The sequence below is a fragment of the Trematomus bernacchii genome, unplaced genomic scaffold, assembly GCF_902827165.1.
Source record: "Trematomus bernacchii unplaced genomic scaffold, fTreBer1.1, whole genome shotgun sequence".
NCBI lineage: Eukaryota > Metazoa > Chordata > Actinopteri > Perciformes > Nototheniidae > Trematomus > Trematomus bernacchii.
This window is the reverse complement of record NW_022987564.1, coordinates 19173745-19317923: the sequence shown is the minus strand read 5'-3', so window position 1 is coordinate 19317923 and position 144179 is coordinate 19173745. Positions and strand designations below refer to the sequence as shown.

Below are 144179 nucleotides of genomic sequence, written 5' to 3'. Positions count from 1 at the left end.
ATCCTAATTCAGGCTGTAGTGCCACTGAGGTCATGTCCTGTTATTTTTCTCGGAATTTGAAACGATGGACCTGAATATAAACTGTTAACCTGTTAAGCCTCATGTCCGCAGGTTTTTAGAAATACTAACATATAAACTACGCATTCTGGTACACTCTGAGAAGAAAATAAATAAATCTATTAGGCCTACTACCCGACATATTAATAATATGTTATGCCATTGTTTGTTTTTCACTTAGTTCTGACAGCTGAACTTGCTGCTCCACACAAAGAGAAGAGTAAAGAGGAGATAGATGTGAAGTACTTTACATTGTGGGTAAGGGTAGATAGCCCCCATTGTTCTGTGACCTGTCAATCATCAAACCGGGGGTCATATTTCATTATGTGTTCATTTTTATCTGAAGTTGTACCCATGGATGTATAAAGAATAGTTCTACCGTAGTTATTCTCCGTGGGGACTTCCGGCAACAATCTTGATTCTGATTGGCCAGAAGACTCGAAAAAACATCAGCAAAGATGTTTTATTGAGAAGATAAATATAAATGGTCTGCAAAGGCTAAAATCCCTGTGTTCCCTCCAGAGGGAGTTTCTCTCGAACACACTCCCCCCCCCCCCCCCCTGCCTGAAACAACTTCATTGGTCTTTGATAGGCCCAACCCTTTTCAGTCAGGCCCCCCTTGTGTAATTGGAAATATTTTCGAGCCCCCCCTAATCCGGTTCCCACCGAGATTGGTAGAATTAATTGTATATAGTTGTACAACCCTAACCCTAACCCATTACATTTTCTCTGCTAATAATAACAAGACAAAAATATACAAATATAATTTTATATATTATTATGGATTGAACATGAACAAAAGTGCTTGTATTGGCAGATGATCCTGTGCCACTGTGAAATAATGAGGCCTAATTGAAACAATTACAAGTACTGCTTATGGGTCCGGTTCTTTAACAGTATTTTCTAGGTTATTTTTGTTCTTTTTTAGGGGAAAAACTAAACAAATTAGAAACATAATTCACATTGATTAATTTGATGTATAGTGTGGATTATGGGCTGCTAGCACACATACAATTGCAGTGGTGGTACTACTGTAGTAAGTCGATTTACTCAAGTACTGTACTTATATTGAGGTATTTCCACTTTTGCTTCTTTGTAATTCTGCTCCTCTACAGTTCAGAGGTAAATGGTGTACTTTGACTCCACTACATGTATTTAATACCTTTAGTTACTTCACAGATCTGGATGAATGATGTGAAATATAATCAACTCTTAAATCAGACTTTAGTTTACACCTGGAGTAAATTCACAAGCTACCCTGCAGTACTTTGACTTAAGTAGCCTACTTGATCAGAGTACTTCTCCCACTCGTATTTTCCGCGAAAATACTTATGGCAAACGAGCATTGACCACATCGAGCTCTGTAGATTAGATTGTCACTTTTTAACGCTATGTTCTCCACCGGCGGATCTCTGGGTGTTTCTCAATGTCGAGTACGCTTGCTTGGTAGCACATGTCTGCCGAGCATCTTGCTTCAGAAGCGAGGCAAGAATACTTCCTGGCATTCGGAAAACAAAGAGTGGAACAGGCGAGCAAGTGTGCAGGTGTGCGTCATATGAGAGGCCCCGCCTTACATTTCCCGCCACAGATTTGGGGAAATTGGTCCGTGCGCAAAGCATTGTGGGGATTTTAAGATCGCGGAGTCTACACATGTGCAGCCTCGAAATTTCTCGCTACGAAGTACGCCGGGCTCGGTAGAATTCCAAGTATGCTGGAGATTGGAACAGTCCTTCAGCGGCACTCGATGACGTAGTATGCTTGAAATAGTGGCTCTGGAGCAGCCTTACTCGACATTGAGAAACACCCACTGTGTGCACGGTGCTGCAGCGAGTCATATAATCATATAATCCGTTCTTATTGTGCATCCATGGGTAAAGGTAAAACTCATGTAGTACTGAACACGTCACATGAACGTGCCAGGCGGCGCGGTCCCGTGGGTTAGATGCGTGTTCATAATGCACAGAAAAATAACTCTCAGAATAACGAATTAGCACATTTTACAACTTGAGGACCGAATGTTTTTAATAAGGGCTATACAAGTGTTCATACTGGGTAGTTTATTTAGTTTAAAAAAAATTATCCAACGATTTACAGACGTCTCTTTCCCAATGTTAGTCAATGGGAAAAAGTATTTCCGGCTCAGCGACTGATACGGAAGTTTAGTACCGCCGTTTGGCCACAACGAATATTTTCCTCAGAGACCGGCGCACTTCCTGGGGGCTTGGTCCCGACGGACCCGACTGTTGTGTCGCCTCACGTCTCCTGCGTCTTGGCCAACAGTCACACTGGAACACACCGCAAAGACTTCAGCCGACGGCCAAGTTGCACGTACGAACTGCGCATGCGTGAGGGGCAATAACTATCCTTACCAGCAGGTGGCGGTAGTGTGTATTCGTCATTCAAAAGAGGCAACCGGAAGACAGACTGCGTGATAACCGAGAGAAGAACAGACTGCGTGATATAAACAAACAACAAATAGCATGTGCGTTCCATTTTCACTCTACAACGAGAAGCTCGTGGGGCTTTCCCGAACCTGTGTCGAGAGCTGGAGTTAAATGAAATCTCAGATTTGCCTTCTTAATCATTTGTTTGGGTCCCTCACTTCCACTTCGCTTCTCATGCACTGATTCGCTAAGCTGAACAGCCAATCAGAGTGATTTCTTTAGCCGACGGCCTTTTACCGACAGCCGCGGCGGAAGGGGTCGGCACGGCCGAAAAGACACGACGGGGCGGGACACACCAATCTGAGTAGGGCGACAGGACGCTCATCGACGGCCAGACATCTATCGACATCTATCGACGGCCGAAATCGGCTTGGTGTGTAAGGACCTTAAGATGTCAAGGGAGATATATGCCTTATCATCAGTGGCGACTGGTCATTAGGGGCATGCACAGCCCCACCTAGTGTCAGCAGAAAGTAATTCAAATAATAATTCCCAAAAAATGAAAATAAATGCAAAGAAAATACATCTTAAAATATATTTTAAGATCATGTTTAATCATCTGATTCGTCTGTACATTGCTGTTTTAGTCTGTGTTCTTCTAATTAGTGTCTACAGTGTGCCTATTGGCGCGCCCTCCAGGTCGGGAACCACTGGGCTAAGGGGCGTGACATATCCGATACATCTCTACAGTAAGTGGTTGACCAATCACAACAAAGACAAGAAGCTAACTAACCATTTAATCATCATAAAATACAAATATGAACCTGAAAATGAGCATATGTCCTCTCCAAAGTTGCATTTTCAGATTGCATTTTCTTCATAAATTATCCAGACCCTTTGCCTGAAGACTAGTCAGCATTTTCTTCCAGATTGATGCCAAGCAATCATCGATCAGCTGTAACTTGGAAATGCTCCAAAGAACATTTATATTTTTTTCACAATGACTTACGATAATGTGATGACACTTGCAAATGCAGTCAGCAAAATCCTTCTTCTAAAAATGGGATTTAATTTAATTAGATTATAAATGACAAAGTGCCTAAAACTTCAACTAAAGAGATGCATCAGCTCCATCTTCCAGGGACTGCAGGGCATCCCATAATGCCGCTCTCTTTCAAGGTGGCAGCCTGTTGGAGCTGGTTATCTGAGGTAAGACCGTAAGCCCTGAATTCAGATGTTAAGGTTCAAATTGCTCTGAAGACGCAGACCAACCGTTCATAGACTAAAAAGACACAAAAAGAGCCGCCTGCCAGCTCGGCTGAATGATTAAATCATCTTTACAGGCAACACTTAGCATTTTGGACGTTTGTTTCGTGCACCCACTGTACCATGATATGAAAATGCTTCGTTGTTTAAAGAAAGTTGGTCAAAGTGTTTAATAATGAACTGTAGAAAAGTGGAACTGAGATGTGTTGTGTATTCTAAGCAAAATCATTTTTTAATAGTTAGAAAAATGAAAGTACCAATTTGCATCGGCATTGATGGGATTACACAATTAAATGAATAAGTAAAAATAGCATCAATAAAGACATTTGACCACTTAATATTACCACAAATGTTTAATAATATTAAGGTGGTAAAACTCTACTAAGCTAATAATAATAATAATAATAAATAATAATAATAATACATTTTATTTAAGGCTCCTTTCATGAAACCAAGGACACCGTACAATTTGTTAAATATTCTCAGAGAATATTCAAGGTCAAAACAATTATGCAGGTTGTACTCATCTAATTGGATAAATCAGATTATAAAATAGTAGGATTAACACAATAATGCCAAATGGAACTATTTAACATGATGCTACAAATTGTTGCCTATTTTTTAAGTTGTGTATTCATTATTTAAAGTGTAACCTGATGTTTGTTCCTCTCTTAATACACATAAGATGAGAATGACACAACGATGCTGTTTCATGTTGGCGTTTGAGCAGCTTTGATGAGGGGGAGGTCCGGTGAGGAAAATGTAATGATGGGCTAATCCCCTCGCATGCGTAATGAAAGCTTGTGCCAAAAGCAGGGCTCAAAACCAACGTGCCATCTGCCTGACAGACACACTTTGTTCTGACGAGAACACTGCGACGCATCGCTTTTTACGCACCACACCACCGCGGAGGTACAGCTGATTCCCAGCAGCTCTTTGACACATTATGATATTTGGAGTATTTTCACGTGCAGCACACGTTAAGGTGCTATTCTGAGCTTTTTCAGATTGATAAACACTTTTCCCGGACCTGCAGAGTAGATTGATCTCCTTCCATCGCGCGTAAAAGCTATTCGGTGCGCCAGGAGGCAACATCACCGCTTAAAGAAGTCAACTTTTTCTCTGATTTTGAGACAAATCATCAAGATGGAAAACTTTACAACAGCTCGGGAGCTGAACCACACTTTGGGGGTTTGGACGGACAACAGCCTCCAGTACAAAGTGATAAGCAGTGTGCTGCTTTTCGTGATTTGCGTTTTAGGATTCGTTGGCAACGTTATGGTCATCCTGGTGGTGCTCACTACCAAACACATGAGGACTCCCACTAACTGCTACCTGGTGAGTTTGGCGGTGGCTGACCTGATGGTGCTGAGCGCGGCTGGCTTACCCACAATCACAGAGAGCATCCTCGGATCCTGGGTGTTCGGACACTACGGGTGCCTCTGCATCACCTACTTCCAGTACCTCGGGATCAACGCCTCCTCCTGCTCCATAACCGCGTTCACCATAGAGAGGTACATCGCCATCTGCCATCCCATTAAAGCGCAGTTTCTGTGCACCCTCTCGAGAGCCAAAAAGATTATCCTGTGCGTCTGGGCTTTCACTTCCCTGTACTGCGTGATGTGGTTCTACCTGTCAGACATCCAGGAGCTGGTGTACGACAACATCACCATCATCACGTGCGGATACAGAGTGTCCAGGAAGTTTTACCTGCCCATCTACTTCTTTGATTACGGAGTTTTCTTCGTGGTGCCGCTGATGCTCTCCGCGGTGTTGTACGGACTCATCGCCAGGATCCTCTTCAACAACCCGCTGCCCTCCGACCCCAAAGACAAGAAGAAGAACGGACACAACAACCACAGCAACACCAAGAGGACCAGCTGCAAGAACTCCCGCCACTCCAGCTCCACCGCCACCTCCCGCAGACAGGTGGGTGCTGCGACCCTCACACACTGTGACACATCCTAAACCAGGGGTGTCAAACTCAATTTCATCGTGGGCCACATTAGCATTATGGTTGCACTCAAAGGGCCGGTTGTAACTATATAAATATACATATATAAATACATAATATATATGAAATAATGTATTATATTATATTATTGCCTCTGCATTGGATTTGTATTGGATAGGGTAATAACTTCATAATTAACTACGTCTGAAAGCAGAAGTCTAGGGCAAATAATTGCAAGTCTCTTCAGTGCTCATGTCACAACATGAAATGCATTGTGGGACATATCGTTTATGGACAACATGCTTCTGTAAAATAAGATAAGATAAGATGGACCTTTATTAATCCTCGTGGGGAAATTCAGTAGTTTAACAGCAACAGGGTGAGATTGAAAAACAGGACAGCACAGATTCACACAGATTAATAACATTAAGGATAAATCAAAGATAAAAAATAAAAATAAGAAATAACTATAAAATAAGTAATTAATTAAAATGAACATATATATATCCTGTAAAGTGGCATGTAACCTTATAATAAACGTATTATATTCTTTGCAAGCTCTTGCGGGCCACATAAAATGAAGTCGCGGGCCGGATTTGGCCCCCGGGCCTTGAGTTTGACACCCCTGTCCTAAACCATTGAAAAGATGCTGATGCTGTGTCTGAAAATGTCTGAAAAGTGCAAATACATTGTCCTTGTACTTGAGCAAGTAAAAGTTATAGTAATGATTTTACACATGACATAGGAATACATACAATAAAAAAGTGTATAAAATATTTGAAATTATTTTAACTTCCACCAACTATTATAGAAATGTGTTACACACTCACAAATGCATTACTACAATTATGGTTTAAAAAAAAAGTATAACACTCAGGAGCCTTTTTCTCTGCATATATAATTAAGTACATTTTACGAGTTACTTATCCACCCTTTTACTGAACAGTTGTACTATGATATTTAATTGTAATAGGGTATTTTTGTAGTGTGGATTGCATACATTTAGGTAAATACTCTCATCACTTTTTCCACCACTGTAAAAGACTCAAAAGAATAAAACTTCATTTAATGTAACTTAAAGGGGACCTATCATGCAAAATGCACTTTTGTACGTCTTTTATACATGAATATGTGTCCCCGGTGTTCCAGGGAACTCACCAAGTGTCAGAAAACACAACCCTCTCTATTTTCCTCCATACCCAAATCTCTAAAAAAGGGGCTGCAACGGATCTGATAAAAACTGATCCAGATTTGAACACTTTCCTGACGTCAGGACAGTGGCGCTACGGCTATTGGGCCAACTCCACCAATCAGGAGGAGACAACCACGGCATTGCCGTTCGAAAGCACTGGAGACGTTGTAGTACATATGCCAGGCCTCTACATGGTGCTGTTGCTCACAGAATCAACCCTTGCTAAAACAGATCTAAAAAATGTCAAATTGAGCAAAATGAGGCATGGCTAAAATGCATGATCTGTTTGGTATTTTGAAAAAAAAAAGTATAAATATGCCTTATATAAGTATGGTCCTACACTATATTATTCAAATATAGCATGATAGGTCCACTTTAACGTTATAATTAACTAACCAATTGAATTTCACTTGAAGAACCTAATGATTTCAATAGGGCTATTCAAGTGTTCCTACTGGGTAGTTGATTTAGCTGAACAAATATATGATACACTGATTTAAAGATGTCTCTTTTGCAATGCAAGGTAAGGGGAAAAGGTATTTTTGGGCTCAAATTATATTTTGTCTGACACGGTCGTTGTAGTATCACCGTTTGGCCACTGGTTCACAGAGGCTTGCTATAGAGAGGCGAAGTCCCTCCCTTTCCGGGGGACCTCCATGGGACCTTATTTCGGAAAAAGTATGTATTGAAGTCAATGGGGAGAGAAAGATTATCTTTCGATCCCGTTTGAATTGTGCCACGAATTACACATATGATGTTTGTCAATTTAAAAGATCATTTTGCAAGTCAAAAAAATAAAAATGTGTCGTAAAACTGTAAAGTAAAGGCCCGGACACACCAAGCTGACACCAAAGAACTGACACAGACGGACCCCCGACTGTTGTGTCGCCTCGCGTCTCTGCGTCTTGGCCATGTGTCGCACTGGAACACACCGCAAAGACGTCAGCCGACGGCCAAGAAGCCCGTACGAACTGCGCATGCGGGAGTGGCAATAACAACGGCCAAAATCGGCTTGGTGTCTCCGGGCCGTAACACATTTTTTTGTGTGAAACGCTCAATGAACTACATCTCTGGTCTCAGACGGATCTCTGGTCTCAGACGGGAAGCGAAAGAACGAGCAAGAGGTATGATTACTGGTATGATAACAACCTGGTACAAAGCACACAGGCATCTTGTTAAAGTACATTTATTTTAGCTATCTCTTATATTTAGTGTAGGGAATAAATCAGTTATGACATCACTTACGCGAGTCTGGGATTTATAGTCTTTCTAGTTGCGTATTTTTCATAGTCTTATATTTCAACAGTTTTACGACAAACTGTGACTTTTTTGACATGGAAATGATTTTTTAAGATTGACAAACATCATATGTGTAATTCATGGCACAATTCAAACGGGATCGAAAGATAATCTTTCTCTCCCCATTGACTTCAATACATTATTTTTCCGAAATAAGGTCCCATGGGGCGGAAGTAGATGGGCGGGACTTCGCCTCTCTATACAATAAAGAGTTTTATTGCAGCAGCAGTTCCTATTTCTGCGTGTCACCCCCTACAGGTGACCAAGATGCTGGCTGTGGTGGTGTTCCTGTTTGCCACGCTCTGGATGCCGTACCGCACCCTGGTGCTGGTCAACTCCTTCCTGGACCGAGCCTACCTGGACAGCTGGTTCCTGCTGTTCTGCCGGATCTGCATCTACCTCAACAGCGCCATCAACCCAGTCATCTACAACGCCATGTCTCAGAAGTTTCGCGCCGCTTTCCGCAAGATCTGCGGCTGCAGGAGGAAAGGCTCGGATAAACCGGCCGCCTACAGCGTGGCCCTGACTTACAGCGCGGCCAAAGAGACGTCCATGGTGGAGAGCACCGACCCCTTCACCACGGAGCTGGAGGAGCTCACGGCCACCGACGATCTGCTGTCTGATCAGAAGATGATGTTCCCCGACCCCTGCGTGTACGAGAAGGAGAATTTCAGCGACGCCTGAGCTTCGTTTGCGGAGGGTCAATCAAGGATTTGAAAAAGTTGACTAATGTAGTCCGTTGAGTGGAATATGGTTTCCTGAGTGCCTGCTGACCTTTTCAGAGCCAGAGATGTAAACACAGATTACAGTCGCTGATGCGTGATGGCAGTGTTTGAGGCACAAAGCCCAGTAAAGGTTTGAAATGAAATGAAATGAAATGAAATGATGCCGGACATTGTGAAGCAACAAACACGGACAGATAAGCACCCTCTTATTGCACAGCTGTTATCTTATCCTGGACCTATAGTAATAAACTGAGAATGAGTCCACAAAACATGAATGTGAACACAAAATTCTCACTTGAGATGTACGGTGTAAATAACTCCAATACCCAGAAATCCTGCAAACTGACACGTTTACCATCATAGCCGCTCAGTGATGCTCATACCAAAGGATACCAAAGAGATGACAGAAGCAAAGAGAAAAAAACGCAGAATTGAAGGAGTTGAATTGCCTCTTCATGTCACGATTTACCATTATCCAAGAGTGAATTGACTGCACTGTTCATGCTGAATTTCAGGAAGGGTGTTTTTCCTCAGTTTCAGTGTGAAGAGAATATCTTTTCACACCAATAAAACACCTCACCCGGTGCAGCTTTAATAACTGTATGCCCCATGATGTTTTCAGGGCAGGCAGCCCATTAAAGGTCACACCTGAAGCTTCATGGACAGAACTGGCTCAATTATTATTGTGAAGGACTGCATGCGCGGCCTCGAACAAGATGAGAAAACCGAGACAGACTGTACTGAGTTTGTTCAGGAGGACCGGGTACAGTCTTTATATAAAGATCTCCTGACGCTTTGTTAAGATGTTCTTTTGCAAAGCGTTCACTGAGAGGGGAAACAAGTTCATAAAGTACTCTGTAAATTAAATGCAAAAAGTGCCATAATAAAGTTTATTATGTGTTGTTTCCACAGTAACATCCAGTTTCTAAGGCATATTTTATAATATGTTATTACGTCATTCGTAGGTACAAAAAAATCCAACATTTTATAATAAGACAAATGCAAGAACAACCTTTAGTTGCTGTTTATCATTCAGTATGAATAGATTTGCCTTACGTTACTGTATATCAGCCTGGAAATACAATTTTGTCCGTTTACTTGAATATATGCCAATGCCAGAATGATATATTATATATAGTGTCTATACAAGTCACTTTAAACTGGTTAGAGCAAATATACCACTCCATCCAAAAAGAAAATTAAATATACAAGTAGACCCTCTATTGAATAACGAAAGGGTGCAAAATAGACACCAAAATATATGAATTCATCGATATTTACAACTATTCAATGTGTTGAAATTTGCACCTGAAACCACACCCACCTGTGAGAGAAGTTAAACCACAAAAATAAGACTCAATTCCAGTAAATAACAAAAAATACTACAAACAGATAGCTTTGCCTCTTAGCATGTTCAACTGGTATTGTTTTTGGTGCCACTGTCATTTTCCTAAGAACTGCCAACAGGGTGGGACGTGTGCCAAAACAAACAGCTCAACAGGGACTTTAATAACATCATATCTGTCCATTGATTTGTATTCAAACAAACAGATTGCCGTTAGCAACCTGGCTAAAGTAAAACAACCTATAGTATTAGTACCTACGCAGGTTTTGTTACTTACAGACCTAGCTTAGTAGAAAGAACATTTATTTCCTCCTTCTTTGCCTTAAGCAGGGCTATTTAGCCAGGTTGCGTTCCCGTAGTCAACATTACCCTGGATGTTGCTATAGGAAAGCTTAGGACTATTATTGTGAAAGGGAGTTCCTGACCTGGAGGCAGAGAGAATTGCAAAGGAAACTTAAATCTGATGGTGTCATTATTCTACAACCATAACATTGTGCAACATTGACTTCATAATGATAAGTTAAAGCAAAATGTTATCTATTGCTTCTTTAATGGATGTATTTATTAATAATTTAAAAAGAACAGTTATTTATCTCAGCTGTCTAATAGTTCACAGTTGTAAATGTTAATAAACGACAGCCTTATACAAATGTATAAAATATGCCTTATTAAATGATGGTACTGTACTGCCTTCACATTTGAAATCATTTGTCTAGAATTCTCTCTCGAAAAAAAAAAAGTGTTTAATGTTTATTTTATTGTGCTGCCTCATTGCTTCACATAGTAAAATAATGTATATAGCGTTACAGATTAACATAATATATTTCTGCTGCAGCACCATAAGCTCCATCAAAGTGTTCACATTGAAGTGAAGTGAATGTGTGGGTCCGTACTTTGTGTCATGTGAACTGTGGATTTAATAAACCGTGGCTGTGCTGTTTGGCTCTGTAGTTGTGACAGCTCTCAGTGAACACGGCTGATGGACGTGTGATGCTTCAGACATGAGGCTGTGTGTGGGGAATGTAATTGGGCTGCAGAGGAAGACGAAGCTCTCGCTGTGAAACGGGCTTCACTGACTGCTGTTTGTGAAATCTGTCAGATAAAGACCACAGCTTGTGTTTAATGATTGTACCAACACTGTAAATGCCTTTGCATATTAGAGTCATGCATTAGTGTGTGTTGCCTGTGTATTTTAATTGTTATTTATGGTGACTCTTCTGTTGTCAGGCAGAAGCTATCTGTATATTTTTCTCTAGCTTTTATTATTGACCATTAAAATGATATATAATATTTTGTGATTTTGCTGAATTTGGAAGCTGCTGCCTTGGTCTTGCTTTTTTAGAGAAATGTGATGCAGTGGGTAAGTTTGATGGTTATATAGAAATTGCAAATTTGTATATTTTATGTTCCAAATAAAGTTGTTAATCTATTAGATTATATGATGTTTTTACACATTTCTGGGTACAGAACTGTGCATTTTGGGACGTAACATCACATTTTATTATAAATTACACTGATGACATGAGCATCCAAGATTTGTATAATCAACTGTTCCTTCTGCTCATTATATCTCTTCACCAACACCCACACTGAGCAGGTCTGGGCTGTAGTCAAAGGACAGGCAGGAGAACATTCCAAAGAACAAATCCAAAGTGTCTAAAATTACTTTTCTTTCTTGGACATTCATTCAAAAATACTCCTTGCAGCCAAAATAAATGTTTTCCTTATCAAATTAAAGATATTAAGTGCTACAAAAATATGGCGTTAGTGCACCAGCTATACGTCAGGTGGTCAGAAACCTTCTCTACACATTCATGTCAGAAACACAACTCCAAACAAATGCTGATGTCTCTCTGTATTGGACAGATGTATAAATAGTAAGGACGTTGATCTACGCCTTTTTCAACTGCTATGTACCTGTTAAAGTCAATTCAATTGATCCTTTCATTTGTTTTACGTCAGCTGTCAAACAGGTATTAATATTTCAGCTCAGGGTGAACGTGTCCTGCATTTAGCTTTCATGTCTGGTGCATGGTCATTCACCATAGGCGGAGAAATGCAATACAAATCATTTATTAATGTTATTTTCAGATAGGATGAATGTATGTTATTGATAGTTTATTTATTTGAAGTCAGGACTATAATAATTGTGACTCTGAATACTAAAATGATTCTTTTAAGATGTTCTAATATATCCCATGGAGACAATAAATGATATTCATGTACCATAGTGATTTGTTGACAGACAGCTCCTTTGACATCAGACTTCAGCAGAATGGAAATTGACTGATGTTTAGTATGTAAATGTGTCAAAGCACAGCCAACATCCATCACTTTAAATTAGACATAACGATGTCAGGCATTTGCATTCAAATAGCCCCCCCTTCCAACATTTACATAAACACTGCACTTCCATCTACGGCGCATCGGCCAATTTAAAGTCTGAGAACAGTTTCAGTGAACTGCTAATTTACTGCCATAGCGCAGGCTTTACTGCGTGAGTGGAATTTCAAAAGGCTTCATACAATTTCTCTGGAATGTAAATAATGTTTTGACGTGTGCCAGCCCACAACGTGTGCACAGATGCTGCTCTGCTGTCGGCTCAAGCTTCAGATGTGAGACAGTCTATAAAACACCTTAGAAAGAAACTGCATTCACTTTTAGCCATTCCTCATGACAGTTTTTGATTTTCCTTTATGTTACTTTAACCCCATTTAGTCTATACCTAACATTAAAGGGGCCTTATTATGTTTTGGGGTTTTTTCCTTTCCTGTAGTGTAGGTTTTTTCTGCATGTTAATGATCTGCAAAGTTTAAATCCCTGTGTTCCCTCCAGATCAGGGGTGGGCATTTTACGGCCCGCGGGCCACATCCGGCCCGTTGGCCGGCCTTGGCCGGCCCGTGTGAGGTTGATCATAAATTATAACATAATGAAAAAAACAGCAACCTTTTCAAAATAAAAGCGTAAATACTTTTCTAACTGTGTTGCTTTTATTTTGAAAAGGGCACTGCTGTTTTTTTTATTTATTTACGTAAACGCGCATGCCGTGAACAGCTACGAGTGATGCTGGCCGGCTAGTCCTCGAAATGTCCGCTCAGGGCAAAAAAAGAAAGATCGATACTGAATGCCGCGTTTTCAACAAGACATGGACCGCTAAGTATTTATTTACAGAAGTGAAAGGTAAAGCTGTGTGTTTAGTTTGTGGTGCGCAGGTCGCTGTGTTCAAGGAGTACAATTTGAGTCGCCACTATGCTACCAAACACGCAGATAAATACAAGAACCTGTCTGAGGAAGAGCGGGCAAAGGGGTCGGATGCTTTGCTAGCTAAGCTGCAAAGCCAACAACACATTTTCACAAAACATTCCACATCCAGAGATGCAGCTGTCAAGACGAGTTATGTCTTAAAAGTAAACCGTTTTCGGACGGAGAGTTCATTAAGGAGTGTTTGAAAGTGCCGCTCTCCCGACGCACTGTTATGAGGAGAATTGAGGACATCGCGGGAAATCTTGAGCTTCAGCTGCAGAACAGAGCGGTCAACTTTGACTTTTTTTCCTTGGCTTTGGATGAGAGCTGCGATGTACGTGACACTGCCCAGCTACTCATCTTCCTACGTGGGATAACTACAGACTTCAAAATCACGGAGGAGCTGGCAGCCATGCAGTCAATGAAAGGTACAACAACAGGGAGTGATTTGTTCACGGAGGTAAATGCATGTGTGGAAAAGTTGGGACTGAAATGGGACAAGCTGGCAGGCGTGACAACGGATGGTTGTCCAAATCTGACAGGGAAAAATGTTGGACTATTGAAGGGAATGCAGGATAAAGTGACAGAAATTAACCCTGATTAGAAATTGGTATTTTTGCATTGTATTATACATCAGGAAGTGTTGTGTAAGTCAGTGTTAAAAATTAACCATGTTGTTGATGTTGTAACTAAAATAGTTAACTTCATCAGGGCAAGAGCATTGAATCACAGACAGTTTGTTGCACTTTTGGAGGAAAGTGAGACTGAACATCGTGACATACCCTACCATGCAGCTGTCAGGTGGCTCAGCCTGGGCAAAGTGCTGAAAAGAGTATGGGACCTGAGAGAAGAGATTCAAGACTTCTGTGTGAAGAAAGGAAACGACATCCCACAGCTTTCAGATGCAGACTGGATGGCAGACCTTGGTTTTGCTGTAGATGTGACTGCACTAATGAGTGAACTAAATGTCAAACTGCAAGGCAAGGGCCTTTTTGTGCATGACATGTACAGTGCAGTGAAGGCTTTCATGAGAAAGCTGCAGCTTCTCTCAAGCCAAATGGAGGACAACATTCTCACACACTTGCCAACACAGAAGGAAGCCACACCATCAGCTGATCACCTCCAGAGGTACTCATCCATGTTAGAAGCACTGCATGGTGAGTTTTCAAGGCGATTTAAAGACTTCAAAACAGTTGAGAATAAAATGAACATGATCTTTTCCCCATTTACATGCCATGTGGATGATGCACCCAGTGATGTTCAGCTTGAACTCATTGACCTGCAGTCTGACACACTTCTGTCAGAGCACTTTAGGTCAGTCTCACTGCCTGAGTTTTACTCTTCCCTGAAAGAGGAGAACTTTCCACACATCAGGAGACGTGCTCAGAAGATGATGGTCCTCTTTGGATCTACCTACATATGTGAACAGACATTCTCAGTGATGAAGTTCAACAAATCCAGATACAGATCCTCTATCACTGATGATCACCTCTCAGCTGTCCTTCGCATATCCACCTCAGACATTGAACCAGATTTCCGTGCACTTGTTCAAGCCCAAGACAGACTGGATTTTTCTCACTGAACAAGTCAAATTAACTGAAAAACAAAAATCAAAAGCACTCATTTCTTTTTGTATAAAGCTGATTCATTTCTTATCTTTAACATACTGTAAAACACCTTTTCAGTATTGGTATATTGAGCAGAATTAAGTTCAACTTATTTTTGATTCGGCCCCCCAACACAGCTTGAGTTTCTGAAGTGGCCCCTTGTAAAAAATAATTGCCCACCCCTGCTCCAGATGGAGTTTCTCTCCCCCCCCCCCCGCCTGAAACGCCTCCATTAGTTTCCTTGGTTTACTTACATAATTTAGGCCCAATCCCAAACCACTCCCTCGACCCTACCCCTCCGTGACGGAGTGAACTCCGTCTGTAGCCACACTCGCAGCTGAATGAAGTTCCCTCCATTAAGGGTTAAGGGTATAAATACAGCGCACCGCATTGGGACGGCCTCCCCTCTCTCCGGCAGAAACAGGAAATGCCGTAACTGTATGTAACAACGGTTTCAAATCAGCATCTCTTAGACCAAAAATGTAAATTAATAACTCAAATAAAACTCCAAACAACTTTAATTGATTTTTATAAGCTTCTTAGTTTTTGCAACAGTCTGTAAATATACACAACTTTATAATAAAATGCACACATTGACCTTTTTCTAGACTAAACACAGGTAGTGGTAGTTAAGAAAATATGAGGCTATCATGAGGTTGTTAACATCGCAGTTTATCAGTGGATGTTTGCAGGAACTGTTTGTAAACAGCGTGTTTCCTGACGGACACACACAGCGTTGAGACCGGTCAGGTAGAGACCGGTCTCCAGTCAGCACCGCTGCAGACTCGCTGTTTGAGGGCTTGATAACTCACTCCCCCTCCACACCGCTCCACACTCGTTGGTTTGGAACAGCACTTATGTGGCGGACCCTCCACGCGAACGCGCAAACGGAGGGGTAGTGTGTAGGGGTAGGGTGTAGGGGGCGTTTCGGGATTGGTCCATAGTGACAAATAATGACGTGCTTCTGTTGGCTAGCACTCCAACCCAATGTATGTGATAAGGGGGCGGGACATGTTTAAGCAGTTGACAACAGAGCTAGCCAGCTTACCAATCAGAGCAGACTGGGCTCTGGTTTCAGACAGAGGGTGAAAAGTATGAACCTGAATATGAGCATAATATGTCCTCCTAACCCCTAGATTCCACCGGGTCCGTCTGCGCCGCGTTGCGGTTTTGGTCCGGCCTCCTCCGGCGTCATACCCTACCAGGCGCGTTTCAGAAGCATTTCAGAAGCGGAGCGTCTTGCCTGCCGGCTCGCAGTTTTGGTTGATTTGGGCATATTTCCTGGACAGGCTACTTTGTACAGACAAAGTTAATAATAACTGTAATATTCCAGTTATAAACGACATGAATCAAAGATGTGTTGCTGTATTTTAGTGGTAAAAAAATGCATTCATCATCATAATTATTCTATATATATAATTTACACAGTGCCTGTAAACCGGAGGAGAACGCTGGCATTTCTCCTCCTACTTGAAAGACTACGGAGGGATAGGGTCTGCAAAATTAGTTTGTGTGTGTGTATATATCGTATATATATGCTCTGAACGTTCCACTTCCTGCCTGCCCGACCTTACGTTACGGCTGCGCCGCGACAAAAATAGGATTCGATCCTAATTTTAGAGGAGCCCTGCGCCGAGACGCTTCTGGGACGCTTCTGAGCCGTAACGCGCCGCGTGTGGTGGAATAGCACCCATTGACTAAAGTGGCCGCGATCGCCGTGAGCACCGCGGCGCAGCCGTAACGCGCCCGTAACGCGCCCGTAACGCGCCGCAGACGGACCCGGTGGAATCTAGGGGTTAGAGTGGTTCAGGAATAAGTCCTAAAATACGGAAAAGAGTTAGGATGTTACCACTTCAGGTTCTCTTACCTTGAAGTCAAATATATTTGTTAAACATGCTCTTGGCTAGATGCCTGAACGTAGGTCTGTGGTTAATACAAGCTTAAACATTCTAACATATTCAACATGAAATACGTCAGTAAAAACTCCATTTGTGAATGGCTTAAACTTCTGTCAATCATAGAAAAGGTGGTTGTTAGTAGGTGACTAAATAAGACTAAACATCACGTCAAGCATTAGCCACCTTTAGCTTAGCGGTGGTGACCATAAGTCATGTGACTGTGATGTAGTCCGTTTATATACCATAACGATAGTTCTTATAATCCTGGCAGTTGCGTTTACGCTTCAAAAACGATAATAGGGGTTTCATTATGTAAATATGAATCCCTATTTCAAGGTCTGTCTCCAAAAATATGTCATCACTGCACCATTTGATAGGTAGTGCTTTCAGTATACTTTTAAAAACTCAAACTTTGTCTACACAAAAACATTACCAAACACAGCTATGCCACCACCATTGTTTGACTGACAGGTGATTTCTGGCAATTGCAGAGCAGAAACACCACAGCAATTATCCATTAACAACACAAGGACAAAATAAAGAACCTGCAGATTGAAATGACTCTCTTGAATATGACAGGCTATAATTAGCAGGCGGGCTGGGGGCCTTGATTAGATAAATCACAGCACTGCCCCTCTGGAAGTGAGCATCCTCACTATAATAAGAAGAAGTCTGAATCAGTCATAATGAAGTGTCAAAACAGACAAGGTGCAGAGGAGGCACTGAAGTGAGAGGAAATGGAAAGGGAGAAATGTAGCACAAGAGGGCAGGGGGAGAGAACATGAGGGAGGATGAGCAGGACATTCTTCAGGTAGACGCACAGAGCTAGAGATAAGATACTTTCTGGATCATTAACTATGCAATAAAAGGGGTTCAGCACAATAAAAAGAGGGTTGTTCTTTGATAATGACACTGTAATGTTCCTTAGGACACACTGGACAGAGACGGCAACAAAGACAAAGGGTGGTGTAATTACAGCTCACGCATTCTCTTTTTATGAATAATTACAGAAGAAGAAAACGCTCTGTTCGAGGAAGAGTCAGATCTCCAACTTTTCATCATAGAGTTACAGTAATGAAACCAACTGCTGCAAAGACATCAGCTAATTATATATTTGACCCTATATTTTAGGGATAGAGAGTGGCATTATTCTGCATTTGTATTATTGTCATTAAATCCTAAATGACCAACAACATCAAGGAATTGATCCACCTACCTTTGAGTTGAACTGATTATAACTCAAAATGCCTAACTGGGTGGCATGTCCTTTCATTACAATGAACAAGGGCACTACATTTGATTTTGAATGAATCATAATGTAAATTCACCCTCCTGTTACCGCTAATACAGACCACAGCCTATGTGTATTAATCCACAGAGAGTCCTTAGCAAACCTGGGGACAAATTACCTTTGCTAAAAACTACAGTTCCCGTCTTTTGTTGGAAAATACTTTTTTTGCAAACAAATAGTAGTTTTGGTCTTTTCGTGAGATTTATTGATCATAAGAAAAATATAAAAGTTACCAGCTTCTACTTTTAAAGCTGCTCTAACCAATATTTGATATCAACAATGGATCAAAAGACAGTGTGTAATGTGACAGTAGGCGATAGATAAATTGATGATACAATTTGTTTTGTCTTCCCGTTATAGCCCACAGCTAGTGTTTAAAGAATAGTTTGACATTTTGTGAAATGTGCCTGGACTTAAATAGTATCAATATTATGATAAATGTAAAAATACCTCCTGTAGCTAGGAGCTAAGTATAACAAAATGAAATGGGGGAAACGGCTAGCAGGCTCTCTGTGAAAGTAATAATACCACCTACAGTACCAGACCATATAAATCTCACTTTCTTACACACTGTTTGTTTGGCTTATTTTAATTTAAAGGTGGGGTATGTCATTTATTTCAGAAACACTTTTTGTTATATTCCATGGAATGCTCTTAACATCCCGATAGCAATGAATACATTAAATGCTTTGACAATAAATACATTAAAAAAATGTAATCTGTGGAAGCCGTGGCGCTGTAAAAAGCACGACCAATCATCTGAGCCGGCCTGGCTAAAATAACTGGATGGCCTACCTGCCTGTCAGCCTTCCATCTGTGCACAAACTTATCTCGTGCCCTCATTGGTCATGTGCGCGTTCGTGTGTGTTGGAGGAGGGGCTCTGTAAGGAAGTGGCCGATTTTTTCCGGCTGTTGGTGTTTCTCAATCGCGAGTAAAGCTGCTTCAGAGCCACTATTTCAAGCATACTACGTCATCGAGTGCTGCCGAAGTAGTGTTCCAATCTCCAGCATACTTGGAAATCTACCGAGCCCGGCGTACTTCGTAGCGAGAAATTTCGAGGCTGCACATGTGTAGACTCCGCGGTCTTAAAATCCCCACAATGCTTTGCGCACGGACCAATTTCCCCAAATCTGTGGCGGAAGATGTAAGGCGGGGCCTCTCATATGACGCACACCTGCATTCTTGCTAGCGTGTTCCACTCTTCGTTTTCCGAATGCCAGGAAGTATTCTTGCCTCGCTTCTGAAGCAAGATGCTCGGCAGACATGTGCTACCAAGCAAGCGTACTCGACATTGAGAAACACCCTGTGTATTTTCAAATTCTAGCGCACTCGAGCTGGTTTCTCTAAAATGACCTACCCCACCTTTAATATATCTATATTTGTCTTGAGTTTTTTTGTGGTTAATTGAATATAAACCACAATATGTTGTAATGGATAAAGCCTCCGCTAAAGGAAATGTAATTAAATGTTACTGTGTCTTTTCGCCACAATAAATCTTTTGTGATCACTGTGGGTGTTTCTCAATGTTGAGTAAAGCTGCTCCAGAGCCACTATTTCAAGCATACTATACGTCATCGAGTACCGCCGAAGGACTGTTCCAATGTCCAGCATACTTGGAATTCTACCGAGCCCGGCGTACTTCGTAGCGAGAAATTTCGAGGCTGCACATGTGCAGACTCCGCGGTCTTAAAATCCCCACAATGCTTTGCGCACGGACCAATTTCCCCAAATCTGTGGCGGAAGATGTAAGGCGGGGCCTCTCATATGACGCACACCTGCACACTTGCTCGCCTGTTCCACTCTTTGTTTTCCGAATGCCAGGAAGTATTCTTGCCTCACTTCTGAAGCAAGTGACTCGGAAGACATGTGCTACCAAGCAAGCGTACTCGACATTGAGAAACACCCACTGATATAAAACATGAAGTACAAGCAACATAAATCTTCCAGTGAGAATAATGTTGTTTTAAAACCTGTACCTTGTTTTAAGATGTTGCCACCTTCACTTTGCCGTTCCACTCAGTGCCTTTGGAGAGATGAGCGCAGGCCGCAGCTATGATATCCATTACTTTCCCTCCGTCTGCTGATCCCATCGGGGAGGATCTCTATTCATTAACAAAGAATGTGCAATCAACTCAAAAATGAATTACCTTTATGATTGTCCTACTGGAGAAAAGTGTGGGTTTGTTTACTTTAATTGTTTAATCATTTATAAAAGGTGCCAATTATAGCTGCAGGGCAGTCTCATCATGAGGAGCATGCTCATTACAAACTGATTGTTTTTTCAAGAACACTACAGATGAGTACATACTGGTACTTTTGATAAAGATAGTAACTTAAATAAAAGAAACCTAATAAAAGATTATTCACAATAAATTGAAGACCCATGGTTACTTTAACAATAATAATCCATATCAACATATTTCATGTATTTACTTTACCCTCTGCAATCTGATTCAAAGTGGCCATAGATAATAATGTTCATAATGAAGTAAATATTGATTTCACACTGAATGGCACCATCAGTGTTAGGATTGGTTACCTATAAGCCTTGCTTCATAATGCAGTTCGATCTGCCTCCAGGTTGCTATCTCCCTTTCACAATTAAAGCCCTACAAATCGGAACAACTTGAGTAAATGTTAACAGTTGCCGCCAAAATAGCCCCTCTGACAGCGGACACAAGGAGGAAAAGAGAGAGGGAGAGGAAATGCTACATACATCGGTAAGTAAAAAAACCTTTCATCTTATTAACTGTGTTTACTCTGCCTTTAAAATTGTACCTAGATACAAGTTCCGGGTTGGTACTTGGTTTGGATCATACGTTAGCCAGGCTTAGTGTTAGCCGGAATATTCACTCCTGAACAAAATCTTAAGACCTACTGTAGGGAAAAATTACAAGAATTCCCATTTTGCAACGGTGGATTGTAACTAGGTTGTAATTAGAGCTTCAAAATGCCAAAAGAAGAAACAGGAGCAAGAGAGCAAAATAGAGGGTAGGCAATTTATTGAAAACCGCATTTAAACTCAAACAGGCTGTTCATCAGTCTATCAAAAGTTTAAGACCATAGCCAAAAAAACAGAACTTAAAGTGTCAAAACTGAACTCAGTAGTGAGTAGCCCCACGGTTTTTGTTGATAACATTAAAAAATCGTTTAGGCATGCTTGATGCAAGTGTTTCCATGAGGCTGTTTGGAACGTTGCTCCATGTGGTGAGGATGGCTTCAAGAAGGGCATCCACGGACAGGAACTGACGTCCGTTTTTGTAAACTTTCCTTGCCATCAATCCCCAAACATTCTCAATGTGATTTAGATCAGGGGAACACGCAGGATGGTCCAAAAGTGCGACTGCAGCGTTGTCCTGTTGAAAGACCCATTCATCACCGCACAGACGAGGCCCTCAGGCAAGAGGGACGCCCGCTGCAACATCTCCACACAGCCAGCTGCCGTTTGACGCCCATGCACAACCTGAAGCTCCATTGTGCCATTGAAGGAAAAGAACCCCAGATCATGATGGAGCCTCCTCCACTGTACCGCGTAGAAAACAGCTCCAGTGGGATCTCCTTGTCATGCCAGTAACGTTGGAAGCCATCAGGACCATCCAGGTTATATCATGACTCAATGTCCCATGTATGTCCCTTGCAAAGTCCAGACGGGCACGTTTTTTTTCTCGAAGAAATGTTTTGTTCTTTAAGCCCTTCTCTCGCAGATACCGTTTTATGGTTATTGGGCTGCAGTCAGCATTTGTAACGGCCTTAATTTGAGTCGAGGATTGGCCTGTGTCTTTACAGACAGCCCGTAGCGCAGGTGCATTTTTTTTGCTTAACGCTCAGGATCTTTTAAGACATTTTAAATGACCGTGTTAGTGGGTCCAACCTCGCAGCGATGGCACGTTTCGAGAGGCCTTTCTTCTGCAGTTCAACAATCCTGCAACGTTCAAAGACAGAAAGCCTTTTTGCCTTTGCCATCAGGAGGTCATGACTTTTGGCTTTTACTTTTTAAGGTCTTAAACTTCTGATGAACAGCCTGTTTGAGTTTAAATGCAGTTTTCAATACATTTCCTACTCTATTTTTGCTCCGGTTTCTTCTTTTTGCATTTTGAAGCTCTACTAACAACCTGGTTACCATCCACCAGGGCGAAATGCGAATGTTTTGAGTTTTTTAAGATTTTGTTCAGGAGTGTACATGATCACAGTACATTTTTGGAAACAAATTAAGAGATTCCTTTAGCTCTAAGGAAATCAGAAAGAAATCCGACAGCGATATTAGTATGAAACATTAAGGGGGGAAAGTTTTGTTTCTGCTTTAAAACAAGCAACAAATAGGCATTCATCTCAATCAAACGAGCTCTAATTATGATTAGTAAATGTATAAAATAAAATTAATGAATGATAATCAACTTCATTAAAGCAACATTTCTATTGTATTGAATGCCATGTGACTCACTTTGTTGCCTGAGTCAGCTTAATCCCTATTATATGATTTATGATTCATGCATAATTATTTTTGTACATGTACAGTAAGACATGGCATGCCTGAGAATACAAACACTGGTGGTGAAATAGAAAAAGGTCCCTGAGTCGTTGCTGTCTCAGGAAACACAATTTCAATCACGATCCGGATCAACTTTCCCTGACCCTGAAGCCAATGAAACTCACTCAGGGGCTGATTACATTGAGGGAAAGAAAAGAACGGCTGTCAATCTTTAAAAACACTTGTTTAATAAAGTCCTCAAAGAGCCCACTTTGTGAAGGGATGTTGTGATGGCAACGAGGTGAAGGGTTAGGGAAACACAGGAGCGAGCGTAACTAGCTTCCATTACTCAATTCTCTGTGGTCCCACAGCTTGATAAAACGATTTTTGAGTAAAGACAGAGGCCATCCGCGGAGACATTTAGCGGTTCTGACAGGCCGCCTTCAAGTAATCTAGGGATGCTCTGTACAGCTAATGAAAACAAGCGGTGCAGTCTAACTCAATTGCAAAGCAGTAATTAAATAAAAACAGAGCAAAAGCCGATTTTCTTGAGAACAACATTGACGGAGAAGAGAGAAAAGGGTGATTATCCACAGCCTTTAAAAATAAAAACAAAACCGCCTTGTAAACTGGCAGCACTCGGGGGAACTGAGGACACAAATTGCACATAGTCTTCAGAAAATTGCCCGTCCTGATGAAGACTATTGAATGGTGAAGCTGAACTGCTTTCGACAATATTCCTTTGTTGGTTCAGTTCACACAACAGGCAAACCTGATCAATGCATTTGTTAGAGCAGTTGTCCTATCATTTCTGAAGATCCAAACTTTTTAAAAAGCTGTCTGAATTCGGTTCATTATTGCCTCCAGCCTACCATGAAAAGTCACTGATATGGATCCATTTCTCAGAGGACTCGAAGGCTTTGTTGTGTTGAAGCCTTTTTCAGGTATAATCCTAAGAAGACCTTCATCCCTGTATCTCCCCTGATTGTGTCCCTCTAACCTTTTCTTGTTTTGCTTTTAAAGAGAATAGGAAATGGACCATCTTTCACTTTTAACATAAAGTCCATTATTGTCTCTCTTGCATCTTTTTGTATCTATTTTGGCGATTTGGATGAGTTGGCTCAAGACAGGCATTTTTGTTTACTAGATGGATCTTTAAGATGTGAACATGTAGCCAATGATGCTGAGGAAATGTACACAAGTTGAAAACCTGAACTTTTCTGTATGAACCGTTTCTGGTTTCTAAAGGCCACATGTATTCTAGTTTAATATCCCAGAGGAGCAATGCATCAGATGCATTTATAAACATACTCCAAGCATGTATGATTTCCATTTCAACCTTCAACTCCTAAAAAGCCATGATTGCATTTTTAGACCTCCTGAGATGTTAGGCTTCAGATATGCTCCGTCCAAGATTGAGGCGAACGCAACAGGAGCCTGTGAGATGTGTGAAATGTTTATGGAAATGTGTGGAAATCAATTTTGGCTTCTTTCATTCTTCCACAGTAAAGGCAGTCAAATGAGCCAAGCAGAGGGATTTCCTCAGTGTCCACCTCCCCACGGACCATCTGACACATGACTACGACCATCCCTTGGTGCAACACTGCAAGCCTTCAGAAAAACTGTCATTAAGACTGATGCACACATTTATATGAACCGGAATTCATGGCATTACAGATGTATGTGATAATGCAGAGAGCATTAAAAGTTATCACGTGTATGACAGATCATGCATTTTAGCCATGCCTCATTTTGCTCAATTTGACATTTTTTAGCTCTGTTTTTGCAAGGGCAGATTCAGTGAGAACAGCACCATCTACAGGCCTGGCATATGTACTACAGCGTCTCCAGCGCTTTCGAACGGCAATGGCCGTGGCTGTCTCCTCCTAATTGGTGGAGTTGGCCCAATAGCCGTAGCGCCACCGTCCTGACGTCAGGACAGTGTTCAAATCTGGATCAGTTTTTATCAGATCCGTTGCAGCCCCTTTTTTAGAGATTTGGGTATGGAGGAAAATAGAGAGGGTTGTGTTTTCTGACACTTGGTGAGTTCCCTGGAACACCGGGGACACATATTCATGTATAAAAGACGTACAAAAGTGCATTTTGCATGATAGGTCCCCTTTAACTTAAAGGTCACCTATTATGCAAAATCCACTTTTTCATGTCTTTTATACATCAACATGTGTCCCCTCTGCGTTAAGAGATTCTGAAAGTGTCAGGAAAAAAGATTCACTCTCTTTTTGTCCTGATCCATTTCTATAAAAACCTGTCTGAAAATGAGCTGATCAGATTTTGGCCACTTTGTGATGTTATAACGTTTTTTTGGCTTGTGTAACCATTAGCCAATAACCAACCAAGGTAACCCCCCCCCCCCCTTATCACCTGAATCTCCTCCTAGAGCACCATTGTGTTCTTTTTAACCAAATATCTCTCAGAGGGGCGTGGGGAGTGGCTCCTTATTTTCATCTAAAGTAACAGACACAGAATCAGAACTTTTGAAACAGGGCTGAAACAGAGGGGTTTATGGCATGCTGCAATTCATGATCTGTGTGGTATTTGGAGCCAAACACTTCAGAGACATGTTTTGTATATATCTGAGACCTGCAATATATTGATGAAAAACAGTATAATAGGGGACCTTTAATGATTATCCTGGAAACAATCAGCTCTAGTAAACATTTATCATAATTTGACATGGCTCCTTGATCTTATAGACATTTCGCAGCACAGAAGACTAGTGGGAGTTGAAACATGAGTAAACCAACATTGAGAACAGAGAGTACACATTAACACATTCAGATAAAACATCTTAAGTTTGGAATGATCACGCTCCGAGGGGGAGGTGAGATGAAGATCTAAAACTAAGAGTCCCAAATCTAATTATTATTGACCTTTAGTATAAACAGGTTACTGGAGGTCAGGATGTACAGTCTCTCATTGGTTGCTCTGAAGCCCAGGATTGGCTTATCGGAGTCCAGGCTGGCCACCTGTTGCTTGGCAACCTGTCCTACTTGCCGGCCCTGCTTCCTGTTAAAGAGGACGGTTTCCACCGGCGACGGCTGTCTGTAGATGAATGCTCGGCGGAGACACTCGCACAGTGAAGCGTAGGAGAAGTTAGGAGGGCAGGTGGCAAACTTTTTATCCCGTTTGGAGGCCTGGACGTAGCCTGTGGAAACACAATAGTGACAGATAAGCAGATCTGTGAAAGGAGACACCTTCACATTGGAGTGGTGCAGGGATGATGTCTTTTTTGTTAGGCTGACCGGGAAGTTAGCAACACAAGGTCTTCTTTAAAACAAAATACATTGGATGAACGATTATATATATAATACACACGTTCATTATACTTACGCGTTTTGTTCAGTAGGACAATATCAACATATTAAAACCATTTTTTCAAGTTCAAGCGTAAATGCAATCGTCAGATGTTAATAGCTTACCTATTGCTAGAAACAAACAACATCACGGTTGTACCACCACGAAACTAAAGGCGTGTGTTAGCTATTGACTCATAATTATAGCTAATTCATTGTTAGCTATTGCAACATGATGGTACATCGTAGATTGTACAAAACCACCCACCTTATTTCAGGCATCTAACCAAAATCTCATTCAAATAAAACATTGACTTAAGGGCGAGGGCACCTGAAAGTGATCAATGCTAAGCTATTCCGGGTTTAGGACTCAGAGTAATTATGCAGTGACATGAGCAGGGAGAGCTATGCATATGTTTTTCAATGATTGAGTATTCGTGTAATATACTCGATTAATCATATGGAGAAACAAATCTACCGTACTTGCCGGCCCTGAAGAAAAAACTAAACAGGAAGATAGAAAAATGCATTTAAAGCATAACGTTGATCCTGCATTTGTGTACTGTCACTTAGTCAAATCGAATTTATTTCTCCCAAGGCCATAATCAAGTAGGCATTGGCAGAGGAGATTTGTCACATTTTTCATGGGTGCACCCCACATACTCAGCTCTGCTGCTCATCCCACAAATGCTTGTTCCTTACAAATGTGGTACCATTGGAAAGGTCAGAAAACAGACTTTCCAACAGTATAAGATGTATTGCCAAAGAGCATTGTTACAACATATAAATCATCCCTCAAACACAAATTGACTTTTAGTTTAGATTGAACTGTCTCACTCAGAGCTTACAACAATTGTGAAGTCCTCAACTATAATTATTCCCCAGAATTGTCAAAAAATATTGCTGAAAAATATATATTACGTAAGGCTGAGTGGTGACATTTAAACACCTAAGAATTAAATACCTTAGGGTTTTGACTGAAAGGAAAAAGCTAGTCATTTGAAGAAGACGTTACCTTGGGCTCTAGGTAAACAAACAATAGCCGCGTTCACACCAAGTACTTTGCCGTATTTAGTGCCGGCACTCAGAGCCCCGGCACTTATGACCCCAGGGCATTTAGTACAGATCGCGTTCACACCGGAGTACTTTTCCCTGAGGGAAGATTACGCAAATGAGCCGCTGACGTCACTTCGTCTTCTTCTGCTTTGGGTTTACTGGCAGGCAGCAAACAACTTCACGGCGTATACTGCCACCCGGAGTCCCCGGCCGGAAGTCCCCGGAGTTGGAGACTGGCTTCAGTAGAAGCTGCTGGGACTCCCAGCAGCTTCTACTGAAGCCTTCCGAGTAAATCGCCAGAACGCCGACACCTCCTCATCTCCACCACTCCCATGTTTTGTTTTGTGTTGCCATAAGTTAGTCTCTCTGCGTTTGTGCGCTGGGCGAATGCTAATGCTAATAATGCTAATGCAAGGATAATACAATGGCGGCTCTACAAAACATTTCAGAGTTGTACGAGGCGTGGTTTGCAATTCGCCCAGCCAACCAGAACTGGGGCACTTTTTTCCCCCAGGAAAGTACGATCTCTCAGCAGGCACTAAAAATGGGGGTAAAAGTTCCCGAGATTAAGTGCTCTTTTTGGTGTGAACGCGACATAAGGGGTACTAACGGAACTAAACGCGAAAAGTACGGTGAAAAGTACTCCGGTGTGAACGCGGCTAATAAGGCCCTACAAATCCCATTCAAACCTTCAACAGTGACATAGCTTCCAGTTTGTAGGCTTACACACAGCAAGTTCATGTTTTGTTAAACAGAAGGTCTTATTTCATACCACAAAAACAAGAGAGGACAAAAGATGTGGAGATTGATGAACCCGATGAACTGAGCTGTTTTTAGACGGTGCTCCCCATCTCTGCTGAAAAACAAATTATCTTTCACTCTTATCAGATTAGCTACTTCCTGTTTTCCTAGAATCCCCATCTGACACCAGGGTGTTTCAATAACTGTCTACTGCTGCTCAACATTGTCATTGACTCTAATAACATTAGTTTTAAGAAACAATGTTGCCTAGAGCTTCAACCTGCAGAATCAATACCAAGCCAATCGTTGCGTTGTGTAACTCCCACTCTCTCATTTTTTTAAACTCTGAAATTCTTAATATAGACAGTCAATTTACTTCAACAGTAAATAACTTGTGTTTTTTTTTCATAAATAAATGTATTATTATTATAAGTTTGATTTAAAACAAATAATTTGTCTCCAAAAATGTTTTGGACTCACTGAAATACATCATTATTTTCAAATGACCTGTCACACTGAATGATTTATTCCAAACTGAGATGGACGGATTGGGAAATATTGAGTGTTAAGAAAACAAATAAAGTCATACCTGTCAAAGTGGAACATTGAAATATGACTTGTTCCAAAAGCTGTCGTTGAGCAGAGATGAATGAGCGGATACATTGAATGGTGACAGAGTGAAAGCGACACGGCTCCAGAAATGAGAAGACTGGCTGAGATTTTGATTTGAGATCTGGAGTTGAATTAAAACAGCAGTCTCAACTCAACAGTCAGTTTATCATCTTTACCTTTTGAAAGGGTTTATATGCACAGCGGATCTGTCATAGATTCTGTTTCAATTCATTCGTCCCCTTTAGGCTACAAGCAGTGATAAAAGCTAAATAGATGGGTCATTCAAAGTGTCATGATTCATCAAAAAGTCAATTAATGAAGGCCTTCACTGAAAATGCTTCTTACATCTTCATCTACACACATTGACTAACTCACGTCTTAAAGGGACCTTGTGGACCATTTGACCACTAGGGGCACTGCAGAGTAATGTGTTCAGCCATAACAGCTTATTTAAATGTGTTCCTAGTGTGAACTATAGCTTTTGACCGTTTCACCAAATATTTAAAATACATTTTATTGGTGGAATATAAGTCAGACTCTAGAAGATGGCATCAAATGGATGCAAATACAGATATAAACACTGTAGCATTAAAAATGTATTTTAGCAAATATTAAATGAAGTGAGAAATGCATTAAGCATGTTATAAAAGTAGGTTACTATTAATGTCGGTATTCATTTTTCATTTGCATTATGTATTCATTTGTATTTTCTTATCACATTTTAGTTTTTTGTTTCTTTGGTGTGGTTTTCTTATACTTTATTAAAAAACATGAGTTTACATTCTGAGCGAAGTGCATCTGTTAAATAAATAAAAAGGATTAAAAAGGATTAAAAAATGTCAGCATTAACCTGTTAAACCCCATCCCTGTTTTTCAGGTCTCAGGCTCGAAAATGACATTCCCAGAACAAATTACCATATCTTCCCTTCTAAAAGGGTTAAATTAATAATCTTTTTTCTCAAAGTAATGATAAACCTGTGAGTTGGATGTAGAAAAGTCAGAATCAATATAGATGTTTTTTATTTTAAAGAAAATTCAGATTGAACATAGTAAAAAACTGTAAATTATAGTGTCCGTCCAAAAATTCTTTTTTTCTTATAGTGAAAACCACCCTTGGATGATGGGTTAGTAGACTAAAAGCTTTAGGAATCCAAAGTACAACATATAATAAGTACCCTGTATTAAGATTGATGCAAAACAAGTGACATTTGACCTTTAGCAAAAAAAAATCCACCTCTGGGGTCATTTGGGTGGAAATGGGCGTTTTTGCCGTTTCTCTGGAACCCATTGGTCGATTTTGATGATTGACATCTCTTTTGAACCGTTAGAGCCAATAGAATCGAGGGGGAATTCCCACATACACACCAACGTTACCATTGAGAAGTGGGGGCTATGCGCACGCAGTTGGCCCAAATCGAAACCTGTCTCACGCTCTGAAATCTGAAAACTTAAAAGTAGGTTTATTGCTGATGGATTATCAGAAATCATTTGTGACACAGACTTGGATTGGATTAACCTATGGATTAACCTTCAGCAGCGTTTTTATCGTTTTAATGCCATTGAAGACAACTTTTGATCAGACAACGACAAAGGTATTGCCGTTTTGGCTACCTAGCGCCACGTGTTGTGATGTCTGTTTTTGTTTATAATGTTGCGAGTTCTTATCATGGAGTGATGATACAGATACCTATCGATTCTGTGTATTCTCACGATGCTAATCGATATGTTGGATGTGCAGTTACGATAAGTAATAAGGGTGTTATAACGTGTTTTCTGTGCAAACGGCGTCAGCATTCTTTCGCTCGTGGCTAATTCAGAGGCTCAGCGTTAGCTTTCTTTTGCAAAAAAAAAAAAAAAAGATCAGTTAGCTGAGTTTCTTCCCGTTACATGGATATGAAACATTCATAGTTTATTAAATATTAAGAAGCCCTCAGACGCTGTTTCCTGCAGATGATGCGTTTTTCCCCCCGGTGGCGGGGGGATGGGGTTCAACAGGTTAAACATAAATGGCTCGCAGCTCACTCACAGCGCTTTGACATCTAAACCTACAGTATACTAGCAGTAAAAATGTTCTGACCTGTAATATCCCCAAATTTTTCGACTTTGTGAATCACACATTACGCCTAAAAACCTAACATATAATAATGGGTTCCATTTATAAAGCACTTCATATTCGAATTCAAATCCCGAAGTGCTACAGGCAGTGAGCAGGAACAGTATAAATAGACATGACACAACACGGTAGAATTAATAAAAAGCAATAAAAAATAAATAAATAAAAATAAAGATAAAAGGATGGTAAAAGGGGTCTAGGCAAAGGCTCTTTTGAAAAGATGGGTTTTGAGGCCTTTTTTAAAAGCCTCCACGCTCTGTGGTGCTCTCATGTGGTCGGGGAGAGCGTTCCACAGACTGGGGGCAGCCGAGCAGAAGGCCCGGTCTCCCATGGTACGGAGCTTAGTCCTGGGGGGTTTGAGCAGGTAGGAGTTGCTGGAGCGGGTGGTCCGCAAGGAGGTATGGGTGGTGAGGAGTTCCTTGAGGTAGGGAGGGGCAGTTCCATGGACACACTGGTGGGTGAGGACGGAGACCTTGAATTCTATCCTCAGTTCTACGGGTAGCCAGTGTAGTGCTTTGAGGATGGGGGTGATGTGGTCATATTTGCGCACCCTCATCAGGATCCTAGCAGCGCTGTTATATTGATTGTGATATTTAACATACATACAGGTTTTTAGAAAATACTATTGCAAATACAACATATGGACCCCTAAATAGAACCATCAGAATGCGTGTTTTTGGTTTCTGATCTTACCTAAGGCATTGAACGTGGCGATGTGCTCCCACATGTTGCCGGGCTGTTGGGGTCGAGGCTGCCACAGCAGAGCGTCCACATCGTGCCTGAGGCAGAGGCAAGGCATCTCAGAGGGGTTCACGTCCACTGTGAACAGGTACTGATGGCTGCCAAGATTCACCTGTGGAGAGGGGGAGAGAATGTCCCCACGGCAAATTAGTGAATGTACCTGCTGCGTTACTATTTCACAACTTTGGCCCTTACTTGCAAAAGTGTTCCAATAATAGAGGTGAAACTAATCTGCAGTGTATCGTTTCACACTTCATATATAATTGGCCTTTCTGACAGCTGAGACGTCAGAGAAATGCAGCACAGTGAAGCTCTCAAGTTTTCAATGGAAATGAAGGTAGAAGAAACCAGGATGCATGGAGACATGTCACAGTAGAGGGATAAAATACAAATATTAAACCCGACATCTGTATATTTTCTTTAAAAAGTTTTTCCTGTTTAAAAATGTTTGGGTCAAATAAAAATAAACCACCTTAAGGATTTAGCCCGTTTAAAACCAATGCACCCGCACTTATTATGGTTTGGCGTATTTCAAGCAAATGTAATGTTTATGTGTGTAGGTCAGATTGTGCGATGTGCTGCATGCTCTAACTGTGTTAGCCGTTTGCTGCCTATAACAGCTTTAGAGGCATAAATAGTCATTTGTAAAACATACATACACACATTCAAACATACATACATGCATTTCATGTATTGTATACTTTTATATGTTTTTTTAAAGACCTCTTCCTTGTTCTATAACTGGAAGGAGTTACTGTTCGTGGCCATTGTGGGTGTAAAGCTGCACTGAATAGTACGAGATATGATAATAATCCATGTATTGATCCCACATACACTTCTCCATGATTGATGTGCTTGACATGATTGCATGTGTGTGGTTCCAGGCTATTCCAGTTTGACTCCATTTGCTTTGGAGAGACAATGACCGTTGCTCTGTCATAATTGCTCCTCCATATTTGACTGTTCACACAGATCCCTCACTGATTCAACCCACAGGCTGCGAGTCTGACTGCCAACATGTCTCCCAGGCTGTCCTCCCCATCTCAACACACACTCGACAGGCATTGAAAACTCAACATAAACCAGCACATATGTTGGTGGTTGATGATCTCTCCCAATGACAAGCCATCACGCCTCCACTCTAAAACTCATTTTCCTGCCACTTGTGTTTTGACTTGCAGCATGCAGCAGATGTTCACTCACGCTTTACTGGAGTGTGTGAGAGTTGCCTGACAATGACGCCAGCGACTGCACGGGTCATGATGTGTGAACAATGAAACAGCATAACAATAACTAGAGAACAAACAACATTTTTTTATTTAAATCAGAAGATTGCTTCTGCTGTGGAGGGCAGAGAGTGTGCAGGATTTCAATGAGTTCAATGATTAGTTTCTCCTCTGCGCACTGAGAGATTCTTCTCGCATATCAGCTGCTTTCAAAATGGCAGCCATCATGGCACACAGCTGCCATAGGGAGTATTACCATTATACTTTGTGTTGTGCCAGGATTATAAGACCATACTTTTGAAACCTATCAATCTCTGCCACCACACCATAACATTTAACTGAATTTGTGCTCATACTGTAAGAGCATTAATAAAATACAGATGAAAAATCTGCAGACCTCGAAACAGCATTCATATTTCTTTAAAAAGGGAAACTAAAGGAGGTTGTCCGTTAACCCTTAATTCATTGGTCAACCCAAACCCTAACTTTGTGTTTTGGACTGCTGAAAAAAGGCCATTGTTAGGAAACTTCATGGCCACTGGAGACTACTTGCAAATTGAACAAATACATGGTTATTTATCAATACTGAAAGTAGTCATCAGTTCAAGACGTGGTTAAAAGTTATTTCTATAAAAAACGTATGCCAGTGTAAATGAGAGGGGATCTTGGGCCAAGTCATTAGACACAAATCTAGTTCTATCTTTCATGTGGTCCGTGTCATATTGTGTTGCACCTAACACGAAACCTTTACTGACCACACGTTTCTTATTTGAAGGTTAACATATATTTTGTCAGTAACTCTTAAAAATCCTACAGCTAACACTATTTTCATATTTTCAAGATAACATTGAAAATACAGAAAGGAATGAAAATCTTCTCAAAGTGTTGCCATCTGTTGGTGGCCCACTACCCACGGATCCTTCACCGAGACCCTGTAAATAGATGTCTGAAATCTCATACATTAAAAGATGCAATGATCGGGGAAAAGCTTTACACAAAGTAGCCTGAAACATACAACTACCACCAATATTCTTACTTTGCAAGTCCCTTTAAAACATGTAATACTACATATAGTTTTTATCCAAAAAGAAGTCTTGAATTTGAAATAAATAGGCACCAATAAAAACAATCTGGCTTAATGACTTGACACAAATATACACTTTTATGGAAAACCTTTCATACTTTCTGAAAATCTATATCTTCATTATATTCATTTCAATATCTTACAGCTATGACATACATCTCAGCACGTATTCATAGATGCTGGAAGTGGATGTATCCTCTATTGTTGTTGTTTGATATATATATTTGGTAACTGTAAGTCTGCTAAATGTATTAGGAATTACATTAGACACAAAAATAAAACTCAATTTCCGTCTCTAACACATCTCAAAGGTACAATTATTTTGACATTTCAATGTCAGTGATTAAGTATGGCTTTTGAATGACTTAAATATATTCCGCTACCTATGCCTGGTCGGAGTTTTTGAACATGAAACCATTCCCTCTGATATTATGATAATATGGTCATATTCTTAAAAGGGAAAATCCATCATGAGGCTTTTATCAGATTCTTTTCAGCAGTGTCTGACCTGCTTTCTGTGCACAACCGAGGGTTCAGGTCCTGCCCTACAAACTGAAGAAACAAAACCTCTATCAAAAGTTCATCCGAGCAACAGTAACAATTTCCTTTTCTATTTAATTTCTTCACAAAGCCTCCTTTGAATGAGGAGGATTTCAGTGCAGGCAGCAAAACAAAGCATGGGAATAACCTCTTTAATCCAGAATCTAAATTCCTGCTAATTCCTGTGTTACCTGCTGAACAGAGATATGGTATTCCATTATAGAAAGACACAAACAACAAAAAAACACATGAAAGGTAAGCTCAGCTTTAATAGAAAGCTCTGTTCTCTAAGAACTGAGCTTTCTATTAAAGCTTGTGAATGACCCGGACACAGCGGAAACGCTCTCATGGTTCAATATTATTAAAGAAATGTATAAAATGAACATTTGTAGATCAATTATTCACCTGGTCTTACCTTGGATTCATTAGGAAACAGTGTTTTTGTTACATGCCTCTTTTAGCTCAAGCTTGCAGAGAAGAACAATTTGCCCGGAAACCGAGTGCACCATATAAAGCGTGAAATGGTGGAGGAGCGGTTTTCAAAGTACGATTTGAACAAAAATAGAGAAATTAGCATACTGTACAACCAGATAAATGAGACTTGGATAGCTTGTAAAAGGATTTTTTTCATGTATGCAGTTTTGCTGTTGTAATACGTTGTACCGATTTCCTTCAATTCATCAAGACTTTTCTCTGTTTATGCAGCGAAAGAGTTTGAGGTAACACAGGGTGAGTAACTGATATACAAATAATCATTTTGAGATCATTTTATTCCTTTAATGCATCCATGTAACAGAAACAGAATGGTGTTTATAGGTTTTGTCATTTGGCTGCTTTTTGTCTGCTCATTACACAACTTAGTTGAATACTCGATTCTGATTTGAACAATCTAGAGGTTGTGAATTTTCACTAACAGACCGCTGCTAAGGAGAACTAACTGTTGCTAAGGTGGATCAATGTGCGTTCACATCAATCAACAGAAAGAAGTCCATTCAATTTAACGTTGGCCGTTTACAATAACTCAGTTTCATCTGTCACAAAACACAGTGGAATTCCTTTTGAATATTCATTTTTATATATATATTGGAGAGCGTTAGAGAAATCAGCAGAAAAAGACAGACAGGAAGTCAACGAAACAGGAACACAGCGTACTGTGTTCCTGTTTCGTTGACTTCCTGTCTGTGGCTGTGTTTAAAGACTGGTAATGGAAAAGAAAATATGAACAGATTTGGCAGTTCCAGCCGTTGGTAAAAAAATGGACCCATTTTTTCTCTTAGCTGAAGAAAATCAATAATGTCATTTTTAACTTGGTGGAAATCTTGTGTTGAATTTGTTTGGTTTAAGATACTTTATATTGTCTTGTTGTATGAGTGTACTTGCTGTACATAATAAGAAATCCTACAGTTGGACTCCGGCTAGGCCAATACCTGTTCCCTGGAAGAAATTACCTGTTCCCAGTTTTAAAAAAAGCTTTTAGCCAATACCCTTTGGTTTTTATCAAAGGTTTTATAGGCTTTGAAGATAAGGGACAGAAAGCGAGGGGATGGTATTACGCAGCCAAAGCAAATGCATCTGCACACAAATGCCAGTCGTCTGTAATAACAGCTGAAAAAAAAACAACATACTGGAATAAATATCAATTTATTTTGTGAATGAACGGAAATGATTTTATTGCATCACAGACTGGACACATGTTTTTTTTATTTTTTTTATTAATAGTTCTTAATATTCTGGATCAAAGGACATTTATATTACAACTGTAGATCAATGCTGCTAGTGTGTCTAAAATATTTAAAGGATAAACACATCACTTTAAACTAATATCTGCAAATGTAAGGATTTAAACATATAATATCTCTTTTATATAATATGACTTATAGTTTTACGATGGTGTTATCAGTAATCTCATAGGAAACTGAAAATGTCCTAAGTTTTTTTATCTTTTTTAAAGATAGCCAAACCTTCAGTAAATACTGTGAAGAGATGTTCATATTACTCCATTGTAAAAAGATATTACATCTATGGCCAGTGGATATGACTCAGGAAACACATATGAAAAACATTATTTTCAACCGGGATCGGAAACCAAAGATAAGCCCATCGACAAAAGGTGCGAAAATTACTAAGAGGTGCCACAATTTCGAGCTGAAAGGTTTTATAAAAAAAGGTCAGCCCATGTCCTAGTGGGCAGGCGAGCGACTGAAGCATTAAGGCGGATACAATGAGGGTGGGAGGGGAAGAATAGAAAGGTAAGATAGACCCAGGCAAACACATACATGGAACAAATAGACCACTGTCCTTCAAAAAGCTGATGGCACAGGTACCATTACAATCCCCTGATATAAGTGCAGCAGCTTGCCTGCACTATTTGCAGAGTGAATGGAGGGAGAAACATTAAAGGGCTTGCATTCACATGAAGCCCTTCATCACAGTAGAAACACTGCAGCTTATATTCAATACTCATCATTAGTCTTTCATTACAAGGTGAAAGGCTGTATTTATTGTGAGATTTTGTGATGGGGAATTCTTAACCACAAATTATTTTGGGGAAATGAAACTGAAAGAGGAGAATGAATAGAGCTTATTAAAACTGCTACATATCTGTTTTGGAAAAGACAAATATTCACTTATGCTTAATATGTTGTATACTTCTGTAAAAATAAAGGTTGGACATTTGGAAATACTTTTGCACTAAGTTTGAAAGCTTACATATAACTTTCTTTGCAGAAATACACGTGAATTTTCAGTCTAAAGACATTTCATAAATCCACATTTTCCTTTTCATTTGTAAGCCTGTTTTATCTAACATAGATCACCTTGTCCCCAAGAAAGAAAGCAACATGTGACCTGTGTTTTCAACCTTGGGACCAATAATGACAAGAGCAGGATGTTTTTTCTCCTCATACAGTATGGATGGAAGGATAGACCGGCTGCCATCCTCCTTGCGGTGTGTGAGCCTCCCAACGCTTTAGATAAATTGGAAAACAACATAGAACACAAGGCTGAGTTTTCGCTGTGCAGCGTTCAAGATGAAATGTTTGCTTTTATACAACAGCTTCTCCTGAAGGCTACTGCTGTCTTCCCAACTCATCTGACCTGCAAACCCTTTTTAATAAACAAAAGAGAAGCCTTTTATCGGCTACCTTGAGTCTACTTCCATTTCCTTTTCATTCTGAAAACCACAAAAATAGCCATTCATAACTCAAACAACACAACATATTGTGTTTTCATCGCAAGTTCTGTGTTTTTTAACCGTGCTACAAGGCAATGTGCTCACTCAGGGCTGCACGATTAATCTAATCGCAAACGCGATATAACAGATGCGTCACATCCTTCCACGTCTTTGTCCTGGCGCTTTTCCGTGGGGGTAGCTCATCCTAAATGTTATACTGCCGGACTTGGCAAACTAAGCATGGTGGCAAGTCGTTAAAATAACTCTTCTGATAGCAAAGGTTGCTGACGCCTGGTATAACCGCCCAAGGTTGCAATTTAAAGAAATAAAACGTTGTGTGTGAATGTGACAACATATTCACTGATCATTTGGCGGTGGTGGCGAAGTCCATAGGGACTTGGCTTCGGAAGGTCACCGTTTCAAGTCCCCGTTTCAAGTCCCGAAAGATCAAGTGCTATCGAGGTGTCCCTGAGCAAGGCACCGTTCCCTACACTGCTACCCGGGCGCTGTACATAATGGCAGCTCACTGCTCCTAACACTAGGATGGGTCAAATGCAGAATGTACATTTCCCCTCTGTGGGACGATTAAGGGAATACAAATGCTAAATAAAATGCTGCTCAGATGACTGTCCGCTGCGCCGATCAGAGCCAGAGAACAGTGCAAATGGATGCTAACGTTAACGAGCAGGAAGACCCTAAAAAGGTGGCCAAAGAAAAAGGGACCTCTGCCTTAAATTCAACTAAATTGAGCTAAAAGAGGTTCTCTGTCAAATATGCAAAACAAAAGTTTCTAGATCACGCGGCGACACAACACATTTGTACCGAGAAACAAAGAGAAAAGTATGACGAATGCACAGCGGCTGCGAAAATTCGGACAAATAATGAAACAGCTTAACCTGTTTAGTAGGGCTGTGCGATTATGGCAAAAATCATAATCACGATTATTTGGGTCAATAATTGATATCACGATTATTAAATACGATTATTCATTGACTTTGAAAAAATCAATTTATTGAACTTTAAAACAAATACAAATAATAATTTGAACAGTATCTTTTTAACTGTTGATTAGCCTGAACGTATAATTCAACTGAAAAACCAATACAAAAATAAATAAAATAAATGATACATTTAAATAAATAATATAAAAATAATAAATACCAATAAACAAGATCAACAAATATTTTGGAGCGCACTTCCACAAGCTACTAAACATATATAAATATGATAAATACAAATAAATGAGACCAAAATTAATTAGATCAAATATGTTGCAGTGCACTGTCACAACCTAGCAAAGCAAAATAATTGTTTTTTTCGATTATGTTGTTTTCGTAATTGTGGCAAGCCAAAATTGTAATTGCGATTAAAATATGATTAATTGCACAGCCCTACTGTTAAGCCCTGAGCCTGTTTTTCAGGTCTCAGGCTCGAAAATGACACTCCCAGAACAAATGACCATATCTTCCCTTCTAAAAGGGTTAAATTAATAATCTTTTTTCTCAAAGTAATGATAAACCTGTGAGTTGGATGTAGAAAAGTCAGAACAATATAGATGTTTTTTATTTTAAAGAAAATTCAGATTTTACATAGTAAAAAACTGTAAATGATAGTGTACGTCCAAAAATTCTTTTTTACTTATAGTGAAAACTACCCTTGGATGATGGTAAAGTAGACTAAAAGCTTTAGGAATCCAAAGTACAACATATAAGTACCCTGTATCAAGATTGATGCAAAACAAGTGACATTTGACCTTTTTAGAGAGGTTTAGCCAAAAACACTCCACCTCTGAGGTGATTTGGGTGTAAATGTTTTTCATATCTCTGGAACCCATTGGTCGATTTTGATGGTTGACACCTCTTTCTGACCGTTAGAGCCAATAGAATCGAAGGGGGAGTCCCCCACACACACTCATTGTGAAACAAAACGGTGGGGGCTTTGCGCATGTAATTTTGCATTAGAGTGAAGCTACACTCTAGCTCTGACATCTAGAAACGGAATAGCATGGATTATCAGTCTCATTGCTCATGGATTATCAGAAATCATTTCAAAGGGACACAGACACATTGGATTAACCTATGGATTAACTTCAGCAGCGTTTTTATCGTTTTAATGCCATTGAAGACCACTTTGGAGAGACTACAGAGCCAAGGTAACCTTGTTAGCATTTTTAGCTACCTAGCGTCACCTGTTTTGATGTCTGTTTTTGTTTATAACGTCGCGAATCCGTATAATTCAGTGATAATGAGGGTACCCATCGATTCTGTGTCACCTCACGATGTGAATCGATGTCATGGATGTGGAGAAAAGATAAATAATAAGGTTTTGTGAGTGATTTTCGGTGCAGTAATCTGTTAGCATTTTTCGCTCGTTGCTAATTCAGAGGCTCACGGGCCGTCTCCACGGCAGCGTTAAAAAAATCTTGGAGGTGGGCGTATCTGAGGCTTGGGGATTTTTTTGCGATCAACCAATCACATGAATCTCCTGCCCGCGACATATGAAGCCAAAAAGCCCGAAGTAAACTGGATATAAACTCCCCAAAACAGGCGAAAACATACCACTGTCTCTGCCACCTCCCTCCATGCCTGGCTCCTCCGGTTTATATCCCGGTAGGTCTGGTCATAAAGCACCGGGTGATTGATTCGCTACCGCTAATTTCTCCTCCATGTTTTGGAATATGAGGAAATGACCTGCGGTCTGTCTCTCCCAGCATACACGCCGTTTGATTGGCTAGAGCTTGAACTGTCAGATTTGCGTACACGGGATTTGATTGGCTGACGCTTCCTCCTCAGCTTCAAAAGTTGAACATTGTTCAACTTTGGATCTTGAAAATCCTGAGAATCTCCGCTCGCCTGCCCACAATGCATTTCGGCGAAAGCGAAAAAAAGTGACGTCACCCCATTCAAAGTGAATGGGCAGAAGCGTTTCAAGATTTTTTTAACGCTGCCGTGGAGACGGCCCGTCAGTGTTAGCATTGTGGGTTTTCTTTAAAAAAAAAAAAAAAAAAAGATCAGTTAGATGAGTTTCTTCCCGTTACATGGATATAAAACATTCATAGTTTATTAAATGAACATGCCCTCAGACACTGTTTCCTGCAAGATGTTGCGGCAGTGCCCCGGTACCGGGGTCTCTCGGGCTTAACAGGTTAAAGGGCAAACTAATCGCAATATTGTCCACAATAATCTCAATATCAGTTTCTCAACAAATCGTGCAACACTAATTGATTTCCATGGTGTCAAAATTGTGTATCCTACTTTCTTTTATCTCTTGATTTTTTATTAAGTGCGACCATGAGGCTACCTTTGTGATTATAATTAACTTTTTTTAATAACAGACCAAGTCGAGCCGTACCTTTTTGTATTGTCAGTTAGTGTGCATTGCATCATATCTTTTAATTGCTGCAGGATGAGCAGCATGCTAAAAATTGCTCGGATCATATGAACAGTGTTTGTCATAGGTGATTGTAGGCTATAGATGTGAATGGTAACAAAAAAGAAATATAAATAATCTCATTTGGGTACACATGAGGATATCTTTCCCCTGGGAATCATTCATCTTATCTTCAACACCAGAAAACCATTAACCATCATCCTCAGCTGTACTGTGTATGTATGGCTAACTACAAAATGCTACCATGCCAAAAATTAACAAGCATTGTCATTTTTATTAGAATGAGCTCATAGCACTGCTGTTCCTAATTACAGATTCAAAGCTGTACTAGCATGGCTGACAACATAAAGATAATAATGACTGTTTGTAGTCATATATGATGTACGCAGACAGTGAAATCCATTATTAATGCTGGTAGTGGAGTTTATTATAAATCCACTGTGACCTTTTGCTTCAGAGGCTAATGGACAGCCCGGAACAGTCTTTGATCAGAGTCTAGCAGGAAAATATATACTTCAACAAATTGATAACAAATTAAGACCTCCTTTGATGCAGAGCACTTTCTGTCAGATGGAATGATGCTATCTGATGAAGGTCAATGAGCCTTCTTCCACACAAAAGCACTGAGTCCATATGTGACCTGAACAACATGAAAGGAGGAAAGGCAAGAAACAGGACATCAAAAAGCAAACCTTGCAATGCTTTGATGCTTTAAATCAATATGGCCATTGATTGGACTTTTCAATTATAGTACAGAGTCTCGGACTAATCGACATCCCTCAACGAACACGTACTCCTAAAATTCATTAACAGATTTATACAAATAAATGTTGGCGAACGATTGGCTTTATAGCCTGACATGCGCTTGTTGGCCACTTGTACATGTCTTTGTGGAATAAGTCCCGCCCCACCTCCACTGTGGTTGGACGGAGGAGAAAAAATGACAGGGCTGAGCGCAGTTTTACCTAAAGTTGAACCCTTTTTGCTCTCAATGACAAAAAAAAACTCCAAACATGTATCACTTACAGGCTGCTGGATGAAAATAAGCGAAAAACATAACAGTGAAGTGTCCATCCCGTGTCTATCTTTTCAGTTCGCAGTTTATTAGAATACGACCTAGTTAAAAACTTGATTCTGATTGGTCAATTCAGACTTTCAGCGGCCTGCTCTTATTTGATAGTAGACTGTTGCTAATGATTAAATTACATTTGAAAAGATTACATTTTTTAAATTAGTGGAGAGCAAGAAACTTTGGATTCACGATTGCTGAACTGTTCCCAGCAAAGAAAAAAAGAGAACAGGAAAACAAGTGAAGGAATTAGGATAAATCCAATGAGAGGAGACAAACAGGAAAGGAAACAATAAAGGAAACAGCAGAAGGTGACAGACAGGACGTACCATTTCCTTTTGATTCTTAAAACACAGTTTGGGCTCTTGCAGTGTTTAAAGGAGAGGTGTCATGGCCATTTCCACTGATCATAATTCCATTGTTGAGGTCTACTAGAATAGATTTATACTGTGCATTTTTCCAAACTCACATTGGTTTCTCATACAGCATCTCTGTAAACTACGTGTATTCACTGAATTTCACTCTCTGCCTTTAACGGCTCGTTGTAGCTCCAATAGCTCCAGCCCCCACCCTCCCTGTGAGCACAGTGTGCTCTGATTGGTCGGGACGTTGTGAATCGCGCTGAGCTCCGTGGAGATGTTGTTTCCTTGTTTAGGATACATAGCGAAACACAGCCAAACTCATCCTGAGCACACACAAAGTCACAGCCGAAGTAAAAACAATAAGTGTGGCTTGATATTGAGTAAGAAAAAGGTTGATAAACGCTGTGAGAATGGGTCTGCAGAGAGAATTTCGCCGCGATCCCAACTGTCTGTTATCAGCCTGCAGCCAGGGAGGAGAAATCAGCAGAGCTGCCTGTGTGTGAGGAAGTCCGTGGATTGGTCAATTTGGACCAATCAGCGGGGGCTTAACGTAACGGCTCCGCGGACGTAACGTAACGGCTCCACGGATTGGTCCATTTCGTTCCGGGAAGAATCAAATGGACAATGACGAGGCGTTTTGGGGAGGTATTTTCTGTGTTAGAGTTTTACTCTAACATTTATTTAGTTAGTAGCTGTTTAATAAGTAGGATATTATGCAGCAAGTTGGTCAAGTAGATAGCAGTATAGAATATTCCAGTATTGGAGCTATTACAACAGCCTAAGTGGGTTTGCTTTTACTTCTTTACTTGGCCTTTGCAGAGCTCTCTGGCCAATAGGCTTATTAAAGGTCAAGGTAGTGAGCTGGCTTGCTCACTAGGGGAGCGGCTGGATAAAAACTGTCTCTTATGGCGCGTTTCCACTACACGGCCTCGCTCGGCCCCGCTCGGTATGGCTGGGCCTCGTTAGGACTGGCTCACTTTATGGCGCATTTCCATTACAGTTTAGGAACTGGGGCAGTAACTATAGTAACGCAGTGTAGGCGGAGCCGTGACGTGATCTTCAGAGGACCCCAGAAAAACAACACAGCCGTTAGCTGTTAGCACTCAGAGCTCACAGCTCCTCATATCTGTTCAGAAACTAGACAAAAGTTAAACAAGTACAAACCACAGACTGCCTGTGTCATGGTGAATACAGTCGCTGCTTTATTTATGTCTGTATAGGCCGTTGTTGTGAGTGTGGACGGTCGGAGCATATACTGCGTTAGCTTAGCCAATCTCCATCTAGAAAAACACGAATTTTAAAAGGTTTTTCGCCTGCCGTCTGTCTGCAGACTTGACAAAGCATTAATTCATGGTTTTTACTAACCGGTATCAGTATGTTGTTACTTCGGCATCATTTTGAAACGTGTATTACAATTCAATCACGGTCAAATATGTCCATCTTGTTGTAGTTGTTGCCCCCTTGCCAGCGACGCTCTCTCTAGTTTAGCATACTCAGCCTGACTCAGCCTCGTTGTCTCTGGCCCTGGACCCACGATTTTATGAGGCCAGAAAAACTGTGAATTAGGACCCGCCGGCCGGTACTAGGCCAAGTGGAAACGCAACCAAAGACGGGCCGCTGACGTCACAGCCCTCTTAAACCGGGCTGCGGGCTGTAGTGGAAACGCGCCATTAGGCGCATTTCCACTACACGGCCTCGCTCGGCCTCGCTCGGTATGGCTAGGCCTCGTTAGGCCTTGTTAGGACTGGCTCACTTTATGGGGCATTTCCATTACAGTTTAGGAACTGGGGCAGTATCTATAGTAACGCAGTGTAGGCGGAGCTGTGACGTCATCTTCAATGCGAAACACAAAACCAACATCAGCCGTTAGCTGTTAGCCCTCAGAGCTCACAGCTCTTCATATCTGTTCAGAAACTAGACAAAAGTTAAACAAGTACAAACCACAGACTGTCTGTGTCATGGTGAATACAGTCGCTGGTTTATTTATGTCTGTATAGGCCGTTGTTGTGAGTGTGGACGGTCGAAGCATACACTGCGTTAGCTTAGCCGATCTCCATTTAGACAACACGCATTTTAAAAGGTTTTTCGCCTGCCGTCTGTCTGCAGACTTGTCAAAGCATTAATTCATGGTTTTTACTAACCGGTATCAGTATGTTGTTACTTCGGCATCATTTTGAAACGTGTATTACAATTAAATCACGGTCAAATATGTTCATCTTGTTGTAGTTGTAGCCCCCTTGCCAGCAATTCTCTCTCTAGTTTAGCATACTCAGCCTGGTTGTTGGCCCGGAAAGAATCTCGATTTTATGGGGCCAGAAAAACGGTGAAATAGTACCCGCTAGCCGGTACAACGCTAAGTGGAAACGCAACCAAAAACGGGCCCCGCACGGCTCTGCACGCTTAAAGCGAGCTCCACGCTGTAGTGGAAATGCGCCATTATAGGCAGAGAGCATCAGGTAGCCAGCAGAGTACTTGAGAGGAATGAAGGATGGGAGGAGCGGACAGAAAGGAGTGAACACGTTACATTTGATGGCTCTGGCTTGAAGGATTGGAGCATCAAAGTGTTTACTAGTGAAGTACAGAGGTGGTACTCACCACCTGAGAGGGCTTGAGTGATTCTCCATCAAAGTGTGTGAGACTGGAGCCATCTTCTGGGAAGCCATCACAGTCCTCCAGCTCCTGAGAGTTGCACGGGGGCTTGTCCTTGTCAGGGTTTCCATTCTGGGTAAAGAAAAAGGAGGGACAGGGAAACAGAACAGAGGCTAGGGTTACACTTGCTTTGCATTTATTAACATGTAAAAGGCTTGATTAGCTCTGAGGGGCCTCAAGTGGACCCAGATGATACATTTGAAGGGTAAGGGCCAGAGAGGATGTTGTTGAGCATGAGACTGAGGGTGACTGTGGTGGGCTGAGTGTGGTGATGTGAACAAGATGTCAGACAGGGAGGGCTCAGAGCAGCTGAAGAGGAAGAGGATGAAGGTGAGGGGCCTTTGAGGAGGGGGAGATGCTGAAAGCTAGAAGAGAGGGCTTAAAAAAGAAAAGCTTGTGAGGTCATGAGAAACCCTCCGGAGAAAAAACAAAACTCAAGCCAAGTTGTGCTTCATTCAAGTTTATGTATGAGTAATCTTTTTATAACACGTACTGCTGATTGATTTAACACTGGAGTGATTCAACCATACATTTATCAATGGGGCTGTGCTCTATGAGGATAGATGCCTTGAAACATACACCAAGATGTATTTTATTTACAAACCATTTACTAAATTATTCCAAAATGTACTGTATCACAATATGTATTGATATTGTAATAAATAAATTAAATAAACTATGAAAGTTAGACCTATTTATCATGCAATCGTGTAATGTAATCCTTTACATTAGTGTTGTGTAATCCATCAATAATTTCCTAATTATTTCTTATCAGTTTTCAAGAAACAAATGTGTGCATTTTGACTAATTAGAGGACAAAAGATATTAATTATTAGTTTGTAAAACATTATAGTATTTTGTTTCTTAGAAAAGTGTTTAATCAAGCAAGTCAGCTGAAGAAGTAACAATGTAAACTAGAGCAGTGGTTCTCAACTGGTCAGGCCTCGGGACCCACTTTTTACTTGGTCAATACATCGCGACCCAACATTTTGAAGCACTCAAATCTATTCAACAAAAAATCGTGCTGTAATATATACGCTTTTGAGCATACAATATTAATAAAAGTGAAGTACAGTGCATATATCCCTTATATCCCTTCACAGAACTAAAGTATGCTTTTAAAAAAAGGTTTAATGAGATGATGGAATCAAAGCTGAACTATATAAAAAGGCACACATGCTGAAACCCAACCCAAGCAGGGGGGTCTGGGGGGATTCTCCCCCAGGAGATTTTTAGAAATACTAACATAAACTACGCATTCTGGTACACTCTGAGAAGAAAATCGGGCCTTCAAAATAAAAGTTTGACTTTTTCCCCCCAAAAAAAAAAAAAAAAATTCCAATTTTTTTTTTTCACTCACACATCCGCGACCCACTCGAAACGGGTCCGCGACCCACTTTTGGGTCGCGACCCACCAGTTGAGAACCACTGAACTAGAGAATGCAATTCCTGAAGACATTTCTAGTGGGAATGCTTTATGCTGAAAAGCTGACGCTGAACTGCTATGCTGAAATGTAATGTGTAAGAAGAAAGTGAAGAATTTAGGTTGAAATGACACATGAACACTGGGGGCTTGAATGTGTGATAAGAAAAGAAAAGAAAGTAAAAAGCAGCAGAATATTTGAACTGCAAACTTTTGAAATAAAACCATACGTCACCAATAATGTATAAAATATGTGGAACATGTTGAAGTCAGTATGAAGTCTCCATCAGACAGAAAAGAATAGGCTGAGACAGTCTGTTAAACTCCAGTCTGTTTTTCAGTGTTTGTTTCTGTGCTGGGCACCTAATCATAACACCTGTGTGTGCCTTTCCATTGATGTGAATGAGAGATAAACCTCTTACATTTGAACGTTTTGTTGAAGAACCGTAGTAGCTATCGGTGACATTTCAACGCTTGGAGCATCTCAGGACACTAAGGAGCGTCTCAGTCTGCTTTTTGTGTACTTTCGGGTCAATAATGTGGCTTTTTGGCAGATTAACTAAAGGTGTGCGGCTGGTGCTCTGAGGAAAGATCAGGCTGAATTTACAATGGGCCTTAATGGAGACATGTTGAACGTTTTTGTCACTTCATGCCCTCAAGAGGCATTTTGTTAAAAATGTTTGCTTAATCTTTTTTTTTTTTAAGCTACGAGATGTTTTCCTAAGTTTTTCATGAAAAATGATGTCCCAGGAGTGTAGGGTTTGGGAGCTATGGCAGGTTTAAAAAAAAAATATGAAGGCAAATTTCAAGCTCTCCTCCACTCTAGCTGTGACATCACGCACTCTAAGCCTTAACGAGCTGCGCAATACACACTAATGTTAAAATCTAAAGAAGGCCTCTTTACCAAGGTCTGAACAATGTTTAATATCTCTTAAAGTATGAATCTGATTTAAAAGTTGTGCAATACGAATAATGTCAGAAAGATGTGTAACATTTTAAAGTTGGAATGAGGTTTCTGAGTGAAAGTATGAAGGAAGTACTGTATGAAGGAAGTCGCATGAAGATTTTTCAAGTCTGAAGAGTTTCTCCATTGACTTCCATGTTAGGAATGTGATGAATTATGGGATGTATCTCTGGAATTATATATGGAAAAATGTATGAATGTGAAAAGTAATAGCCATCGATTCCCGATCGAGCTGAACGTTTTGAATGCTGTATCAGCATTCCAACTAAAACATGTCTTCAAGGAAGAACATTCATATAAAAGAATATGGTTACCAATAATACAATAAATATAAATTAATAATTGAGACAGTTTTCTGAAGGATATCAAATTATATTGTTCTTTCCACAAAACTTTCAAGGAAACATTTAATATAAACTTTTTTTTTTTTTTAAAGATGGACTGTAAAATGTAAAAGTTGCTATTAAATTATTTTCTGATGATTCCTAAAACATGATTAAAAGATTATAACGAAAAATATAATAAGAAAACCATATGTTATTGGCTAGTCAACTTAACTTTTCATTTTTTTTAATAATTGTCTTGGCAATATAAATGTGTTGTTTTTTTTATAACAAAAGCAAAAAATAATCAGCAGAATGCCATAAAATAGTTGATTTTTGCTCCCCAGAGGATGATATCTTTCTTTGCACTCAAAATATCTTATGCTGTTTTTGGTAGATCACTTTTTAAATGGTGGGCACCTTTATCTCCTGATAGTTTGGACAAGGTGTGGTAACTCTGCAAAGTTTTGGCTGTTTTCATGCACAGGAGGCAGGTGTTTTTAAGGATGGGGGCTTAATGGCATTTGGTGTTTGAGTTTTCCTACCATGTCTTCAGAGGTGAGGAAGGTCAGCCTCTCGTGGATGAGGGCAGCCTGCTCGTCGCTCATCACGTACTCCCCTCTCTTGTCCCCCATCACCAGCTCCGACCACATCGGGCCCTCTTCACGCTTCTGCAGGGTCAGCTCCAGGCTGAGGACACATGAGCACAAATATCAATACTACTCATTCAAAGAGCTAGTTAGAAATGAGTCATATAAATGTAAATGCTTAAGTGTGGTTACATGCAGCGTCAGAAAGACAACATTCTGATTTCCTATTGTTTCCACACTTTCAGGAAATGCCAGAGAGTGCTATTTATGTACTTCAGAGGAATGGGTTCTTAGAATGAGAATGATGCAATCAACGAGTAAACATCCAATCAGGAGCAGTGTGTAAAATGCTGTTTTGATGAGAAAGGTCAGAGGAGTTAACCAGGCTGAAATGACTGATCTGGTTTGGAAAAAAATGATACAAGAAACAAATAAATCAAGGGAATAAAAACTGAAACATTACAAGCTGCAACCATTTTATCTTAATGGTAGAAGCCTAAAATGTTTTACTCTGTGCCGATCCAGATTTCTGTTCTGTACAACTTATTTTGGATACATCGAAAAATTATTTAAATATCAATATCTGGAAACATCTCACAGCGTTTTATTAAATTCAGTAACATGAAGATTTTTACGTTTATTTTCAAGCAAATTTCAAAAACGATGTAGTTTTAGGTTCTCAAATGTGAGATATTGAAGTTTTGACTGTGTTTCATTAATTTGCATTTGGCTCCAGGATTTTGTGATGGGCATACCATACAATTTGTCCCATTTCTAAACAATTTTTTACAAGCAGATCATCAGTCACATAAGACGTTTTGTGAATATTGTTTATTGCCAAATTACTAAAATCATATTCAAGCATCAATCATTGCTTTTACGTGGCTAATATTTCAACAATTTGCTGTGAGTTACGCCAACACCTACTGTAGGAGCTGCATTTAAGTTTATTTTGTTTTGATTTATTTGGAACCTTTATTAATACATTTCTCTGTTTCAGTGAGAGGTGCGCTTTGCTCAGGTGAAGGGGGCGGGGCTAAAGCTTTAAATTGGAGGTGCGGTGTGTGACGGGGGGCGGCAGCAATACCGTCATTGACACGCAGACGCAACCTTATGTTTAGTAAAATACGGATTATTAGGATCTGCTGTTTAAGTTTACGTTAAATATTGTTTTCGTATTTTGTTTTGTTTTTGCTGGAAAATAAACGTTGAAAGAGCAACCAAAACGTCCGGTGGATTTTTTAACTGCGAGTCTGACATTGCTTCCCAGCCCCAAGCTCTACATGTGGTCAAGAAAAGGAACCTTTGAAATATAGGAGTTACAAGACAAACTTTGGGATTTTGGCCACTACACCTACAATACGTGCATATATAAATATTCAAATGATATGCTACTTTGATGAGTGTGCATAATGTTATTATGTTCTTCTGCACATGAAATCTATACACTTGATTCTGTTGGACTAGCGGGAGCGCCGTGAACTCAATATCAGGACACGAGCCAACTCATTAACTCTCATTCTTCTTTCACTAAATGATGCTAATGAAGATCTGTCTTTATGGATTCAATCCAAATTATGAATAAATTAGAATAACATCTGAATACCATTTTCTTCTTTTCCTTGTAATACATATATGTTTGCACAAGTGCATTTTGCCCAGGGCACTCATATTAATCTCTCATTTTCCACCGTTAGAGAACATTCAATCACATCACACTGTTTTGCGTTAAGCAAGGACAATATTACAACTTCTGTATGTTATCATATTTTCTGGTACTGAATGTATCATGCATTATGGTCCTCTGAATAAGGCTATATGTTTTAACTGCATGACAGAAGTGCACAGAGCTACATGTGCAAAATGTGCAAAAATGTCCCTGTGTCATTTAGCCAAATAATGATTCTTGTGTAACTTTTCCCTCAAAACTTTTTCTCCATTTTCATCTTTGTGCAAAGCAACTTCTGTTTTTGAAAGTGCTATGAAACTAAATGTATTTCTGTTGCTATGCAAAACCGTAACTAACACAGTCTCTCCTGGGAATAGAAGTCCATATGACTCTGAAACAACACATCATGCCATGTGAAAGCATTGGCAGACTAATGTAGCTAAATATATTTTCAAATGAAAGATTTAATATTGTAGATTCCATCAAATGTCTCAAATCAAGACATTACAAGTCGCATTTGAAAGGGTCCAGGGACACAACAGTGAGGCTGATTTATGGTTCTATAGCATATTATCAAAGTCCAGTATTGAATCCCTTATTACATAAATAAGATGAAGCTCTCAACATTAGCAGAAACACACACTAGCATCAAAAGATTAATGTTTCTGACACATTCAAATAACAGGTGCTGCTTTGAAACCATATTTTGCACCGTTTATTGTGTACACAGGACATTTGACAGCTAAAAGTTTCCCTTTTGTCCTTAGAAAATTACAGTTAATAAGCTACCACTGATTGATGTCATATTAACAAACAACAGGAATGGTAAGCAGTGTCTACAAATGCTACCAAACCTACCTAAAAGGGATTTGCTGTAATGCCAGATTTAATTAAACAGAAACCTTGTCCAGGTCCAAATCGTTAACTAATGCTCATTCACTTCATATTTTTTCTGGTTTTCATGACGTACAACATTTTGAGAAATGTGTAACAATTCTTCATTTGAAAGAAACTGGACTTCATCAGGGTTTCATGTTGTTGCTACAAGGTTTCAGTCCTACCAAAAGAAAAGACAATTTTTCCAGCGAAAATAGTCAACGGACTACTTCAACACGGCACAATGCGCACACGTAGCGTCCTGAATCTAAGAATGTGGGTATTCAGAGAGAAAAATATCATTCATACTGTCATTCATGCGGATGTTATGAAACAGCTCTATCTATGGGTAATGATGAAAAGATATGAAAGAGACACAAAGGGCAGCTTCTTAATTCAGTTCAGGACAGAGGGAAGCAGGATGGTGCTCAGCCGTCTGTCTATAAAAGAATAACCCATTGGTATGGAAAAACATGCTCGATACAAACAAAAGGGTGATTTTGTTCTAGTTATTTACGTTGCAGAAGGACATCCAGATGGAACGTGGATGCATACACCCACAGATTAGCATACACACTTCTAAATATCCATCAACTAATCTATTTTATGTTTTGTTTGACTAACATAATGTCCTTTGTGTATCTATGGGACAAAAACTAAGATGATTTTCGATATATTCATAGCTTTAAAGGGTATCTAGATGCACAAAGCCCTCCAACAGGAGACACAGAGAAAGTGTCACTGTATGGTACTATCATCCCTAAATGCCAAATGTCACTAAAATGTGTATCCTTAAAGCAGGGATCAGCTTTAATAGTGGACCACCCGTTCAAACGCCCTACAACGGCCCAAAACACTTACATTACGAGAACCCTTTCAAAAATAATGTAAAAATGAAAAGGAATGCAAATGAAGAAACATCTTCACCAACTTGACAACACATGAGCAATATTGAGATAACTTTCACCAACTTGAAGAAACATGCTCAGCGTTCACAAAAGCAGCCTTAAACCTTATCCAGGTTCATCGGAAATCTAGCCTATGTAACATGTGCATGGAGCTGAGCATTGAGTGACTCATGTTGAAGTAATAGGATTCAGAGATGAAGAGCTGATGGAGACGAGGATGAAAGGACTTAAAGTGGAGGATGTGATTCAACCCATTCTGTATTAATACATCCAAGGTTTATGAAAAGGATTCAACTCCCTTGCCTTTATTATTGATGTGCATCACTGAATTGCAGTGGCTGCCATTTCAAAAGAAGTAGAGAAAGAGCAGATTCGCTGTTCCACAACCTGGACACGGCCACATGAATCTGGTGTTAAACAGCCTAATGAGGTCCAGTACCACATAAGGCGCTTTCACACCGCAGTACTTTTCCCACAAAGGTTCATGAGAACTCTTTAGTTCTCACTAACTAAGTACAGATCGCGTTCACACCGGAATAAGTCCCTGAGGGAAGATTACGCAAATGAGCCGCTGACGTCACTTCTTCTTCTTCTGCTTTGGGTTTACTGGCAGGCAGCAAACCACTTCACGGCGTATACTGCCACCCGAAGTCCCCGGCCGGAAGTCCCCGGAGTTGGGGACTGGCTTCAGTAGAAGCTGCTGGGACTCCCAGCAGCTTCTACTGAAGCCTTCCGAGTAAATCGCCAGAACGCCGACACCTCCTCATCTCCACCGCTCCCATGTTTTATTTTGTGTTGCCATAAGTTATTCTCTCTCCGTTGGTGCGCTGGGCGAATGCTAATGCTAATAATGCTAATGCCAGGATAATAAAATGGCGGCTTCACAAAACCTTTTGGGAGTTTTACGGGGCGTGGTTTGCAATCCGCCCAGCCAATCAGAAATAGGAACCTTTTTCTCCCACAAAAGTCCCTGCTCTCTAGCAGGGACGGAAAAGGGGGTAAAAAGGTTCTGATGAACTAATTTTAGTTCCGGATTTTTTTGGTGTGAACGCAACATTTCGGAACTAAAGTGGGAAAAGTACTGCGGTGTGAACGCGCCTATAGTGTAGACAAATGACCTCCATGAGACATTGGGGAAACGTAAGACACTCCCAGCAATCTAAGAGTAAATTGTATCCACTCCTGCTGCCTTGCCACAGTTTTTCTTTAATTAAAATACCCCAATGCCCACTGCCCGGGAGAAAACGTCTTGGCCAGACCGGTCCATTCTGTGAGGAAATGGGTGGGAAATATTAGCTTAAACTCACAAACTGACCCAATCTATTTTTGCTTAGACCTCTCAAAAACATTTGCCGATGCTGCTTTCAGTCATTTCAAAGGATCTAAGAGAAGCTGAGAATATTGATATATTCTTTTGTGTTACAATTCTATAGTTGTATTATTCTTACTTTTTTTTTTATATCATTCCTATATTCCTGCATTTTGTTAACACTTTGATCCTACTGTTGATCCTCACGACTTGTTTTATTTCTATTCTAATTTTATCTTAATTCTGGCAGAAACAATGTTCATGTTTCCCTTGTTAAGCCCTTAAAAGTGCATTTAATAAACTTGAAATGTGCTATACATAAAGTTTGATAGATTAATAAAGTAAAACCTATTGGTTGCGTTTTGTTTTATAACTGCATGGAGAAATAATATTGCAGCAGAGGTGGAGGGGAGCAGAGAATGCGCAGATCAACTCACATGCTCCTCCGATGGTCACATTTGTACACATCTTTTCAAAAGGTGTTTTTGTTTTTGCCGCTGAATTGTAAGACACTTTGTGCTGCATACTGTGCACTCAACAAGGACACAGTGACCGGAGTCACAGGGACACTCGACAAGGAGGCAATTCACAGATGGGTCATCTCGGTGTCATCTAAATCCCTTTAAAAAAAGGCAGCTGAATACTTTTCACAATTATATTATTATTAATAATAAAGAAAAAAAACTCTAGTGCTCCATGCCTTGCATACTTGACACCCTTAAAATATATGACTTTCTTGATGATTGTAAGTAATATTCTGCAATAAAGCTAATGTCATATAAGTAAAATAAATGGATATACAGTACATCTAGAGAAAACGCGCTGTCCTGCCAAGTGGGACTGAAGTAAACCTTTTCTTTATACTTTTCTGAAGCCCTCAATAAGGATTAAAAACTGCAAAAAATGAAATACAATACAAACATTTCTTATGTCAGTTCTCTTAAATCGTTGAAACAATGCATGAATACTGCACATGCAGTATTCAATCAATACGGCTGTGGCTCAAGGTGCTGACCCTCTGATCTACCGATCAGAGGGTCAGTGGTTTGATCCCGGACCCTACGGTCAACATGTGGAGGTGACCTTGGGCAAGATTATATGTTAAAGTAAAAAAACACGTCAATTGCCACTTTTGAAAACAGAAATACAGCTGGAAGGTACCATGAGGAATCCGGTGTCACTGTTGTTTGTATAACACAAATAATGAAAACCAAACTCAGAAACTTTGCACACCTTTTGTCCTCTTTGATGATCCAGGCGCTGGCCTCGGGGTCTGCAGGTGCAAACAGCTGGCCCTCCAGCAGAGGAGGGAAACCCTGAACTCCCAGCATGATTTGGTCTGCGGTCAGCCTGAACTGCACCTCCTCTTTGGTGACACCCTCTGGCATGCGCACAAACACCGTGACATCCTCCGCGGTCTGCTGCCAGAAGTAGATGGGGTCTGAAACAGGAGAGAAATGAATGGTGCTAAAGTTAGACAGTATTTACAGAGTCATACATAAAACATCTGATACAGAGCCGGATTTAAAGGAAATGACTGCTGAATATTCAGTGATACTGCAGACGGGGGACTATTAAAATAAATGAATAATCAATATGCGAGGGAGACTACGAGGACTTTTTCTCACAGTGAAGCCATCAAGCCATATCTCCTGCACCAGTTCACATTTCAGTTTGTGCAGAAATATCCTGTCAAAACTTTTTATTGCACATTTTATTGTGCTACAGTATTTGTAGTCATTTACATAGTTTACTGTAGACAAAAGCTCAGTTTGATTAAAGTAAAAGCGTTAGATGTTAAAATGCTAAATAAATCTATATAACCAATAATCAAAGTAGCACAAGTTGTATAACATGGTTAAAATTAGGGCTGCACGATATATCGTGTCGTGACGATAATCGCGATATGCGCATGCGTGATATTCACATCGCAGGACGTGCGATTTTTTTTAAAAGAACATTTATTTTGCTGCTTGCTACAAAAGGAAAACTCTCATGTCAGGGTTACTTGAGTGAGTGACATGCAGGCTCTGCATGCACAGCAACCCACCAATCACAATCAAATCTCCAAAGCAAACGGACCCGGTGATTAAAGGTAAAAACACTGAATAAAGTAGTTTCATGTGTTTCTCCAGGGCAGTTCGGCGCTGCTAACCGAGCTAGCTCAGCTTGTTGCTCTGATAACTTAAGATCCAGACGTCCGTGACTAAAATCCTTCATCCGGTTAAATATAGTTAAAAAAATACCAATTGTATAGCATTAAAAATCAAGAAAGGATGGTTTGCGGAAAAAAAACCATTCCTGTATGTTTTCATATCGCAATATATATCGCAGGGGGAAAAAATCGCAATGTCAGTTTTTTCCAATATCGTGCAGCCCTAGTTAAAATTAACTTTTAGTTTTGGATTGAGAAAATACATAATATGAAATAATTATAGGTATAAGTGACAGTATTAGGTGTAAATCGTGCTTACTGAATGTTTAATATTTTTGTCAATAAAAAAGACAATGCTCAAAAGGTTTTTAGAAAACGTATAATTAACAAACTATACAATTTTGTTTCAATTATATAATAGATGTTAGGTGCTTTGAGCACCAGGGAAATTGCTATATAAATAACATGTATTAGTATTATTATGTTACATTAAGTAACAGCATTTTTATTTCCCCTTTTATGAGCAAATGGGTAATTTTCTGACATTAAAAGGTAGAGTAGGTAATTTTGGAGAAACCAGCTCGAGTGCGCTAGAATTTGAAAATACGCAGCCGAAAAAAATCTGCCCCTTCCTTACAGAGCCCCTCCTCCAACACACACGAACGCGCACATGACCAATGAGGGCACGAGATAAGTTTGTGCACGAGATGGAAGGCTGACAGGCAGGTAGGTCATCCAGTTATTTTAGCCGGGCCGGCTAAAATGATTGGTCGTGCTTTTTACTGTATTTATTGTCAAAGCATTTCATATATTCATTGCTATCGGGATGTTAAGAGCATTCCATGGAATATAACAAAAAGTGTTTCTGAAGTGAATTACCTACCCCACCTTTAAGCCTACTAGCAAAAGACAGGATGTCCGTGTGTGTTTATGTTCAGCTCAACCTCTGAACTGAACAAAGGACTCCCCATAGACTCTGGTTTTCACTTTGGCTATCTTTTACTACATTTATGAAAAAGAATTGCTTTGCATTCCGTCTGTCTGAAAGTAACTGTTGGCAGATTTTGATTAAAACATTTCTGCACATCGAGCAAATAGTGCCATTAAGAAAAGCCCAGACAAAAGATCATTAAAGAAAGTCTCTCCCTCTGTGAAATAACTAAAACGGTTTGGTCTTAATAATTGTGTTCATGCATCACGAAAAAAAGGTTTTCAGGGCCTTCAAAATCTTAATATAAACAGTGTGTACAACTCGGCAGAAACAGATTGCTGTTACCTCAGCCTGCGATAGATCTGAGAGGATGTAGTTCTGTTCATCTGTTGGTGAAAATGACACCTTAAAGTCTGTTAATAGATCTTGAATAAATATAGTCCGTGTTAGACCATGGGTCAAGGAAGCTGTTTTCAGAGTGGATCCAAGCCAAGTGCTAGATCAAGGTTTTCTCTTTAAAAGGATTTCTACATATTGCAGTGGCAAATAAAGCGTTTTATCTCATAAGCTGTTGCTCTTACTTGAATCGAAATCTGGCGCATAGAGGTTTTTAGTTTTTCTCAGATTCCTTCAGAGGTTTTTACTGGCAGCGGAATTATCGGCAAAGGTCCTTTACTCTCCACAACAAAGAAGCCAGGTGTTTGAAACCAGTGAAAACTCAAAATAAAGCTGGTAAAAGAAGTGTTTTCTTGGTGGAAACAGGACAACGTGGCTTCGAGCTAAAGACTAATGTTTGCTTAGCTTGTTTCTCTGAAGACTCAAGATCAAGACGTCTGATGACTTAAATATTACCAATGTAGTAGAATTTTAAAAAAGTACATTTTTAAAGCTTCCGGTAGAAACAACGCTTACGCATGTGCAAAGGGATATGTCAAAATGGACTGTTATCTTGATTTAAATTATGGATTCCTCGAGGTTTGGAAATAGTTTGAATAATTTGGGAACGTACAAGTACACAATTCAACATGACTTGTGGCTAGTGTTTTCTGCCGTTTTAATGGGGAAATGCTACATATTGTACCTTTAGAGCAGAGGGCCACATACAGGAAAAGATACGGAGGACTGGGCTAGGTGTATTGCCTCAGAAGTTAGAAGTCTCATTCATTATTGGGCTTTTTTTTATCAATTTAGATTTGTTTTAATATGTTTTCAAATTTTCGCCTGAATTTTTATGAAATTTAGGCAAACACATTAATATTGTGTAATATATTTTTTACATAATTAAGAAGTAAGATATAAGACAAGCACAAGTTTCCCGTGTGGGCCATATTCCATTATACTTTTAGAATTTGCTGCAGGCCAATAAAAAAAAAGGACCACCGGCCACAGTTGGCCCCCGGGCCGTAGTTTGGACACCCCTGCTTTAGAGTGTTGTTGAGCACTGGAGAATGCATACTCTCTCTGTGTGCTTTTTAGATGTGAAACTATTGCAATACTGTCAGTTTAAAAAGTTGTAATGTTTTAAAACACACAGTTGACGAATAAACCTGTCCTTGATAGACCCTTTTAACAAACATGACACGTGCTTTCCGCTTTCTTTGACAAGGAACAAATCTGTTCTCACCATTGCCCACTATGTTAAGACGCCCATTTTCTGTTGTTTCTGACTCAGCGCCTCCCTGGCATTCTGTTATTCACAAGCAAATCATTTTTCTTTTTAGCAGACAGTGAAAACACCTGGTGCGCTTCAATGAAACACAAAAGTCACCCTGAAACGGAAGTCACCAAGGACATTTTTGAAAATAGCCTTGTTGGAAAATGTACAAACATCTGGCCTTGTGTCCTTCTTAGACCAACAGTCTACAGAAGCTCGATAAAATAACAGGCAAGTAAAGAATCAGAAATGAAGAAATCCAATCGTAAATCTGATCAGAAACAATTTGGCAGCGTTGTGTTCAACTCTCAATTTGAAGGAAGAGTTACAGGTTGTTCACGGATACATTTCTATATTACAATCTATTTGAGTCCCTTTCATCTGCAGAGTCCCTTTCATCACTTGCTGTTCATAATAGAGATTCAGACATTATTTTCTTTCAGACTACAGTTTTTCAGAGATCTTGGCTCAGGTGAAAATACCTACCTACCTCATGAAAAGCAGTTGCCAGGCATTTATAAGAGGAGGATAATACAGTGACCCCATCACTGAACAGTCCGCCTCATTCCACCAACTGGGAAACCGAATAAGAAACAAACTAAATTCAGAAATGCTGCTTAGTAACCTCTTAGCAACATATGGTTAGACCCCATTGATAGGAGAACCTGGGTGAGGAGGGGTTAATTACAGGATTTACCAGACAGAACATACCAGAGAGGCAGATAATAATAATCTCCCTCACACTCCTCTGCACAGGCATAACTGTGAGCGGTCATATCAAATAGTTGAATATTATTAGAACATTTAAAGGTGGGGTAGGTAATTTTGGAGAAACCAGCTCGAGTGCGCTAGGATTTGAAAATACACAGCCGGAAAAAATCTGCCACTTCCTTACAGAGCCCCTCCTCCAACACACACGAACGCGCACATGACCAATAAGGGCACGAGATAAGTGTGTGCACAGATGGAAGGCTGACAGGCAGGTAGGCCATCCAGTTATTTTAGCCGGGCCGGCTAAAATGATTGGTCGTGCTTTTTACAGTACCACGGCTTCCACAGATGACGTTTTTTTTATGGATTTTTTGTCAAAGCACTTCAGATATTCATTGCTATCGGGATGTTAAGAGCATTCCATGGAATATAACAAAAAGTGTATCTCGAGCCGGTTTCTCAAACTTACCTACCCCACCTTTAACTAAGTATTTGAGGTACATTTTACTTGAGTCTTTCCATGTAAAGCTTCTTTGAGGTAACTCATCTACCTTTTAAATTGAAATATTGTTAATTTGAATGCAATTATCTACAGTACATGCTCTAACTCCACCACCTCATCAGCAGCCTATCTGAAAATGGCAGAGTGATGCACGCAGGTTTTTCATTCGGACGGGCGGAACGTTTTTCTAAAAAATCTCTGTGAGCAAAGGCCGATGCACAAACACACATTCGAGAACAACTCAACACAAACTGGATTCACAAATGCCTGATCGAAAGTAGATTTTTAAACTCACAAAAATATTTTGAAAATATAACAGGGATGTGCAAAGTACGCAAACAAATTCAAAAAGCTATGTGTGTCACTCGGCCTTCTTCAGATACCCTGCTGATAACGTAGTTTCCGCATTTAATAGTAAGAGCATGCAGTCGGGTTACACGGCGACAGAAATCAAACAGGGAATTGAGATCCACAAAATACAAACTCGTATTTGCATACAAAAGCATATATTCAAAGATTTTCTTTCTGCTTATACAAAACAATACATTGTCCTGAATATGAAATCAGAGGTTTCCAGCTTTTTGTTTGTAATAACTTGTAACAAAAAACCTTCTCTTGTCACATGTTTTCAATAAATGGTTAGCAGTTAGACAGATTGTTGTATCCTTTTTCCTCTCCAATCAGTCACCCCCTCAGATGTATTCATCGTCCAACAACCTGTAATGGAATAAACTACTACTACTGTATCTAAAAAAGTATTAGTCAGCTGCCAATTAAAGAAATGTAGAGATGCTTCAATCCTGGCTAGAGTTATACGATTAAAAAAATAAGCCATGAAACAACTGTGGAGAAAGATTTGAAACGACAGAGGGAACAGATCACTCCAAGCTGAATCATCTGATTCATAGGCAGCCAGTGCGAATGTTCTCATATGCAACACTCCTATAGAGAAAACTTAGTGCCAGAACTGTGATACCTCTCACTCTGTGATTACTGCCAGAGCCTGAACACTGAAATTGGTCCAATTTCGATTTTCCAAAGCAACAAACCTGCTCCATATCTGGCAGGGATGTGGGGAACAGGTTCATTATCACCTTTTGTTGTCGACTGAATCAACAAAAGAACTAATGAGAAGGGGAGAGGGGGGCTGCCAAATCTTCTCTTTCATTTCTCAATCTCCTCTTTACCCCTCCACTGTTCATCGTTTGAACTTCTCTGTCGGCCTAACTCCTGTTCAGACACATAAAATGCCAACCTAACACAGCCACTCTCCACTTACGTAATATACTTATCCAACCACATGCTTGGACACTTTCTCTATGTACACTCTTGATAGCATATCTGCACCTGTTCTCCATCTGCGCACCACAAATTCAACTCCATCTCTCCTCCCCCCTTTTGCATCTCCTCTCTCATCACTTACAAGCGCTTTGAAGATGCCTCCTCTCCTGACATCTAATCCACTTCTACTACTCCGAAACGAGAAAAGCAGAGTGCTGATAAAAGGATCGGCTAAAAGCTGCTTTTATAATGCTTCTGTGCCATTAACACACAAATACACAGACATATACGATGCGCTGTCTCGCTCGCCCAAGGTTTTTATATATTTTGAAAAAGAGGGGAATGTATGCCTTTTTAGAGGTTGTGAGAATAAGATGGAGACCGGAAAAATAAATAAAAAAGATTTGGATTAGAACATCTGAGTCAGTACAGAAACAGGATGTATTGTAAATGTACTGACATGGTTATAAGGGTGATGTATATAAAAGTAAAGCAACGTGTATAATAGTGAAACATTTAGTCAATTTAGAAACATTTTGGCAAACTCGCCTATTTTGTTTTTTGTGGAGTTAGATCAGAAGATTGATACCAATTTCAAGTTTGTAGGTTCATTTGAAACTACAGCCAGTAGCCAGTTAGCTTAGCTTAGCCCTGTCAAAATGTATCAATGCATTGTACATACATATACAATGTGATAGTAAGTTAGCTTTATGCTAAGCTAAGCTTGCTAATTCCTGACTTTATTTTACTATTTATTGTACAGGTATGTGTGGTAGCAATCTACTCATCTAGGTCTCAGCAATAAAGTAAAAAGGACATTTTACAACAAAAAAAAAACAATCAAATTTTTCCTTTAGCCGGTTAAAAATAAATTCTAAATAATATCATTATTTGTTAACAGTTACACAAAACAATTATTGTTTTGTTCCAGTCCCTAAAATGTGAGAATTTGCAACTTTTCACACCTTTGGGTTTTTGACTATTGGTCATCAAACACTTGAAAACATCCCTTTGGACCCAAATAACTGGCATTCATCATTATTTTGGCCATTTTTAGACAAATCAGTTCAACAGTTTCAACAAATTAGGAAAAATAATATATTCATTAGCAAATTAAAACCTCAACATAAATCATAAATGATAACTCTTTTACTTAGCACTTTAACACACGACTGGAATACAGATTATGCTCTGGTTTTATGACAAGCATTAATAAATGTTCTGGATAGTATCCATGGACTGAGACAGATTATCAGATCCGACAGAGACCCCCGTCTGATTGGGAATATTGTGCTGCCTGCTCCAGCGTTTCTATGGCTACAACCCAGAGAGTCACTTTGAGCCTATGAAAGGTAATGAGCAGAAGAAGCTTACATGTTGGTTTTTTACTGGAAATAACCAGATGCAACTGCATGATGAATCTTAACAGGAAATACTCTCAACATAGAAATGTCAAGAAATGAGTGTGGTGATGATCATGATCATATCTTTGATGTAGTCAGAGTCCAGATGATGATTGTGTTTCAACACTTGTACACAGGCTGGTACACTCTCTGGCGAGAGATGGCACTTTCTCATTATAAATATGATTGATGCCAAAGCGTGACATAACCTCTTTCTCTCGTTTCTACATCATGAGTCAAACTGAGTCTTCTGAATTAACAAAACTTTTTCTAAATTAGTTTTGCAACCAGAACTAAAACTTTTGACAGAGATATGGTCATGTTCATGATGCACTTGCGAGTACAACCGTTCACTTTGACACTGGTGTGGGAAATATGACTACTTATTCCATTGGGTTCATTATGTATCAATCTAGCCCAGTTGGTGTATTTTTACTACACCAACTAATCACACATTTTATTGTATTATATTCATTTATTTGCAACTTCTACCCAATGACAATGGCATATTTTGTTATATTTTAATTCAATTGTATTTTTAATGATATGCTGTACTAACAACCATCTAATCATTATAATAACAATGTCTCAAATGAAAACGTGATATGAAATAGGAGGTTCATAATGAAAAGAGATGTATCCCCTGCAGCTGTACGAAACCTTTGACCCCTCTTAGCTGATAGTTAGTGGGGTTTTTTGCCAAATTATGCAATCATTAGCCCTGTTTACAGAAACTGCAGGCAACCGTTTTAACCTAATGTAAACTCCCTAAACAGCACTGAACGCTAAAGAGTTAAGTTAGCAACTAGCTGGTAAAGGACCGTTAAGCAGCTAAATATTCAGATACGTTTCCAAACTAAGGTAGGTACTGTAGAGACCAAAATAGCGCTAAAAGGAGGGTGAATGATGGACTTAAATATGTCAGAAGGCAGGAAATGTGACATTAAATGAAATGTTAATCAATATCTACTGGTTGTTAACAGAACCCATAAGAACTATATAAAGTAAGCAATTGTCTTTCAGCGCAAGCAATTACTGAAGCTTTCAATGACTGAGATGGAGGTATTTTTGGATGACTTTGGTTAACGTATAAAATAAAAGGTAGTATTAAGTCCCTAACCCGGCAGCCCCGGTGACCCACCTGTCTTCTCCACCTCCATGGGCTCGGGGTCTGGCAGCTGCACTGGGAGCCCGTCCACATGAGTGAAGGCGAACGGTTTCTCCGAGGCCACCATGAGCCCCTTCCCCTTCGGCTCCACCGCTGCATAGTGAGGCACCGTCTTCCCATTGAGGACCCTCCTCTTCTTCACCTCGTACTTCTTCTCCTGACCTGCATGTGGAGAGACAACAGTGATAAAGTCCATTCTATTAGAGCAGAGGAAAGAGTAATGTAAACTTGTTATTCCAGCAGTTAATGGATCTTTGAACAAAATGTCTGCTGATTTCTGTTTTATGTTATTACATTTTTTTTTTTTTATGTTATCAGTGATTACATCAACTTGTGTATAAAGGGTACTTTTGGTTTGTATTGCTATTGTTTTAGTTATTGCTGTGCCTTTGATATCTATTGTTCATTTCACAACTGACTCGTGATATCAATTAGGAAATCTAAATTGATAATCAAAAGCACAGAAACCCCACATTTGCAGGGGAATATAATATGAAGATTGAACAAATTGAACTTCAGTTTAATATATCTATTGTTTTTATTTAATTGACTGAATATGAAATGTGCCCAAAAAAAGAATGCAGAAAAATCAAATCTTACATTAATCTCCAAATGTCTATATATTTGGAGATTAAATCAGTGCATGGATTTTTCTATAATGTTCCCCAAGGTCTTGGTGTATTAAAGTGGCTTATAAGACATCATTTAGCATGATAATGGCAATCATGTATCTATTGTAATGACCAGAAGTATCTTATACCCTCTAACACAGTTTGAGTTTTTTTGAAAATAAAAGATCACAGGAATATAAATGAATGCATTTCAGTTATTGAAAGGTTTTGCCTAGATGTATTACAAAGTGTGATGGATTTCCTTAGTGGCGCAAACCAGACTATTTGCCCGAATGAAGCGGAAAATTACTTTTTCATTTCATATCCTCAGTTTGTTATGAGAAAGTAATAACATGTTGTCAGGCCTGCATTTACAGTCCAAAATGTTGGTAACTTTTGGTAATATGAAATTGTGCAAGGTGTACGTGAATGTGTGCTTTCCATGCTAAAGCACATGTGGCTCTCTGTGGGAATCTGTGAAATAAGAGTTCTATCATTTTCCACCCATGTCGGCAAAATATTGAATCAAGAGACATGATTCTGTGGTTTTCTATATCTGTTTCGGAAATGTAGGACATGAGCAGCAAAACAAACACTCACACCTTCTTTTGTAGAGGACATATTATGCACATTTTTAGGTTCACATTTGCCTCTACTGGGACATGTTTCCATGCTTTAATGTTCAAAAAGCTCTTTTCTCTTACTGCAGCACCGCTTTTCACACTCTGTCCAGTCTGCTCTGATTGGTTAGCTGGTCGACTGAGGTGTCGCACCCCTTAACATGATAGGGCCCCACAAACTGTGTCTACAGTAGGGAGTTGTCTAGTGGAAGAGGTACAACATATTAATGACATGCTTGACTATGGAGACTTACAATCCCCTTTACAATCATATTCAGATCAAATATAAAGCCATTGAGACCTAAAACAAATAACAAACAATTATTCTACATCGCGCAGGTATCAAAGGGTTCCATCTATAAATCCAACTTAATGAAGAAAGCACTCTCTAAAGGCCAGAGGTGGGGGACTCGAGTCACATGACTTGACTTGGTATTCATGACTTGAGACTTGATGTGTGTGTGTTTGTGCTCTGCGTGTGTGTGTGTGTGTGTGTGTGTGTGTGTGTGTGTGTGTGTGTGTGTGTGTGTGTGGTGTGTGTGTGTGGTGTGTGTGTGTGTGTGTGTGTGTGTGTGTGTGTGTGTGTGTGTGTGTGTGTGTGTGTGTGTGTGTGTGTGTGTTCGGTGTGTTTGTGTGTCCGACAACGGCATTTGTTTTCAAATGACCATGAACAGTCATTTACACACATCTGGCCAACTCCATATGTATATGTGGGTGTTCCCAAATGAAAGAACTGTGTTTAATCTTAATGTCGCATTGTCTGCACACAAACACACACACATATCATGCGCCCTGGTACATACACTATTCCGTTGTATTGGCTTTGATGCAATATTTCTTTGTGCACAGACACAGTTAGGAAAATAATGAGACAGTGTCATATGGGAGCACCTTAGACAGACCATGGAGAAATGCTGTGACCCTGCTGAAGGGGGGGCAGGAGGCTTAACATGTTGATGTAAAATATTTGTGTTGTACTCTCACCACAGTGACTTGGGACTTGCTTGAGACTTGTAGGTTAAGACTTGAGACTTGCTCATGTATGACTTACTCCCACCTCTGCTAAAGGCTGCTCCTGTGTTTTTTTTCTTCCCAATCTTTGAATCATTAGTCAGGGTGTCTCTCATACTCAGAAAGTGCCGAGAACTTTAATGAAATGTCTTCTTGGCAATGTTTGCTTTAGAGATTACGAATGTCCTCTGAGATCTCATAATTAAACCGCATTAAAGGCAGAGTATGACTAACTTCCTTGTAGAGTTGAATTAAAAGGCTTTCTGTCGCCTACTGGGTATGTACTGTAAAAAAAGAACATGACAATGAAATAATAGGCTTGAATTTGAGACCCTTATTATGTATGACACACTTGTCTTCTCTTATTTCACTCCATGCTACATTACTGAGATGATGCTGGCCTGTGCACCACCCACCTTGTCCTGCACTGTTGGCGACTGTGATCCACTCCAGAGACACGCAGAACCCGCTCCCTTTGGTTTCCTGCGGCTCCTTCTGGATGCGGAGCAGCAGCACCTCCATGGAGTGGACTCCCTCCTGGACATGAGAGATGCTGTGGAGGAGGCTGAAAGGCTCCCCCGTGTCCTCACTGAACAGCGGCTGCCAGGAGAGAACCAACACACAACAAATCAGGGTCTCATTTCCCAAGCTGGGAAGCTGTTCTTCAGCGTTATCATGAGCAAAGAAAATGTGTTATTAAGGATTATTTGATATGACCATCAGGTTTCATTTCTGTCCCCAGATTCAGAAGTAAACATGGAGAATGTCATTTATTATGCTTTATATATCTGGAACAAACTCCAAGGCTGAAGTCTTTTTTTTTTTATCTGCTTTTGTTAAATCAAATAACTATTCATATTTGACAATGCATTGTAACATTTATTCTTGTATTTGTTGCCTGTTTTATTCCATTTGAGCTTGTTTTTTTTGTATTTTCTTGGTTTCCTAATTACCTTTTAAATCTATTTAAATATCATTTTAAAATGAGTTTCTGTCGCGCTATATCTTAATGCTATAAATCAAATGTTTGTCTCATTTTGAAATCTGATATATAAATAAAAAGAAATCTTTCCTTGCCTTACAGCTTACACCATTTTAACAGTTTAATTCCACTCTCCCTTAAAAACATACATTTCCTATTAAAGTATTTAATGAATAAAGAGCACTCCTTATTATGACCCTGACCAAAAAGTCAAGTGTTATGGTCTTCATTGCACTTCATAGGATATTTGGATGTATTTCATCAATAAAACGCTAATTGAATGTAGTATTTCTACACCAGTGTTTATATTTGCCTTTTTGAAGATATATGAAACTTCTTGACTCAACTCTCATTTGTAGCCAATCCAAATCTCCGCTATTAACAGGATAAAGTGCACAAAGACTCATCTGATGAAAGACTTGATCCCTCACATCTACAAGCCAATTTCCCAAAGACTGGCTTAGCTTTATAAACAAAGGAGCTGGTTTTAAAGCTTGAATTTGCATAACAGTTCAAAATAAAAAAATGCTTCTTTTGACAAGTTTTTATGTTGAATAAAAATACGTTTTATTATACCACAGCCAATTTAAAGGCTATAATCCCACTGAGTTCCAGACTCCAGACTCCTGGCTGCTAGATTTAATTAATCATAAAATTGATATTTTGTTATTGTATTTCATACAGTAATTGAAATATGAATTTGTTATCCTCTTGGAATAGGAATATATAGCACACGCAAGATTAAAGAATGAAGCTGGGCTCACAATGTTGTATATTCTTCTTATGAGAGTCAACACTACGTTAGTTTGTCTCTCTTTCTGACTTCCTCACCCTTTCACCAAATGCTACTCAATATTTGAAGCCACGGATAAGTAAACATGTCAGTATTGTGACAACCCTGTGGTTGTCCATTGTATGGTGCTGTTGAAACCTGAGTTTTTTTCTTGCAGAGAGTCTGGAGGTGGGGTCAGGTCCTGTAATCAGGAGAGATGAGACCCACCTGTGGCCCCTGGTTCCAGACTATTTAAGAGGGCTGCAGAACAGTCCCAAGCTGCTTCTCAATGTCAAGGAAGGATCCTTCAGAGCCTCTATTTCAAGGATGCTACGTCATCGAATCCCGCCGAAGGACTGTTCCAATGTACAGGATCCTTGGAATTCTACCGAGGACTGAATCCTTCGTTGCGGAAAATGTCAAGGCTGCTTATGTGTATCCTCGGCGGTCTTAAATTACCCACAATTCTTTGCGCACGGACCAATTTTCAAAATCTTAGGCGGAAAATGGCTGAATCCGTGCAGTACACATTTAAATGCAAGTATGTTCAGTGGCGTAGTAAATGTGTTAGTAAATATGTTACTTTGTTAAATTTGTTATCACCATAGATGTGTTCCGTGAAAGTAAAGCAAGTTCATAATTAGCTAGGTACATCGTGAGGTAGGCTAAGTATTGGCTAATTATAGATGCATATGACGCAAACCTGCACACTTGCTAGCCTGTTCCATTCTTCGTTCTCCGAATGCTAGGAAGGATTCTTGCCTAGCCTCTGAAGGACCTGACTCGGAAGGACATGTCCTACCAAGTAAGCGTCCTCGACTTTGAGAAACAGCTCCACTCTCTCTCCCGGCTGCCATGCCCTGTGCACCAGGCCAGCACTCCTCAATTTGCTTATTTGTTATTTGTGACCAGTTTGGAATAAATTATTGTTTTGGGCAACTTTTGTTTAAATATTCTTTCCTTTTGTTACAAAAGGAGCCAGCTTATACAGTATGTAGGACGGATTCATATCATAGAGCCTGTGTTTACGAAGGGTGGGAATTTTTAGATTTGGTATTCAGTATATAGGGATGCTAATTTGTACTGTGCTGTGTACATATAAAGGCATTAGTGCTTTGTAAAGTATAATATTATATTATTATAATATTTGTTAAATCAACTGTTTCTGATTAACTGAAAACTCACAGGCAATTCTAACACAAAAGCTCCCATTCATTCATGCTAAACTTGCTCAAATAAACACTTTTTAATAAATGTACTCTCAGTGACTGCAAGATTTTTACAAAAATGAAATCAAACTGCCTGATAAATTGTGTAGGCCTAGCCTTTTTATTTTTCAGAATATTGACAGTACACAAAATAACATGTAGAACTGGTATTTGTTGGATTTTTTTAACAAATCAAACAATAATGCTTCACCAGTTGTTTCCCGAGCTTGGTGTGTAGAATCACTGTGCGTCAGTAGCAGAATCTAGTTTCTTTTCTCTTTTCTTTACATTTTTAAAGCTTTTAAGTTGTCTATTCAGAATCTTGTCTTCATTCTTACATAAATCACCTTCACCTCTAGTGTTCATCATTATATATAACCATGTCACCCAGTGCAACACTGTGACTCACTCATGTGTTTTTAATAATGATAGTGAATTTTTGATATTGCACAGAGGAATATGTGTATCAGGCTGTGGTTACACAGACTTGTTAAATCAAGGACTTTATTGACATTAAGAAAAAGAAAAGAAAAAAAATGTCACCAGCCATATCTTTGAACTATTTTACAAGCAATCCAAGATTATGAGAAATCATAAAAATATCAAACGTTGACACCAGCTAATGGCATGGACAAACATATTTGTCACAATCAAAATGAATGATCTTTTATAATAACTACAGTAGGAGAGCTGCTCCACAAAGATGATATCACCTGTTGCTGAGATGTCTGGCTTGACTCCAGTCATTAAAAGCATCCCTCATCTCTCCCACTACTAGCCTTATTTTCAGCTGTGAACTAAATATCAATCTAGTGCCATTAGAAATGTAAATAAACAAAGATGTCTTTTGTAAAAGTGCCAGTGTAAATATGAAATTATTTTTGAGGTTACACCTATTCGCTGGAGATATAGTGGACTTTTTTTTATATCATAGAATGTTCATGTAATGTTGCTGCACTACCATTCAGTCACCAATAGAGGTGGAGAAACGGCTACTACTACTTACTGCTCTGTCAACTACACATCGACTGCTGAAAACATTGCAACTGAAACACCTAATATCCTATCAGAGATGTATTCATGATTGTAAAATAGTAAATGTTTTAACTAACAACAGTAAACACATTTTATTCTTACCTCCCACTTCATAAAGGTGCCGTCTCCCCTCTTGCCGGTGCGGAGGAGGGTCAGCGTGCCGGCTCCGTCAGAGAGAGCCGCCCAGGTGGCTGAGGTGAGGCTGAGCGACGCACACACACGACCCTCACACTGGCTGGGGTCAGAGGTTAAACTGTACACCTCTCTCGGTTTTCCCAGGGCGGTGTCCTGAAAAGCACAACAGACATTCAATACTGCACCAACAAAACCAGGAAAACATATAACTGTCTCTACATCAGTCTTAGAGGGGCTGGCCAATATTTTATGAGATCTTCAATCCCAATAAAGAGTTGTTTCATATCTTGATAACGATATAAATCACAATATAGCATGTTTTCTGCTAATTCAACAAATCAATAGCCCATATAAAAGTAACCACATGTTAAAGCCTGTTTTAGTGTACTCTTATGAGAGTCATTTACTTGGCAAATGAAAAGTAGTTTGCACACAAATACAGAGTTATCAGATTGAGACAAAGTTAAATGTCATTTAATTTAATGAGATTTTCAGAAGAGATTTGATTTAGAATGTGCTTGTTTATATCATATTAGAAGAAGTGTATAGGGATATCTTTGAAAAGAAATAGGCCTCAAGTAGCTCAGTCTGTATGGACTTTGCATTTCTTCTCCTGGGCATTACCGAAGTGTCCTTGATCCAGGCAGCGAACCCCCAACTGCTCCCTGCCTCCGGAAAAACCTGGCAGCCTGTTTGCTCTGACACTTCACCATAAATGCATCTGTTTGTATGTGTATATATTTATTCACCTAATGTGTGTGTATTGCACTGTGTGAACAATTACATTTCCCCTTGGGCATAAATAAAGGTTGTTCCTATTCTTCTATAATCTATATGATTCCACCAGGACAATTCATTATTATCTTGAAATATTGCGAAACCCTTAATATAAACTATGCCCAATTCTTTCAAATGCAAGGAGCAAACAGTTTGGAATAAGTTAACAATTATTTATTTTGTGTTTTAAACAATTGTTCAGAGCCTAAGGTAACATCATTAAATTGCTTGTTTTTTTCTGATCAACAATACAAAACCCAAAGGTATTAATAATAAGTTGCGTTAATGTCATTAAAAACTCACCTTTTTATTAAAGCTTTTAACTTTAAGCTTTTATATTGTTGAAAACGCTGTATATTGTATTGGGTGTGTTGCTGGCTGAAAGACCCGTTTTTGATCCATGTAAAGCACTTGGTGAATTTGTTTTAAAGGTGCTGTATACAAAAAGTTATTATTGTAATTATTATAAAGGACGGATAGCAAATGAAGCTGGAATCACGATTTGATTTGGCTGTTTTGCTTGAAAGATTAGTTAGTTAGTTATTTCAACTGTTTGTGTCCATCAACAAATACATTAATCAACTAATTTGTAAAGCATTATTTGTGGAGAAAAGCCTGGGAATGGTAGAAAGTAAAACAACTGTGGGATATATTTTTGAATCATGTAAAAATGGTTGATGTATTTGTCGTTTTTAAACTGCCATCCATAAGCACTGCCGTGTGGTCATGACTCACAAAGACGCAAACACTTAATAAGAGAAGGCTTTGAAGTCGTGAGGAGCAGAAAGGTCACTTCTTTCGTATTGAATAGGGCACTCTGATCCCGCAGGAAAACTCTCCTCTTAACATCTGATATGAATACAAAGCAAAACATCATTACCATAAAGTTATTCTTATTAAAAGGCCAAAAGAAGATTCCTTCAACATGAGGGCTGAAAAATAACTCATCCAGGAGAGACGTAGATGCCACCTGTCATGTTGCTGCCCATGTGACTCGGCTTCATATTGTCTCAGAGCCTTATTACTAATACACAGCAATGCCACCACATGAGCATCAATTACTCATCCCGTGAACTGACAGATTTTCAAAAGGACCTCACAGCAGCTGCCCTGTTGTTTCCATGGAGCGTGACACTGCGTATTATATCGCTACCTAATGCACGAGGCACCTTTGAGACCTTTTTATCCAGCATCCGTTACTGCCCTGTGTGAACTGCCTATGCCGTGCACATGTACGAACAAAGCCTCATCAGGGACCATAATTATCATGTGATGATTGTAATTAGGGTTTGAGCAACACATTTTCATAAAGAGTCACGTAATGCTGCCACTGAAAGCCAGTAATACAGTCTTGCAGGATGATCATCTTTCAGGCCAGATCTGATTTTAAAAAACACTGATGTAGCACCAATTATCTCTAATCATGGTCAATGATGTCTTATACATAAAAGAAGACTGCGGAGAAGTTCATTTGCTCCTCATCTGAGTCATCTTCCTTAACAACCTGGATCAGTGACTTGGGTCAATTATGTAATCACTCCTGTCATTAACCAGATCTTGTCTAAAAACTGTACCCTCTTAAAACGTACTCACTGCCTCTCTAGTTGCCTCTGAAGTAAGTTAGGGGGAATAATAATGAGCCACATTAAAAGTGCAGCTTGTAAAATGTTTGGAATTTTTGCAAAATATGATTTTTCTTAACATCACCTGCCAGAAATGCATCGTAGGTTGATGCTGCTATTACACAAGTACTTGGTCACCACCTGCTGGTGTGTCAGATGCATTAAAGACCACTTGCAGTTCCACATATTAGATCACATTAGTATCACATCCATTTGAATTGACGTCAAGAATAAATACAAAGGAATTGGTTGGCAACACCGTATTGGCAATTGATCAAGCCAGGAACAAGGAGTTCAAAGAGAAAAATAAGAAGGATTTAATTCTTACCAGAGTGACAGTTAGACTGAGAACTCTTCCTTTGCAGTCCACAAACAGAACACTGTCTTCGTACCAAGGGTCTAAGTGGAGGTAATTGTACATGCCAAAAGCACGCATATGTTCCAGGGTGTACTGAGTATCCTTCAACTTCACCTCCTCCACGGCTGCAGAACAGATAAAAAGAGAAGGTTAGAAAAAGGCATCACTATCATATTTTTGTTATTAATAAAGTGTTGTGCATGTGAGACTACTATAAGTATACTCCATCCTTTTAAATATATGCTTTACAACTAATAACCAACAACTCTGGTTCCCATACTAATCATTGTAGGCTTTATTTTGTGGTTAACTGGCTGTTATTAAGTCTTTGTAAACTTCTACTGTATATTTTGTTTACAAGGTTATTCTGGGTATATCAAGCAGAAAAAAACATTGCGATTTGGAAAGCAAATTAAATTGAATTACCTAGTCCCATTTGAAGCTGTAAAGCCAGGTTCAAAGTCCATGTATGTGAAATAAATATGTTTCTTTGTTTTGTGTGAATTTAATGTGTAAACATACCAGCATAACACTCTCTATCATTGCTTTATTATCTGCTTATTTCACTATAGCTTTTCACTTTTAGTGTTTTAAATAGTAAAGTTGTAGTACAAATGCAGAAAGTGCAGTATTCTGTAAGTAGTGAACATACTGGATGAGTATAACTTGGATTAACCTGCATGTGTGGAGTGAGTTGTGTTGTATGTCCTGGATGTTTTTGATAGTATAAAACATGAACTTATGTTTGTGAGTCAAAAATTGTTCTCATAAAAAATATTTGTAGTAAATAAAAATAATAATGTTAATATTTATACTTATTTGAATAATGATGTCACACTTCTTCTTAGGGAGACTGAACCCAATAGCATAAAGTATAATTGGAGCAAAATGACTACAGCTACTAATATTATAATTAGCTTTCAATATTATTAATAAGCATTAAAAACGTACTTTTCAAAATGATGAACAACCTGTTCATTCATATAACTGAACTTGTTACTAAGGTTAGCTATCACAGTGTGGCATCCTCAGTGCTAGGCTAGCTGGCACCCTTGCTAACTGTCTGTTAAGTGTCTCTCACCAGCATCCAGCTCAACGTTGTACGTCGGTATGGAGTCCAGAGATAACCTGTAGCTCTCAAAGTTGGGGTCCAACAGCTCCCTGTTCACCTTCAAGGAATAATTTGACGCAGCCATATCTATTTTATATGACTAGTGTGTGCATAAGTTGATATGAAGCAAGAAAATGCTGTTGCAGAACACGTTTCCTGTTTGGCAGACCCGGAGCCATTTCGCAGCGGACACAAAATGCCCTGGTGCTCATGGGAGTTTGAGTTCTTGTATTTCTCTAAAAGGGTTTTAATAAGTGATTTGATAACTATGGTTGTCCTAAAAAAATGTATTCATTTGTTATTAAAGTAAGCTATTTTCTACATGCTGTGTTTTTTTTAAGCAGTGACGTTGTTTGCTAGAAAACATTAACGGCCAAAGCGGAACCGTTACACTACTGAGGGTGTTTTAGTCGGTATGGTTTTGTGAAGGGACTGTGTGTTCCCCAGCTGATACATCTCGACATAAGGTAACGTTTACTTTATAGCTGGTGAAATACAAATGGTTTCGTAGCTAAATTCCCATGAAGTAGTTGCATTTAAACGGAAATTCTAACTGTGTGTGTTGGGCTTTGACAGACCATGAGCAAAGACTCTCAGATGAGGGCTGCAATAAACCAGAAGCTGATAGAAATGGGGGAACGGGAGCGGTGAGTTCAGCTGTTATCTTCACTGAGGTCGGAATAATGCTTTCAGAGACCATTTAGATGTGTAAATAGTGTATACTAAATGTAAATGTTGGCCGCAGGTTGAAGGAACTGCTCAGGGCAAAGCTGGTGGAGTGTGGATGGAAGGATCAGCTGAAGGCACACTGCAAAGGTATTGGATTTGTCTTTGTCTTTGTGTGTAACGGTGCTTTTAATGAAGCTGCATTGCTGATGAATTATTTTGTGCAGATGTGATCAAAGAAAAGGGCCTGGAGCATGTCACAGTGGAGGATCTGGTTACAGAAGTCACACCAAAAGGCAGAGGTATGTGCAAACACAACAGCAGGGGGTGGAAGATGCACACAAATACAAACCATACTCAAGTTGTGCTGCTAATGTGTTCCCATGCTCCTGGACATAGGAATACATTACAGAGAAACAATTAAAGAACATACCGTATAAGATATCAAAACAAACCGCAAGCTAAACTGATTTTTAAAAAAAAACAGAACAGAAAAAGACACTTTACCTTAAGCATATGAAGTGAATATGAATATCAAGTAGAATAACCAAATTAAAGAATATGGGAATATAATCTACTCAAGAAAACAAAGAGGCACGTTCTGGCATCGTGAATAAAAACAGCAGTCACATTTTATTTTAAACATCAGAACTTTATTTTAATTTTGAAGGTTTCTAGAGATACAATATTTGGGGGGAAAATGTATGCAATATTGCTCAAAACACGAGATAGAATGAGATGAGGTGTGTTTAATATTTAGTGATCTCACAGAGAAATTCAAGTGATAATTAATTGGAAACAAACTAGAATACTCAATCCAGGTGTCCCCATTTAAAAACCGAATGGAGCAGCCACGAGAAGCGAACATTTCACCCATTCCAAACAGCGTATAGATTCAATTATTCAAGACAAATAACATAAAAAATTGTGCAGGAAGAAACAGAATAGAAATAAAATAGTACAAGGTGATGTTGCAAGTGACCAATGTACGAGTCAATGCAGAAGAGGTCAACTATATACATGTAGAATAAGATTAGCTAAAATGCTAGGCTGACACACACAATACATCTGTGTGCTGTACACATGAATGCTATAAGGATATACAGGCACTTCACAGAACTCATGCGTTCAATCGTCTTATGGCTTGTGGAAAAAACAAAAATGACATGAAGAATGATTTGATGCAGAATATGTGTGATAAAGTGAGACAGGTGGGCTATCCCAAACTTAAAGCTCCTAAATAGAGAACAATATCGGGGAAACTAAAGGGCTTTAAGAGGTTAAAATAACTAACAGTCATCAATCAACCACTGTTTTTTTTAACTGCACGGTTAAAAAAATTCCATTTCATAAAATATGATTTTATCAGTAAGATTGTCCAAAAAGAGCTTTAAAATATATATATTATATATATATATATATGTCTTTCTTACCCTGCATGCCAATGTCTTTCAATCAGAGCTTCACAGTACAAAGGCTGCACAGTAAAGAACACATTGTTGAGCCATGTTTGAACAGATACTATGATATGATAAATGAGGTTATGTTGAGACAATGTTACATTTAGAGCATTTCATGCGTGGCGCAGTTGTTTTTGTGCTGCTGTACACTGACAGGTGCTGTCTGGTTTGAACACCTCTCAACATAATGCAGTCTAGTACAAAATAAACAGTGTTTTGAATGATATGAATGCTTAATGCATTACTGTAGTGTACACTAATATATCCACCATGTTTCTTCCTATGCAGCACTCGTGCCAGACAGTGTGAAGAAAGAGCTCCTGCAGAGAATCCGAGCTTTTCTAGCTCAACACGCCACCTTGTGAATGAGACGATTCCCCGTCTAGACATTTTTTTACTCTCTGTAGATCCACAATTAAAATCCAAACTGATGTTTGTTCTCATTGTGAGCAATGCTGAAGTGTTCTTTTTATTTTCTATTGTGTGTTTTCATATTGATTTTAGTTTGTTATGCAGCAGTTTTGGAAAAATAATAAAGTCATGCCTATTTTGGTCATTGGGGTCCTGATATTTTCTTTCTTAGAACTAAACACCTGTTTGACATGTAATTAAGGGCTTTTGAAAACTAAAGCATTTGAACTTGTATTCCTATTGTGTTTCGAGAGACAGCATGATGGATTTTGTGTTTAAAAAAAGACTGCAGACGGAATGAGAGAAATGTCAAGTCTCTCTCCCATACCTGGCTGTGGGACTGTTTCAGATGTTTTGGTCAGTACTTATATTATTATAATCACACCAGTGAAAAAGTGATTTTAGTGATGCTCTGCATTTCTCAAAAAGAAAAAAAATCTAATATATATATATTCAGTTATATTTATTTATGTGTATATAAAAGATTATATTTGTTGTTCTTAATGTTACTGCATTATCAGTCATTTCACTGAGGCATTGGTAAAAAAAAATAAAAAAACATATATATAGCTTTTCAGAAATAAATGATTTATATAAATAATCAATAAAATATTAATTAATAACCAATACATTAATATACAATATATTTGTTATTCTTACTCTTAACTGCATTATTTGGTCATTTGACTGAGGTGCATCTCTATGAAAGAAAAAACCGATAATGTAAAACAAATATATATAGATATATATTTAACATAAATAACTTGTTTATGAATACATAATTGATGCATATAAAAGATAATGATCTATTTGTTATTTATTTATTGATATTTTTATTTTAAATGAGCCAGGAAGTTTTTACATTTGGAAATCAGTGAATGATTTTATGTTCTGAAAATACAACATTGTCTCATTGAAAATATCTCTTGCTGAGGTGGAACACATCTCGAGCTCCTTATCAGTAGATATTGTGTTCAGTATCACAGGAGGCTCTCAGGTGACACATCACTGTCTGACCTGCTGGACCACATATCTGCCGCATGGTGATTCCAGACGTCAGAGGAGCTGTCAGTGTAGCGTGCGCTCCTCATATTATACTGATGGGTATCTTTTGTTTCAGGTTGTTTGTAGTTATGGCGTGGATGGTGTGAGAGCCTGCTTGTGTCTTCATACAGCAGCCCCTGTGTGTAGGTGCTATTATCTGTGACATCTATGTGTGTGCCTGTTTGCCAACATATTAGGACACGTGCACAATCCTGGTCAGAATGCTAATGGAAGAAACGGTAACCATTATTCAATTTATAGAGGGAATAATGTGCTTTAACTCCACTTCTTTATTTTACAGCTTTATTCACTTTTTTATTTTGTATTAAAACAAACGATTAAATTAACTACTTGAGGTGCAAAAAATAAAACATTAAATTACGACATGATACAATACTAACAATCTCCAAATGTCACATGAGGAGGCCATGATTCTGTCATATATATTCTGCTTTTCCTTTTGATACTTTAAGCACATTTTGCTGATAATCTTCTGTACTTTTACCAATGTGAGATTTGGTTCGTAGGATTTCTACTCGTAATGGAGTATGTTACATAAATGTGTCAGTACTTCGAATAGAATAGAAATCCTTTAATGACATTGCCGCGTATCACAGTGCACTGAGATTTGTGACAAACTGTAAAGCATTAACCCATCACTGTACCCTGTATGTAAGGGCAGGTTTGCCTTCGCTAACTGTACGGAGGCTCAGTCACTGGTACATTTTTATATACAAAGCCATGTTAGGGAAACTTCCATCCTACATCTGCTCCCTGATCTCACGGCGAATTGTAAGTGGCTACTGCCTGAGATCGCATGCTGTGGTTTTATTAAATGTGCCAACTGCTAGGACTGTCTTAGGGAAGATAGCATTGCGCAGCTCCACTGTCCTGGAATAGTCTGCAATTGAAATGGAAACTGAGCAATCTGGTGCCACTAAATGTTTTTAAAGCTCAGTTGGATGCTACTCAATCGGAAGCTGTTGGTACCTGTTCATGTGGATAGTTATGTAAATTGTAATCCCTGTAATGATGCTGTATGATGTCCTTTTGTTGTTCTGTTTATGTTTTTATGTTTCATGTGGAACCTACTTGAGCAGGTCTCCCTTTTAAAAGAGATCAATGATCTCAATGGGATACACCTGGATAAATAAAGGTTTGAAATTAAATTAAATTAAATTGCACCAGGTTCAAACTAAACACCATTTAAAAAACAAATCCTGACAGTTTATTTCCATATATAAAACAAGAAATATATATACACATACATACGAACTACTACACACGCATAAATACAATTTACTTAAGTGAAGGATCTGAATTCTTCTTTGACCACTGAATACTGGAAGCATTATTAAAAGAAATCCCAAAATGTTGAGGTTGACTTCTCATTACAGTAGGATTATTTTTTCGCATTTAGAAAATCCAGCAATTTTAGAAGTTAGTTGAAGAAAAACATTAATTTGGGAAAAATATTATTTAGCTTATTTGCTCACAATTTAACACATGTTATTTTGGAACGTTTGTTTTGTACATAATGAATGATTTTTCTCTTTTGAATGATGCCATCAATGAATAACTTGAAGACGAGGAGCATTTGATTTGTCTGTCATCACCTTCCTCTTCTTTACTTAACAACATGACTGATGGTTCGAGCTGACAATAAAATGACAGTAAAAGAAAGGATGACAGAACTCCCTTTGTCTTGGTAATGGAACGGCTTGTGGGCTGCTGCTGTTCTCACGGACGTTGCGTAAGAATATACATTTCTCTGTGGAAGCTGCTTCTTCTACAGCGAAGGCCTGGGGATGAAAGCTGAACATCTGCTACCCCTCCCGTGTTATACTTGGGTGAAAGTACGGATACCATTCTGTGAAAACACTCAATTTGAAGTAAAAGTACTGCATGGAAAATGGCGCTTTAATAAAAGTATTTAAGTATGATTAGGAAAATTAACTTAAAGTATGAGGAGTAAAACAAATCATGGCTACATTTTTTTAAATACATATTTTAAAGCAAAAGCAGCTACTTTTTAGCAAGATTGCTGCTAATTCATTATCCCCAATCATTGTTGTAGTTACTTAAATATAATGTTTGAGGGTTTAATCTATACCGAATAATCATATTTTAAAGTGTTTTCCTAAGTATTGTGTGCCCAAATCTAGTATTAAGTAGTACAGTAGTAGTAGAATAAGTAGTAAATACATCTGTGAAACGAATGTAGCGGAGTAGAAAGTACAAAGAGTAGAAGTTTAAAGCAATCAAATTAAAATACTTGGGACAAATATCTCAAATGTGTACTCGAGTAAATAGTTAAATACTTACCACTGCATTTTTTTCAACAAAAGAGTTTTCTCAGAAAATCTCAAGTGGCAATGTTTAGCTTAAAGGGGACCTATCATGCAAAATGCACTTTTGTACGTCTTTTATACATGAATATGTGTCCCCGGTGTTCCAGGGAACTCACCAAGTGTCAGAAAACACAACCCTCTCTATTTTCCTCCATACCCAAATCTCTAAAAACGGGGCTGCAACGAATCTGATAAAAACTGATCCAGATTTGAACACTGTCCTGACGTCAGGACGGTGGCGCTACGGCTATTGGGCCAACTCTCCACCTATCAGGGGAATGTGGGGTTGGGCCACGGCCATTGCCGCTCAAAAGCGCTGGAGACGCTGTAGTACATATGCCAGGCCTGTAAGTGGCGCTGTAGTCTGCCACAAAACCAGCGAAGAAGACTTCCCGCCCATAGTTCCCATGGTTACCCTTCTGTTTATTCTCCGCTGTGGCTTTCTTTCTCCCTCCCCGAGGCAAGCGTTTGCTCCCGCTGCTTTAATTCAATGCAATCCCTCCCCGTCGAGGCAAGCACTGTAATTCTCTCCGGTTAGTCCACCAGCAGATGACAAACACCCACCTCTCCGCCTCTTCCAAGGAACGAGGGGACCGTGCGGCAGAGTTTCAGTTTCAGTTACTTTCGCCGGTCAAGATGTCCGTTAAAGTTTCAATCTTCCGGACAAAATTAGAAAAGTGCCGGTCAAAGGTCTTCTTTGTTATTTATTGAGCTTTAAAACAAATGAATAACGACTCTATATAATAAAACACGGAGGACGGAGATCTCTTTTTCTCCCCCTCTTCTGACAGCCCAGCAGCTGATCAGAGCACGGCTCACCTCTCCTGCAGGGGGTCAGCAGAATCAGACCCGTAGACAGCAAACAGCACATAGAGCGAAATGAGGCATGGCTAAAATGCATGATCTGTTTGGTATTTTGAAAACAGAAACGTATAAATATACCTTATATAGGTATGGCCCTACAATATATCATTTAAATATAGCATGATAGGTCCACTTTAAAGGTTTTTAATGGATGTGAAGCCATTCAAAACCTCTGAGCTCGTTACAGCTGTTAACACAAATAAGAACCAAAAAATAATATGTTTTTATTTGAGTAAAATAACAGGTCATCATTTACCTTATTTTTCATCTGCTATAGAGAAAGGGTTCGATAATACAGGAAATGATATAACGCTTTCTTATGCTTTATATGAGTGTTGAAAGAGAACATAACTGAAAATAGCACAGACAAGATAATGACAAACACTGACTGATGATTAATAGTACTGAACAAGTCTAATTTCTGTTAGTTCAGAATGACACGATTAGCTCATTATGTATTTAAAGCTCGTATTGAAGCATTTCCTGTCTTTGATTTGGTTTAATTTTCTGTGTGGTTGTTGCAAAATTGTAGTTGAAATGACGAGGCTGTATCCCCGAGCTGCAGAGTGTCGTAACTCGGTTTATTGACACAGGATAGGACATGGTTTTGTTATTTAATGCAGTTTTTCCATTTAAAACATTTCTAATATAATATGTTACAGGAACTTTGTATATGTTTGTTCACAATGCTATATAATGTAATAACCAGTTACATACAAAGTCATATAATTGTAATCCTTAGTTTTTAATGTTGCATTTCCTAAAGTAGGGCCGGCCAGAGTCATGTGCTCTCTGGTAGTGAAGTAATACGTCACCCACAGTTCATTGGGTCATTATTAGTCTCTATTAAAGTCATTGTGATTATTCTTTCATCTTTTCTGGCAGATTCTTTCTTTTACTTCATGCATGGATTGCCTCCATTGGCCTTTATGCGTCTCAATATATGACTCTTTATTTGAACCCTTATATGAGTAATTGTTCAGAAAATACAACATGTACTTACAGTAAGTTTTATTCAACCCAGACACGTTTTTTGTTGTTATGATTTTTTGTTGGTTACAGCCAACATGTGAGGCGTGTGGTGCAGTGGGTAGAGCGTTGGTGTTGGGATCAGGGGAGCACAGGTTCAAACCCCACTGCAGTCAGCATGTCGTTGTGTCCCTGAGACACTTCACCCCAAATTGCTCCTGTGGGGATTGCCCACAGTATTGAGTATTGAGTATGTAAGTCGCTTAGGATAAAAGCATCTAACAAGTAACATGTAATGTAATGTATGTTGTGCTTCATATATGAATTGTACAGGAAAGTCTGGACACAATATATATTTTTTTTAAACACCCCCACATTTAAACTGGTTTGTACACTATTCACTTGGGAGGTTGGAATGCAGTACAAATCTTCTGCTAGAAAGATCAAATATATTTATTTTTAATATATGTATTTCCAATCACTTTAACCAACATGTGTCACTGGTGCTGACTTTTTATAGTTTCCCTACTTCCTCTTCACAAAGGTCTGATTTGATTCCCGTCCATGAAGCCGTTACTCATCCTACTGTAAGTTTGACTCTAAGACAGGAAATGGCCAAATCTGTTTGCTGTGTTGTATTCCAACAACAGATGTACATTGTTGTGTTGATGTGGACACCGGGGTGGGTGGAGTCTCCTCCTGGTCTCAGGTGAGGGGCGGGACACAAGCAGCCTCATAAAGAGTCAGTGCTGTCCTCTGTCAGGCAGTCTCTCTCTGTCCATGTGAACAGCTGACTCAGTCAACACACTGGTCAACCTCCTTTTCAACAGGTGAGCTTTAATCATTTTTTAATCGTATTTTATTTAAAAAATATCAAGTTATAACATTTACTTTGAACGTTTGAAAGTTAATTAATTGCCATTTGGCTGTTATTATATTATGATTATATATTTGTGTGTAACTTCACTGTTTTTTTGTTCAGGGTACAAACATTCCTGAATCATATTTCTTTCATATCTTGATTTTTTATGTTTTTTCTTCAGTTTTTTTAATTAGATGTATTACTTGCGTAAAAGTACATGAGTACCAGAGTGTAGAAATACTCTGTTACAAGTAAAAGTACTGCATTCAAAATGTTACTCAAGTAAAAGTACAAAAGTATTGGCATCAAAACAAAGTACCAAAAGTAGTCATTGTGCAGATTGGTCCATTTCAGAATAATATATATGATGTGTTTTATAATGATTGATCATGAAAGTGTTCTCAAAGCTGGTAAAGGTGCAGCTAGTTTGAATGACTTTGTATACTGCAGGGTAGCTTGTGAATTTACTCCAGGTGGAACTAAAGTCTGATTTAACACTTGAGTATATTTCACATCATTCATCCAGATCTGTGAAGTAACTAAAGGTATTCAATAAATGTAGTGTAAAAGTACACGATTTACCTCTGAATTGTAGTGGAGTAGAAGTACAAAGTAGCAATAAATGGAAATACTCAAGTAAAGTACAAGTATTTCAAAATGTTACTTAAGTGCAGTACTTGAGGAAATGTACTTAGTTACTTTACAACCATGAATTTCACTAATTGAGCACTTTTTTTTCAGTTTCTCAAGAGCTTCCATCACAGCAGGCTGCAGGTGAAGCAGCAGGGAATTCTGGGAAATCTCCAGGATGGAGTCTTGGATGAAGGCGGCAGGTCTCCTCCTCGCAGTGTGGTGCTGCTGCTGCAGTAAGTAACCAATAACAAACTAACAAGACAATAAAAAAAAACGTGCATTTTCTTCATTCGGATGACCTTGAATCTAGATGTGTTCACCTTTTGAAATGCGGAAAGTGAGCTAATTTACAAACAAGTACTTGCTGCCCAAAGGCCCATTTAGTAAAATGTCTTTATTAGCCTATGTATGTATTAAATAAGAGATTATTTATGTGTATTTCAGGTGCTCAAAGCGTTAACTACATAAGTCCACACAAAGGCAGCCATAATGGAGCAACACGAGTGATGATTTCAGGCACAGGTAAGAGATGACATCACATAGCATACAAACTGTTGTTAGAGCTTTAACACATATGACACATCAATTAAATAGTCTATTAGTTAAAAATACCTTACCTTAATAATGCCACAGTTTAATAGAGGAAATGAAATAAATTAGGTTAAAGAAGTTACAGTTGTGTATTCATTATTGATGTATTTTACATTTCATTATATATCTATGTTATATTTATCTCTCGTTTATTATGATAACAATTTATATTAAATTCGTATACATTTTTCATTATCAGTCTAACAATTATCTGGGCTGTTTGTTGTTTTTTTGTATTTTTTTGTACTTATTTTTTCTTTATTTTATTTTTTTATTCACATTAAAACATGGTTTTAAATGTCAAGCCTTTCTTTGTTTTGTTTTTTTACTGTATGTTAAAAATATATATATATTTTGAAAAGTACAATGTACTGTATATTGTGTATTTTTTGTTTCTAAACTGTGCCAAAAGTTGGATTCTCTTAAACACTTGTGGCACTTAAGTGGTTTTCGTTCAGTTAGACTCATCCTGTCTGCTTATTAATTAATAAAAATAACTTTTTGCATTTACCTGTTTGTATCAGGTTTTGCCCTTGAAAGACCCAAGCTGAATCCAAGTGAATACTCAACGGGCAACCTTGTGTTCATGGTGTCGGACACCCTGTCAATCCCCTGTGACGTGGAGAAAGACTCCACACACGGCAAGCAGATCACCTGTTACACCAGGTAGGAGCAACAGACCCTTCATTGAGAATACACCATCTTGTATAAGTCACATCTTCTATCAAAAATGACTATTCTTTTCCATCACAGAGCAATGCCGAATGGTCGCTATGTGGTCCATGTGAGTGTGGACGGTGTTCCCATTCCTGACAGCAGTATGTGCAATCGCGTGCACAAATCATACCATTGCAGCTTTTCTGTACGTACAAGACACCTCCATTTATCTGATGCTCCAGTCAAGTTTGTGTTTTTAACTATTTATTTTACCATTCTCAGACTATGTGGTATCGCACGCCTACTATCGGCTCTATGACTCCAGTCAGTGGTCCTCCAGGTACCGTTCTTTACTTCTATAGCATCTATTCAATTCACAGTTCACAGTGGAAACTTGATATTTAACTCACTTCAAAATCTCTGCAGGCTCCGTGGTGACAATCACCGGGCGCACCTTCACTGATGTGTATGGAAGCAACACTGCTAGGAGCACCAATGGCCTCAATGTCAGGTTTTTGAGGTACACATAAAATAATAATAATAATAATAATAAATTCAATTGATAACGCGCTTTTCTGAGTACTCAAAGTCGCTTTACAAAAGTACAATTCAAACAGCAAACAAAGATACAATTAATCAAATAAATAGCATATCATTTTAAAATGTTCATCTTACTTAATTAAAGTACATGTTGTTGTTATTTAAATCAGTGCAATTTCTGACAGATTTGATATGATATCCTGTAAATATCTTATAAAAGAGCACAGATTGAACTACTAAGGAATGCTTAAGAAACAAGTTTTCATGCATTCATTAAGCTAAGAAGAAAGGTTTTGATTGGCAAAATGTCTTAAATAAATATTTAGTCTGAAAATGCTTAGAAATGGAAAGTAGGATTTAAGGTATTTAACTGTAACACCTTAGTATTTTGAAAGTGTATTCTGTAACATTGTATTGTAAAATAAAATAAAAATGGTAAGAGCCGCCACATAGCTCAGTTGGTCGAGCTGGGGGCTTGGGTGTTACGAACTCAGACACTTAGGATGTAGGACCCAATTGCACGACCCGGGAGACAGAGGTAAAGTATTAGTAAGATACTTTATTTTCCAAAATACAGCAATGAACAACAAAAAAGGTAACTATCAAATCTCTAACCGAGATGACAAAATAGAGGAACAAAATGAAAGCGCTCACGTAGTGAGGAATCAAACTTTACAAGAGTACAAAGAGCATAGACCTGACCATAGCAAGAGACAATACGAACTGACAAAGAACACTTGGGAGACAGGGGAATATAAGCACAGGGTAACTAGACACAGGTGGGACCAATCAGGGGCGGGGCTGACATTGATGAGCACAGGAGACACAGGTGAAAATAATCAGGAAGCCTGGAATGAGAGAAAGCAAACGTAAATAACATGCATCTCTCTAGCATTTCTGTCGGTGCACAACATTGGGCTTGGTCCCAAATCTTTAAAAAATCAAATCAAATCTTTAAAAATAAAAATAATATTACCAAATGCCTCTTACAATACTGTCAAAAATATCTATACATTGGAAAAGGTTGTCAGTAAAATAAATCTTTAAAAAAATCTTCAGCTGTAGAATCCGTAAAAGTGTATTCAACTGTTTCACAGAAATGTTGCAAAATCTTTGTTTTCCTTTAAAATCCATTAAAATATTGAAATGTATGAACTAAACTGATCATGTATTTAATCACTGAATCTAATCTTGTTTATTGCAGAGCCTACATGGGAGGGATGCCATGTGATTTTCTTAAACCCAACTCTGATGAACTGTAAGTAATTTGTCTAGGTGTAGATTGCATCCAGAAGGTAACAAAAATGAAACAATAATGCACATTTTTATTTATAATAGGCACATGAATTCAAGTTTAGATATGTCTCCCCATAATTGCAGCTGCAGAGAAATATTTTGTGTAATGTGTGGAGGAAATTCTAATTCCCTGATAAATGATTCATGGAAAAAGTTTGTTGTATTTGATAAAGTAATTACAGTATGAAATGTTTCTCATATGTTTAGATATGGCATCAAACTGAACTCTGACACTTCTTGGCATGGATGGATGAGCTGCAAAATGACGGGGACGTATGTTGGTAAGACATTCACAGCGGCAGTTCATAATTACAGACACTCTTAATAAAAAGCTACATTTTGAAACAGTTAAAACTATCTTTAAATAATTATATTTCATTCCCAACAGGGCATCACAACTTGAGTTACATTCTCGACAATGAATTTGGAAGGTAAAGCATTGTTTAAAGATATATGACCTCATGCTAAGTAACTACATTTCTGCAATTTTTCTACAATTTTAAGTTAATTTAAGATTTCCATACATGCACCTTTAAGCTCTCTGATAGATCTGTAAACTCTGGATTAATACATGTACTTAAATGAAATCTCTAGGAGTTTAGCAGGGAAGGATTTGTTCAGGGTTTCCGCGTTGGGCAAGCTGTCCATGTTTCAGACCTATGCAGGTATGTTACACCGAATTTTTTTATAATAAAAGACTTTCTCTGTAATATGTATTCTTGTTATGGTGAACTATTATATTGTTTTGTTCAGAGGTGACAGGAGTCTCCCCATCCGATGGCAGTGTCATGGGTGGAACCCTGGTGACCATCCACGGACGCAACTTCGACCAAACCGATGCGCCGGCACGCGTTCTCGTTGGAGGTAACCCAACACCTGACAACTTCTCTTACTTTGTTTTCACACAATACAAAGTGTTCAAAACTTAAATGAGCTGCGTGTCACCAAAACAAAAAATCTCGTGCGATGGTGATAATCCTTGGCAACACAAAATGTGCACATACTTTGAGACGCAGCAAACAAAAGATAACCATAGAGCTGAAGAGGAAAGAATCTGTTAGAAGCTTTGAGACACAGCAGAGCATGACAAAGGTGCTGGATCTTTCATAAGACGTTGAGTCAGGAACATACCGACTTGAGTTACAGTTGATCTTCTGTTGGAACAGTGCTCTTTCACACAATCAACAATCAAAATGAACATAACTTTTCTCCCACATTTGTGTGAAACATGATGAAGAAATTGCATTCAGATATTAATGATACATCAAAGTAACTAAACTACTAAGATAGTTCAATGTGCCTTTACTTACATGCATTAAAGTTACAAATCTACGGAATTAGGGCCAAATGTGAATAATTGTTTTTTTAAATTACAAATTGGAGTTTAATCTATAAAAGAAAAAAAAAAACCTTCTGTTGAGATTTTAAAAAAGAATTCACATGTGGCGCTTATCCTCTTCCGTACAAAACTCTCAACAATCAAGTTTGAGATTTCTTGAAAATGTCATAGCAGGCCAAGTCACGAAAAAATTTCGTGACTTTCGTGAACATTTATTTTCATTACTCCAAGATCACACAGCTTCTTCTCCCTGAATATAATTTGTTTATGTTTAACTCCGATAAAGTTTGAAGCGTCACAGCAGCAAAAGGAGTTAAACATATGCAAAAATAATCCTGAGCAAAAACTAGCACACACATGAATTGTATAGTTGTTCCCATACTTTTTTGCATCCTATTATGTACTCTTATTGCTGTTTGCATGTGTTGACTAGTGAAGCTTGGAGATGTAAAACATTAGGCAAAGATAAAAAATGTTGGCTTAAACAATATTGGTTCCTATCTTGTCAAATCATCCTCAAACACCACTGGTGCACCATGTTCAGAAATATGCACTAGAAAAACAAATATTTGAATTGTAATCACAATATGTAAAATAAAGCAACAAAAAAAGATGAAGGGAATCAGGAATAAAAATCGAGGAACTGGGAAAATTCAACCAAGTTTCATAATTGTTCTTTATTTTTCAGTCCATTTAGACGTAATTCACCTTTCAATTTCTTCCCAAAGATTTGATGTCAGCTGAAAGTTGAGTGAAGTCCTGAAAAAACCATACGAAATGTCATTCGCGTTGCGTTTCAGCTGTTTGCTGTTTTGTATTGGGTCTGTTATAGTGAAATAATTGTAATCACTGATGTTGGATTTTTCTTCAGGCCTGCCTTGTGAAATCCAGAGTGTATCTGATGACAAGATCACATGCAGGTCGGCCAAACACGAGATGAACAACGAAATGACAATCTGGCCAGGTGAGAACACTTGTCCTCTTCTTCTTTTGATTGTTACGCCCTATCATTATCTGAACAAAGCATTAACACCAGTTGACATCTTAAACAATGGAAGAATGTAGAGCATCTGCTCGTCAACTAAATGTCCTAAAGATGATGATCTCACGCCAACACTTGTCACAGTTCACCAAAACTAAAGACTTTGATGTGTACCGTCAAAAGATCAGCTGTTCTCTGCATCATTTTATAATCAGATAAACTTTAACATTCATCTTATCAGCTTCATTTATTTATATACAGAATATAGTGACAAATGGCCACTATAATTTCAGAGATCACAAAGTGACGTCTTCAGATGTCTTACTTTGTCCAAATCCAAAAATATTCAATTTACAATCATATGTCAAAGAAAAGCGGCACATTCTCACATTTTAGTGTTTATATCTGTTTTGCTATAAAAATGACTGGAAACAGAAACATTTGCCATTCCACTTTTCTTTTGCGTGCTCTAATTTTGGTTCACCACCACTTGTTGCCATTTTGTCACATGCACCTCTTCCAAATCCAGGTGGCAGAGGCTTGAAGATGGAACTTTGGAATGGGTCAACACCAAGACACCTGACTGACATTTGGAACTACAATCAAAACACAAGTGGATACTGGGAACAGTGGATCGACTCCATGCCCCACTCTTTCCCTCTTGATCATAATTATTTCAGCTCACGAACCAGGGGGTTCTTCAGCCCTCCAGCCACCGCCAACTACAATATATACCTCCACTGTGATGACAGATGTGAGCTCTACCTCAGCAACTCCAGCCTCCCAGAACACAAGGTATAAAAGAGGTTAAGTTCAACATGAATCATCTGAATAATCAAAGAAAAATGCTTTAGTTCAATTTGAAATAATCAAAGATCTGGGAATTAAATATAGATATTATGTGATGTTAAAATCGCTTACATTTTTTCTGCCTGTTTTTTCCACAACCTCCACCTCAGGTTAAAATTGCATACCAGGAAAGATATGTCTCACATTATACAAAATTGGCGTCGCAAAAGTCTAAAGTAATGGCTCTGGAAGAAGGAAAATAGTAAGTAACAATACAGTATGACTTAAGTGGCTCTTTTCATTTCTTGAGAAATACTAATCATGCATTCATGTCACACACATTGTAGCTGTGGAATTATTTTCTTTTGTTTTTGTATGTAGTTACTACATGGAAATGCTGCATCATGAATATGCAGGTGCAGCTTCTATCAACATTGCCATGTTCAAAGAAGAGAGTCCCTTTACAGCAGACCAGACAAATGATGCTGTCAATGAAGCTCAGAATATTGTGGCTCAATATCAAGTGTTCAATGAGGAACAGGTATGTAGTTGCTAATCTTTAGTTGTTCTGCTCATCTCCCCTTTAAAGAATGGATTGATACATCTCTCTTATCTGTGCACTACAGCTCAAACCTGTTAGCTTAGCTTAGCATAGACATGAAAACTGGGAACACAAAAGCTAGCCAGCACCATCCAAGGAGGCCACTGCCTCCAAGTAATGCAGTGCTTACATTTCTGTTATTCTTTTTTTTAAACAGAAGTAGCTAGCTGTTTCCCCCTGTCTACAGCCGCTACAGCTATATGACTTTAGCTTAGCTTAGCTTATAGACTGGAAACAGGTGGAAAGCTATTGAAAATATCCAAGGAAGTCATTGCTCCCAGTAAATAAAAAGAGCAGCACAAACGTTTTTTTATGCTTCAAATTTTGTTAAGAAAAATAGAAACTAGCTCGCTGTTTCCTTTATGCTAAGCTAACATTGTCTCCTATTTCCAGCCTTTATGTAACATAAGGACAACGGTATAATTTCCCCAAAATGTTGAACTATAACTTTAAACAGTGATTCAAAAGACCTACAAAGGCAAACAACTATACAACTAATATTAAATTAATGTGTATGCTTTATAAAATTCAGCTAAAAACGTTTCTGTTAAAAGCAGCTAATTAAAATGTGCGGGTAGTGGTTTCTATCAGTACTCTAATAAGGTACAATGTAAGGTACGGCTTATTTCTATTACTTTCTTGCTGTCGTGCTGCATTTTTCTTTTTATACACCAAAATACTACAAGACCTTACTGTGTTTTAAGCAATTAATTATCCTTTCTTGACTGAAAAATTTGCATTTTCCCTCCGTTACAGTGCTGGCACATTTCTTTTCATGGGGTTTGTAAAAGTAATTTTGGAGAATTTAGTAGGAAATCACTATAACAAAAACTATAAATTGTCTTCCCCTTCTAAAGGAATTACTTACTCTTTCTTGTTTGTGTAACTCACCTCCGCTCACTGTCTGTTTCTCAGGTGCTGACCTTTGAATCCTGGCCCAGCAATAGCGCCGCAGTCAAAGAGGTCCAGGAGGTAACGGTCAGCAGCAGCTGTGCCAGCCACCTTTGTGGGAACACCTTCTTCAGCCTGGGCTACGGAGATACAAAGACAGGTATTGTATTTTACAATTGATTCATTTAAAAAATAAAAAAAAACTTTAAATATCACCACTGCATACATAAAAGGACCCAACCTATCAACTGTAGGGCTGCAACATTTGATTATTTATAAAATAAAATAATCTGAAGATTATTTTCTAGATTAATTGATTATTTGTTTGGTCTGTGAATTGTCAGGAAATAGTAAATATTGTAGGTGATGTCTTGAAATGTCTTAAATGTGATAGAAAACCGAGGAAAGCCGGACATCTTCACATTGTGGAGGCTAAAAAAAGCCTTTTCCGTCAGTTTTGCATGAAAGATGAATCAAACGACCAACCGATTAACTCCAATAATCCATCTGATTACCAGTAGTATATGTGAGCGATTATGTTCATCCATCAACTTTTTATTTTTATTTTTTAGGACCAATTGCAGTCAGCGCCTCAGCTGCTGAGGTGCAAGCCTCCTTGAACCACCTTTGGTCCATCAAGCCCGACAAAGTCCAGGTCACCAAACAGGACAAAACCTTCACAGTCACATTCAACTCTGACAGAGGTATGAAGAGACAGAAAAGTATAGCTTGTCAGTGGAATACTTTGCGGTTGTATTTGTTGTTTTACCAGCAAAAGGGCAACCAATGAAGTGATCTTCTGTCTTTTGGACTACAGGGGATTTCAAACCTCTTCACTATGAGGTCTTAGGCTCCGACACCAACATCACTGTTGCTGAGGTCACCAAGGGGAAGAGCAACATGGAGACCTTCACTCTGCTGTGGGGGGGAATCCCAACAAAGCCCATCGCTTTCAATGCAACTGGGTCTGAGGTCTGTTGTGCAAAAATGTCTTTCCGTCTCTTTTTTTGCTCAGATATAGTAAGCCTTATTATTCAGTGTGATCGGGATTATATATGTAAGCCTTTATTTAAAAAAGCACACAAACTTTACAGTTTTATAAACACGTCTTAACATAACAACTTTATAATATCACATTTTATTTTGGCAATAATGTTTGACTAAAGTGACATATTAAATTACTGGATTATGATTATTAATGCATTAATGTGTTCAACACAAAATGTAAAGTTTGAGCCAATTTGAATTACTTTATATACTAGTACTGGATATGTTAACCTCTCTCTAAATGATCATTGATTTTTTAGCTAAGATTGTGTTGAGGCAATTCATTTAGTAACTATTAGGTAAAGATGTTCGATTAATGTAGTGGAGTACAAAGTACGATATTGTCTTCCAAAGAATTAGTGGAGTAGAAGTATAAAGTAGCATTAAATAGAAATACTCAAGTCAAGTCAAATACATTTTTTTAATAATTGAGTACGGCACTTTTAATCCAACACTATTGGGCTGTACAAAAGAAAACGACACGACTTCTAACATCCAGTGTGTGATGTGAACAGGTGCAGTCAGCTCTGGAGGACATGATGAAGGGCGAGTGTCCCGAAGAGATCCTGATCACTGAGGGGACTGATGTGAAGTACTTCAAAGACTTTGAAAACGACAACTCGCAGGTCAGTGAGGGGCAAAACAAGGACTGAGTTGGTACTGACTGTTAATGATGAGCCCGAAAACTCATTGCACGTGTGTTGAGTTCATACCTTGAAAAATACTAACAAATAAAAGCATTTCCTGTGTCCATGTCTTTCATTAACTGACTAACAGAAGTGGGAGAATAACGCAGATCTTGTAGATAAGTAAAAGTAGAAGTACCAGAGTGTAGGAATACTCTTTTACAAGTGAGTAAATGTGCTTAGTTACTTTCCTCCACTGCTGACTAACTTCATCAAACACTGCTTTTAGTTCTTGGAATCGCTTCACAGACCTCTAATCTTTGGAGAGCACCTAGGATTCTCACAGTTTTCTGATTTCTTGCACCCCCCCCCCCCCCCCCCCCCCCCCGCCCCCCCCCCCAGTTTGATACTGCTGCAGAAGGGACTCCAGTGAAAAACTTTGCTTTCTGTGGCCTGTGGTCCCTGAAAAACGCCGGGGTCCTTTTCAAGAACAGTTACACCAAAGAGTCCGGTGGCAACTACGATTCAGTGGCATTGGCCAAGCATCCCACGGTGAGACACGAGACTGCTTTATTTATTGTTAGCATTTATACTGTAAATGATCTCTTCATCATTCATTGTTTTGTTCCTTGCAGCTTTGCTTCGCATACAAGGGAATGTTGAAAGATGAAGTTGGATTGAAGTTCACCTACAGCGACAGCCAAGGCGAAACCAAGACAGAGACCGCAAAGATCCCCACTCTCTTCAACAAGGGCGACAAGTCCGTGAAAAATCCATTTCATTTGTGCATGCTTGCAAACTTCCCAGCAGAGTTCCGTCTTTAATTGTGATTATTTCCCAACAGATGGAGTTACAAATGCATGGACATGGAGAGTTCCCTGCAGAATGATTATATTGGAGGCAAATACACTCTACTGGAGGTTTACCTCTACAAAGACGCTTCTGGTGCAGATTTCTACGTGGACGCCATTCACATTGGAGAGAGCGCCACCACCATGGAGGAAAATGGTACAAAGCATGATTGTAGTTTTGATTTAAGGTGCCCTTCTTTAAAGAGGACATATATGCTCATTTTCAGGTTCATATCAGTATGTATTGTCTCTTCTGTGACATGTCTCCATGCCTTAATGTACAAAAGGCTCTTTATTTGTCTCATACTGCCTGAGCTGCAGCACCTCTTTTCACCCTCTGTCTGAAACCAGAGCCCAGTCTGCTCTGATTGGTTAGCTGGTCGGCTCTGTTGTGATTGGTCAAAAGCTTAGAGAAGTATCAGATATTGTCCCACCCTTAGCATATCACGTACAATGTGTTGGAGTGCTAGCCAATTGAAGCTCGAGTGTTTCAAAGTGATGTCACTATGTTACAGAAGTAAACAAAGGAGTCCAATGGAGGAGTTTCATGCAAGGGGGGAGTGTGATGGAGAGAACAGTTACATTCACAACAACCTGTATAACGCACTACAGGAAAGGGAAAACCCCTTGAAGCATTATAGGGCCTCTTTAATGTAAAATCCAACAGTTGTGTAAACAGACTATATTCTTAAATATTTTCCTGCACATTAATTGTAACGATTCAACATTGGATCATGTGAATACCTTTCTTCGTATTGATGTGTAATAGTGGGACTCACTAAAACCACGTTTTATATATTAGTTATTATTTTATTTTATTCATGTGGATTGTTTTCTTACAGCTGTTCCCAACAAGAGGAGGCCTCCACCCTTTGAAAGCTCTGGTCGTTCATTCGAGGCGATCGCCGTCACCAGTGTCATATCAACTGCTCTACCCATCAGCTACCACATCACAGCCACACCAATAGAATGTGCCTTTGATTTCCCTCTGCTAGAAGTGGGCTTCCTGCAGGTAACGGATTCTTTTAATGTATTATATTACCTACTTTTCTTCTGCTTATTCCTTCCTTGGGCAACAGTATAGACGGAAGGAAAATACTGTGCTGTGCTGTGCGTCTAGTTTAGGTTCATATAGTTGGTAAAACACAAAATCTGGCCAATAAATTAAGTAAAAAAAGTAAACTTCCTGTCAGTTAAATAAGACACTCCTCCAAACATAAACCTTTTCACTTGTGCTCCAATATGTTCCTAATACAACAATATTCTTCACAATCAAATACGGAGGCATGAAATGAAGTGTTTTTAGCTGTTAAGAACCTAACTTGAGTGTTGGGTTACGTAAAAGAGAAAAGATGGGGGCTTTCCCGTTTACTTTAGTAGAGCTCATTTGATCAAAGATGTCTTCATGTTAACATCCAGCTGTGATGCAACTGTGCTAAGCTCTGGGTAAAGCACCTTTTAAAAATTGTTTAAAAATAGACAATACAAGGATTTACTAACAGCAAACAAAAGGCCAGAAAAGGACTTTCCCCAAGAAAAAAATAGGTGTCATATTTAAAGGATCAGCCTCAGCAGTGTGACTCACAGGAACAGGAAATGTTCTGCAGCCCACGGCTGTGCGATAAGTTACAGCACAGAGGCGCCACGGTGATCCTGTGTGTGTCTCCAACCTCCACAAGCACACACTCAGTATTCGCCTAACAGGTTACAGAGGGAGTAAAGTCTGATAGGTGTATAAAGACTGGCACGGAAATGTGTGAATGCAGGGGGAAGTGGGAATTGAATCCAACTGGAATCCATCGGTACCTAATTCTACACTGTTTGTGTTTTGAGAATAATGTATTAAAGCAAGAGCTGATTGTGTTATATGATGAGTTTTAAGAAATCTTATTTAAAAAATTCTTATAAAGTCTAACTATCTCACTGGAAGATATACTTATTCACAGTCATGACACACCAAGGGAACATTCTGCCAAGCATTATTGTAGGATTGGTTGAAAAATAAACCCAAAATAGCCATTTAAACATTATTTTATGTATTTCTAAAACAGCATGTTTCTCTCAAAATAAGCCAAACTAGCCTATGCCTACGAATAGGATTTCTGTAACAGGCAGCATTTTTTAAATATATATATATTACTTGTAAAAACATAGTAAAAAGTGTTAATTTGTCATATTTAGCAAAAACAACATGTTGTCCAAGGGTTTGCCTTTGTGTGTATACATAATTGCAATTAGTTTACATAACTTTTTCAAATATAAAAAATAATAATCTAAACTGTGGGACATTCTGTACCACAGTATTAATAGCTTTAGAGTTTCAATGTCGTACCTTTATATAAATACACTAAACTCAACAAGAACAAATACATGCAATTTCACAATGTTAGTGCCATAAAAATCAGTGTCAAGCATCATTTCATACAACACTACATGACTGATCACTCTTTTAATGCAGTTTCATCTTTAAATGATTTGATTTCCCCTAAACAAGACATCAGTTTTTATTCCAAACATACTGTAGGATGGTGTTAAAAGCAGCATATCGTATTTACAGTAGGAATTGTCTAAATCTTATGGATTCTCTTTTTAATCCTCTATTTCTTTCATCCAATGTCCTAGTCCAACAGCAGCGAGGACATGGCGGTGTTCAGGGAGGGAGCAGCCTCCATCAGCCTCACCCGCCCTCACAGAGCCACCCCCCCTCTGACGGGCACCTTTGATGTGGAGATCTATGGAGGCAAAGCGGAAGGTACATCAGAGCAGCATGTCTAGTATTTACATTGTATGTACGTGGAACCACAGATAGAATCACTTGAAGGGTTGTAACCCATGATGCATCACTGACTTGAAAGCCACTTGTTTGACATTGTTTGACATTGTTTGACACTAACACAAAGTCGATGGTATGCAGGAGATGTTTGATTGTCATGTTATGACTCCTATCAGCTACTGTACTGTGAAAACATAATGCACACGGCACAGAGGCAGACAGCTGCAGCAATGACCCAGCAAATGTTGCCTGCATTATGTTCACACTAAGAAAACATTAAATGTGTCAATTTGATTAAAGTCAAGATATTTCTTATGTCTCTTGCAATTTAAAATAATCATGACTATAAAATAAATCCATGAGAGCTTTGATTAACCCTGTGTTTCCCACCTCAAAAAAACGATTTGTTTGCAAAGTTGCACGATTTTCCACTTTTCCATTTTAAACTTCATACACTTCTAGGTAGTTTATCCTTTATTAAAAGGAGCATTATGTATTAGTTGATTTTTTATTTGTATGAATTATCTATATCTACAAAGTCACTAAGCCAAATTAATGTAGAATTTTCTTTAATATAGGCCTCCAAATTAGAATAATAATCTTTACTGATATACAAAGTACACTATAATGGAAATACCTACAGTAAGTTAAGTACAAGAAATGTTGTCAAAAATATTCAAGTTTTTCTAGTAACCTTTTCCCATTTTAAACAGTTTCAATAGTAATTTTCCACAGTATTGATACACGATACAAGCTCTTGACACGCACACTTTATTTAAATAAATACAGTTTTATGCCCACAATGCATCATTATTTCTACTGCAACATTTTCCTTAAGAACAATACTTAGCTGCATCCCACCACTCTCTGCTTCTACATGTATTCACTCATTACAACCTGTGACAGATGCTTTGCAGTGAGGTGTTTAAACACAGCCGCTTCTTGTTCTCAGGTCTGCCAGTGGACATCAGCCCGGAGGACCTGAAGTTCGCTCTGCAGGGGGTCCCAGGGATGGGGGAGGTCAGCGTCAGCAGCTATGGAACCTGCAGACAGCCTAAGTGGAGGGTGAACTGGCTCACTAACCCCGGAGACCAGCCTCTCATGAAGGTCAGACTCTACTTCCTATTTTATCATAGTTTTTTTAGCGATAAAGTTACAATATCTAATATCTCAGTTTTGTTAATGTTAATGTTAATATGTAGAAGTATTTGGATATTACTCTTCTGTGTCATATTTAGTGATGGCCCTTTCAGACAACCCATAATATAATATTGCAAATGGAAACATTTCATCCGTGGCCATAGGCTCAGTCATCATCATGTTACCTCATTTGGCGATAGATAGAGATTCAACAGGCATTGTTTCAATTACATTTTACAATATTGGTGTATTGCTCACAAAAAGTAGACTTTGTTACAAACGTATTATCTCCACTACTTTACTAGAGCTCCTTTCATGCATACATGCAGCCCAAAGTCCTTTCAGTAAATTAGCTCAGACAAAAAATAACAACAACAAACTATAAATCATTTTTGCAAGACTACAAATTACAACATTACAATCAAATGTCAGTAAAATAAACACCAGAGAGGACATTAATGTAAAAACCAATGACTCAATTACATTAGTCCAAGATTGTATTTGCAGAAGCAGCAGCAGTCATAGTCTCAATACGACCTAAATGTTCATCAGACTTGTACTGTATTTTTGGACACTTTGTATTGTCCTAATATGAGCCAGATATGGCTAATGTTTCTTAAAGAGCTTGATATCATTTTAAAATGTTATGATTGTCTATTATTATCAACTGATTGTTTATTTTCTATATCACTAATGTATTGTGTTTCGTTGATGTTTTTATTTTTATTTAAATTAATTTAAAGACATTATAAATGAATTGTTTTATGAATTTGCCCTCGTTACAGATTAATGACTCCCTGACTGTCGGCAACAGCGTAGTTGTTTCAGTCACTGAGAGGACAAAGGGAGGGCTGATGATGCGCAGCCTGACAGGAGATTACTTTCGAGTCTGGGAATTCAAACCACAGGTAAGACCGTGATTTGAAAGCCGGCAGCACATCTGGTTTAAGGTTTCAGCATTATCTGTTTGCTTTCACCTCTGCTGCTTTTAAATCCTGGAGAGCAAGTCCTATTTTAGTGTGTCGCGTTGCACAGTGCAGCTAAGCTGTCTTTGTATATTTCATGCCTCCAGGCTGGATTTGATTCGTATGATTACTGTACATTGAAAAGGAATCTAACTTCGATACAACCAACGTTAATATCTAGGCCGTCTCCGATACCGAACTCCGGTGCTGATAAGGCTCCGGTGAACGGCCGTCCAATCCTTTTAGGACTAAACCCCCCAGAATCTACACGCAAGATCAACGTAATCTGTTTAGGGGGGCGTTTACAGCAACACCACAACTGCCCGTCATATCCCTATTTTAGGCACTCCAGCCTCGGATGTCCGACCGCAAGGATAGCAAAACGGAGTGTATAGTGTAGTGGGTGTTGGTGGGCTGGTAGAACCCCAGAGCAGTATCTAAACTGCCCCTGGAGGAGAAACCCTGTGTCGTTGGGAGACTCCTTGGTAATGAGGGCAGCTTCAGGACCCACAATCCCTAACCCCCAATTTGGATCCCCTTATACCAATTAAAACAATGCAAAAGTAATATCAAACACAGCCAGAGTCAAACATTAATATCACAGCAGTGACATTACCACATCAGCAGAGCATATGTCATATTTCAACATCAATCAAAACCACCTCAACCACAGTAACCAATGTGAAACTATAGTTTAACCTTAGCAGAGTTTCTATTCCCCTTAAACAATTTAAAATCCAAATAATCAACTAATGTCAGCCTTTTCCAGGGAAGGGTGTTCTTACCTCACTCTAAGACCAAGCAGATACCTTCAGAAACCACGAGAGAGTGTAAAATGTACAAAGTACAAACCGGTTTTATTAAAGGACACCTATCATGCTATATGTAAATGATATATTGTAGGGCCATACCTATATAAGGTATATTTATACGTTTCTGTTTTCAAAATACCAAACAGATCATGCATTTTAGCCATGCCTCATTTCGCTCTATGTGCTGTTTGCTGTCTACGGGTCTGATTTTGTGAGACCACGCCCCCCTGCAGGAGAGGGGAGCCGTGCTCTGATGAAGTCAAGAGGGGGAGAAAAAAAGATCTCCGTCCTCTGTGTTTTATTATATTATTATAGGCCTATAGAGTCGTTATTCATTTGTTTTAAAGCTCAATAAATAACAAAGAAGACCTTTGACCGGCACTTTTCTAATTTTGTCCGGAAGATTTAAACTTTAACGGACATCTTGACCGGCGAAAGTAACTGAAACTGAAACTCTGCCGCACGGTCCCCTCGTTCCTTGGAAGAGGCAGAGAGGTGGGTGTTTGTCATCTGCTGGTGGACTAACCGGAGAGAATTACAGTGCTTGCCTCGACGGGGAGGGATTGCATTGAATTAAAGCAGCGGGAGCAAACGCTTGCCTCGGGGAGGGAGAAAAAAAGCCACAGCGGAGAATAAACAGAAGGGTAACCATGGTAACTATGGGCGGGAAGTCTTCTTCGCTGCTTTTGTGGCAGACTACAGCGCCACTTACAGGCCTGGCATATGTACTACAGCGTCTCCAGCGCTTTCGAGCGGCAATGGCCGGCCGTGGCCCAACCCACATTCCCCTGATAGGTGGAGAGTTGGCCCAATAGCCGTAGCGCCACCGTCCTGACGTCAGGACAGTGTTCAAATCTGGATCAGTCTGTATCAGATCCGTTGCAGCCCCTTTTTTAGAGATTTGGGTATGGAGGAAAATAGAGAGGGTTGTGTTTTCTGACACTTGGTGAGTTCCCTGGAACACCGGGGACACATATTCATGTATAAAAGACGTACAAAAGTGCATTTTGCATGATAGGTCCCCTTTAAGGTTTTAACAAAAATTGAGGATTAAAAGAATCCTTAAAAAATAACAAAAACTTCCCCCAAGCTCTCAAGCCTCCAAGCCTTCAAGCCTCAAAAAGCCTAAAAAAGCCCCCCTTTCTCTTCACACATCATCTTTTATATTCTCTTGCCTCCTCCCTCTCTACATCAGGTGGTTTCCCCTTTTCTACCTTTGAGGGAGAAGGAGGTCACATATGTTCAACTTTTACTTAATGAACAATTAAAAATGTAAAGTTAAAATTAAAACAAATAAAGACTCATAGTAATAAAATACAATTTTAACAAGAGGGAATATGAACATTTTTCATGAAAGCAGAACACATTGTAAATGTCATGTTTAGAATCAAGTTTTTTTCTTGAAACATTTAATTTCAAATATGCAAACTTTATACCGCATTTATGAACAGACTTAATTTATTAACAGAGACAATGAGGACAGCTTGTCTCTACGATTCGCTGGCCCAGGAAGTTGATTCGACCCTTTGCGTAGGCCGCCTGCATCCTGTGCTTCATTGTCTTCATACCCGCTGTAACCGCTCTCAAGGTGTCAAAAACCACAAGCGCCTTCTCAGAATTGTGGCTGGAACTTTTACGCTTTTATTGCCCCATCTAGAATGCGTAGTGCGCATAGGTCAAAAGTTCAGGATGTTCTATCTAGTTTCACATGCCTGGTTTCACATGTCTGAAAAGACATGATGGAAACATACATCCTTTCTATGTACAGCCAATGTAGCATCTTTTTATCAATGGTAAGCTTAATAGAGGTAGGTGAGGCAAAGGTCAGGTCTGACACGCCCACTTAAACAGCAGAACTGTCAACAGTATGATGACATGCACTAAATAACTCCTTTGTGCTGAAGTGACTGAGCTTGACAGGCCTCTATTATTCTGTTGTTATGACTGGCAGTGATTTCATATTAGTGGTTATTCCCATCCAGTGGCAAATTGTAATGTTGTGAAACTTCCTTAACTCAAGATCTTTTGATGTTTTGATGATGTTTGCAGGTGGAGGTGATCATCAACGGGATTCCCTCAAAGTGTTCTGGTGACTGTGGGTTCGAATGGACCGAAGACAAGACTCCTGTCGTGACTGGAATCAGCCCATCTCAAGGTACATATTATCCAAACATGTAGCATGAAGAATTGTTGGTTATTGATTGATTATTAAGAAGCAATACATTCAACCAAGGTTGATTCTTTTATATCAGATGAACAATTAAAGAGACAATTCAAATGGATTATTTCCAAATTCTTCTTATTGTTTGCATATATCTAGATCTGTTTATACTAACATGTTGAACACATTACAAATTATCCTCAAATTATTAAAATATTATTTGTATTTATTTTATTATTATTTATTGTGACTTGTATGTTTACTTTTATGTTAATAAAATCTGTCTTTACCGTTCTATTATTTAGTTTGCACAAATTGGTAAATGATTGGTATTGGTAAATCTTTAACAGTTTAAAAATAAAACTGGTTTTATTTTAAGTACTTAATAACCAACAAAAACCATGTCAAGTTTTTGTGAATTGGAAAAAAAGCTTTTGTGGTAAAACAATATATGATTCAAGCTTCCTATTATCTGGTGATTGATATTAATGGTGGTGAGTGTATATTAATCTAAGATTGAATTTGGCTGACTTTAACAGGATCTAATGGCCTGGGGACTCTTCTGACTGTCACTGGAACTGGCTTCAGTAATGAGAACGCCTCCATCTTTGTGGGAGAGACCCCATGTGAGGTGGAACAGATCAGCGGTACGTAAATACGGTTTTATTAAACTGAATCATGTTGTTAAAATGGGTTAATCATCCATTAGAAGGATATTAACCAGATATTGTGAATCCCATTGCAGCTACCACTCAGGTGTGCAGGCTGGGCAGCGCCAGTGCCGGGACGTACTCCGTGTCTGTGGGCTTCCCCTCTCTGGGGAGCTCCCGCTCTCCAGGGGGCGTCCTACACTTCACCATCCAGCTCATCATCTCCTCCTTCGCCCCGCTCTCTGGAAGTCTATCAGGTAAGACATTACTCAAATGGTACTAATTATCACAGTATGGCCCTATTATTTAATACTAAATAACCATTATGCTCTTTGTTTTCTTCTTAGGTGGCACACTTCTGACAGTGAGCGGTTTCGGCTTCAGCAAGGAAACCACAGTTACTGTCGGCGGTGACGAGTGTACCGTGGTTAGAGCCACTGACACTGAGCTGAAATGCAGAACACCAGCTGTAAGTGCAGAACACACACACTTATACATTACATTACATTTAGCTGACGCTTGTATCCAAAGCGACTTACAATAAGTGCATTCGACCAAGAAGATACAAACTTATACACTTTCATTAGTCAAAACATTGCAAAAATATAAGTTCGCAAAACCTTATTTATTATACGTTTGGATTAATTAAAGTGAGGATTCAAAGAGGATATATATTGGTCATTTTCAGGTTCATATTTTAGTTTTAGTGTCTCTCCTGGGACATGTCTCCATGCTTTAATGTTCAAAAAGCTCTTTATGTTTCTCATACTGCCTGTGCTGCAGCACCTCTTTTCACCCTCTGTCTGAAACCAGAGCCCAGTCTGCTCTGATTGGTTAGATGGCGTGCTTGAGATGTGTCAAATATGTCCCTCCCCTTAGCCTATCACGTACAATGTGTTGGAGCGCTAGCCAATAGAGGTTCAAGTCTTACGTAGTGATGTCACTATGTTACAGAAGGAGTCCAATGGAGGTGCTTCAGGCGGGGGGGGATTTTAACCTTTGCAGACTATTTACATGCACACAAACCTTTATAACACACTACAGGAAAGGAAAAACCCCATAAAACATAATAGGGCCCCTTTAATATGAATTCAACTTTTCATTTGTAAGTGCAAAGTTGTGTTGTTTCATAAAAAAAATGTTATAACAAATAACTTGTAAAATGATAATAGATAAGTGATGATAGTTTGTCTCCAATATTCAGCTTTTTAAAGTGTCTGAGCTCTGAAAAAGGCATTTATTATTCCTATTTCTTAATAAATCAAAGTTGTTATTGACTTATTTCAGGGGACTGCTAGAGCACAGACGGTCACAGTGATGGTGGGAAACATGAGTCAGGACGCCAGCAGCTCCTTCACCTACGACGACAACCTCACATCCCAGATCTCAGGCCTGAGCCCCAGACACACCACTGTGATCGGTGAGTGCAGAGTCTTTTCCTGGGGGCATTCATAAAGTGTGTGCATGAGTTTGATCATGTCTCAGCTAGGTAGAACCATCAGGAAGGGAAAGGAGAGGTTTATAAGGGATGATTTGTTTTGTGCTGAAAGGTCAATATAAATTATATCTGTCTGCTGAAGGCAACAGATACATACATAGTGTGCTTGTTCTTTGTTTATGAAAAGAAATAGGATATGTATTCAGTTCCTAAATGCCATGCCTCAAAGCAGTCCCTTATCTTATTACACTCTCAAAATAAATCACTCAGTTATCTTTTGTCCTTGTGCATTTCTATCTTGTGAATTTAGTTTCTCTCAAAAATGTAATTTCTTATCGTCAACAGCGTTATTTTATTTAATATTCAAGAGACTTGTGACAGAAAAATGCACATTATGACCACACTTCCTGCCTCTCCTCTTATATTGTATTTGTAGGGCTGTCAATCCATAACACATTTTATTGAGGTAGTTAAATTATTAATTAACCAGATATTGTAAATACCGGGTTTCTATTAGTCAGTGGTGGAATGTAAACTCAGGTACTGTACTACAATTTTGAGGTACTTGTATTTTACCTGAGTATTTAGTTTTATGCTTTATACTTCTACTCCGCTACATTTTGTTGGCCAATAATGTACTTTTTAATCCACTATATTTTGTTACTATTACTTTACAGATTCATAATCGTAGCTAATATTAATCTTAATTAAGCATTTAAGTATAATTATACGGCAAATGATCCAGCATTAACTCAAATAAGCTCCACCTTTACCAGCTTTGATGTACACATGAATGTATCAATACGATTCTGAAATAGAAACTTTTGGTACTTAAGTATATTGTGATGCCTATACTTTTGTACTTTACTTGAGTAAGATTTTGAATATCTAAAGGGAAGAGGGATAGCTTGTCACCACCGTCAATGGGAGCTTTTGTCATCACTGTTACCTCATTAGTGCTGTTTCTCAGTTTTGACCCATTGCTATAACTAAACAGGGGGAGACTGTGAGAGACTAGTGTGTCTTCCGTGTGCTTATAGTTAATGATACAGAAGCATCCACACAACAACACTACCTTTTCATCTGCAGGGCAATTAGTGGCACCTCTTGAGAATAAAAGGGAACTACCATCTGCCAATCATCCTGACACTTGAGTGACAGAGGCTCCTCAGTGGAAAATTGTTGATGTGTTTTTACATTTCTTTTGTGTAGGCCGTGAAGTTCTCACCATCCAGGGCTCCAACCTGGGCGGCCAAAACAACGACAGCGTGGTGCTGGTAGGCAGGAAGGAGTGTGTGACGGTGCAGTGGACGGCCTCCAGCATCACCTGCCGTCTCCCCGTGATGCCCCCCGGCCTGTACCAGGTGGAGGTACAGGTTGGAAATAATGGCTTCTCCAAGACAAGGTACAGCTCCCATTAACAGCAGCTCATCTGTTACATACCATCGGAGAGAGAGCTGATCTTATCTCCGGATATGAGCGCTTTCTTGCACGTCAAACACACATTGTTTAAGGGGTAGATTTAACTAATGTGAAGATAAGGATTTCCTTAAACCTGTATACATAATACTGTACAAAATGTACCGTAAAAAAAAATGTACTCACAAAACATTTCCGACTGTATGTATGTTTAAGAAAATGACACAGAAGTAAATGTAAATGTTGCCTTTTCTTAGGCAGAGTATGCTTTATTTTTCAATTCATGGGAGGGCTGTTTACATAGTTAATGCCAAATGATACAACTTTTGCAGTTAAATCCTACCTATCTCACTTATTCTTTCATATTACATCTAATTATACACTTCAAAAATAGATCCACAAAAGTAAGTTATTAAAACAAACAATTTCTAGAAGAACCCTTCCTCAATTGCCATATACAGTATATCAATATATAAATCAACTAATGCAATTTGTAATTTAAAAATACATAATATATTTTAGTTTATACTCTTTTATATAAATAGTATTTTTTATTCATTCATTTATTTTTGTATAAATATTTGTTTTAATGATGGTGCTGTAATGTCCTAGTAATCACCTTTTCAATACAAATAAAACAGTCAAAAAAGTATCAGAAAAAATAACATCATCAATTTTGCTCACAAGCCAAAAAACATGGTTTATTTTGGGATATATTTGGACTTTTCTTTTTTTTCTTTTGTTTGATAGCAACGGTGTGAACGCCACCGTTGAATACATCCTGGAAGTCCACAGCATCTCCCCCCTGCTCGGCTCCCTGCAGGGGGGCACCAGGCTGACTGTCTCTGGATCTGGTTTCAGCAACAACACCTCTGAAAACAAAGTCTCCTTCGGTAAGCATCAACAGACCCAGCTCTTTCTCAAAGACTTATCACCGCAGCAATAGTCTCTACCAACAAATAGCCGATTGTGTTTTGTGGAAAACGATAGGGCTGTCGAGTGGTCATCTACAGAGATGTGCCAATATGGGGAAGCAGTATTCAAATGCTTCCGTTTGTTGTTCTCACGCGTGTTTTGTGGTGATTTGACAGGTGGAGCAGAGTGTGAGGTGGAGGCCGCCTCAGAGAATGAGCTGCAGTGCATCATGAAGTCGGAAGAGAAGACTCACATGGTGGACAACCAGGGATCCGACCGCAGTATGTCCACATTTTTATCCTTTTTCAAGGTGTCAAATTAAATCTGAGTACAACACAAAGAGGATTTACTTACTGTACCGGTAATCTTCCTCGAGAAGGTAACTGTCACCTGTGGATTAAATGTGACGTCACCCAAACACTGTTCTAAGTGTTTAAAAACCAGTTTGACTTCCTTTTTTGACATAGTTGGCCATTTTTAGAACAGATTTGTATGGTATTTAAATTACATGTTGATTAGCTGTAGACAATGAACACATTTCTGTAAGTGGAATTGTATCTGTCACTCTAATATGGGCTCAGAACAGTCTCATAATACACACATGCACACAGAAGGATTCACACCTGTATTTCCGGATCCACACTTGTGTTTGTCAATGCACACACAAATGTGTTCCGTTTCATATACTGTACATGTAAATAAAATCCAAATACAGAAAAAAGTTTTACATCATGTATTTTTGATCCACACATATTTGTTTTCTGTTTAAAACCTCTGCACCTGCAAATACAACCCGCTTTCTGTGCATGGATCGCTGTGCATTCGTGTGTGGGTTTTTTGAGACTCCCCTGACGGTCACCCGATTCGTACTTGTAATTGTTTCTATCTATAGCCAATCAGATGTCTCCTCCATTCTAAGCCAATCACATGAGCGCGCCCCCACGTGGGTATGACTTCTTGCGTTCATGATGTAGCGCTTCATATACGCATGTTGCGCTGTCCGGAGCTGACAGGTCCATGGAGCCTGCAGGCGCTAATCTCAGGACAGAAGGACCGTAGTATAGTCGTCTTTATTTTTACGTTATTATTATTCAAAGATAAATAAGGGAGTGTGTGTTGTATGAGATGGCAGAGAGGTTTCAGCTCCGATTATTAAATCAAAGAGGCTTAATGTTTTCGATTATATTATTTCACTATAGCTATGTGGTCGGTGTTAAGGTCCAATGTTGACTAAATTAATCAATAGCGGGTGTAACTCAAATACAAGATGTCTTTATTTATATATATATATTATTATTAATAATAATAATAATATAAAATATTGTATATGCGTGCATTTCTTGTTCGGAAAGTGGCGCTGTACTGAGAGTGGCGATTTTATTTTGTCAGAGACATCTGATTGGCTATAGATAGAAAAAATTACGAATCGGGTGACCGTCAGGAGAGTCTCAAAAAACCCACACACGAATGCACAGCGATCCATGCACAGAAAGCGGGTTGTGTTTGCAGGTGCAGCGGATTTAAAAGGAAAACAAATATGTGTGGATCAAAAATACATATGTAAAACTTTTTTCTGTATTTAGATATTATTTACATGTATATGAAACGGAACACATTTGTTTGTGCATTGAAAAACACAAGTGTGGATCCAGAAATACAAGTGTGAATCCTTCTGTGTGCATGTGTGTATTATGAGACTGTTCTGAGCCCATAGTCTAACTGTGTGTTTGTCTCAGCTTTGGGACAGGGCTATGCCTGGAGCCCTGCCTCAGTGGATGCCTATGTTGGAGACTCAGTGATGTGGCGTTGGGAGGCGCCCACCCTACAGAAGGTGGAGTACCGGGTCTTTAGTGTTCCCCGCCCAGGAGACACCACGCCTGGAGACGGGCCGTTCAACAGCGGAGCCAAATCTGCCAAAGGTAGAGTACTGAGTCACTGGCCCGAGTGCAATAACAATAATGGAGTCATGTTCAGGTCAAAATATAAAAACGAACCTCCTCACCCACATCTTAATCTTCTGCAGCACTTGAGTCCGATCAGATTACATAGTCCCTTGCACATTCAAGGCTTTCCATGTTTTAAAACTTTATTTTGCTTTTCCACATTTATCTTCTTTAACACTAGCAGTATGTTTTTATTAAATACATTGATCTTATATTTCCCTCGAAGCACAGGCAGACACAAGCGGATTTCTCTTAATGGGTTTATTTGTCTCCAAATCCACTGTAAAAACGAAACATAAAACACAGTATAAGCGACAAACATATGACAATGTAAGATAAGATAAGATGAGATAAGATAGGACTTTATTTATCCCGAAGAAATGTGTTGTGCCAGAGTTACAGAGATACAATAAACACAGCAGCATAATAAAAAAGCAGTACACTAACACTGCAGTAAAAAGAGCTAAGAGACACGTAGCAAAGTAATTACAGTACAGTAAAGACTGACAAACAGCATACCTCCTTGGCTGCATTATGGTCCATGTCAGTGGAATAAGAAAACGTTGTCTATGATTCAGCTCTTGTTCATTTCCCATCAGTTCTGCTGCAGCTGCACTTAAAATCTATCAACATAATCTCACCTAAAGAAAAATATATCTTTCCAACAACAAGGTGGTTTTCTCCATTAACTGTCTGCAATGCTTCTGGATATGTGACAAAATGTAATGTGTGATATGTGATGGGTCACACCTTTTAATATGCGTGATAGACAAATGCACACCATGTCTGGTACAAGGACTTACTTCACCATCAGAAGCCTAACCATTTAAAATATGAATATAAATACACTAGTGTAAATATTGTAATATGCATCTTATATATTGTAGTTAAATGTGCACACTTTTCTTTAACTTCCTATGATAATATACATATTTTTATTTGGTATATATTGTTTTGCACGTTTACTTCAAATTCTTATGTTTTTATACAAATATTTATCAAGTTTTATGTTATCGTTTTATTGCACATTCTTACTCTAACTTCTTACATTTGTATCTTTTTCATTCAAAATGGAGCCACTGTCACGAAACCCCTTTTACCCCAGGATAAATGAAGTATTCTGATTCTGATGTTTAATCTTCTAGGAAGGCTGTATGATTTGATGTCCCTTATTGACCATCCCTCCCTCTGTTGCCCCTCTCAGGGTCTTTCAGCTACCGCTTCACTGCTCCTGGTGTGTATTACTACAGCAGTGGCTACATTGATGGCTCTAACTCCATCAGACTGCAGGGAGTGGTGAAGGTGGAGTCTCGGCCGAAGAAGAGCAGCGCGGTCTCCGTCAGCGTGGGAGGCATCGAGGCCAGACACGTGACAGGAGGTACAAAATAATTTCATGAAGACCAATAGATATTTTTGACAACAACTCATAAAACAAGGTTAGATCCAAAGATACGCTTCCATCTGACCAATGGATTTAAATGTCTCCTCCAGGTTCTCGCCGTGTCTCCAGAGCAGCCCAGCAGTGCGTGGCCTCCCCTCAGTGTCCCCAGATCAACGACACCTCCATCGGCCTCTCCTACACAGTGTCCGCCTGCTCCACCCCCGCTGTCTACTCCATCTCCCCCAACCAGGGCACCTACCACCAGATCATCAGCATTCAGGGCGAAGGCTTCAGCGACATCGCCTGCGCTAATGAGGTTAGCATCTTCTCTATGGCTCATGACTAGAGGGATCTTATTTTAAATATATTGAAATGTTGAGTAACAGAGATTCCTATTGCTGCTTTTCTTCAGGTTTTCCTACTTTATGATTTGAATGGGAATGAAATAGATATAATAAGAATGTCTGTTATGCATTGATATCTGCTGATTAGTGTGTCTTTTAACCTTCACTGAATTGTTGCTGAAGACCTGTTGTTCAAGTGCAACAACACTCTAATGATTTAGTTGTGAAATGATATTTTTTAAAGAAGATAACATCTCTCAATTTATTTGATTAATTTCCATCTGCAGTCTCTGGGCAGGTAGACACATATCTAAAAATCAACAAACACTAAAACAAAACACAATCTCTATCACACAACAATTATAAAGCATAAGATTTGAACAAATACTATAGTAACTTCCTTTCCCAGATGCTTCATCTTTAGTCTTTGTGTCTTTGTCAGTCTTTATAAAAGTGATATTTGTGTGTGCAGGTGACAGTGGGGGGTCAGCCCTGTGAGGTCATGAACAGCTCTTTCTCAGAGATCAGCTGTCAGCTCAGCAGCCTGAGCGGCCTCTCCATCGGCGTGCCTCACCCCGTCGCCGTCAGAGTCAACAACCTGGGCAGCGCCATCATGGCCATCCAGAGCGAGCTCCACCGCCGCTTCGTGGTGCTTCCTGTGGTCGACTCCATCTCTCCTGACACCGGCAGCCCCACCGGCTCCACACGCCTCCTTATCCACGGCTCCGGCTTCTCAGGAGGAGACGTTACCGTAGCCAGCGAGCCATGCTCCCTGCTGTCAGTCACCGACACCTCCATCACCTGCGACACCTCTCCTTCTCAGCCTCACACCGGGGATGTGGTCTTCAACCTGGGCCGGATCCAGAGCTCCTGTCACTCCAGCTGCTCCTTCACCTACTCCTCCTCCGTCACTCCAGCGGTTGTCGGTGTTTTCCCCGACACCATCAGCGCTCTCACCACCGTCACCATCTCCGGCTCAGGGTTTGGCAGCAGTGTGGGGGACGTGGCGGTGTTTGCCGGCACCTCAGAGCTGGAAGTCACAGACGTGAGCGAAGGCAACATCACGCTGATGGTGGCCGCCCTGCCTGCAGGAGACCACCCCCTCAGAGTGATCGTGAGAAGCAAAGGCCTCGCATCGGGGTCCGTCACCCTGAGCAGCAGCGCCCAGAGCGGCCTGGACCCTGTGGAGGGCAGCCTGGCAGGAGGAACCCCTCTGGTGTTTACAGGAAACGGCTTCGCTCCGGGGAACACAAGCGTGACGGTGGGGGGTGCACCCTGTGAGATCCAGGAGGTGACAGCTGGGCTGCTGCGCTGCCTGACCCCCCCTCACAGCGAGGGGCTGGTGACTGCCGACATTCAGGTCTTCTCCGTGCAGTATCCTCCTCTCAACTTCACCTACTCCACCGCACACACGCCTGTCATCAGCTCCATCAGCCCCACCACTGGTCAGTATGCTGGTGTCTATGTGCTATAGTCAAAGTAGCAGTTGTTTACCTGTTGATGAAGGCATTTATTTGTTGATTTAAAAATAAAACGTAACATGAAAATTAAAAAGATGTAAGGGCCAAGCCTTGCGATTGGAGGAGTTTAACATGTACCAAAAACATCAAATGAATAACACTAGGACAGTAGTTGCACATTTTCTTACAGGAACAACAGAATAAACTGTACATGGATGAATTCTAAAAAAGTGCACCATTTTAACTTAGACATTTTTATTTGCAAGTTACAAGGGAATCCATAATGTTTTACATCAGTGGATACGGTCAACAAAAGCTGTCTGTTTGCCTGAATAAAGCCAAAGCTTCTACATGTATATGATTCAGTGTATTATGTTCATATTTTTGCTCCATCCCATCATGTGTGCGTCCTCTCAGTAACTCCTCCTCTCCTCCGTTATTTCCCACAGGGCCGAGCGGTGCGGTGCTCACCCTGACAGGTTCAGGGTTTGCCGGCGACTCTCAGCTCGTCTCCGTCACCATGAACCACGTCCCCTGTGTGGTGTCCACCGTCTCTGACTCCCAGGTGCAGTGCACTGCAGGAGACAACCCGGGGGGGGGCGTACCCCGTGGTGCTGCTCCACCAGGTCAAGGGTCTCGCCCAGTCTAGTGTCATGTTCACGTATGAGCTGACCCTGAGCAGCGTGCAGCCCAACGAGGGTAAGACAGAGGCAGTGTCTTCATTTCTACATTATACTTTATATTCACAGTCACAAACACAACATATACAGTATCAAAAGCATATATATAGAAGTAAAGGTGAATCAGCACTTATTGATATCAAGTAGAGAGCTTGAATACAACTGATGCATCAAATACTGAAGAAACATGCAGATCTAGACTGAATACCTATCTATTTGCAGTCAAATGTGTAATATTTTGTACTTGTAAATTAAGTTAAAAATGTGTACTTCCATGGCTTCTACTTGTTAATACACAACAATATAAAAATCTAAGTTTGACCAAGAACAAACGTCACTGGTAGAAATACACAAGTTAATATATAAAAAATGTTTTTTGTTGCTGCTATCAGACCATCTAAAGCCGATCTGAACCGACAAAGTGACGGCTTTACTTTCCTAATATTCAGAGAAATATCAAATACTATTGTCATTCTCGAACACATACATAAACCACCAAAAGAAAGTCTTCCTTATATCAGATATACATTATACACATACATTTGACTTGTACTGCCTCAATCAGGCTATACTGTATTTAATCAATCAATAGGCTTGCTGATGCTTTTACAGTACTTGTCAAATTGGCACTTATATTTAATAGCTTTATTATGTTTTGCTTTCATTTGCTGCACCATATCAATATCAATATTTTCTTACTGAACAAGTTATTTCTCCCTCCTCTGTGATGCAGGCAGTTTTGGTGGCGGCGCTGTGCTGGCGGTGCAGGGTTCAGGCTTTGACCCGGATGTCTCCACGGTGACGATCTGCGGGGAGGCGTGTGACGTCCACAGAGAAATGTCCACATCGTCCCGCCTCTACTGCATGTCCCCCTCCATCAAGAGTGAGTTCAGCTGACTGTATTTCACCTGGATTATCCACAGAGGTTCAAAGACAACACAGAGATACACATCGGTTTTTATTATTTATTTATTTATTTATTTATTTATTTATTTATTTATTTATTTATTTATTTATTTATTTATTTATTTATTTATTTATTTATTTATTTATTTATTTATTGTACTACCGGTATTATTACGGGAAGCACAATATCCAGTATCCTACATTCTTGCACATCCGTAAAAAAAGATTATATTCTATTTATTCTAATCCACAGTTTTAGTAAAGGTTAAGGGCTTTTCCAAGAATCTGTCCACGCTAATGATCTTTTCAGTTAGTTTCATTATGTCAAAGCAGTCGTTAACCTGTCAAAGGTGATCTCTAAACGCTCTAATGGAGACAGACTGAGGAATGCCCACAGCCTTTCATGGCAGGAGAACATTACAGGAATGTCAAATGTTACAGTAACTTGTCAAATGTCACAATAACTTGTCAAGGAAGATGAGACATATGTTATCTCTGAGCACGCATCTGGATTCCCGCTGTCCTTTTGTTGTTGTTGTACTGTGTGTTTGACACGCTGTCTGCTCTCAGGTAATCAGTCGGAGGTGGCATGCGAGGTGGCTGTCGTCAACCAGCTGGATGATGTCGACATAGCAAACGGCTACACGTATAAATCTCAGCTGACTCCGGTGATCTCGGAGGTTTCTCCACGCAGAGGAGGCACCGCTGGAGGCACCCGGCTCACCATCAGCGGCTCCGGCTTCAGGTGAACAGAGGGCCACACCCAGATACGCTCCACTGGTTCAGACAAAGCACTCAACTTACACAACATCTCTTTTTCTTACATGGAACAAAGTCTGTGCTTTCATCGGTTTATCGCCTGACTTGAATGTCTGACTTTTGACACGTATCATGTACTTTTTATATTTTCATTTTTAGTAGCATTTTCACATAAATACATTATCCAAAATACCAATAATAAAGATTTACTGTACAGTTAATTATATATAAACACCTTATTATAAATAGTAGACAACAGTATATATATTATTATATGTTTATATTTTAAATAAGATTTCAGATGTATTTCTAAAGGTTTCTTTATTAAGATACAGCAAATGATACAATAACATAGCATTATTAAACATAGCATACCTCAATACTCTCATACCTTAACATCATATTCATATAATACAAATGAGTTTATTAACAGTTTATTATAGAGATTTATTATTTGAAATCAATGTAAATGTATAATACAGTTTATTTGATGTCTTCTCTTCTATTCTATATAATTAGAATATATAAGATTATATTATTTATATAATTAATATAATGTAATATAGTATAATTTACTCAACTCAAACAAGATAATATCAGATATACTATTTTATATTATAATATATGAATGTATACTATCTTTTTGTAGTATGATATGGTATATTAAAGTAAGATAATATTTGTATTTTAATATATAGCTGATATTATTCTTGAATATCATGTTACTGTATTTTATAATCATTTATAAAATGATATTACATTAAAATGTACAGGATTTATCTGATTTATTACATTATAATAAAGAGGTTTATTATGTGTAAGCAAGTAGAGTAATTGTAACGTGTACCTTATATATTGTACTATATTTATTTAATTCTATACATAAAGTCAATAATATTTGTATGTCCAATACAATGTCAAATATAAGCTTTATATTTTAATAATTGATCATCACCTTACAGCACCGACATGGGTGATGTGAACGTGACCATCGCAGGCTCTGTGTGTGACGTTCAGTCCACCAACAACACACACATCATCTGTGTGACCAACTCTCAGCAGCGCTCTCAGGAAGCCAAGGTCCGAGTCAGCATCGGAGACCGAGGCATCGCCCAGATGGTGAGGGACCACCCCCTGAGATAAATCACAACACAGTGTTTTACATAATGACACTGATTTCAGATCTTTTTCTGTACATGTTTGTGTTAATCCAGTACTTGTCTCTTTCTTCAGGATAATGCAGATTTCTTCTACATTGACGTGTGGTCGTCCAGGTTCACGTGGGGCGGTCTGTCTCCCCCCGAGAGGGGCTCGTTTGCCGTCATCACTAAAGGCCAGTTCATCCTGCTGGACACCAGCACCCCTGTGCTGAAAATGCTCCTCATCCAAGGTACAAAAAAGTGCATTCTCACAGGTTGTTTTGGCTGTGTTTATGTATGGACGTTATTTATATGTAATGATAAATATAATTTTTTTGAGGCAAATTTATTTTCCTTTCTGGCTTTTAGTCTCTTTTTGTTATTTTCATGTCTTTTCTGAAACTTCTTTAGGAAGGGAAATATAATTTATATATTTATTTATTTTTGTCGCAAAGGTGTTGATTTTTTCTAAGACACAAGCAAGCATTTTTCTGAATTCAGTTTTGTATGGAGACAACTGATGGCATTATCATTTTGTATTAATCTAAAATATATATGAACTTACACTCACACTTCACAAACACTGTAATGTGTGTGTTTCTTTGTGCTCAGGAGGGACTTTGGTGTTTGATGAAGCAGACATCGAGCTGCAGGCTGAAAACATCCTGATCACAGATGGCGGACGGCTCCAGATCGGCCAGGAGGGGGCGCCCTTCCAGCACAAAGCCATCATCACGCTCCATGGAAACCTGCGCTCACCTGAACTTCCTATCTATGGAACCAAGACGTTGGGTGTCAGAGAGGGAGTTCTGGACCTGCATGGTATGAACACACACAGGAACACATTCAAAATGATGAGAGGATCAACATCATTTCTGTCTGCTACACCCGTTAACACCCGTTTAGTGTACTAAAAATCAGCTCCACATCAACCCATTCACACATTAATGCATCAGTGATAATATAATAAACGTATTATTCATACAACACTAGGAAATGGGTCGTTTGGCTTACCAAGTTTTCTGAAATGTCCTCACTCCAATATTTGAAAACCCCCTGATTACATGACTTCATGTCAGGTAATAGTAAGCTGACAGAGTCATTTGAGTCGCATGTCCTGGAGGAGAAGAAGTTATTATTGGATGACCCCCCCCCCCCTCAGGTGCAAGTCTTTGTTGACAACCTGTTTCTCCAGGTATTCCTGTTCCTGTCACTTGGACCCATTTGGCGCAGACGGCGAGCGCAGGCTCCGACTCACTGACTCTCATGAAGGGGGTCACATGGAATGTTGGAGACGAAATTGTCATCGCCTCAACCGGAGACAGGTACAGTCTCAAACTCCAGTGTCAAAGCACAAAACCATTTTTTTTTAAGGAAGACACTTCTTTTAAAAGGTCAAAACACAGTAACTACATATGTGATCAAAGTTGAGTTAAAAGAAAAATCTGACTTTTGTCTTCTTAGCTGACCATTCAAAACAATGATGCAATTATGCAATAGAAATTTGTAATTTTGGTACAAAATCACAGAATGTAATATATATATATATACTGGACAACATGATCTCCAAGTGATCGCTATGTAACACCTTTATATATATACGTGTAACACTTGCGCTTTATTAGCGCTCAAACACATTGTGCGTGATATATGCTAAGGGTCGGGACATTTCAAACACATCTCTAAGCTATTGACCAATCACAACAGAGCGGACCAGCTAACCAATCAGAGCAGACTGGGCTCTGGTTTCAGATAGAGGGTGACAAGAGGTGCTGCAGCACAGGCAGTATGAGAAAAATAAAGAGCTTTTTGAACATTAAAGCATGGAGACATGTCACAATAGAGGAACACAATACAAATAAGAAAATAAAAGGAGCATAATAGGGCCCCTTTAATATATACTATAACAAGAAGAGACAAAGTTACAGGTGGATAGCTTTACACATTGAATCACCTTTTGAAAGCTTTGGAAAGATCCAATCATATTCACTGTTTAATTGTATCTACATTGGCAGAGATGAAACAGTGTTTTGGAGCTGCAGCTCTAAATCATTCATTTTGTTTCCAGGCACAGCCAGAAAGAGAACGAGGTGAGGAAAATCGCCGCTGTGTCTGCTGACGGGAAGACGTTGACTCTGACCGAAGCGCTGGAGTACTCTCACCTGGGGGTGTCCGTCACGCTGCCCGACGGCACAGTGTTTGAGGGCCGCGCCGAGGTGGGGCTCCTCACCAGGAACATCTTGATACGAGGCGCCCAACATGAAGAATGGAAGGATGATATCAAACCCTGCCCCGCTGGCTTCAACACAGGTACTGGGTTTCAGATTTTCTTATTCTATTTTAAAAGCTGCATCCAAGTTAAGAATAAAATATATCATTGTCAAGTCAAATCCAGAAACAAACAGCTCGAATCAGAAAAGTTCTGGTAGTTTAAATAAATTGATGATAAAAAAATGATGTTTTCATCATCCAATAATATTAATATCAGCTCGAATTCTATTTATTATTTATGTATTTATTGCTTGTTAGTTTCTTGTTTTTGGATCACTTAATAGACTGAACAGTCAATTGGGAAACATGTTATATTAATATTATGTGACTTCAAATAAATGATTAAAACAATAAGAAAAAACAAACATCATGTAAAGATGTATGCTTGACATAATTTTTTTAAGTTAAGAAAAACTTTAAAAAAAAGTTTGAATTCATGATAAATAGTACGGAGAGCCTTTTAAATCAGAAAAAAATAATAGCTTCTAATTTAATTATAAATCTGCTGACTTGATATCAATGTGGAGCTTGTGTCATAATTCTGGTTATACAGCATATGGATATGCAGTAGTAACATCCTTCTGTCCCTGCCACAGGTGAATTCGCTACCCAAACCTGTTTCCAAGGGCGATTCGGAGAGGAGACGGGCAGCGATCAGTTTGGAGCGGCCATCATGTTTCACGCAGCCATTCCGGGACAGGATCTGGCAATCGGCAGACTGGAATATGTTGAGGTGAGATGATTTCAACTTCTTTATTTGTCTACAGCATTTGTTCTCCTCATCCTCACACCGAAACGTTGGTTTTCCTCAGATCTACCATGCAGGACAGGCCTTCAGGCTGGGGCGTTACCCCATCCACTGGCATCTGATGGGAGACATCAAATTCAAGTCCTATGTGCGGGGTTGCTCCATCCATCAGACCTTCAACAGGGCCGTCACCATCCACAACACCCACAACCTACTGGTGGAGCACAACGTCATCTACGACATCATGGGCGGCGCCTTCTTCATCGAGGACGGCATAGAGACGGGGAACGTCCTACAGTACAACCTGGCTGTGTTTGTGAAACAGAGCACCAGCCTGCTGAACGACGACGTCACCCCCGCCGCCTACTGGGTCACTAACCCCAACAACATCATCCGCCACAACGCCGCAGCGGGGGGCACCCACTTCGGGTTCTGGTACCGCATGCACGTCCACCCTGACGGCCCGTCCTACGACGGCAGCATCTGCCAGAAGAGGGTTCCTCTGGGTGAATTTTACAACAACACCGTGCACTCCCAGGGCTGGTTCGGCATCTGGATCTTCACCGACTACTTCCCCATGAAGACCGGAGGCTGCCGCTCCAAAACCCCCGAGCCCGCCGTGTTCCGAGGCCTCACCACCTGGAACTGCGAGAAAGGTGCCGAGTGGGTCAACGTGGGCTCAGTGCAGTTCCAAGAGTTCATCATGGTGAACAACGAGAAAGCCGGTATCGAAGCGAAGCGCGTCCTTCGGTGGGCCGTGAGCGGGTTCGGCGAGGAAGGAGGGGCCACGATGTCTAACTGCACCATCGTGGGTCACGTGGAAGAGCTGGGACTGGGACAGGACTACTGCACAACCCGGGGGGTCATCGCGCCGCTGGACGATGGCCTGAGTGTCCTCAACACCAAGTTCATTAACTTCGACAGGGGCTCGTGCGCTGCCATCGGAGTGGCCAGGATCGACGGCAAGTGCCTGGATCGCTGCGGAGGCTGGGCCGCCCAGTTTGCTGGGATCAAGTACTTCAATTCACCCAACAAGGTGGGCTTCAGGTGGGAGCACGAGGCGCAGCTGGTGGACATTGACGGCTCCCTCACAGGTACTTTCATCTCTTACTGTTTCTGTCTTTAACCTATTGCCCATGTTTCTTTAATTTAACTAACTACATCTTTATTCAGTCACTTAATCCATAAGGTTTTTCAGGAAATGATCGCCATTACAGTTTTTCTTCAATGTGTTATTTATTAATGATACGAAGGTAAGAATTGGATTGTTATTGTAATATATTTCTAAAGCACAAATATCCCTGACTGCTTACTGTACTATAAATAAAAAAGTCCCTTTGATCCGTCATGTATAGCCATATACAGTAGAGACTAAATGTAACAATGCAAAAAAGCTGTTAACCAATCACAACAGAGCCAACCAGCTCACCAATCAGAGCAGACTGGGCTCTGGTTTCAGACAGAGGGTGAAAAGAGGTGCTGCAGCACAGGCAGTATGAGAAAATATTACAAATGTTTCCGGTTTTATTAAGTTTGTCTTTGTAACCCTCAGCCCTAAGTGTATTGGCTCCTTATGAAGAGAATTGTTCAAAAGTACGTCTTTCATTTTCATGTCATTACAACCTAAAACAGCAGATGTCAGGTTTGGGCTCAGGTGTGCTTACCATTCCTTCATTCAAATAAACTCTGTCCCCCATGTTTCCCTGATTCCAGGAACCATCAACCATAAAGTGGTGCCTCTAAGCGCCTTGCTGGACCCCGCCCACTGTTCCCAGAGTGCCGAGTGGAGCGTGGGTTTCCCCGGCGCCGTGTGCGACCACACCGTCAACTTCCATCGTTTCGCGTTCAACAATCCATCGCCGCAATCTCTGGAGGGCAAGGACGTCATCTTAACCAACTCACATGGTAATAAAATACACAGACTCACTACTTTTCACCTCTGTAATCTTTACTGACCTCTACTGGTGGTTAGTGGGAAATGCAGTATGGGGCAGAAACTATAGAGCAACAGAAACACATTATAGAAGGACAATTAATAAAAGTTTGATTTGGAGGTGCCTTTAAAGAAAGAAGCAGTCAGAAAATGCAAATACAAATTTAAAAAAAGCTAAAATCGAATAGGACAGGTATAAAAACAAGAATAGCGTCAGTAAATAGTTGTATTAGTTTCATCTTATTAGTCTACATAATGTCAATTAGACGCATGTAGGAAATAATGTAATAACTATAATTTTGCTTTTATTTGACGGGCTGATTGGCGTGGTCGTAGTATGATGTTCCCACTGTATAAATGAAAGGATTTTGTTTTTTGTACAGGCTCCAGCGCCGTTCCCTATCTGAAGAAGAGGATGACTCATAAGCTGGGCTGGATGGCCATGATCCCCTCTGGACTAATGTACAACATGATCTTTGATGACATGGACCACGTCACCAACATCACCTACGAAGGAACATTCTACGGCTTCAAGGTACCTGCAACATCCCTCACATGATGCGACACAAGGACCACACTGTAAATACCTGTGGTGTAAAGTAACTAAGTGCATTTACTCAAGTACTGTACTTCATTTTGAGGTACTTGTACTTTACTTGAGTATTGCCATTTAATGCTACTTCTAATCCACTACAATTCAGAGATAAAAAGGTTTTAAAAAGTGTACTTTTACTCCTCTATATTCATTGAATGTTTATTGATAATATGAAATATAATCAAGTGTTAAATCAGACTTTAGTTCCACCTGGAGTAAATTCACAAGCTACCCTGCAGTATACAAAGTCATTCAAACTAGCTGCACCTTTACCAGCTTTGAGAACACTTTCATGATCAATCATTATAAAACATATCATATATATTACTCTGAGATGGACCAATCTGCACAATGATTACTTTTGGTACTTTAACTATATTTTGATGATAATACTTTTGTACTTTTACTTGAGTAACATTTTGAATGTTTTGAGAATATTCCTACACTGTGGTACTTCTACTTTGACTTAAAGGGGACCTATCATGCAAAATGCACTTTTGTACGTCTTTTATGCATGAATATGTGTCCCCGGTGTTCCAGGGAACTCACCAAGTGTCACAAGCTACCCTGCAGTATACAAAGTCATTCAAACTAGCTGCACCTTTACCAGCTTTGAGAACACTTTCATGATCAATCATTATAAAACATATCATATATATTATTCTGAAACGGACCAATCTGCACAATGACTACTTTTACTTTTGGTACTTTAAGTATATTTTGATGCGTATACTTTTCTACTTTTACTTAAATAACATTTGTTTTGCAGGATTTGTACTTGTCACAGAGTATTCCTAAACTCTACAGTACTTTTACTTAAATACAAGATCTGGGTACCTTTCCCACCTCTGCTCTATACACTTCACCTGTTTTTCACGGTATACTGAGGTTTTTTGCTTGTGCTTCACACAGGCTGATGAATTTGTGATCATCAACCACAACTTCACCCAGAGTCCGGATAAATTCCGAATCATCGACGAGAGGAACGGCTCGTCCATGCCGCTCAGCTACAGCAACAACAGGAACGGAGACTGGTTCTTCAACAGCAGCTCCAACAACCTCTACTACATCAGTACGCCACACTTTATTATGGATCTGTAGCCAAATGTTCAGTGTAGATCTACACGTATGAGGACTTCCTGTTTTTCTAGTATGTGTCTTAATTGAATACTTGCTGGTCAGACAAAACAAGATGTCGCCTTGCCTGTTGGATTTTCTAATGGACATTATTTTTCACTATTTTAAAAACTAGACAATCTAAAGGTTAAAAACAAATGATGCCTTTGTTATTGTGCCTTCAAAATGTGCCTGAGAATGTTTTGGTATTTACATATTTAGGGTATAAACGATGTTTATCCTGCTTACTTATTCAGCTGTTTAACTGTTTTTCAAAAAAGATAACATCAAGCTTATACACAATATATATAATACAAGGATTGATATAGTACCTTTAGAAATTAGATTAAGAATTTAAACTTGCAACATTATTGACATTAACATAGTTATTGTCATTGGTCTGAATCCACATTTTAATTTCACATGAGCTGTTAGATTTTCTGAAAATGTGATCATTTGCATCGAGATGACCTAAAACTGAAATTCATAGTTTGTAACTTGACCACTCAAACTGATTTAGTGATTTGACATTGTGTCTGCAGTCTCTGGGAAGACGAGTCAGCGCCGGCGTCGGGAGAGTGCCGACCGCTCCTTGTTGGACTCCACGGTGAACTTCAGGGTGTACCGCTGCTTCTACCCCAACTGCATCACACCTACCCCCCCACCCCCAGCCACAGTGCCCCCCCTCCCCACCCACCGGCCTGCCAACTTCATGTACGTTAAACTGCAACATGTTATTCAAGAGCAGGAAGATATTTATTTCAACTTAAAGTATTACAAAGTACACATTTTGCTGGCATTATGTTATATATATATATTGTAGATTTATCATAACTATTGTATTTACATGTGAAAAGCTCCACATTTCTAACAATCATATCTGCAGTTTAATCTGAGTAACCTGTTTTTTTATTTAAATATTGTGTTTTCATCTTAAAATAAAACCAAATTAAGATAGGAACTAGAACAATAGGAATAGGAGTGTAAAGTAGAATAATTTTTTCTCAAAACTTTAACTTTGATTTTTAAAGACGTTATCAATCTTTTTTTTACAGAAAAGGTGTTTCATTAGAAGCCTTTTTTTTCCTTTTTTTTTTAATGTTCGGGTTCGGGTTAGAGTTAGGGGGACAATTTTGTAGATGCACATAGAATTGTACTTTTACAGTGACACAACATAAGGAAAATGTAAAGAAACCACACACTGACCAGCAAACCACACAAGCAGTAACATGGAAGAAAAGTCACAAATATTATAATATCTTCAACTGAAAATAATGATTGTGTTTCCTCTGGATTCCCTGTAGTAAAGTGTTTTTTGATTGTGTGTATATCTGTAGCCGGTGGTCTGATGAATCTTTCTGGACAAGTTCAGCTGAGAATAACAACCAAGCCCCAACAGCAGGCAGCGATGTGGTCATCCCAGCAGGTAATGTCTAGAAGATAACGAAAACATTCAAAAGGAAGGAAAACTACTGAATAATGCTCATTGTGTAGACAGCGTTGATGTGAAATCACCAATGACCAGAGATAGCAAAAGTACACACATCCTTTACTCAAGTAGAAGTACAGATACTCGTGTTTGTAAAAGTAGAAGTACTGACTAAACTTCTTTACTCAAGTAAAAGTAAAGAAGTATGGGCTTCAAAATGTACTTAAGTAAAAAGTACCCATAACTAGCAGCTGTTTTAAAGAGTACCTGACCTCCCTTTATATTAATAGAACAATAATGTAATTGTTAGCTAATGAATGTTTCCATGCTGAACAACGGCAACATGACAACGTTTTCATTGGTCCCTCTTCTTTAGAGAAGACCAGGAAATGATGGATACACGGATCGTGTTCAAATCAATAGGCACGCAATGACTCTAAATAATAATGATCACGCCACCAAACACACATTCAAACTAAAGGAACCAGCCGGTTTGGGAAATGTAAAAAGTAGAAAGTACAGGTATTTATGTTCAAAATGTAAGAAGTAGAAAGTACAGGTATTTGTGTTCAAAATGTAAGAAGTAAAAGTAAAAAGTCGTCAGAAAAATAAGTAGTGAAGTAAAGTACTGATACCAGAAAAATGTACTTAAGGACAGTAACGAAGTATTTGTACTCCTCTACTTCCCACCTCTGCCAATGACGAATGAAGATTCAGTTTGTACCAGATATCATGTTATAATACTTGTCCTTCCTGTTAAACCACAGGGAAGTGGGTGGTTTTGGACAGTGACACCCCCGCGCTCAATAAGCTGACCGTGCTTGGAGTTCTGGAGATTCCCGACCACTTGAACAGCTCGTCCACCAGACAGGCCCGGGAGGTGCCAGTATACAACACGGTGGTGGTGGACGCCGTCTACATCTCCATCCAGGTCAGGGTCTCCTCATTTAGTACCTAAAATGTTACTTAAAATTAAGAATTTAACTATTCTTTTCACCCAATACAATGTTTTGTTCCTCATACGTCAGATAACTCACTAAAATGGGGGGGAGTCGCAGGCGGCACACTGCTGCTGCCTTCATCCCCCTAAGTGCAGACGTTTATTTTCAGGAAAACCCCAAAAAGCATAATTGCGCCCCTTTAAACATCCTTACATTTTTCACTTGTTTTTCTATTCTTCTGTTTTATCCTCTTAAATCAGATCTTACCATCACTGTTCCTCGCTTTATTTAGAGATTAAACATTGTTCAGTTGACCTGACTAAAATGGTGCTGTCTCTCTTTTTCATTTTTGTTCTGTTCACCATAGTTTTTCATTTTATTTGTATTGATCATCTAACATATTTATCATTTTAATGTTGCATCTTCCAAAGGTGGAGCTATGTTAATTATTTTTGTATAATAGTGGTTAGCTGTATTATATCATCTGTAAGTTGATTCATACTTTGCAAAGTAACTTTAAAATGAACATACTATATGTATAATATTTGCCTCCAAAATGTAGTAAAGAGAAGTGAAAATACTCAAGGAAGGTACCTCAAAGTTGTTTTAAAGTAAAGAAGTTGAGTAAAAAGTCTTCACACCGCTGGAAACAGTTTTAATGACAGCTGGTGCCGCTGCAGTGTGTGATGTGTGTGTGATGTGTGTGATGTGTGTGTTTCCTGTTCCAGGGCGGCAGGCTGATCGCAGGATGGGACGACGAGCCGTTCAGAGGTCAGCTGACCATCAAACTGAGAGGAAAGCACAGCACCCCCGACTGGCCCCTGCCCAACGGACCCAACCAGGGCTCCAAAGTGCTTGGTGAGAAACAGCATCAGTGTCAGCTGCACCTGAAGTTATATAGATGTGGTGGAAATATAATAATAGAACATATTTGCTTCCGTTAAAGAAAATATTCATGCAAATATGTTCATTATTCTCTATTTGTTTTGATCTATTTAATATATATTTTCAATCTATAGAGATCAACAACATTGCCACACATTTTTAAGTACTCAGCGTGACATTTAATGCAATACATAATATATCTCAAATGTGTCTTTAACATGGGTTTTTTAGACATTATAAATATAACTACATACTGTACATGTGGACCCTTCCAAATATATATATATTGTTTCAACAGGAAAATACGTTTTTTTTCTTTTTTTCTTGCCATTAGGCCGATTTAAGTTTGCCTATAATATGTAGAATTCACGTTTAAAAAAACAGACAATATTTTATTCTTATATTTTGCATGATCATTTTATAATTGAATACTCCACAGGTGTGTTTGGTATCCTGGACCTGTATGGACTCCCTCCCAGTGTTTACCACACCAAGCTGGGCTCCACTGCTGCGGCTGGATCCAGCACTCTGACCCTGTCGCAGGCTGTCGACTGGCAGGTCAGAGAGCTGGGAACTCAAATGATATTTTTGATGTGCTTATGTATTATTAATTTAGACTAACATCTCTGCGAGAGCTGGTGTTCAGCGTGTGTTTACCTTGTTGTGCGTGCAGGTTGGAGACGAGGTGGTCATCTCCACCACCAGCTACAGCGCCTGGGAGACGGAGAAACGCCAGATCACAGACGTGTCCGCAGACGGCCTCATACTGACCCTGAACCAGCCTTTGACCCACGCTCACATTGGTCAGTTTAACGTCTGTCTCTTAGGCCCCAAAATAAAGTCAAACATAAAATAAAATAATTTGTGATATTTACATTTGAACTGATATTCATGGGGCTACCTTAAAGTGAAATTGTAAATGCAGTACTTGACACAGTATTTGAACACAGTGGTATTACTCCTTTAACTCAGTCTGACTGACTCTCTCTCCCCCCAGGTGACACTCACTCCGGGGACTCGTTCTCCTACACCCTGGCGGCGGACGTAGGACTGGTCAGCAGGAACATTAAGATCGTGGGAGAGGAGTACGCAGAGATGATGGACGAGTCGTTCGGGGCCAGACTGCTGGTGGGCTCCTACTCCTGGGAGGGGATCGACTACAGAGGTAAGAAAGAGTATACAATGTGATTTCTATTCTTAAAGGATAGTTCACATAGGATTAATCAGCTGTAGCAAAATGACTCATCTGGAGTGTCAGACCTTTGGGCCTCTCAGGACAGTTTAAAAATGTTATATCATTGTTTTTTGTTCCCTCCCTGAAGGAAAGGCTCAGATCCGAAATGTGGAGTTCCTCCGCTCGGGTCAGGAAGGCTGGACCGACTACTCCGACCCCCGATACTCTGTGGCCTTCCTCAACCTGGGAGAGGTACACACACACACACACACACACACTCACACACACACACACACACACACACACACACACACACACACACACACACACACACACAACATATTAGGTTTATGGTTTATTTCTCTAACAATCACTAGGCACTGAGTAAAAAATATCTATTCAATTAGTTAAAATGTGAATAATGAATACTGTTGTTCCTGTGTAAAGGTTTCAGATACGGATTCGTACCTCCAGGGTTGTGCGTTCCATGACGGCTTCTCTCCGGCCATCGGAGTGTTCGGGACAGCCGGACTGAGCGTCGACGATAACATCGTCCACCGCACTGTGGGAGAAGGTACACACGTTACAGACAAAGTAGTTTACAATTGGTTTACAATATACACATAGGACCAGAATATCCAAATGAAATAGGCCCAGTTTAACAAAGGGACATTTCCTCCTCTGCACCTCGGGTTGCAGGTATCAGAATCTGGGGCGACAGGACCACGGTGAGGAGGAACCTCGTGATGATGACCATGTGGCCCGGGTCCTATCAGGACAGAGAGGAGCCCTTCAACTACGCCTGGAACGCTGCCATCGAGGTCAGTCCACTCTGAATACTTTTCTTAAAACATAGACAGTATATGTTACATTCACACACATCATATGAGCCATTACTCATATTCTAGACAGTAGAGCCTGCATACTCCCTTTTATTTGTTCACAATTCTGCACAACGATCCCTCAGGACCTTCTTAGTATATTAGACACATATTTTATTCTCAGGATGAATTGTCATGACTTTTTTTGTGTATTTTTTATTCTTGTACGTGTTTCTTTAAATACTTTATAATAGTTTTTAGATAAATTTTTATAGTTTTATCTAAATGTGCTCCTTCATTACAACTTAATTCCTCTTATTGTGTTTATGTATCCATCTTTATACACCAAAGCAAATTCCCTGTACTTGGCAATAAACCTGATTCTGATTTTCAGGTCAACGAGGGGACAAACGTGGTCCTGCAGCATAACATCGTGGCCGGATACGAGAGAGTCGCTTATCGCATCGATGGAGAGCCATGTCCAGGTAAACTGACTCAAAGTGATCAGCAGAGGTGGGAAGTTACTAAGTACATGTACTCATGTACTGTTATTACGTACAATTTTGAGATACTTGTACTTTACTTGAGTATTTCCATGTTATGCTACTCTGTACTTCTACTCCACTACAATTCAGAGGTAACTGGTGTACTTTTCCTCCACTACATGTATTTAATCCCTTTAGTTACTTTACAGATGTGGATGAATGATGTGAAATATAATCAAGTGTTAAATCAGACGTTAGTTCCACCTGGAGTAAATTCACAAGCTACTCTGCAGTATACAAAGTCATTCAAACTAGCTGCACCTTTACCAGCTTTGAGAACACTTTCATGATCAATCATTATAAAACATATCATATATATTATTCTGAAATGGACCAATCTGCACAATGAATACTTTTGGTACTTTAACTATATTTTGATGATAATACTTTTGTACTTTTACTTGAGTAACATTTTTGAATGTTTTGAGAATATTCCTACACTGTGGTACTTCTACTTTGACTTAAAGGGGACCTATCATGCAAAATGCACTTTTGTACGTCTTTTATACATGAATATGTGTCCCCGGTGTTCCAGGGAACTCACCAAGTGTCAGAAAACACAACCCTATACCCAAATCTCTAAAAACGGGGCTGCAACGGATCTGATAAAAACTGATCCAGATTTGAACATTTCTCTGACGTCAGGACGGAGGAGCTGACCTATCAGGGGAATGAGAGGTTGCCGTGGCATGGTAACAGCATGGTAACACGACGCTCGTAACTCGGCCCCCTCCTTTGCAGGGGGGCGTGGTCAGCTGCAGTGCATGCAAAGACAGGGTGGAGGAGAGCAAAATAGAGCGAAATGAGGCATGGCTAAAATGCATGATCTGTTTGGTATTTTGAAAAAGAAAACGTATAAATATACCTTATATAGGTATGGCCCTACAATATATTATTCAAATATAGCATGATCGGTCCACTTTAAGTTCACGATTTGAGTACTTCTGCCACCTCTGGTTACAGTCCAACAAATGTCAGGTTTAATGAAATCCTGAATTGCTCAGACACAGGGAAAAGATTCAGCCTCAGAGATGTAATGTTTCCCCGTACAGGATATTTGAACAACAATGAGAGGTGGATGAACAATGAGGCTCACGGCGGTCTGTTCGGAGTCTACATGAACAAAGACGGTCTGCCCGGCTGCAGCCTCATCCAGAGCTTCTTCATCTGGAAGAGCTTCGACTATGCCATCTACTTCCAGGTTACAGCCCTCTTCTCTTTATGACACCATTTTGATTCATGTGCTTTCATTCTGGCTCAACTTGAAGCTCAAGTGTGTGACCTGAGGTGAAGGGATGTCATGGATCAGGGGGAGTCAAGTAAATGGGATTGTACTCATACACAACAATAGAGAGAGGATATAGAGGAGCAGTGTAGAAGGACTTCACTTTTATAGTAAACACAAATATGGATGGATAGTCAAAAGTGTACAGTTCAGTCCGACAACTCACGTGTTCTTAATATGTTTAGCATATAGTTTGAGTTTGGCGTCTAGGCTCGGGCCTCATCACTCCACAGATTTACAAAGAACATTGAGTGATGATTAGATAACTATCCCCCAAGCCTTCAGGTGGAAGCTGGGGTGGAAGCTGGGGTGGTGGTGGGTCAGGCAAGCAGCAGCGACGTGAAACACAGCAGCAGGAACATGAACATGAACGCAGCAATAGCAAGTGAACACAGCAGTGGCAGCAGCAGCAACATGAAACACAGCAGCAGGAACATGAACGTAGCAATAGCAAGTGAACACAGCAGCAGCAGCATGAGCGAGGCAGAGGCAGGAAGACCTGGCAGCTTAAATAGAGCGGCATGTTTAGGAGAATGTGTTTGGTTGGTTGTAAGAGGGACGAGGTGCGTCACGTGTTAATGTATCATTGGTGCTCGAGTTGACTGCCTGAACTAACCCGCAGGCTTCGCCCCATTCCATGTATCCTCGTCCTTAGAACAGCAAACTCCCTTGAAATGTTTCAAAGTAAATTAAAAACCTATCTTTTTAGTATGGCTTTTCATTTGGGTTCACTTTCAATTCTCACTGGTATCATTGTCCATGTTTTACTGTATTTTTCTGATTTGCTTTTATTTAGCATTTTACATTTTCTTTTTAAAATAGTTTTATTTGAACCTATTTTAATTTCTTGTCAGCTTTACTTCAAGGGAATTTCATTATGATCCCTGTTGATGTTTTATCTTGTTCTCTTTTCATTTTAATATTGTTGTTGTGTTTTCTTCTTGTTCTGTAAAGCACTGCTTGGTGCATGAAAGGTACTATACAAATAAAGTGTATCCTGATCTTCCCCCCCTCACAGATCCCCATGAGTGTGGTCATTGCCAACGTGACCCTGGTGGACAACGGGATGGGCATCATGCCTTTCGTCTACGGCCCCCCCTCTCTCTCCCATGCATACGCTGATAAGACTGTACACGTTCAGGTGAGAGGGGTTACTATGGTTCATCTTTTCTTCATTTTTAATTTCCTAAGATTGCATTGGTTTACTTTAAATGAGTGACTGTTTCATCTTACTCGTGTTTTCCCAGAATGCCTTGATTGTTGGCAGCAGCCCGAGCTTCAACTGTTCCTCCACGTTGCCAGGCAGCGACTTTAATATAGTCAACAGTGGCAGCAGCCGGGCCCCGAGACCCCCCACAGGTACAGTGTAAACTTATGATGAGGAAACTAGGGGCTTTATTTAGGGATACCGTGATTATTGAGCTGAAAAACGGCCATACCCCGTTTGAACAGGCTTTTAAAAGGCCTTGATGCTTTTTGGATTTTCATGAAAAATCCAAATCTAGACGTTACCAAAGATGTCACTTTGTGTTGAAAAGTGGTGGGGACCTAAGGGCTCAGTTTGAAACACACATGTGATTTTATGTAAACTCTAAGCGGTTGACCAATCACAACAGAGCCGGCCAGCTAACCAATCAGAGCAGACTGGGCTCTGGTTTCAGACAGAGGGTGAAAAGAGGTGCTGCAGCAGAAAAATAAAGAGCTTTTTGAACATGAAAGCATGGAGACATGTCACAGTAGAGACACTACATACTGATATGAACCTGACAATATGCCCCTTTAATGGGGCATAGCTTAGAATACGAAATACCATGGACCAAAGAGAAAACAAGTTTTTTTTAGTAACCTTATTTTGGAACCATTAGGCTGGGCCTGATTTTTCTTTTTAGCTAAGTTTTGGGACAATGCACATGTGTTTTCTTTCATTATTTACATTGTTGCATTAAATGTTTTTTTACTGTGCAAACCAAATATTCTCAATACCTTCTCATTTGCTTGTTAACATTTCTTCAGAATCAGAAATCCTTTCCCATTGCGGGGAAAAATTGATTCCCAGTGTAAATGACTGCAATGGACACAAGATCTTGAAAACATGAATTGTTTTTGCGTATAAATGCAGGGTGGTTGAACTAATAATAATCCTAATTTTGTGATTTTGTTTTAAACTCTGTACAGGCGGAAGATCTGGAATCTGTTGGCCCAATTTCCTATCCAGCCACAACACCGCTCCAAAAAAGCCCCATCATAAAAACATGGCGTACAACTCCATCAAAGGACTGATGACAGTCAGAGGTGAGTTCAGGCTCTGAGCTATGGGAGCTCCATTGAAAACAATCTGCTGATTATTTGGAAAACATATTTATTATTTCTCGTGCCTCCTCTCTAGACACGACATTCGTCAATTTCGGGACAGTCTGCTCCGGAGAAATAAACGTTGCGTTCATGACCAACCCGCTGAACGAGGACCTGCAGCACCCTGTGCACGTGTCAGACATCACCATGATCGACAGCCAAGAGGAAGGCAAACTCTTCATCCACAGGCCTGACGTCAGGTAAACCTTTTCCCATCTACGGATACCAGGCACAATCTGTGATTACCTTTGATCAGTAGGAACATCATTCATACGAAAGGAATGATAACAGGGGATGTAGTTTAAGACAAAACATATAAATACATATCTGATTCTAGTCTTAAAGAATGCCAAATAGTTCAACTAAGACATAAATAAAAATAGCTTCTAAAATGAATACTGTAATTTAATGTAAATATTTTGGGTTCAATTCCAGATTTATGTTTATTTTCTGTTTCCTTTAACTTTTCATAATGAAATAGACAGCTCATCAAAGCATCATTTAATATGTGTTTCTGCTTAAATTGAGGATTGAACGAGGAAAAACCTCTGTATCTTTACATAAAGCATTTGAGACGATGCATATCATTCTCAGATGACATCTTCGGCTGTTTTGTGCATGATACAAATGTTTTTGTGCTCAGCAAAGCGAACCCGTCTGACTGTGTGGACATGGACTGCGATGCGAAGAAGAAGACGCTGCTGCAGGACCTGGACGGATCCTTCCTCGGGGCCGTGGGGGCCGTGGTGCCTCAGTCTGAGTATGAGTGGGGGGGCGATGCCAGGAGAGGCCTGGGCGACTACCGCATCCCCAAAGTGATGCTCACTCACCCCAACGGCAGCCGCATCCCCGTGGACAAGATCGCTCCATACAAAGGTAACAAGAGAGGAAAAGATAGACACTCAGGCAAATCAACATTTAAAACTAAACAGTAGCTTGTGAGGAAATAAGACTTTGAAATCAAATGCAAAAGAATTCAGACACATTTTCAAACTGATGTCCAGTGTAATAATTCTCCCTAAGCACTTTTACAAATGTATTTATAATAGGCTGTATAGACAAATCTCCATGTGCCCGTCTCCTATGTAATGAGCCAGACAGGCCTATATTTATTTCCATTGTTATTGTTTTTCATTTTTTATCTGAGAATATGTAGGCCTAGGCTGGCGTAAATTATTTGTGTTAAAATCTTGCGATTTAAATACATTTTTTTTTTTTTTTTTTACAAGTCTATTGTTTTATTGAAAATTGCCTTTACTGTGAATCTACATGCCTTAATGATATCATTCCGCAATAAACACAGATCATTTCTCCCATTTGTCTGGGACATTGGAATCTTCCCGAGTAGTGGTCGCTTCACCGATTTCTGCCACCTTTGACTTCATCTTATTCGTTTTTCTCATTTCTAATTTAACAACAAAACTGACCTGGTTATTGTAGGAAAATAAATTCATCAATCATTCAAGCTCATGTCTCTGCATTCGGTTTCAAAGTGTGCATTCTTAACGTGCTAAAAATGATTGATTTATTCAACTACCTTAAGTGAACCCTGCAAATAAAAATAAAAACATGACTTTATTGTTTTATGCTGGGGTCTTGCAGAGAGTCAACATTTGTATTGTTAAAGATCAGAGAAATTACAAGGGAAACAAATGAAATCTCTATCTTTAAAGTCCTGTAAACAAGTACGTCTACGGACATCAGAGATCGGGTACATCAGAAAATAATCTCATTTTCAAACATGTCTGTGTCCTCAGGTGTGATCAGGGAGGACTGCACCTTCATGACCTCCTGGCAGAGCTACAAGTGTTTCGGGCTGAACTACAGGATGCTGGTGATCGAGAGTCTGGACGCTGACTCAGAGACCAGACGCCTGTCCCCCGTCGCTCTGCTCGGGGACAAATTCATCGATCTGATCAACGGTGGGTTGAGTTCTATAGATCTGATGTGAATGAAACCCAGAACAGTCTGAACGATCTCTCTCAAATGAGTCAAAAGAACAGGAAGAGTGTGTTTGTAATCCAGCCGTGTGTTTTTGCAGGTCCTCAGGATCACGGGTGGTGTTCGGGCTACACCTGCCAGAAGAGGGTCTCTCTCTTCCACACCATCATCGCCACCGGACACTCCTTCGACGTCTTCTTCACGAGCGTCAGCCCTCAGAAACTCCGCCTCATGATGCTCCAAGCTAAACCGTCTGAGGTCAGTGCCCAGCAGGGAGAAGACTAACACTGCTCACTTACAATTCTCCTCCTGGGCAAGGGTAACATGTTCATTTACTAAAACATCTTTTTTGCAGAGCGTTATGGTGTCAATCTTCTACTCCAAGCCGCAGCGGTTGGATGTGTACGTTAATAATGAACTGGTTCCTCCAACTAACGCTAAGTGGAACGATGATAAAACTGACTACACCCTGAAGAAGCCTCTCACACCAGGTACTCACACTTTACACACACGCAGATAATCTGACAGTAGGTCAATACAGACAATAAAACAAACATTATACAGTATAAAGTATGTTCAAAACGCATAGTGTGGAGCTGTGTCAACATAGTGTTTCTGTCTTTTTGATTAAGTTGTTTGTATCTCAAACTCAGTCAGCTGAAGCTGAATTCAGAAAATGCTACATTTAACTCCTAGCAATAACTACATATCAGGGATATGATAATAAACTACAAAACTGCTACTAGTTTTGATTGATAACTTTTTTCCCTGTTTTTCCAAAAGCACCAGAATGCACCAGCACTTACATTTTTCTTATTATTCATTTTTATGAAAACATTCCTGTCATTTTAAAAAGAAACACTTTTAAGGAACATTTACTATATCATCTAAACAAAAAAACTTTCAAACATTTTTAAAGATACCAAGCATTTTTTGCGTTGCATTAAATCCTGACGATGCAATTATTTTTGTATTTCTTCCTTTGATGGAGAATCTTTTACATTTAAAGGGACAATAAGATGCTAATCAATGTTTACCATGTCTTGGATGTGTGGGATAGAGAAATATTTGGTTCAAGTTTCACACATTTTCTTTCCTTCAAGGTCAATACATCCCTTCGCTGAATGGCACTGACGGCAACAACTACTTCGACCGGGAGTACAAGATGCTGAAGGTGGTGGTGAAGGGCTCCCAGCCGGTGGAGATCCGCACCGCCCCCGTCCTCGTCATCTCCTTCGATCTGCCCGCCATGACGGAGGCCGAGTTCTTCGGAGACGACCTGATTAGGAACCTCGCTATATTCCTCAAAGTTCCCGCAAACATGATCCGCATCACCAACATCATCCGGGAGGACGGAGGCGCCCGGCGCAGGAAGAGGTCCACCGGCCTGAAGGTGGAGCTGGAGATCAAGAAGCCTCCCGTACAGCAAACCTCCAACACCACCGACGGTTAGTGGAGCGCTCCTTTCTGATGTTTGTTTTAATGTCTGATATGTGATTTTTGATCGATAAATAAATCAGGATTCCTGTAACATCTGTCTGTTCCCTTTGTCTTCTCAGATGAGCAGGACTTCACGCTGTTGAAGAGCATCGCTGATGATCTGGGTCAGGCAGCGGTTTCCGGAAACCTCGGTAGCTCCATCGGCTTCAACGTGTCCTCCATGGGCGTCATCCCACCCCCCCCACCAGCCTCTGACCCCACTTGGAAGGAGGTCAATGACAAAACTTAAGCATAATGATGCCTGTAGGGTGAAAACTACATCCTCAGAATATAAACTACATTTGAGGAAATACATTTGCAGAAGAAAAACTACATATGTAGAATTAATAACTAAATTTGTAGAATCAAACTACATCCTCAGAATAAAAAGTATATTTGTAGAATTAAAAACTAAATTTGTAGAATAAGAACTACATCTTCAGAATAAGAACTACATTTGTAGAGGAAAAACTACATTTGTAGAATAAAACTACGTCCTCAGAATAAGAACTACATTTGTAGAATAAGAACTCAAATTGTAGAATAAAACTACATCTTCAGAGTAAAATCCACATCTTCAGAGTAAAAACGACACAGAATAAATCTGTTTTACACGAGAGCTCACTGGTTTTGTGTTTTAAATGTCAGGCGGCCGAAGAGGAGGTGACGAGGGAGGAGGCCCCCGTGAGCTACGTGTCCAGCGTCAGCGACCTGCTGCTGGTGGAGGAGCCCCTCACCGGGGAGTTTGTGGGACCCCTGGACCAGCAGCCCAGTCTCATGGCTGTGGACGAGCTGGTGAGGCAAACATCACTCCTCACTGCAAAGTTATTATCATTCTGTTGTACTGGGTGAAGACAGGTACCATGAACCATCTTGATGTTAATCGAGATAGGAGCCATTTTGTATTTCCTCTTCATTATAAGTCGAAAGCCTAATATAACCCAATACTAACTATTAAAAAACATTCAGGTTTTTTTCTACTTATTCACAGGGTTTGAGGTTATTAGACGGATAAAAAGTAACATTTCTTATCAGCTTGTTCAAGATTTTATATCTGGAGTGTACAGTTCAGACTTTTTTATAACTTTTTTTTCAGCTTGGGAATTTAGCATTTCCCACTGCGTTAAGCTGTGTAAGTGATTCTTATTTGTTTTTGCTGTGGTAAAAAAAAGCATCTCAAAGGGTGCCTACTAGGCCTTTTTACACTTATTTATTTATTAATTGAATGTCAACCAAATAATAAAAATACATGTTAGTCCTCTTTATCATTTTGTATCACTTTTAAGTGCCAAATAATGTCCTCGAAGCCACAATAATGTCTTATTGTGGTTCAAACTTACTTTAGAAATAGACGTTACCAGGAGCTTACACCAGAATAGGATGGTACTGAGAAAAATAACTTGTGGATCAAAATCCACATTTTGATGAGGCACTTCCTGTCTGCTGACCTGTGCTGTTGTGTTCAGGGTAACTGTGTCTCTGTGGGAGTCACCAGCCTCACTGTGACCGCCAGCCTGAAGGACTCCAGTGGGAACGCTGTGGACGGACTGGTGGGAAACACCTCCATCCTGTTCAGCACCTGCTGGGCCAACTTCACCGACCTCTCCATCCAGAACAGCGGTACGCCTGCAGCACGCTCTCTGCACCCTGCAAACAGCTAGAAATATGGACTTAGAAACTATGGGATTGTTGTTTTTTTCAACTGTTCTAACGCATTACAATCTCTGTTAAAGAAAAAAGCATAAAAGCCCTGTAACAATCATAGATACATACAAATAACAAGACAGCCATCACACTTTGAATAATATCCAGGACAATAAGAATGTAGAGAGACAGTAAGAGGAACTGTATTCTCCCCTGAGAAAAATTAAGCTTTGCAGCAAAAACAGCTGAAATAATGAAATGATGACAGAGAAATATTTGGCAACAACTTCTAAAAATCAGATACAAGTTTTGGTAATTTTTCAAGAAGAAAATGCCAAGTATCCTCTGATTTTCACATTTTCAAACATCAGAATAAGCAGTTTTGTCTGTTACACATCATCGTTATTGAATATCTTTTTATTTTTCATAAATAAATAATAAGCTATTAGTAATCATATAACATGTTAGGAGACTTGCATTATGACACTAAATTGATTTTAGAGTTGTTGTTTTTTTAATTGGTCAGTTATTTTTAATTAGAGGGTGCCATGTGTGTCGCGATATACCAATATTGGCACCTTGTTGATAATACACATGTGATAATATCATGTAAATAATCCATTGCCTCTTAAATAATGTTATATAATAGGTTGTGGTTACAGACTCTCTCTCCACCTCCTACAACTTATATTTGAGTGTAATCATTTTATATACAAAAGAGAAAACTCAATAAACAAACTTAAAGATATCTTCAACTTATATTCTCATATTTTCTATGGATAATATATCTCGATAATATAGTTTCATTTAGAACTAGCGAGTGCCTTTTTTCCCAAAATAATGTCCATATTATGATTTTATATCATACACTTCCTTTAGTCTGCTTATCCAATCTCCTGTGGAGTGCCTTCTGAGCCAATGTGTCTAATTATTCATTTCCATGCCAAAAGAGTTAAAAAAGAGCTTCTACACTATTCTAGAAATACTCCCAGTCTTTCAGTGTTTGGCTTTATTTAAGGATAATATAATGACCACAATATTTGCCCTTCCTCTCCCTGCAGGTGAGAACCTGACCATGGTCTTCACTCTGAAGCAGTGGGACGCTGAATCACGCGCCTTCACTGTTGAAGACCTCCCCACCACCCAGGCCCCTTCCACTACCATCATCCCCACCGACGCCCCAGAGACCACCCCCGAGACCCCAGAGATCACCCCCGAGACCCCCGAGACCACCCCCGACGACAGCCTGTTCGGCTCTGGCGCCACGGTGACCGCCAACAGCCTGTGCCTGGTCAGCGTCATCTACACGGTGGCCTGCTGCTCCGACGGCATCCCCATATGTTAGAGAGGATCCCTCACATTCAGATTAACACCGGGTAGTCTGCTGAATAAAAAAAGATCCTTAAATATATTACACACATGGCTGTTTTTTTCTATTTCTGTGTTACATTTTTATAAAAAATTACACAAACCTATTGGGATGGGGTTTAAATAATATATGTTATAATTAAAATGCAAAGCACCCTTGGGTTTTCTACTTATGTGGTCAATTGTAGGAGTCAAACTAAATGATTGGGATGGGGCTAAATGAATGTATTCTAATGAAATGCAAAGCACTTTCCCCTGTGTCACATGTGTTTTATGTGTAAATGTCTGTTTTATATGATGCCACTCCAGGTGTAAGATCCAGATGTTTATGTTTAAAACAATTGCTGCTTAACTCTGAAACCAGATGAAGGAAGACATGAAGTTCTCATTTTGATGATTATTGTTCTGAAACTATATTCTCTTTCTAATAAAGTCTATTTTACACTGATAAACAAATTAATATTGTGTGTGTGTTTTTCTTCATAATGTCCTGCTGAGTGCAGACTCTGTCCATGGTGCTGATGAAGCTGATTGGCTGAACGTTTCCTCTTCCTGCCAATGTGTTTGCGCCTCGCTAGAGGGCGGGAGACTCCGTGTTAAACCCTTGAACGCATCATCCACTGAAGCAAAGTTGCAGTGGTATTTTTAAAGTCTTGCTTGAACACAGTAAAAAAACGTCTAAAATGGAGACAAAAAACTCCAAATGACGAGCCATTTTGGTTTCGTGTGGAAACTAAAAGCGAGTGTCCGTTAACGCAGCAGAAGTTGCCGAGCGTCCTTTCAGCGCACATCTGCCTCCCAGGGAGGGGGGGCGGGGGGCGTCCGACAGAGGAACAATTAGTTTTACAGCCTTAATTTGCGCCCTCCATTTAGCCCGAGCGATAACAGTACAATGTAGGCGTGTTCTCACCCCCTTTTTTCCCCTCCGCACCGCCTGTCCTCCGGAGCTCCGTGCGGAGCCGCCACTTGCTGCAGAGTGGATGCAGAGTTCAGCCCCGGCTTTGCCCGTGGTCCCCCGCTCCCCCCGGCCACAGCTCTGATTCAGCACCAGAGGATGGATCTCTATCACCTGGCTCTTCTCTGCGGGGCTCTGCTGTTTGTCTGGGAAATCCCCTGTTTTCAAACTCTTGCTATTTTCCCTCCGAAGAGCAGCAAGGTGACGAGGATTTTTCATGATCAGGAAGCTTCAAAGTACTTTAAGGAGTTCCACGCGTCGCCATCCATCGAGAGAAACAATAAAGCAGCATCTAAAGAGTCCATAGAGCCTCATGACTACATGATGTCTATTTACCAGACCTTCTCGACGGCGGAGAGACTGGGACTTAATGCTAGTTTCTTCAGGTCTTCTAAAGCTGCAAATACTATTGCAAGTTTTGTGGACAGTGGACAAGGTATGTGGAGTTTAACTGTATGAGTGTTTTTAGGTAGGATTGATTGATTACCCAGGACTCATATTTATAATCCCAGATTAATTCAGTGCAGACAGGATTTTTTTAGATTCCACATCTCTGTGGTATGCTCATCGTCTCCGTGAGAATGCGTCTGACCATGCTGTTTAATGCTTTCCACAGATGACCTCCCACTCTCCCCACTGAGGAGACAGCAGTATCTGTTCGACGTCTCAACACTCTCCAAAAAGGCGGAGGTGCTGGGAGCCGAGCTCAGGATATACACCAAAGTGTCTGGGAATTTCAGGATATCGGAAACAGAGCCTGTGGACATCCAGCTCCTCTCCTGCCACGACCGGCGGCTGCTCAACTCCAAAACTCTGGACCTGCAGGGCTCCCAAAGGCCCAAGTGGGAGGTGTTGGACGTGTGGGAAATATTCAAAGAGCAGCAGCACCTGAGCCAGGGGAAGCACTTCTGCCTGGAGCTCAGGGCCACGCTGGACAACCCTGAGAGGGAGCTGGAACTGCAGCTCCTGGGCCTGCACAGGCACGGCAGGCCTCAGCAGAAGAAAGCCATCCTGGTGGTGTTCACCAGGTCTAGGAAGAGGCAGACCCTCTTCAGTGAGAGGAGAGGGGGGAGAGCGTTGCTGGGTCTGGAGAGGAAAGCCAAAGAGAGAGGCCCCGGTGGCGGTGCCAAGGCCAGCAGGAGAAGGAGGACGGCCGCCTCCAAAACCCGCCACGGGAAGAGGCACGGCAAGAAGTCCAAATCCAGGTGCAGCAAGAAACCGCTGCACGTGAACTTCAGAGATCTGGGCTGGGACGACTGGATCATCGCCCCGCTGGATTATGAAGCATACCACTGCGAGGGGGTGTGTGACTTCCCCCTGCGCTCCCACCTGGAGCCCACCAACCACGCCATCATCCAGACTCTAATGAATTCAATGAACCCCAGCAACATGCCCCCCAGCTGCTGCGCCCCGTCCAAACTCAGCCCCATCAGCATCCTGTACATCGACTCAGGAAACAACGTGGTGTACAAACAGTACGAGGACATGGTGGTGGAGTCCTGTGGCTGCAGGTAGTAGACCAGGCTGCACCTCCATGTTGGTCAGGCTGTCGGGCAGCATAACAGTCTGTGTGATGACAGGCTGACCCCTGAAATACTTGCTTTATTTTTTTTCGCAAGAAAAACTAAGTGATGCATTTCCTAACCATGCACCCAAGGAGGTCATGTCTAATACCTCAAACTTTTTTCTGTGTGTACTTGCCACTTAAACACTACAGTGACTGCATATTGATGCACATATGGTAAGATAAATGTGTTAAAAAAATATGAGTCTTCGGTGATACCAAATACAAATACACTTATTGGCAAATACAATTATTCAACTTCTTGCAGGGATTTAGATGGTTGAGACCACTCAAATGTCAATATGAAGCTACGGCTAGCAACTCGTTAGCTTAGCTGAGCACAAAGACTGGAAACGGAGAACTAGCCCTCATTTTATCACCTTGGTTTTGCAGGCGTTAAACTAAATATATAATGTATTAGTTAGTTTACTTTAAAGGGGACCTATCATGCAAAATGCTCTTTTGTACGTCTTTTATACATGAATATGTGTCCCCGGTGTTCCACGGAACTCACCAAGTGTCAGAAAACACAACCCTCTCTATTTTCCTCCATACCCAAATCTCTAAAAAAGGGGCTGCAACGGATCTGATAAAAACTGATCCAGATTTGAACACTGTCCTGACGTCAGGACGGTGGCGCTACGGCTATTGGGCCAACTCTCCACCTATCAGGGGAATGTGGGGTTGGGCCACGGCCGGCCATTGCCGCTCAAAAGCGCTGGAGACGCTGTAGTACATATGCCAGGCCTGTAAGTGGCGCTGTAGTCTGCCACAAAAGCAGCGAAGAAGACTTCCCGCGCATGGTTACCATGGTTACCCTTCTGTTTATTCTCCGCTGTGGCTTTTTTTCTCCCTCCCCGAGGCAAGCGTTTGCTCCCGCTGCTTTAATTCAATGCAATCCCTCCCCGTCGAGGCAAGCACTGTAATTCTCTCCGGTTAGTCCACCAGCAGATGACAAACACCCACCTCTCCGCCTCTTCCAAGGAACGAGGGGACCGTGCGGCAGAGTTTCAGTTAGGTTTTCTTTCGCCGGTCAAGATGTCCGTTAAAGTTTAAATCTTCCGGACAAAATTAGAAAAGTACCGGTCAAAGGTCTTCTTTGTTATTTATTGAGCTTTAAAACAAATGAATAACGACTCTATAGGCCTATAACAACACGGAGGACGGAGATCTATTTTTCTCCCCCTCTTCTGACTTCATCAGAGCACGGCTCCCCTCTCCTGCAGGGGGGCGTGGTCAGCAGAATCAGACCCGTAGACAGCAAACAGCACATAGAGCGAAATGAGGCATGGCTAAAATGCATGATCTGTTTGGTATTTTGAAAACAGAAACGTATAAATATACCTTATATAGGTATGGCCTTATCATTTAAATATAGCATGATAGGTCCACTTTAAAGCTGCGCGTTGGCGTATCCTGTTACCTTGGAGAGAGCCAGGCTAGCTTCCCATTTCTTTCCAGTTGCTAAGCTAAGCTAACCATCTCTATAATGCAGCTCTTTATTTACCGTACAGAATTAAGAGTGGTATTGATCATCTTGTCTTACTCCTAGCCAGGGAGCATTTTATTTTTTTCAAAAAATGTAAAACCATGCCTTTTAAAAAGAGACATATTAAATATTTCCCATTTAAGGATCAATGATATTGTTATCTTAAATGAATTATTTCCATTGCAAATATAAAACAATTGATGCTGCTTCTTGTCCTTTTAACACCCATGAATTGGCTTGTGGGACTCTAGCACTATGTTTAACTGTCATGGACTGCTAGTGCTATCATTTTCAAGAATATACATTTTTGATATATGTTATATTAAATTTACTCTTTTTTTTAACAAAATCCATAAAGGCAATCCTGGTCCAATGTGCCGGAGCAAACAACCATGAAATCTTTGTTGATATAATCATTAATGTCTAAAATCTCTAAAGGTTCTAATAATTATTTTCTTTTTTGAAACGTCTAGAATAGTATTTTATTCAAGACATTGATTACTTGTTTGTGGCCACTTTCCAAAAGAACTAAATGATGAACTTCAGTGTAACCATTTCCCCCATAATGAAGTCTTGAGTGACTGATTTCCAGCACTTGACATGGCCTACGACTCAGGGAACATGGAGGTTATTTGAATTCCTTTTAAGCAACTCTTACCACCGTCAGTAAAACCAGCAAAACCGGGTCAGGGTTTCTCACCAGTTTACTTGAGGAGATACATCATTTTGTCTGTGATGCACTGATGTTCAAAGGTACCATGTGTAAATATTTGGAAATAATAATTTATGTTCTACGAATAAGTTATTTCATTTTTTATTGTCCGCTTTGTTCCGCTCTAACTTCCAGACAGCATGAGTCACACGTCTGGATGTCCAGGTGCAAATAAACACGTATGGGTTGTGTTTTGTTAATGCAATGTGACAGCTATGTTCTCCTCACAGACATGACGTGAAATACTGTTGTATTATCAGTGTTTCTCCTGTATATATACATAGGAAATAATTATTCACCAAACAAAAAAAAAGTATCTGTGTTTGGCAAACTTTTTATTAGGCTATCATGTTGTCTGAAACATAAGTAGCACATTTTAGCCCCTTATATTTTGTTTTACATTATTTACTGTTATGAAAATAATATATTATACTGATTGATACTGACGGCCTGTGAGATGAATGGATAATTAAGTGTCATCTTTTTACTCTCATGCATCAAGCTTTATCACAACAGAAAATGAATTGATAATGTATTTTTACACAAAGTAAAATAATCAGTAAAATATTTTTAACCAAATGAATCTATTCTTAGAAACTGTGTGAACTGTAATGTGTAGTAACAGGCAAATTAAAATGTTTTTAATTTATCTTTTGTAAGTGTTGAATTTAATAATATCTTTACCTTTTTTGGTCATTAATACCATATTGTCATGGATTTGTTCATAATCTTACTCTACATTTCTACCTCTATCTTACCATGGATGTGGTTACTACTCTTCATGTTACCCATCATGGACTTGATTGCAGGCCAAATGATTATAATGTCATCATATTTGGTGGACTGGAGCCTACATATAAATTATCGAATTGCTCAATCGCCTACGTTTTTTAATGTCCTGCTTTTCACTTGACTTGCAAAACAATTTTGAAAAAGAGAGAGTCTCATACTATCTATAATAAATATGAGGCTACAGCTAGCATCCAGTTAGCTTAATTTAGCACCTTTAGGCTCACAAATCTTCAACTTGTTGCTTTTACACTTCTTGTTTATTTGGTAGGGATTCAATTAACAAGACATAAGGTGTCAAGTGTTTAATTTTAGAGCTGCTGGTTTCCTGCTACCTTTTTACACACACATGCTAGCTGTCTCACCCTGTTTTTAGTCTCCAAGCTAAACTAAGCTAAGCTAAGCTAAGCTACCAATAACCTTAATTTTCATTGTTCAGACATGAAAGGGGTAATAATCCTCTTGTCTAACTCAACTAAGTTAGTTGTGAACTTCATATAATTGAATTAGAAGTTTAATTTCAGTAGCTTTCTGGTAGTTAAACAACATTAATTTTCGCATATTAACCCAAGTAATACAATTACTTGTTTGACAAATGTTGGTGTAGTAAACTAACTACTTAACTACAAACTCTTTTAACATTAAAAGAAAATAAATTATTTATAATTTAGAGAAGCAATATAAACATTGCTTCTCTACTGTAATGGAACCCCCTTTGACCAGCCCACACACTTTTTCTTCAAAACAGTTTTTTTTAGTGATGCTATTGAAATAATCTCAACTGATTTGCTAGCATGTGACTTTCTTGATATCATATCTTCTTATAAATGTGTACCACATGTACATTCAAAATGTGTAATCCAACAAGTAGTCTGAAAACTTTAGTTAACCAAACTTGGTAGTTTTGCTGTATTTTTACCGTGTGATTTCATTGGTTTGCAAAGCCACTTTCAAAGTCGCTTCTCCAACACCAGAGCAAATTTCCCAAAATGTCAAACTCCCTTCAGACATCTAAAAGTGTCTGAAGGTGTTAACTGCTGTTGTTGACCTCTAGTTGTTAAAGGTACACCTAAGCCTGCTATTGATCAATATAAATAAAGTGGTCAGGAGCTTACTGACTCATTAGTGTTCCTCTCTGATGTTAAAGGGACGAGCAGGGTGAGTGACAGTTTGCAGGGTGAAGAGAGGGTCAGCAGACAAGCCGCCATCTTCCCTGGGTGGGCCGTGTGTGACAAACAAATTGGTGTGCAGATGTAGTGACCAAACCCCCCCCCAACCCCCCCCCCCCCCCCCCCCCCCCCCCCCCCCCTTTAGTCTAGAGCCACATTGAGTCCCCTGCCCCACATACAATGGCAGTGGAGGATCTCAACATCAGATTAAGCCTGCCTTTTCCTTACCGGGGTCAAAGGTCAAGTGGGGCATTGTCTCAGGGGGCAGCGGACATTAAACAACGTGCACGTCTCCTTAGAGAAAGGGCGGCAATCAAGAGGGGTGGGAGGAGGGAGAGGAATGTGTGTGATGCTATGTGAGGGCCTCGCTGTCACCGCAGCAAACAACAAGGTGAGATATAAAAAAGGGGCGTCCGGTTTTAAAGCAGCTGCTCTGAACAGCCAGCGGAGGACAAAAGGCTGGAATGTACCGTCTCTATAGTGGTGTACGGAGGCGTTTCTGCCCTGCCTCTCACTGTGGAAGATTTGCTGTGAGATGGAGAAAAAATATTTGCAGGGGAAACAAAGCCGGGTGTAAATCCAGTGCAGGATTCAATTGTTATCAGAAAGGGGAGGGGGATTACTTGGAGCTCATGTTTTTCTGTTTTCTTGCTGAGTTTTCCTGTGATGTTAAATGTTTCACACATGTCCGGAGGAAAGGAAGTCTAAGAAAGGATCAGGAGGGATTTAAATCTGGAATAACATAGTTTACAGCATGTGATGTGTGTCCAAGAAAATCTCAAGAGCAAAAGGAAAGAAAACTTTCCCCTGAAGTATTTACCCGATATAATTCCAACACGTGTCTCTTTTGTTTGCTTTAAGTCGCGAGCAAAAGTGGTGTTGTCATTTTGACCTCTGTGTTTGCTCTGGTAAACGCAGCCTCAGAGTGGAAATCCTCTCTGTGGAGTCAGGTGGCAGCGGGCGCTCTGACTGACATACGAGGGAAGTGACTTGTTACTCCTTCTGTTTGTTGAGTCAACTTTGCTGACTTTATTTGTCACCTTTGCTGCAGGGCTTTTGCTTGTTTTAAGTTGTGCTTTCCTGTGATACCCAGCAGGCTTTGATTTATCTACATTCTAACTGGGCTGAAAGGAATGACTTGTATGGTATTGATTACTTTAATCAATGTTTCAACAGCTGTTTCGCTTCTATAACTTGTCTTCTTTCAGACTATTGGAATTTTGTTTTTGTGTAGATTTCTCTTAAATGTTCCAGTGATACAATGTTCTGTCAGTGTGGTTAAAATGATACAAACATGGTTTGGTAGCACAGGAATTTGTCTCCCTTTGTGTCCACTAGGAACAAATCCACTCTTTGCAGCAGGTGGTAATCCGTTGATCAACATACTTTAAACCAGTGGCTTAAAACACTTTACGTCAAATTGTGAAGGACATTAGAATAATTAAATCTTCAGAAGATTCGATCAGAATAAATCATCTTTCCTCACGTATTTGCATTAAAAATCGATTACTACTGAAATACTGTCAAAATGTAACAATGAGTTGCCTTGAACATCTGGAAAAAAGCCTAAAAACCTGCAAACAAAAAGAGAAGGGTGTCATATACTTATCCTCTTTTTTCATCCAATAGCATTGATCGAACTAGAACATGTGTGAATAAGACCAGGATATCACACTCATCCCACTTTTCCTACTATTATAATACAACATTT

The 144179-nt window shown here is 39.7% G+C and overlaps 5 protein-coding genes across 5 annotated transcripts; 4 read left to right on the top strand and 1 right to left on the bottom strand.

The window, feature by feature from the left end:
* The first annotated feature begins 4594 nt into the window (after positions 1-4594).
* On the top strand, positions 4595-9406 carry trhrb (thyrotropin-releasing hormone receptor b). Its single transcript, XM_034125120.1, has 2 exons — positions 4595-5636; positions 8411-9406. The coding sequence occupies exons 1-2, from the start codon at positions 4854-4856 to the stop codon at positions 8834-8836; spliced, it is 1209 nt and encodes a 402-aa protein (XP_033981011.1). The 5' UTR covers positions 4595-4853; the 3' UTR covers positions 8837-9406.
* Positions 9407-25341: 15935 nt separating this feature from the next.
* Positions 25342-72993, bottom strand: nudcd1 (NudC domain containing 1). Its single transcript, XM_034124176.1, has 10 exons — positions 72879-72993; positions 71768-71922; positions 69008-69193; positions 65325-65508; positions 62640-62828; positions 54095-54302; positions 48055-48199; positions 44746-44871; positions 31260-31419; positions 25342-25896 (listed from the first exon to the last, which is right to left on the bottom strand). Exons 1-10 carry the CDS (start codon positions 72991-72993, stop codon positions 25607-25609), a joined length of 1758 nt encoding a protein of 585 aa, XP_033980067.1. The 3' UTR covers positions 25342-25606.
* A 285-nt stretch (positions 72994-73278) lies between these two features.
* Positions 73279-75590, top strand: LOC117478052 (transcription and mRNA export factor ENY2-2-like). The gene is made up of 5 exons (XM_034124922.1): positions 73279-73375; positions 73485-73555; positions 73654-73724; positions 73802-73876; positions 75323-75590. The coding sequence occupies exons 2-5, from the start codon at positions 73488-73490 to the stop codon at positions 75397-75399; spliced, it is 291 nt and encodes a 96-aa protein (XP_033980813.1). The 5' UTR covers positions 73279-73375; positions 73485-73487; the 3' UTR covers positions 75400-75590.
* Positions 75591-81426: 5836 nt separating this feature from the next.
* LOC117477846 (fibrocystin-L-like) lies at positions 81427-136250 on the top strand. Its single transcript, XM_034124621.1, is given in 78 exon segments — positions 81427-81503; positions 82277-82401; positions 82613-82690; positions 83284-83425; positions 83513-83621; positions 83699-83756; positions 83843-83936; positions 85161-85214; positions 85460-85533; positions 85641-85683; positions 85847-85917; positions 86006-86116; positions 87463-87555; positions 88103-88368; positions 88533-88624; positions 88744-88903; positions 89879-90014; positions 90427-90558; positions 90672-90826; positions 91417-91527; positions 91930-92079; positions 92163-92287; positions 92372-92535; positions 93221-93390; positions 95001-95130; positions 96104-96258; positions 97077-97199; positions 100118-100223; positions 100769-100876; positions 100975-101136; positions 101227-101348; positions 102167-102299; positions 103530-103722; positions 104487-104629; positions 104828-104932; positions 106388-106570; positions 107799-107972; positions 108086-108291; positions 108792-109764; positions 110229-110368; positions 110370-110478; positions 111193-111342; positions 111936-112110; positions 113087-113243; positions 113358-113514; positions 113876-114085; positions 114459-114588; positions 115332-115573; positions 116131-116267; positions 116347-117376; positions 117996-118187; positions 118599-118750; positions 119723-119882; positions 120469-120640; positions 121264-121352; positions 122123-122286; positions 123025-123154; positions 123621-123739; positions 123855-123984; positions 124179-124346; positions 124504-124607; positions 124803-124929; positions 125055-125176; positions 125571-125661; positions 126774-126922; positions 128025-128147; positions 128254-128365; positions 129182-129298; positions 129393-129558; positions 130002-130234; positions 131116-131280; positions 131400-131557; positions 131655-131790; positions 132403-132747; positions 132859-133010; positions 133427-133573; positions 134245-134398; positions 135484-136250. Coding segments are annotated over 77 exon segments (12660 nt in total). The 5' UTR covers positions 81427-81503; positions 82277-82343; the 3' UTR covers positions 135768-136250.
* Positions 136251-136844: 594 nt separating this feature from the next.
* On the top strand, positions 136845-138260 carry gdf6b (growth differentiation factor 6b). The gene is made up of 2 exons (XM_034125362.1): positions 136845-137181; positions 137362-138260. The coding sequence occupies exons 1-2, from the start codon at positions 136845-136847 to the stop codon at positions 138258-138260; spliced, it is 1236 nt and encodes a 411-aa protein (XP_033981253.1).
* Positions 138261-144179: the final 5919 nt, after the last annotated feature.

Excerpts from the sequence above, each read along its gene's own strand:
- gdf6b (XM_034125362.1), top strand. The coding sequence starts at position 136,845 with ATGGATCTCTATCACCTGGCTCTTCTCTGCGGGGCTCTGCTGTTTGTC. Across the intron at positions 137,182-137,361 it reads TTTTGTGGACAGTGGACAAG|ATGACCTCCCACTCTCCCCA; the intron begins GTATGTGGAGTT and ends TGCTTTCCACAG.
- nudcd1 (XM_034124176.1), bottom strand. The coding sequence starts at position 72,993 with ATGGCTGCGTCAAATTATTCCTTGAAGGTGAACAGGGAGCTGTTGGAC. Across the intron at positions 71,923-72,878 it reads CAACGTTGAGCTGGATGCTG|CCGTGGAGGAGGTGAAGTTG; the intron begins GTGAGAGACACT and ends TCTGTTCTGCAG. Across the intron at positions 65,509-69,007 it reads GCACCTTTATGAAGTGGGAG|CCGCTGTTCAGTGAGGACAC; the intron begins GTAAGAATAAAA and ends CTCTCCTGGCAG.
- LOC117478052 (XM_034124922.1), top strand. The coding sequence starts at position 73,488 with ATGAGCAAAGACTCTCAGATGAGGGCTGCAATAAACCAGAAGCTGATA. Across the intron at positions 73,725-73,801 it reads GCTGAAGGCACACTGCAAAG|ATGTGATCAAAGAAAAGGGC; the intron begins GTATTGGATTTG and ends TATTTTGTGCAG. Across the intron at positions 73,877-75,322 it reads AGTCACACCAAAAGGCAGAG|CACTCGTGCCAGACAGTGTG; the intron begins GTATGTGCAAAC and ends CTTCCTATGCAG.
- trhrb (XM_034125120.1), top strand. The coding sequence starts at position 4,854 with ATGGAAAACTTTACAACAGCTCGGGAGCTGAACCACACTTTGGGGGTT. Across the intron at positions 5,637-8,410 it reads CCGCCACCTCCCGCAGACAG|GTGACCAAGATGCTGGCTGT; the intron begins GTGGGTGCTGCG and ends CACCCCCTACAG.